Source organism: Eutrigla gurnardus (genome assembly GCF_963514095.1).
Source record: "Eutrigla gurnardus genome assembly, chromosome: 9".
NCBI lineage: Eukaryota > Metazoa > Chordata > Actinopteri > Perciformes > Triglidae > Eutrigla > Eutrigla gurnardus.
In genome coordinates, this window is record NC_139923.1 from 18,626,968 (window position 1) to 18,771,146 (window position 144,179).

Consider the following 144,179-nt stretch of genomic DNA (forward strand, 5'->3'; position numbering starts at 1 on the left):
ATTATGGATATTTTTTGAATGAAATGTATTGGATTAGATTGCAATTATATTGTACCAGTGTACCTAATTGGTTCTCAGAGAATGACTTTGACATGTAAAAGTAAAAGATAAAAATCCTCTCATACAACTCTAGCAATTGTTGAAAATGACAGTCCTGCCTTTACAAATCACTTAATTGGCTCAAACTTATGCAACGGCTAACAGATCAGTTTGAATCGTATGATTTCGCCCCGTATGGTATCGAAGTTCATCTGCAAGGAAGACACATTTTGTATTTAATACCACAATTATTATCTTTGCGAGATGAATGACTCATTAGTGGAACTCTAGCACAAACATTCAGGCAACTTGGATCGGGTGAAGAAAAATCTCTCAGTCCATTGTCTGTTTGATGTCAAGAGACACACAACAATGAGCTAATGTTCGTAGCAACACAATGGAGAATTCAATTCACCAACATCTGTTTTAAAAATACATTCAGCCAGTGATGGTGGCCAGTAAATAACACCCCCTTCCCCCCATTATTCTCATCCAGGCAGAAAACTGTAACATGCTTCCAAATGATAGCAATTAACTTTAAAAGAAAAGAAAACGCATAGACCCAAGCAGATTTCATTTTTTTATTTTTCTGTTCATCAAACAATGAATCATCAAGACCAGTTGCCAAAAGCAAAGTTATCATGAGGATTGGTCTGCGTCTGCGAGAGAGGATGCACGTACCTCCAGATATTATTGCGACATCATGAAATATCAACTCAAAAGAAAGGGTGCACTGCACACTTGTGTTAGTTTACTTACTGTTAGTTTGTCCTGTAAGGCATTCTTGGTGTTGCACTCAGAAATAAACTATTTGAATGAAGAATATTTTTAAAAAGCAAGAAATATAAAGCCTGCCTCTCACACTTGGCACACACATTTGGCACATGAAGTGGATGGCTTGTTAATTGCTAAATGTTCTTAAAGCCACCAGCACCCCGCCACTCCCTCATTTCCAACATCGCATTTTTTTTAGCTGGAAGCCGTAACTTCCTGGATTCCCCACTGGTTGTTTATTTCTGCCATAAAGTAATATGCCTATTTTTATTTCCTTTAGAATAAGGGTGGAAATAAAATTGGGTGTTAAATCTGTTGAGTTGATCAGCATGTCTGCTAGGATCTGTACAGACATCCAGTATGTACACATTGGCAAAACGTTTGGGCATATATGCTGATGTAGACACCCAAAGTGGATTAAACAGAATTGGAGACTTGGCAGGTGGCAACTTATTTACGGTATCAGCTTCTATAAGCAATGTCCCAAAAAGGTCAGTGTCAGACAGTGTTCAGATGGCAGGTATGGCTAAGGCTGGAGTCATGGCCGTCCTTGAGGTGCTTCTTCTCCGACTTCATGGGAGGGAAGCACATACATCAAGCCTCTGCTTGAAGGTCGAACATTGAAACAATCTCCCTCTCCCATTCTGGAATATCCATTTATTATAACCACAAGCTGGTAAGCTAGGTCAGACTGAGAAAATGAAATGCTACTTGAGGTTTTTGGATACCTGGTTGGCCATTGACGACCAGAACCATAACATGAATGCATTGAGGGGACCAACCGATTGGAGATGCCTTAATCTTGGCTGTATCTTTCTGCACACCTGCCTGCAAACACAATGAAGCCCAAAAATGAGAACATGGAGAACCGAAGGAGGTGTGGATGTGCACAGGAGCAACACAGTCTCATGGAAGGTCATACAGTCACAAAATTGTGTGTGTGGACACAATTTCCCCCTTATTTTCATGTGTGTGTGTCCACCTTGACAAAGGATCTTAATAGACTTAACATTGATATTGTGTTCATGCTGAGCAACATGAAAAAAGTGGAAAAGTCCTGTACATGTACATAAATCACTGTGTTCAACTGTGTGATTTTTCATGATCTGCCGTGATACAGGGTTGTTGGGAAGTGACCAATGGTCACTGTGGTATGGGATTTGTTGAATACTTGCTTTAGTTCCATTGCTCAGGCAGGAGGAACCTCAGCGAGGGGAACTCAGCGGAAGATGAGTCTTAGAAACAGGAAGTAGAAAAGAAATGAGGAACACCAGGGGTGTGAATTTATGCAACCGGTTCAACTGACTAGTGTGAGTCGAACAGAATTGTATCATCTAGTGGTGGTTACATGATATAACCAAGCTGAGGTGTGAAGTCTTATGGGTTTCATAGCCGAACATTTCAGGGCTCTGGCATTCAGGGATTTTCAGGGAAGAGGCCAAGCTCGAATGCATCCATAAATAAAACTTTGATCAGCACCAAATTCAATGAAGACTAAATGTTATCACTCTTCTGCAGACAATGAATTCAGCCCAACTGTATGATGTTCGCTATGTTGGGTGCAGCTCTCTGTAAAGGATATACTGTCCATATGATGGGTAGATGAGGAGGAGCCATCTCTCCCTCTTGCCTTCCCTCGGGTGGTTAGTGGTCCAGATGCTTTGATTACTTCTCCCGCTTGGCTGAAACCCAGCCTCTTCAGTTTAGCAGGGCGATGAAGTGCTACTGGAGACGTCTCTGAAGAGAAAGAATAAAGTTGGAGTTCAAAAATCAGCAAGCATCTTTGAGGAATGGACAGTATGGTGCCCTGGTGGCCAAGGGGTTAAAGAAAAAGTGTACACCAATTTAGCATTGCACTTCCATAACACTGTCTGACTCATGGTGGACGCTTTAAAAAAGGATCAAGTTGGACGTAGCAAAAACAAGAAGAATAACTGTAATTCTTTTTAACACCTTTTTCTTCCTTGTTGAAACCTGCTGCCTACAGTTAGTAGCAGAGATAGGGAACAGACGGAGTCTTCAGCCCCAACCAACTGAGACATCTGATGAGTTACCTAAAGTGACATCATAAGATTTCCTCTGCAGCCACTTAAGCTTTAGCCACCTTTTTCCCATGTGTTCCCCAAGAAAACAGACTTTGATGTGTAAGATCGGCAGCCCTGTCCATGAACAGTAACATCCCCAGTTTTCTTGCATTTCATTTCCAATGTCTCTCTTGCTTCATTGCCTGTCATCTGCCCTCTTTCAACTGTTTGATGGAACAGAACCACCAGAACAGTATTAGTAGAGCTCGAAACGTCTGGTGGAGTTATGCACTCATTGCAGATTGAGACATCTTTTTTTATGGGGCAATGTGGGAGAGTATTAGTTTTAGTATTTAGCAGGCTCAACACATAAATCAATCATCTGATGAACTACAAGCAGAAGAGGAAAGAGATGAAGATGGGGTAGCTTTTGGTATGACAGTATTGCTGGCACATAGCCTTGTGTGTATGCTCTTTGCTTCTCAACGGCACTATCTGAATAAATAAAATACTGAAAACAAATGCTCACCCTGGTTAAAGCATACCACTTAAGTCCAATTAAGATGTGAATAATGTTCTGATGTTTAATGTCTTAAATTGTTTGGATTTCTTCCTCTCGAGGCATACAGTGACCTCTGAAATGATTGTGAAGGCCTTTCAGCCTTCCCCAATACAGGGTACAAAACTAATGGGATTATGCCAAGGCCATAACCATGAAGTGAACATTGGGGAGGACCAAATCTGATCTCCTCCTCATTTTCTCCTCTGGTCCTATCTTCTCCTCTCCAGGCCTCTCTCCTCTGGTCCTATCGTCTCCTGTCTCCTCTGGTCCTATCTTCTCCTCTCCAGGCCTCTCTCCTCTGGTCCTTCTCCTCTCTCCTCTGGTCCTATCGTCTCCTGTCTCCTCTGGTCCTATCTTCTCTTGTTTCCTCTGGTCTTATCTTCTCCTCTCTAGCTCTCTCTCCTCTGGTCCTACCTTCTCCTCTCTCCTCTGGTCTTATCTTTTCCTCTCCAGCCTTGTCTCCTCTGGTCCTACCTTCTCCTCTCTCCTCTGGTCCTACCTTCTCCTCTCTCCTCTGGTCCTATCTTCTCCTTTCTCCTCCGGTCCTACCTTCTCCTGTCTCGTCTGCTCCTATCTTCTCCTGTCTCCTCTGCTCCTATCTTCTCCTGTCTCCTCTGGTCCTATCTTCTCCTCTCCAGCCTTCTCTCCTCTGCTCCTATCTTCTCCTGTCTCCTCTGCTCCTATCTTCTCTTGTCTCCTCTGGTCCTATCTTCTCCTCTCCAGCCCTCTCTCCTCTGGTCCTATCTTCTCCTCTCTCCTCTGCTCCTATCTTCTCCTTTCTCCTCTGGTTCTATCTTCCCCTTTCTCCTCCGGTCCTACCTTCTTCTGTCCGATGTTTCACCCCACAATATATATTAAAATTATGACCTTGGATAATGCATAAACCACCAGCACCACTACCAGAGTCTTATTCACTGTATTTCTATTAGAATTTGGTTTTGACTCCACACAAAATTACTTGCTATAATCATTAAATCCTCAGCATATCAAACAAATATGAATCACTGCCTGATGGTACAGAGCCATTTTAATGTAATCTATTTAGTTCCATTTCCCTCATGTCCAGAATGCATATTCTTACACCATATGTCAGGATACAGGTTTGAAAACTGCAGGTTAATTCTGTGCTTGCAGACTGCACTCTGCTGTATACAACTGTAAGTATTATTTTACCTTGAATGACTAGATTATTCATTTCAGATTTATGTCGTATTATTTGTAATTCAGTTTCCACCTTAAAAGCCTATTATTTATCATTATGCAGCGCCTAATGTTTCTGTCAATGATAATGTTTCAAGTACAAGATGATGGCTTTACAGAGATTCGTTCATTAGTCTGGTGGGGTTCAGCAGAAATTGCCTAACAAAGATTAAGATTGAAAACAACATTTCTAACAATAACTGTTAATATGTTCATGTTAAAATGGCATTAAAAAGGAAAATCTCCACACGGAAAAAGTGCAGTAGTATAATATGCTTTTTCATAATGTATTTTGGTGTTGTTTGTTTTGTTTTTTTAGTCTAAGGACACACTTAAGGACAATAAATTGCAATTTTGTGTTGATAAGGTTTGTGAATTATTTGTATCTGATGCATCTGCACACAACAAGCACATGATGTGATTCACTTTGAGACACTTGTATAATATATTGGCCTATAAATATTATTATAATATTATATTCTTAAAGTGTATACACCATTGTAAGGCAAGTACACTGAATACATTTCCCTGTATATTCGATTCAAAATGTCAATAAAATGCTATATAGTCTGGTTCCTCTGGTCTGTTGACATTCAGAAACCTTTCGTTTGATTTATGTCCTCTGTGCATATATCCTAACAATGAGTTAATTCATAGAAAGAGTTAACAATATATTTATTGGTTTTGTTTTTAGATGGAAGCGTTTTATTGTATCACCAAAAACATGTTTCTGTAATTAGTTTTCCCTAATTACAGAAACAGTTCATGATGATTTATCAATGACTTTAATCTCAAATCTGATTTATATCAACATTTTCCCATTAATGCCTCTGAGGAAAGCAGTCAGTTGCATCTACATAAACAAGGTCATGTATAAGAATGTCTTGATACTTGAAACTGTAAATAAGTCTTTTCCAGGTTTTCTTATAGAATAGTGTATTAATTGATTTACCTGGAATCTCCATAGTTACTACCAAGGTGAAAACTACTCTTCCTGGGGTCTTCACAAAAATACTACATCACAATACACAAACAAATATGCAATTAAAATCCAAAGTAAAACAAATTAAACAAAAAATCAAACAAAGAAACTGGCCAAAAGCAATAAATCAACAACAACAACAACAACAAAAATGAGTAATGGCAATAATAACAACATGTACAACATGCATCTGGAGCTGTTGCCTTCACACAGAGATTCTGAGCCCAGCTTTGCAGAACTGGAAATCCAGGCTTGGTGTCAAGCCATCAACAGTAATTAAGCTGACACGGCCCTGGGTATAGAAAAAAACATTCTAGTTAAATACCTAGTTACCTGTTGAAGTGCAATAACGATGCTGCTGCTCCTGTTGTTGTTTGTCATAACGCCTCTTAAATGCAGGAGTGGAATCACCAGCACGCACTTCTCTTTCATTTATTTTTCATTGGTCATTTAACGCTGACTGTGCATGGTGTGTTACGGATGCCCTCCAGTGTTACGCTGCTTAGCCAGTGCTTCCTCAGAGAGGTGATGTTCCCTTAGGATTCACACAGAGAAAGACACTGAAAAAAACAAAAACTTTTCCGCTATTGGTTGAACATGACAGGGCTGCCAACTCTCACCCACTGAGAGTGAGATACACCAAAATGGCTTAGATCCCCCACTCTTGCTCTTTGCCTCTTGTACATGCAGAGAATTGCAAAATATATGGGACTGCAGTATTTTACTTGAAAAGAATATATGTTCCCAATGAATGAACATGCATACCATACCTTGATCCTGCCCTGTTAAGTACCGCTGGGCTGTTCTTGTCATATGAGTGTTTTTGTAAATAATTTGATCTGTGACATTGAAATGGTTTGATATTAATTAGTTAGGGACACAGTATGGGAAAATAATGATTCTTTTGAATCTGCAACCCAATGAAATAAGACTGACACCCTTGCCTCTGCACGGTTTGCATTATTCCGGTTTCCAGGAGGGTCATGTGCATCTTTAGTGCATTTTCTTAGTAGGTGTTGTCATTCCCTGTAAAGTAATGATGATGGGAATGTGGGAGATTAGTTCTTTGAAGGGCTGGAGACATGCTTCCCCCTCAAGATAAAACACACAGGCTCTAAAATGATTATTTGTTGCATGGGTCTCTAGTCGTGGTTTTCTGAGTTTCAAAATGCCTTAATCTGGTGAGTTATATGATTTGATTTTACACTCACTCTCACTTGAATTTGATATAGCTTGTTTGAATTCAATACACCTCTCTATTCATTCAGCTTTTGTGAATGAATAATTCTACCATCCCTGGTCTCGTGCTCAGACTATGTGTCCAAGGAGCCTGCATTTGGTATAAAAAATACCCATATCAAGCACAAATTAGTATCATGTTAACCAAAAGCCTTATTGTAATATTGTAATACCAACAGATGTTGCTGTATTTTGTACATGTTACATTTATTGATTATTTTACTTATGTTTTCAGCCTGACTGGGTTGCCAATTTTGAGCATGAAGTGAAATTCTAACCCCTGATAGAAGTACTGCCTGTCTAAATCATTAAAAAAAATGATATAGGTTTATCATACACAGTGGACAATAATTTGCAGCACCTGCAGAAGGAAGCAACATCACCTTCAACATGTATTAGTAATACATGTAATTAGACCCTAAAATCCATGTTAGTCCATTTACTTCATTGATGGGACTATTGTGGACATGCGTTTTCAAAAATATTCCAGTAGATGGCACTGCCGCGCTGTTTTTGAACATCGATGGTCAGGCTACCGCATTCAACTGGATTGGTAACTACTCCTTTTATACCCCAGGTAGAAGTAAATAATGTATTCAAGATGACAGACAGACAGACAGACAGACAGACAGACAGACAACAGATAGATAGATAGATAGATAGATAGATAGATAGATAGATAGATAGATAGATAGATAGATAGATAGATGTTACTTTAGAGGGATACTTATTTAATCATATTTTTAATGAAAATGAAATGATTCACGACTGTGACTGTCACTTCCGGCTGCCATCTTTGTTTCACTGAAGAAACTCCGGCGAACTTTTGTGCTGCAGAGGGAATATTTTTCGTGCCAGTAGGACAGAGTTTACCAAGATCATGGAAATGTCTCCACAACCGCGGTGAGTGTCAGACTACTTCGGCTCCTGTAAACAACTTAGCAAACTCAAGTAATTTACTGTCCATGGGTTAATTAACCAAGTGGACTAGTGCTTATTGTTGATGTTAATGTAACGTTCAACTTTGGCAGATAGAGGTCTTCCTGTCTTGTTAAGAAATTAGAAACATATTTAGCTTTCAATTGAATCAAGTGTGTAAGTACCTAAGTAGAGCAAAAGTAATGCAGATTTGGGTTTGAAGTTGGAACGATAATTAATGCTGCCTTCATGTTGTATAGGAATTATGATAAATAAGAGTTGCTCGGTTATTAGGACTGGGGAAACTCAGATAATTTGGATACCGGAATAACCGAGTTGGGGTGACCAGAACCTGTCTACATAGCAGAGAAGAGCATATTCATTAACAGATGATACTAATTATTTATTTTTAACAGTGCAACAATTAGCTGTTTACTATGTACATACCTTTAATCGGCAATATTGATCCACCATTTTCTTAGACAGGATATTTTTTTGCTGATATGTCTTAAATTGTACTTCCCCAGTGAAGTTACCTCCCAGGGTGCAGCTTCTTGGCTTGGATACTGCCTTTTTAATATGGTGGCCAGGCAACATTCGAGATTGTGAGGCATATAGGTTGGAACAAGTGTATAATGTCAAATATTTTTGCTCAAGTTGAACTTTTCTTGACTCAAGACGATGTGTTTTCACCTCAATTCAAAATTCATCAGCCTCTAAAATTAGCTTCATGTAAATTATGAACACGTTTTAAACCCTTGCCACATGCCAGCCACTTCTTTTCACCTGCCAGTGAGTGGGTCAGCTAGGGGGCATATGAAGATGCTATCCCCCCAGACCCCACCCCAGTAATAACAGCCAAAGCTGCCCAACAGTCCAAGCCAAAGATAGAATCAGTTTGCCATGCTACACAAAGATGAGACGAAAATACTCACATGTATCCTTAAATAAACATTACACTATTAGTACCAGTGTTTGACATCATGCTGAAAAAAGTGACGGAAATATTGATTGAAGTAGCTACCAATTCATTTTCTGATGAATAACTTAATGATTAATTGACTTTCTGCTGTTCTGTTAAGGATTGCCCACAATGCCTGTCTATGTTCATGGGAGAAAGTAGTAATATGGCAGTGCTAATGGAATCTGGAATAACTATTGACAGCTTTCAGGATGTCATACACCCCTTAAGCTTGTTCAACCCCCCTCCTTAATTTTATCTTAATAGGCTAATTAAATGATGGTAAGTAGAGCAGACAGTTTGTCTCATTATTACAAACTAATACAGCAGATATGGTATGTAATTAACTTTAAGAGCTTCACGGACCTTTTAAATTACACAACATTTGAGAATTTGTTTAATGAGATGAAATTAAAAAAGTGACATTCATTATTAATGATTAATCTTTTGATTATTATTTCAACTACAGTAGGTGATCAACCATTACATTATTCTTTTTTTCATAGAGCAATGTCATGAGTGAGCTTATGGCTTTTGGGCCAATGGTGCAGCGGCCTAAATGCCTTTATTCAATTAATAGTGACATGAAACAGAAGGCCAGCAAATCCCCTCATTGGAGAAATTGGGACCAGTCATATTTGGGGTTTTACTGGATATGTGACTGTAAAGTTACAAAATTGTGAGTAATGTGGATTAAAAAAATTACAATATTAAAATTTTTAACAACCCACTTAACCTTAGAACATAGTATTTAACTTATGTTCTGTGGCTGCGATGTAGTCAAATTTGCATTAAAAATCAGTTAATCTTTTATGTAATATTTTGCTCTTGTTACTATTATTATTTCAATGCAGCAAGTGCTGTAATTTAGTCTTCATTGAAGAAACTGAACCCCTTTTTTCTGTGCAGGAGAAACATTTTTGCTGTTTTATCTCAGATCTAAATGTCACTCTCTGTCTGTGCTGCCAGTAAAGATTTCGTACCCTTTCAGAAAGCTATAATGCTGTGCTCCTGCCACCCAACATGGCTGCACACACTGATGTGATGCGTTTTGTCATTATTGTGCTGTGGTTCAGGTCACGGCAGGACTTGGTCCAGGATGTTGACAGAGGTGTGTTCAGGAGGCCACTAGGGGGAACCCAATCCATCATCATACAGCATAATTCACTGCAGTCTACTTTGAGATGTGGGTGCAGTATAAGATGGTGAGACTGTATCTTGCAGGGGTGGACACAATCGAAGCAACCTCTTCAATGTAATGGAATCCCCACTAATGCAAACTATGTCCTCAGTTAATCACCCCAGAGTTGAATTATTGTCTCACTGACACAGACATGAACAATATTATTTTGTGAACAAAATTTTTTCGTTAGATATTATATGGGATTATTGCACTGCACAGCTGTTGCTTTAATTGTGCCTGTCCCCTGAAGTTGACATCAATGTCACCCATTGATGGCTAAAGATTGAGGATGTTACACTGATACATTACTTTGAAAAGGTATCATTTATACCTTTTTGGAGTAGAATTATTTGCTGTCCTTTATTTAGATTGTTTAAAAGGATATTGTAATATGTAACTCAGTCTCGAAATTAAAATTTCCCGCCTAAGACATGTTTGAGAGTAACCCTAGAAATTTAACATTATCTCAGTTGTAATTTACCCAGTTTTGTTGTAATCTGTTACTCTATGGCTAAAAGCATGGTAAACTCATGCCTTGGCTTCATATCCTAAAACCATGGGTGAAGAACTAAAATGTTCTTTTGCAGAATCTATATATAATTCAGAGCGTTATAGATAACCTCTGTGTGCTTTTCATGATTGATGTGTTTAGGAAGGCTTTGGTGTACATGATACACTGCTGAGACTGACATTGAACAGATGAGGCAAGATAGAAGCAGACAATTCATTGGTAGAGCTGCTCTCGAGATGCAGCTCTGCATGAAAGTGTGACGATAACCTTGAAAGCAAATCACTAGACACAATGCAAGGAAACGGCCAACGGTCTGTGGTACTAGTTTAAAGATGCATTGTTAAAAACAAAGATGTAACATGAACGTAAAAGCTACAGAGCTGTTTCTGTACGAATATAATTTAATTCTCTGATGCTGGTTTGGATCATGCCCCCTTGGGCTGATATTGCTCACAACAAGGCTGTCTGGGGATTGTGTTACTCTGCATGATGTCAAGGCCTGCAGCACCCAGCTATACAGGTGCAGACCTGTCCTGCCCACGACTTTGTTGTTGATTTACTCCTTTTGGTCTCAGAAGAGCCAGTGCCTTAAACCTTAATGCAATATTTATGATCACAGTGTCAGGGACTTTCTTCCAACTACACACATTGGGTAATAGGGCTTCTGAACCCACCTGCAAAAAAAAGTAAGTTACTGATTCATGCCATATCCACACTAACCGCTGAAACTGGATCATGTATAAAAAGCTTGTTGTTGAACCTTCCATTACAACTTCTACATCTGACATATTAAGCAATATTTTCATGATTCATTGTTTCAGTCAATCAATCGCTTGCAAACATCTGCTGCTTCTCAAATATGAAGATTTTATGCTTAGATATCAATAGACTGAATATGGACGCATACATCAAGCTGTATTAAGTTGTCTCTTTGGGCTCTGGAAAAATGACAAAACCATGAATGGATTAAAATGTCTCTAGTTATTAATTATTAAGAATTTGACACTCAAAAACTGTGGACTGAACCACAAACCTGGATTGATCAGATTTAACTAATAATGACTAATAATGTATAATAATCAGATGCAGTATTTACTCCTGTTTGGGTACTATTTACTAAATGAAACCACAGATTTTTGGCCCATTTGAAAAATGTTACATTCTCAGTATAGACATAAATTGGCTCGGAGCCGAGTGTCACAGACAATACAAAGTGTTGAAAGGCGTTCTGACACATTGTTGGTTTTGTTCTTTTCAAGAGATACTGACAATGATAAAAATAGAGATTAACAGCCATATGCCATGCTTTGGCTAATCAGCTGTGATGTTGCAAACTACATTCTGAGTGTGCAGATTGGTTTAAATTTCATAATAATTAATTTCATAATAATAGCGTTGTGTCTTCATGGTCTTAGCCTGAGCTAAAGTTGATATTGGTACTCCCACAATGCATTGATCGAGTACTGTAAATCCTTTGCTACACTAGATTTGATTTAATTGTTATTATTCGACATTCACATTTGTATTTTCTTTCCCTTTGCTTTTAAATACGAGTTTAGGTTTTTTATCGTTTCAGGCTTTGACTTGACTTCTGTGGTGACAAGCCAAGTAACACACTGAGCTTTTGTCTCTACCCTTCTGATTTAATCTAGCACCTGTTTGCTATGCAAAGCCTCAAGAAGGGCTCTTTGATATAGTGTGTGTGTGTGTGTGTGTGTGTGTGTGTGTGTGTGTGTGTGTGTGTGTGTGTGTGTGTGTGTGTACACTGATGCAAAAGCTGATGCTATCACTTTGATGCACTCCCTAATCTGTGCTCCAAGGGTGGCCACGAGTATTTGATTTTGCGTATTTATTTCCTAAGATAGTGTAGAACAGCTAGGATAATTTCAAACTGGATTACACTAGTCTGTTCCAGCTGTTCCTTAGTCAGACCATGACCTGGAAAGAATAAATAATAAATTACAGAGCTACTGAATGCTTCAAAGAGTTTGGAAGCATCAAACAAATCTTGTTTCTTTTCACAACTGAAGATTCATATATAGTCGAAATATAGAAACAAAAAGTTAAATGGCATTTTTTTAATTGAGAAATTAATTAAGAGTATAAGGTTACTAATGGAACTTTGTGGTTTATTTTAGTTGACTATATTGTAAATATTCTCATTTGAATTTAAGTCAGTGGGCATTTATATTACATAATGTTACCTGTCTGGGCTATCACTGAAAACAAAAAGACAGGCAGGTTTAGCAACATGAAAGATATGGTTACATTTTTGACATAAGAAGCTAAGACGTTCAGGATCCCTTTCCACTCCCTTTACCTTGGCCAGTTCGAGTGTGCCTGGTCAAAGTCTGGTCAAACAGAAGCAGTTCTGCTTGATCTGAATCCAGCCCTGTAAGGGGATACCTGCTGCATCCAAAATCCACAACCAGGGACTAAAGGGAAATATCTCCCAGTGTCTTGTACTAGGACTGAAACTCCATCACAAGGCCCCTTCAGGCTACTGATAGTCAATAGGCCCTGTGCCATGTGTGATGTTTTGCTGCAGGTCTAATGCTTGGCTTTGATAAGGTATTCAGTTTCTGCAGAATATCAGTTTCGGTTTTTGTCGTGTAGATCCTTGGTAAAATCCCCCTTTTCTGTCTGTGGTCATTGTTTTTCTTCTACATCTTAAAGTTATACTGTGGTCATGGAGGGAAACTTTCATTAAATTTCGAGTCAAGGGAAATATTATTATTATTATTTATTTTACCAGTGAAATATATTTTAATTTTTTTTAACTTTCTGTGGTAGCCTTGGGCCACAAGATTAAAAGGCCATAGACTGAACACGTGCACCGTGTTCAGCGCTTTGATAGTTGAGAGACTGAACACTTATGATTGACCCACACATAGAAGACTGCTGACCCAGGTTATTCCCCTATTATTCATGTTTATAAACTATTGAGTCTGCACATGCAGTTCCCCACACAACTGGCAAATCATCAAGTTGCAAAGAATTACATGAATGCCATGTGTTTACAAAGCAAATAAAGTTTTGTTTGCACTACTCGCTATCTCTTTCTTGCCCATTCAGCGCGACGTCTTTGTTTTATTCTCTTACTTTTAGATGACTCAGGTTTGCAGTTAAATATATTTGAAATATATGTAACATCAAATTAAAGCAAAGCCAGCTTGGGTGATGCACATTGACTCATTTACATCGACTGCCAACAGGAGTCTAACCTGCGTCATCGCGTTGCCTGGAAAGAAATCATGTCTATTTGCCTGTAGGTCTCCCACTTAGAACTACATAACATGCTTTTTGAATATATTGAGACCTTTCTTTGAATGTCATTGTAATTGCTGGTTGCCCTGGGGATGACATATTTCAAAGATAAGTAATTTCATGTCATGTACACCCTTCAAGCGGTTTGCCGAAGGTGATACATTCTTAGGCTTTTTAAAGCTTTGGTTTCTTCTATGCTGCACTTGAAATATTGTAGTTTATTTTTTATTATTCTTACGTCATGGATCATCCTAAGAATTTAAAATAAGTTGGTGAGCCCAAGCCCAAAGCGGAGTTGGTTTTATGTCTACATGACCTGTGATGTACAGTTAATGTACAGTGAAGAATGAATGAGTTTGACTGCTACTTCAGTGATTGATATGGTATTATCGAAGCTTTGTCAGTGGCTCAAACTTTGCCACCTTGTCACATAACTACTTGTCAAGTAGAGGAGAAACCCCATTGGTCAGACCAGGTACAACACTTGTGCCTATATGTGGCTTTTGAATTCATGACTTCAGACTAGAAATACTCTATGTTGTGGTATTGATTCCAGCCTGAGAATATTATACATCACGTCATTTTAGGGAAATGATAGCATAAACAGACAGCATCCAGGACTGGATAGTAGATCAGATGCTGTAGATCCATTAGATGCTATATCATCCATTTTGTTTATTAAAAATGAACATTGAATTTAAATTGTTTTTTTTTTACAGTAACCACACCAAAGAAATAGGGACAGAAATATCCCGATGTAAATGATTAAACAAATACTACATTTACATTTAGGGCATTTCGCAGATGCTTTTGTCCAAAGCGACTTACAATAAGTACATTTGTCAAAAGAAAGAAACCACAACATATCATTGCCAATAAAGTAAGAGCTAAAAAACAGAAACAAGTGTTCAGTCCTTGTCTGAGTAAAGTAGTAGCTGTTCAGCAAACATACCTTACGAACAACAGTGCTATGATCAAAGTGCTATAGGTAAGAACATAGAAGTGCTTTTTCTTTCAAGTCTGAACAGGTGAGTCTTGAGCCTTTTTCGGAAGATCGCAAGTTGTCTGCTCTCCTGATATTGGTCGGGAGTTCGTTCCACCACTGAGGACCAGAACAGAGAAGAGTCGGGACTTTGCTGAGCGATTTGTCTGATTTCAGCGATGGTGGTACCAGCCAGCCAGCTGAAGTAGAGGAGCGAAGTGCTCACGTCGGGGCATGAGGTTTGACCAGTGTTTGAACTATACTATATTATACTATACTATCCTTATCTTTTAACTTTGATTGTTTTTAGATTCTGTCAATGATTTAGGGGCATGTGGTTTGAGTGTTTGAACTATATTATATTATACTATACTATCTTTATCTTTTAACTTTGATTGTTTTTAGATTCTGTCAATGATTTAGTTTGGCACAGCTGTAGACTTGGACTTGGACTTGTTTGCATAGTTTGCCTTTTATTGGAGCTCTGCAAAACTCGTGAATAATTCACAATGTAACCAGGATGAACACAGCTTAAAACTCGGGTTGAAATCATTTTTCAGAATTAGCGTTATGAAATTAGTCTACACACAGATTTTGGCTATTGTGCTGTTGTAATTTGTATACTAACACTGATGGGCTTTTTGACTTGCAATTAACGTTTGATTAAGACTTGACTTGACTAGCCCTCTAAGGACTTTACCGTGTAGTTTGTTATTTAGATTACATATTGTAAGCTAAAATAAATAGTTTTACCTTGAGAAAGAATCAGCTCATGGATATATGGATAAGTGTGCTTGTATGGCATCTAGATTAAGCGTGTGTGTGTGTGTGTGTGTGTGTGTGTGTGTGTGTGTGTGTGTGTGTGTGTGTGTGTGTGTGTGTGTGTGTGTGTGTGTGTGTGTGTGTGTGTGTGTGAGAGAGAGAGAGTGAGAGAGTCCGCAGGCTCCACCTGACAGTCATCAGAAGTAATCGCAGGTAGAGTTATGTGTTGTCCAAAATACATCTTTTCAAAGGATGCGTCATAGAATAATTTTAGTAAACACCAGATTTAATATACACAGGGGGTGCTAATATCACAAGGGCCTTCAATGACAGATGGTCAGAAACAAGACTGACCAGGCTAGATCCCAGCATGCTCTAGCTCAGAGCTTCCACTCTCTCCGTGTCAAACACTGTAACATTCATCTGATGAGACATTTTCAACACCAAAGCACCGGGCTATTTCTAGCTCAGTATGTCGCTGTTGTATTTTTACATGCTTGCACCCAAGATCTCCAGCAGGCTTGACAGAACTTAATTGAGAACTACTGCAGATACTAAAAGAAAGAGCACCTTCATTTGTTGTGTGCTTTTTTTTTCGACACTAACTGGCCAGTCTCCAGCCAGCAGCTGCTCACCGCTCCAGAAACACATTTTCCAATCACATATATGGGAATGGAACTAGTTTCTTTCTTGCCTGAACTTTTATGAATGTATTTAAACGCGTTTATATGTATTTATTGTTATGTCAGTTTGATATGGAGAAAAAAAATCATTCAAGACCTGAAAATAGTTCAGTGCTAAGCCATTTGTTCCTTCCCGTGAAAAGGTAGTTAATGATAATGTATCTTTGAGTGGTTGCACCAAACACTAGTAGGCGTGCTTTTAACCTCTCTGTAACCTCTCAACTCTGTTCCAGGAGTATGAACAACCTGTTTGTCTGCGGGTGAGTGCATCTATTTTAATAACCACTGAGAGGTCAGACTCAAGCCATGCGGTGCTTTTTGCAGCTCCATCTCAACATAAATGCAAAGAAAAAAGGTACAGTTTGCTTTCTGTAGCCACACTTCAATGAATATCCCTGTACGTCAGCATCGCTGCTGCACAGATCGGGCATTGTTTTTTGTTTAATCCATCCACCATTCAGGTGCGTCTTAGTTCTACAGACTAAGTCACTATAATTAATTGCGTGATTCATGTTTACTGTCTGAACTCATAATCTAGGGCTCCTTGACTGTCTTAGGACTGACTGTATACACCGCTGGTCGTCATAACAGTGTTGGTGCCCTTGGCAAGATTGTTTAGTTGATAGTTATTCTAAAACCAAGATTTGGAAAACATTTGCACATTGTGGCCACAAAGAACTTGGAGGAGGTTTGCTCCATGAGTACATTTATATTATAAAAATCAGCTTGTAAATGTCCTTGTTGTCCATTGATATTCTGGTACGTCGTTTCTCCAGTGCACAAGCCTGACCGCCAGTATTGTGTGCCCAAAAATCTATCCACTCTACCACTAGTGTCATCAACTCTGTTCAACCCCCACCCACCAATCAAATTCCCTGTAGCCGGTTGCGTGATTATATTAATTAGAATGGCGGGATCAATGTCAAGCACCGGTGAGCGTGCAAAAGCCCATTCATCTGCTGGAAAATGGGTTACGATCACATCTCTAGTATTGACCATTTATTCAAACTAGCCCGGAAGCTGTGAGGGAGCTTAGTATGCTGTAGTTCCCCATGGGATGCCACGAATGATGTAGTTGGTAGTGCGAAGAGGGCGGTGACTGTCCACATGGTTTAACCAGGGCCATTAGAGCGTCTGTTGTTTGGTCTTTCCACAGAAATTACTGTACTGAAACACTAAAATCATTCTGAACAGAGCGTTGCAGGAGTTTATTTTCTGTAGTAATCCCACTGCCGTTTTGCTGAGGGAACCAGTGCGATGCTAACTTCTGGGGTTGACCTACAAAAAAAAATGTCATTCCTGCACCAGTGAGCACCATATCTCTGGGGTTAGGATTCAATACCATCACAATGAATTGCATTTTAATGCTAATGTTTCCTTGACACCACAATTAAATTGTAAATAGTAAAATGACTAGAGATAATTTTGCTCTGCCACCTCTTCGACCTTGAGTTTGATATGCGCAGGTGTAGAGGAAATGAAGAGTTTCCCCCTCACTGACTCATCTGAATCGAGGTCTAAAGGATTCCTGTGGACTTTAATTGTTATGTAATTATTTACCCGTTCTAAGTTCCTGACTGTATTTCCTCTTCGTTTCCTGTGGAGGTCTTGGCTGCTGCTCATACTCATGGGGATTTCAACTGTTGTTGTGGTTCCATGCTGTCCACGGTGTGATATGAGCAGTTGTCGCACATCTTTCCACCCTTTGAGGGATTGCCACGCGACCCAGCGGTAGGCAGACATCCTCTGATCTGGTCCGTTTCTGGGTTGAGCTAAGTTTAGAGGCCTGCAGAGAGGAGTGACCTGAGAGGATTTCTGGGTGAGGCACAGAAATGGAGGCCTCAACTGCTGCCGTATCTGCCGTGCCGCGTACGCTCTGGTCAGTGTATTATTAGGCCTGGAATGGGACTAAAGTTTGCACACGCTGCATAATTCAACTTGGTATCTGGCTTAACCTCAGTGAGCTTCGGACTGCGGTTGGCTTGTATGTGCCCTTCAAAAAGTGAGGAGTCAAACTTCATTGAAGTTAATGGAATCTGTGAAGTTGCTGGGCAATTTCACGCCATCACATATATATTTAATGTAAACCTTTTATCTTGAGTAGCTTTTGTGTGGTAATAGTTTTATAGCTTTGTTGTTTCATGAATGAACTGGAATAGGGCATTGTTTTCTGCTTCCGTTATGCTCTGGAACGACTGGCATGTACTACGTGGAGCTATTTTCAGGCTTTACTTCTGTCCTTGCCATGCAGTAATAGGAGGATGATATCATATAAGCTGTTGCCATGATGCATCAGAATCCTATCTCTCTCGTCCCATGGTTTCCAGTGTAGAGGGGGCAGAAAAACTATGGGGTCAGTCACTAAATATTCAGTCTTCAGCATTTTGCATCACTGAACACAATCCTGATAATACTGTTACAGATCAAAACATGCCTCATATTGACGATAACATTTCCAATTCAGTATTGTGGGTTGTTGGTATACCTTCATAAACTCCATCACACAACTTTAACGCAACGAGGCATCTGATGATCAGCAGTGCTTAGGCTGACTCTCCTATTGTGTTATTCGTAGTGTTTGTTCACTAACTTGAAGTGAAATAGCTACTCTTTAAATAGATCTGTTCAGGATCTATTAACAGTTTTTTTCCTCCTCATTCCTTGGCAAGTACAAATAGGTGTCCATACACAGCCAATTTACACTCAATGTTGATACAACAACTTAACTGAGATTAAATCTATATTTAACACTAGTTTTTATGCATTCTGTTATCTATAATCCTCTGTTTTACTACTTATTAAAGATAAGTATGGGTACATTTTTTACCTTGTGGTTTCATTGTAACTTCACAAGTTGTTGAGAGCAAAGAGATACCAATGAGTCTAGTCATGTAAAACATCAACAATTTCTCCTCAAATGCCAAGTCATGTGACTAAGTACTTGTGCCTGCCTCACGGTTAGCATGCATCGTATCCTAAATATTTCATGCAATGACTGGGTAGACTCATTTTAATAAAGTGGATCATGGAGGATCAAATGGAGTATGAGATGAGGCGCCTCAAAACTTACTGCCATAGTTAAATATGCAACTAAATAACTGTAATTATGCCTTCCGTTGATCAGCTAACTGCTTTAAAGGTGCACTAGGAAATGTCACTCAGCATGTCAGAATACTTTCTACTGATGTTTGTCATACAATTCAGCTTTTGAGTCTTAGATGCACAACGACTCACATTTATATATTATGATGAATATGCTGTAACTTTTCAATTTAACGGTAAAAGGATAGGAATCCTCTTAGGTGTTGATCAGAAGTGTGCCCGCTGTAATCTTCAACCTGAGATGGCTGGTTTGCGTTTTTATTGGGTTTACACCCTGTTGTTAGGAGTGCTGCAGACAGGCACTTGCAGCAAATAAAGTGTCTTGCAGTGTGCTTACAGTTCACTCTGCTGCTGATATACCTGCTTTTTAAGTAGAGCCCTCAAATTACCATTGTTCAAATGGCTCACCTTAGAGACGGAAAAAACAGAATAATATGTAGTTTGTGAAGGAGCTTGTCACTGAGAAGTAGAGGGGAGGCTCTCTTTAGGGGGACTATTTAATCTAAATAAATATTTGCCTCATCAAATGCACTCATGTATTGGCTCCTAATTTAGATAAAAGGCGTGAAAGGGTCAGATCCCAGTGAATAATATCATACTAATGATATATTATTGCTTTTCCTTAATGCCAGGACTGATGGATAGATTTGAGCTGTTTCACGCTTTAGATTCACATAACATGGACATTCCAGCAGTTTCTGGTCATAATTTAAATGGCTGAAATGTTTGCCATCGATTTTCATATTTATTTTTTTCCTTTTGTTAAAGACAGAAAATGGGACCAACAGCTAATGTTTTAATTCAGTAGGAGAGTACAGTATATCAAATTCCCTTGACAAAAGCCAATGGGATCTTCAACTAGATTTTGGATTATTGCAGAAAATGCACCAATCTGTAGAATATATATCTAATACAGTATATACGATAGAATAGTAGGGTATACTGTATGTTTATTTGCTGGTATATTTGACATTTCTATAAGATTCAAGCTCATCAATACAAGCTGGTCAAATTTTTTTATACATTTTATAAAAGCAACATTCAAGTAAAATAAACACTTTTCGTTTTAAGAAAGTCGTTCTGCACTAAGTCACATGGGTTTGAAAAAAAAAAATCTGAAAAATTTTGCATCTTTTCCAAATCCACAGACACTGTGATCTGTTTGAAGTTGCCCGATTCACCTTGCCAAGGGGCTCGAGCTTTCTTTAGATCAATCTAACAATGCCTATTGTGATATGCCTGCTTTGTCAACTCGCTGTGGTGACAAGATGAGTGTTTCTTGGGGGGACGAGAGTGGGACGTGAATAGAGAGGTGAACATAATCACTGTGTTGCCGCGGTAACGTAGAACATGATACTGCAGTGAGAGTCGGTAGACAAGGTGACTGGTTAGGCAGTGCTGTAACAGTAGAGCTCAAAGTGGTTACCTGTAGTCTCTTAGATCAGCAGCAGATGGGACGGATCTCAACATCTAGTATCAGGGGTTTCCAGAACAGCGTCAGAGCAATTTTCACTTCCGTTAATACATATATGGTTGGAAGGAAATAGTCCAGATTTTACAGTCATTGCCATGTACAAAAGAAAAATTAATAAGTTCCACATTTTGATGAGATGTTTCATCAAGAGTCATGTGGAAGTGTGTCATTCCTTCTTGAGACCATAAGTGACATCCATCATTAACTCCAGCCCTCCTGTTAGGTCAGGAGAGAGAAAACAATCATGTTTATAGATTGCCATCTTCAATAAGTCTTACTCAAGCACGTGGTCAAATACCAAAGAGCCGCACGATGGGATTTTATGAATGTTCCACATTGCCAGAGGTTTATCAGAGCAGCCGTACCAGAGCCCCCTGAGACCCTTGAGGAAGGTGCCAAGGGCGGAGCTCTGTTATCTTTAAGCTGTAAAAGCTATGCCAGGGATTAAGATCACTATTCCAAGACACAGTAATAAGATGCAACTGCTGCTCTTCATCTTTTTACTGACAGTGGCATCTGCACAGACTGGGCTTTTATAAACAAGAGGTCAGAAATAAACTTCCATTACGTTATATATATATTTTTTATATCAAATGATCCCATATAATGTAAAAAAGGCTCTATTTGTTGTCCCGTTGTAAAACTTTTAAGGCGATTGTGTGATTGTTATAAGCCAGGACATGTTGTGATGTCACAGAGGCCACTGGAATAACATTTTTTTCAACACATTTTGAAGTTGTCCTCTGATGCAAGTGTATGTGGTTTGACATATGGCAGGTCATGTGAAGTTGACAAAAGCCAGAGTTAAATGATGACTAAAATCACCTGTTCAGACAGCTAACATTAATCACCAGTGGTTAGCCTGAAACACATTTGTGAAATGTGTTTTTGTGTTTCTTTTTTGTCATTACTTTAGATTTTGTCTATAAAATGATACCAATATTATATGATAGCTTTTTTACTTCTTTATTTTGTATTTCCTAGACGCCTCTCGCCAAGATTAAGAACCTTCTCACTAATCTTATGAACAGAATATCTGAATCTGTCTGAAGCCTGATCTCAGTAAAATACGTGAAATTACCTTGACCTCTTAATAGCGTGTTACATGGCAAGTAATGTGTTGAAATTATATTCAATTTTATAGCCAAAATAAAGTAAAGACAAAAAAAGATATAAAAATTACACATATTTCTGTGAGATTGTTGGTTTGTGCTTTGCATTAAGTATCTCACCATGAAACCATTGTGTTTTCCTGCATGAGTAATAGCTGTGAGGCTTGATGTTGCTACACTAATGCTAATATCACTTCTACATGTGACACCGTATGATGAGAGTGTATGTCATGATGGCTGATTATCCTTGCTGCTGTTCAGCTGCTACAGAGAGGAACAGCCAGTCACCTTTGACCTTCTAATTTCAGAAGTAGTGTCTGGGGCTCCACATGGGAAGGGGGGTGGATGAGGATGCTGTAGTGTGATCAATCAACACCATGTATCACAGTTGACCAACTCTTCCTGCATGTGTGATAATTTGCATAATTCATTGACACCTAACCCTTCAGGGGATGTTTTCTGAAACAGGATTATGAAAATAGATTGCTTCTGCTTCTGTGAACATGCATATTCCGGGTTATTTTTACATTTCGTGTAAACACAAACCTGATTTTATTCATTTTTGTTCTTATTCTTTGGAACACTTGCAAACTCATTAATCATTTATAATAATTGATCTGATACTCATACATGCTTTGTCCAAATCTCCCATCCGATGGTGTCATAATGTTACGTTCAGCATATCTTTGACAATTTATATTTGAAACCGCAGAAATGGCTTTTTGTGTTCCTTGAGAGCACGATGGACTCATGTCAAGTTCACTCCCTTATCTCTCAATGCTTTCATTGTATTTCTTCCCTTTCGCAATGAAGTGCTTGAATCCGTTTACGACAGTCAAACAGAGCAGCTCGTTGGGAAAGTAGAATGGTGGTCTGTGTGCTGCAGCAATAATATTTCAAGTCTGTTGTCTCCTGCCGTCTTAAGGGCTTCCGCCAATCTGTGTTAGGAAAGGTCAGACCCATCTAGGGATGCTGTTTACGTTCTGGGGGTACCCTCCTTCCTCAGACCACATCCACTGAATAGCGCGACACACTGGAAATCGCACAGCCTCGTCCGAGTACAGGCTGCATTCCAGACAACCTACAATACTCGGCATGTGAGGAATTTTGTACGCTCCATTATAAAATATGAGAGAGACGGACAAAAGAGCAGTTGGATTGATTTTTTTTTGCATTCACTGTCACACTTATTAAGGTCTGTGCCGCGCATACAGGGCTCCTTTATCTTCTCCCTCTGTTTGGGGGTATTGTGATTGAGATAAATGACACCATGGCTGTTTTTATGAAGGTCACATCTGCAAGTTGTAATGGTGGAGCTCTGTTCAGATTTTACAGGTTTTTTTAATGCCATAATTTATGCCTAATTATTTATTTTTTTAGTATTGACAACGCTCAAACGCATTGCATGATGTCACTCATAACAGCTTTTTTCATAGTTTTCTTTTGTGTGGGGAACAAAATGTTCATGGAGAACAGATGGCATATGTGAGTTGTCCAGGGTCAAGCTTCATTCTTTACTGGCCATCAGGCCTTAAATTAACGGTCTCTGTGGTTTGTCATTGCTGTCGTTCAGGGCTTGACTGCCAAAACATGCTGTGGCAACTGTCACTGTTCAAACTCAGGCTTACCCTTCTGAGCATGTCAATGATAGATAAATAAATAAATAAATAAATAAATAAATAAAGGAGATTTTAAAGATTCTGTCTTTGCCAGCCATTTAGCTTCCACAATTGTTGTATTTCCTTCTGATCTGTTGGATTTAGTCAGAGTCTGGACTGGACGGTCACCAGAACCCTGCTGAGTTTTCACGGTTAACGGATATGCAATATCGCAGGGTGTTCCTGATTTTGAATTTGTCATTGATCGTTTGCCAATAGTATGCCGGAATGTAATGTGAGATGCATCATAGTACTTTTGATGAGATTTTATTTCCACAAAACCATTCAAACCAGCCTGGCAGAGCTGTGCTTGTGGTAATGACGCATAACTATTTCAGAAGCACATTTCAATTGTAAATGAAAAACAAACCCAAATCAGATTCTGCTCATTACTTCGTCAGCCTGACCTGAGGGCCTGACTACTGACACTTGGGGTGAGCTTTTGTGCGCATTGCAGCTGTTGGAATTATTATCAGTGGTTTATAGAAATCCAAGATAACATCACATAGCGTTAAATAATTGCAGAACAGAGTGTCAGTAGCTTTCAATAATATCTTCTAATACTGTGCATTTAGCAGCAAGTATGTGATCACAACTTTATTTCTTAATTTATGGTTAATTTGATATGGAGAGAGATATAAAGACAGAACGTACCGGTCACATACACAGTCACCTCTCCACGGCACATCTTCACCTTCATCGTGAGGTAAAGATGTGGACTCATTATCCTCATTACAATAAAGATGAGCTAAATGTTCTTCTTTATTTACATGGGTTGTTTACGTGAACATATTGCTTGCTTTGAACAACAGAAATTACAAACTGTTTGGGTTGTGACAGATGTCACACTGCTGCAGTCCATTTACACAAAGCATTATAGTCTGTTGACTTTATCTGTCGACTGCTGTGCCACTGAATACATTATAGTAATGATAACAACAAGTGGTTACATTTAAGCTTGGAGTTGAACTTTTACAAGAAAATATGCTGTTTTCAGCTTTTTTCTTTCTGACTTGGTAAGTTTGTCTTTCTTATCTCTGGTGCACCACAGGTCATGTGTGTTGGGTTTTATTACAGCTTGTGCGAGACATTGTAACCACAGGGATGGGTGAGATTGGCTCAGTTTCAGAGACTAAATGCAAAATGTAAAAACAAAACAATGAGCTAGAAATCTGAAAGCTGCAGGGATGGGTCATTAATTATCTCTGATTTTGGCGTCATGACTGGCCCCTTTTCAGATTTCCTCAGTGTTAATTATACCTGAGATACACTTTTGATAATTGAGTTATATTTGCCTCTCAAGAACTTGCTTCTTTTGTTAATTTTCTATGATAGTATAATACTAAATATCTTTGGATTTTGCACTCTTGGTTGGACAAAACAAATGATTTGTGAGCTATTCAATTAAAATTATTTGTCAATTTAGCAACAAAATAATCTGCTGAAAAATCAATAATAAACACAATCATCAGTTTTAGCCTTATTGTTAAAATAAAACCCGATAAATGTAGGTTGAAAAGTGTTTTTCTTACAAAAAGATGTAGAAGAAATTGAAGAAAATATCGGTGGCAAGACAATAACAGTTCAGTGGGAGAAGTCCAAATTAGACTCACAACAACTGGTTGTAGCGGAGAAATATGTGATCCAGAAGTGTGTGTGTGTCCTGCCGGCATGCACATACTTGTGGGTGACCTTTGTATTTGTTATGAAGCATTTAGATCATGTGGTTCTGACTAACCATTGTTGTGAGTACAGTTGTCCATGATGGTGGTCTGTGGTGCGACAACGTGTAGGTGGTTAACAGCTAGCCGCTGGAAAAAGGGAACTGTGACATCCGTGACAACACCATGGTTGGCCTCCGCATCCCAGATGTGCTCAAAGCATCGCCATATTCAATCAGCATTTTCTTTTTTTGACAAATGTGTTCTGACATCCAAGTCAAAATATTAACAACTATACCTATCCACTGACATCTGCTGCAAGAAATCTCATACGACCTTTGTCAGTGGTTGAATGTCGGCATGCTTTGTGATTACTTGTAAGCACTTGTCATGCAATCAAATTACCGCACAGAATAGACATTGTGTGGGCTCCCATGCACGCACACACACACACACACACACACACACACACACACACACACACACACACACACACACACACACACACACACACACACACACACACTCACAGCCGGTGGCCCAAAGGGATAAGCAACATAGCAGCATACATCATATCAAATCCAATCTGACAACAAACCCCAGTGATCATACGCAATTAAGAGCAGTTGATCTAATTATTTCATAGGTCTGTCTCTAACCACTGAGGGCATTTTACAGTTACCAGATCATAAATATTAAATTTGGACTTGTGCGTGCACTGAAAAGAGCCCAGCAGTGACGGAGAGAGTGCAGCTACGAGGAGCACCTCCCTTTCTCCATCCGCTCCTCTCCCACCCTTCCACAGAGGCAGCCTATGATGTAATGTTCCTGCTGCTGATAGAGCAACCCCCTCTCCTGCTCTTTTTTTATATATTTCATTCCCCTCCCCTTTCCGACTTGCTGCTGCCGCTGCTGCGCTCGCTGGTGGTGATAGTGGTGGTGGATGCGTGCGTGCGTTTGCCGGTTCAGCTGCATCCCTGGGCATCTCTCGGGATCCCTGCAGAGCTTCTTTTCCTCTGTCACCACTCGACAGAGAGCCGCTCCTACTGAGCACCGCAAGACCTTGTCCTCTGCTGATAAAAGGTAATTCTTCTGGGTCATGACAAAAGAAATTAATTGTAAGGAGAGAGGAGAGTAGAGAGGGGGGAGTGAGAGTGGAATAGGGAGTGATAGACAGAAGGTTGACTGACTGTCCAGTTAGCCGCCGAGTAAATTGGTCTGGTTGCAGAAAGCTTCTTGTCGCCACGGTGCCGGATGCCATGGCAATTGCTCCCTCAGTGTGTGTGTGTGTTTGTGTGCATGTACTGTAACATGATGTCGGTTACCATGGTAAAGATGAGATGGATCCTGTGCGGGCAGGTAATTCAGCATGTGTCGCTGAGAGCTACAGTTACCTTTTGGTGTGAAGTGATTCCTCATCTCCTATGCAGGTTTTGTAAGAGATTACGGTAAGCTTTTTTTTTTGTTCACTTTTATGGTAATCTTTTATAAGATAACAGCTCTGTCCACTTTTTTTGGGGGGAAAACCCCCCAAAACAATATTTTTGCATCAGATAATCATTTATCTTACATCCTCTGAACGTATGTCTCACTTTGATGTGTCTGCCCCACAAAAAACTGGGCGTGTACAATGACGACAGATGAATGATACGGTGGGTGTTATCTGCATGAAGATTTTTTGACTGCTACAGAAATTTAACAGTGATTTACGGCGTGTTTGGTAGATGCTTAGCCAAACACTTTCCCCTCCTTCGTCATTGTCTTTTAACGGGATGTGTAGTTGGAGCACAGGACCACAGAGGGGAGGTTGTAAATGCACAATCGGCGATTTTTCATGAGTTGTTTAACCTTAACTCTTTCATTTTCATCAGATGCTGACTTAATATTTCATGTCTCGTCTGCCCCACATGTAGATGGCCTTATAACTAATTCATCCTCAGGATTTTCCCTGTGTTTGAGTCATCACTCATCTCCACTTCCTTTTTGTCTAATGCCATCCATTCACTTCTCATTAGACCATGCCTCTCAGTACATTAGGACTATAACATTTCTCTTTTGTTGTAATGAGCTTGATGAAGTAACACATCTCTAAATCACTATCTCATTAGGCCTTTGGGATCAAGATATATTCTGGAGAAAGGTCACAGCTTGGATTTAGTCAAGAGAAGCCGTGGTGCTTTCAGGGTCATTTTATGATTTCCCCACAGACAAGGGGGTCATGTTTACAGTGAAGGTAATTGGTCTTTGAGACTCAGCAGACACAGCATATTATCCCCGAGGCCATTATTCTTCTGCATTGCTGAAAATAGGCTATCTAGCCACAGGATGTTTGTAATTAATTGACAGCTGAAACTGTAAAAGCAAATATCCCACTGTCATTTTCACTGAAGACAAGGTTACGTCTACACACCAGCGGAGTGTTATTAAGTACTGAAAGTGCCAAGTGGGGATGATTGCGTTTGACTTTAAGCTCTTACCACCTAAATGATGTTAAATGTGCTGTGGGACCGAAGGGTGTTTTCCACCTCGGTCCCTGTCAGCCCTCCAAATGAACTCGGGAGTGAATAGTCAGCATCTTTTACCCGTGTGTGAACACTCCAAATGAACTCGGATCCCTCTGAAACGAACCATACCCAGACCTCCTCGGGAGGTGGTCGCTGCAAATCTGCGTTGCAGTTTGCTTAACCTTTTACATCGTGAACACAGAGCGCTCCGGCTTCGCTTTGCCCTCTGCCTTTTTGTGTTTTAGCCTTCTAGGTTTGTGGTTAGGGATGCCCTGTCGGATCAACTGCTGATATTTGTCGACCGATATTCAGTAAAAATATGCTTGTTTGAAGATGTCTTTCTATTAATATGAAATAAAAAATATATTTAAGAGGGAATTAATGAGAAACAGCAAAGTTTTCTGTCTGGAATGAACCCTAAAAATATCATTGAAGGGGAAAGCATTAAGCAGAGTGATGAAAGTCGGGACTATAGTGTCAAAAGAAAAAGGACTGAGTCCTCTTTCAAATGAACTGACGCTATGAATGCAAATAGAACGGTGGCCCTTTTCTGTCGGTCCACTTTTGGTCCAATTTAAGAGGACTAAGTTTAGTTTGTTTAAAGAGGACTATATGTGAAAACACCATAAATTAATTGCAAACTGTCTTGAATCCGTTTTCTGGTCATTTTGGAGTTGTAATTCTTCCTTTTTTATAGTAGAGAAACATTTGTTTTGTATCATACATCAATTTATATGGTATGGAGCTGCAACTTGCGATAATTTTTTGTTTGTTTAATATTTATATAAATCATCAGAAAACCGAAAATATTCCCATTGCCCATTCCAAATCCTAGAGCCCCGGGCCATCTGCCAAATGCTTTGCTTTTCCTGATCAAAAGTACAAAACTCAGAAAAATTTATTTACTTTAATGTCAGAGAAGAAAAAGAAGAAAATTATCACGTTTGAGAAGCCCGAAGCAGTGTGTTTGTGCTTTACAATTAAGCGATTATCAAAAATTGTTGCTGCAGCATCGACATTGCAATATGCAAATTTGCAGTTGTCACATTGCTGGATGTGAGATGTTGACAAATGCTTGTTCTCCGAATGGAGCTCGGCTCGACCGGTGTGAGGCTATGCTAACATTGTAGCGGCCCCAACAACACTCAAAATAATGTAATCTAGACACATACAATCAATGAGTTTATGAATACAATTTTTTATGCAGTCTCAGATTTGTTCCTATATCGTCCGGCCGTAGTCTCGATTTATTTTCTGTCCACAGCAATTAACCGACTGATCCATGCAACTTTAATACATGTATGTATTTGAATTTGTATAGCATGTACATCGCCTACCAAGAAAACCATGTTTCTACTAGTTTTAGTTTTTTTTTAGGAACAACTTATTGTGGTAAATACACATTTGTTTAACCTTGTTTGATTAATTAATCCCATTTGCCACAAGAACACAGATGCTTGATTAATTCCCCCCTCTATTGCACAGAGAAAGACATGGTTGTTACTCAGTGTGGTGGGAGTGTGTATATGCGGGGGGAAGGGCGACCTGATGTAGGAAATACAGAAAAGTTGGGCTGCTGCCATGGACATGGAGGGCCACCTGAGGAGCATCCGAGCTGTTCCTCTTGTCTGTTGAATTTCAAGCCAGCCCACTTGCTTTGGAGCCGTGCCACTGACTGTGGTTTGACAAATTGTTAATCCAATAAATAGTTTGGCAGTAGAAGTCACAACACATATATGTAGAAAGATAGAAGTAGAAAAGTATTGAGGGGGTCAAACGGCCAAAAGGAGCATGGAGTGATTCGTCACATATTCAGATGATATAGCAGACCTGTGACTGGTCATACTGGGAACTCTAGCAGTGGTTTCAGACTAGTGAGTAATAGATAGCACGGTGACATAGGGAAAATGAGCATGTATGCAACAGTCTAATGAAAGGACCTGGGGTGAGTCATGTCGATGGCTGAAAAGCTCTCACACACACTCCCCTGGGATTGTTCATTGGCATCACCTCCCTGCCAGGGGCACTCATCCCACAAACCCTCTCTGCTGGAGAGATACAGTGTCAGAAGTGGTGGAGTAATGCCTTTGCTTGTGTCGTACCGTGCCATCACAGCTTCATCCCCCCCAAACAGATAGAGCACATGATGAAAAACCTCAACATCCGGGCATACGTACACCAGACCATCTGGTAAGAGCGTGATTGATCAAATGCTCGGTAGTTTACACACCATCCAACATGCTGAACTAGTCACAGTTGCCAAAAGCCAAAATGAGTCACTCACCTCAATTGTGGGTCACACTGCCACCTCAGCTGGTACTTTTCCGGACAGCTCATTCATAGGAAAGATTAAAGATGTATCCTATTTGGTTTAGAATTTGGTCTTTGTTCACCAACAAACCATGATTAAATAAATATCTCAACAATGGCAATGTTTGTATTTTCATTATTCATTAATCTCCTTGTAGTTTACAGGCTTATTGCTTAAAAATTAGCATTACAATGTCTTAAGTCCAGGGAGTTGGCATCAAATGTCTTGCTTTTCCAACCAATACTCCAAAACCTCTTAAAAAAGATATTTTTTTATTTACTATCGCATAGGGCAGAAAAACATAAAATCCTTTGAAAACATTTGAAAAGCTTCTATAAGACAATGGTTGGTATATATGCTTGAAAATTGACTTGATAGAAACCTTTTCAAAGCCACTAAAGTTTATTTTTACTTTTTTTAGAGGACATCCCAAAGTTTTTAAAAGATACTAAACATGTCAGCCTGAATGTTGGTGAAGTTTTTTGTTTTCAATGAGTGTTTTACAATGTGTCGGTTTTTCATTAAGTCAAAGAACAAATGGAAGTGGTGTGAGGACAAGATGTGGCCTTGACTGAATAGTTGTGACTGTGTTGGTAACTATTTTGTAAGTTTGTTTACTGGGATTTGTCTTTTAGCTGGTATCGCTGAACAGCTGTTCAAAGTAGACTAAGTGTTTTTGCTGAAAATATGAGTCACATCTTATTTACGGTGATTTTACAGCTAATACATACTAAGATATCAGTGTTATTGAGCTTCATTCCTACTGAAATTCGAAAGGAAACCCTTGGTTGTCACAAGGCCATAGGTAGCCTCGGCATGGAAAGAGTAGGATTTCTTCAAATGTGCAGTTCCTTGTACATTACTCTGATGATTTAAACTTCTTCTTTTTTGTGATAGGAGCATGTGATCTATTTTTTTTTATCGGCCACGTTTGTCTTTCATGTGAAACACAGTGTTTCGACGCATTACTTCTTGTAAAACCAAGATTCCTCTCGATGACACCGTCAAACAGTGTAACGGCTGAACACAGAAGTGATAACGTGAAGCTGAGTTAGGTGTCAGGGTTGTTCAGTTGTCTTCAGTGCTTCTGTCAGCCTCAGTGACTCTAAGTAGCCTAGCGCGGCTATCTGGTGTGTTTCCATTAAGCTAATATGTGAAACACGAGGGCTTATCGCGGCGTGGTAATTCCCAGACTGTTATTCATTTATATAGAATGACCTGTCAGCACTTCTGCCAGCTGTGTGTGAAACATCCTAAGGAGAAGATCAAACTTACTGAGCATACATTTACATTTAGGGCATTTAGCAGATGCTTTTGTCCAAAGCTACTTACAATGAGTCCATTTGTCAAAAGAAAGAAACCAAAACATAGCATTATCGATAAATTAAAAAAGTAGAAACAAGTGTCCTCATCTGAGTACAGTAGTAGCTGTTCAGCAAGGATAACAGTGCTATTATCAAAGTCTTACATAAATACAAAGCATGTAATAATATACCCATCATGATAGAATATTCTCAAGTTTCATGTTTCATGTTAATCTATCGTTGGGTAAAACTGTTGAATTTTCAATTTCCGAATACAAATGAACACTTTCTAACCAACATTTTCAGTCGTAAAAACATAATTGTCCATCATTTTCAACCGATGATCATTTCTAATGTTTTCTAATTGCAACTGGTGGGCTCCATGTTGTGTAAAAGTCTGGGAAAACGGAGGCGATGGAAAGTGACATTTTAAGAGCAGCCACATTCACAAGGTCCTTTATGTCCGATGGATTGTCTACAAAAGGCTGTCTGCAGTGGCAGGTGGTCCAACTCAACAAGAGGTGTATAAACAGTCCAGCGGGGAAGGAGATATCGGACTGACATAGGCTGTAAATAAGACATCCACTGAATATTCGTCTCATAAGTGTGTCTCAGGTGACTGCGAGGAATCTTGACTCAGATACACCGAGCCGACATTCCCAACACCTCAAACTTGACATTGCGTCTCCCTCCTTAGCAGTTGCCTAAAGTGTATAATTAGCATCTGCTATTTTAGAAACTGGCGCCCCCATCTCAACACCCCGCTGCCTTACACTTCTCTTTATTTACCCTGGATATATTTTTGGAGAAGGCATGTGCAGTTATTTGGTAACACTTTTAAAATACCATCAAGCATGCACGTCTCCTGTTATCTCTATAATGCTATTATAACACACATTTTACATTTAACTACAAAATCGTTTTGCCGATATGAATGTTCTAGTAGCAAATAAATCACAGCCCTTTTTTTTTTTTTATAAAACAGCAGTATGTGGTGTCCCTTTACAACTCACGAAACGGCCCCTTCTGAGAATGTTGCATCATTTCTGTTGTACTTTCTATGTCATGGCCTGAAAACTTGCTGATGTTTTTCATTGATGAAATACTAAAGCGTGTGTTTTAGTTTATGCCAGCAGGGCGGCAGTGTTGCAACACTGGGAATGTATGATTAAAATGCATGTTCCTCATAAAGAAGTCAAACTGAAGATACCATATAAGCACATATTTGTACTGAAAATAACATTCTTCGCAGATGTACCTTGACTCTCACCAAAAAAGAACAATGTAGTGACAGTTGAAACCTGAAATATACAGTGATGTAACAATCTTACAATCATGTAGTAGGTATAGGCTTATTATTCTCGGTAACTTTATAACATTTAAAATGATATCAAATACATAATTATAATTGTGTGGGCACATGGTAGTGGATCTGAAGTTTGAATGTCTGATTACACACAAAAAAATAAAGTTAACATAGTCTCAACTTTTAAGATGTTTAACTTGTCACTGATAGAGTGGTTATTTGATGACTGGGATTTTGCGACAGACAGATTTGGTTTATTTTCCGGTAGTTTGAAGTTACTGGTAATTATAATCATTAAAGTGGGTCTTTATGTGGAGGCAAGCAGCTGGCTGAGAGGCACACATGTGCAGTCCATAACAAGGGAACTCGCAGGGGGGGAGGGAGGGAGGGGGAGAGAGAGCTAGCTAGCTCTAAGGCAGTGTGATTAGGACTTTGTCTCATTAATGTTTGACTTGCATTAAAATCCAGCCACGTCATGGTATCTGCATAAAATGTTGCTTTTGAAAGACATTTGTGTGAAGGGAGAGAAAACTGCTGCCAAACTGATTGTATTACTTGGATCTATAATCTAAAACCAATTCGCACTATAGAAAAATCAAAAATTTAAAGCAGATTAGCATTTACATTTACATTTAGGGCATTTAGCAGACACTTTTGTCCAAAGCGACTTACAATAAGAAACAAGTGTTAGATCCTCGTCTGAGTAAAGCAGTAGCTGTTCAGCAAGCATACCTTAAGAACAACAGTGCTATGATCAAAGTGCTACAGGTAAGAACATAGAATGGTCCTCATTTATAGAAGTGCATTTTTTTTGTGGAAATGGGTCATGCTATGCAGATTCGAGGTGAAGTCTGAACAGGTGAGTCTTGAGTCTTTTAGATTATATCTATCCATCTCTACAATAGTATCTACAATAGTTTTCCTTATCACGCTGTCACATCATTCTCTAAAATGTAATGCAAGTAATATTTAAACTTGCATATTGGTGGTAAAAGTTGAAAGTCAAGCTCATCCTGTAGAAGTGCACCACCCTTCTACTCCCTCCCTCCCTCCCTGTATGACAGGGTGTGATGGGAGGAGCTCCAGTGTGTGGCCAGAGGCAGGCTGTAGTACGGCACAGTGTCAGGGAGAGTGTGGACCTGCAGACTCGCAGCTGTCATCTACTAGAGCTTTAAACTCTGGTTCTCTGCCGTTGCTGTGGATTTTCTTCTAACACATCCTGGAGGAGGAATCAATCTCTGTGTCACTTAAAGGAAACCTTTTTTAGATCTGAAGGAAGTTTTTTCGTCTGAGTGGGACAGAGCATAAGTACTGCTGTTATAGAGACTACCCCTGTATTCGTTAACTTGCTGGTGCCGTGGCTTCATGAATCATTGATGTGAGTATGCTGCAGTTCTGGTTACCTTTTTTTTATAAGATGCCAGGATAACCTGTCATTTCCCTGTTAGAGAATTATATAAAAAACCTTTTATGACTAAGCCTGCGTGGGGTTTGTTGTTAGGTTCTCTCTTTAAAGGGAAAAGTAGGTGTGAGCAGACACGAAATAGCCCTCAGCCCTCCCCAGTAGGTCTTTATCGCAAGGTGAGAGCAGGCAAAGGGGTCATTAAAAACACGGTCTGAGTGCAGGCTTGTGTGTTAGTGTGTGTGTGTCTATGTGTGTGTGTATGTTGTGCTTGTATTTAGTGTAGGAGCTACCCTTGCTTTAAGAAATATTCATCTTGGACTCTTTGAAACACTGCTATTTACCTGCAGGTGTTCACATTTAAGGCTCGCTGGCTTGTGTGTGAGTGACTATCGTAACATAGGGGGGGAAAAAACAGCATGGCTCCGAGTCTTTAAGCCGAGGCATCATCATGAGTGAACCTGTGACTAGGAATGGGGCCTCTTTCCACAGAAATGGATGTGGTAGCCAGTGCACACACACATCCTCTCCCAGCCCGAAAAAACTGTGTGAACCCGGAGGAGTGTGTGGAAAAGCTGATGGGCGACAGCGAGAACATAAATATCAACACAAAGCCTTACTTGTCCTGGTGCGCCTGGCTGTGATAGCTGAGAGCCAGCACTGTCACAGTGTTGGGGAATTGTTTTAGGAGTTCATGATCGTGATGATGAGAAGCATCAGGTGTGATTGTGTGACATTCAAATCTCTCACCCACACGCTGCTGGCAGCACAATCAAGAACACTGTTGGATGTGTGGGTGGTAGTTAATGGATAAAAACATAAGTGGAGAAGTTTGTCAAAAGTCAATGAGGTCAATTTAAAGTTTTGAAACTTTTGAATGTGCACTAACGGGTACCTTTTTAATTAAAAAGCACTCAAGCTCCTTTGTCGGTGTCATTAGAGTTCAACAAAGCAACTATTTTGTGAAGCAACAAGAGGATGTTGTTTTCCACCACTGGACTAAGCTTTGGATATTCTGCTTATTTTACATTTAAAGATCCATCCCAGCCATTAAGAGGATGGAACATAATCAGCCATGCTATCTCATTGGTGACAGAGAGACTTTTTGTTTTATGGCCTCGCACATGGAGATTTATCTGTCTGCTGTAGGAGAAAAGCCTGTCTGTGCTGACCTTGGCCTGCTGTTTTCTTTTGGTTTGATCCACAAAGAAAACAGCTGGCAGTTGCATTCTGGATACCGGCGGTCTTGACAATGAACTGCCTGTATGATGCTGTCAGGAAAGCTTTGGCTCGTTGGTAAAGCGCGGTGCCTGTAATACCAATATCTCAAATCCGGACTTCTTCCACAAAACTATATTTCATAACGCGGCGATAGTCACTTGCAGAGAACGACAGAGTGTATCGGCGTAGCGGAGTTAGACTGGAACGCTGAAACATTCCTTTGCAGAGGGAACATTTATCTGATGCGGTGCTGTTCTGCGTCAAGTCTGCTGAAAGGAACACGGGAACGGGGATAAAGTGATGCTTCTGTGTCGTAAAGCTGCTCAAAGCAGTGAGCAACCTGTTGCAGATTACTAAATCTGTACAGAGGAGAAAGACAAAGAGGAAATAAATCATGCTGCATCTCGGTGTTTTATCACAGCTGAATCCCCTGTGCTGGCCCCCATATGCACATGTTTCCATTTTGTCAGCATATATCCCAAGGGCATTTTCTCAGCATTAGGCTACTCTGATCCTTCTCCTTCATCTGTGAGTATATTCAGGTTGACACCCTCCTCCTGTGTGTGTGTGTGTGTGTGTGTGTGTGTGTGTGTGTGTGTGTGTGTGTGTGTGTGTGTGTGTGTGTGTGTGTGTGTGTGTGTGTGTGTGTGTGTGTGTGTGTGTGTGTGTTTGTGTGTGTGAGAGGATTTTTCCATTTTGATGTTTCTTTTATGTGCTGTTTTGCCCTCCATATGGTTTGATGCACCAAATGTTAGTTTAGATTTCAAGCCAACAACACAAGTTTAAACAAAGTATGTGTGCACATGCAGGCTGTGTGACAAGTGGATCGGATGCTGTTTATTCTCTCTCAAGAAATTCACAGTATGTTTTTAAATGTTAGGCATAATATCGCATGCTGCCCTAAAAAGACGAGATCTCTGCTTACTGCAGTAACTTGAGCCAAATAACAACAGCCTTTAGACCTAGTTGTATGTTGGAAACCTGCACACATATTCAGTCGCCATCAAATTATTTTCATTTCTAGAAAAAAACTCCTTTCCAAGATGTTGCTAAACAAGGGAAAACATGCTGTCTTATCTTAAAGATAATGTTGTTGTTGCACATTCTGCTTGTTAGTTGGAGTTTGGGAATGGTCGGGATGACACTCACCATAGGTATTTTCCGGGAGCTTTTGTACATATCACATGATCTTCGATGTCATGGACAAGCTGTTGAAATGTCCATATTTTTTCCTGAGCATTTCAAGGACTTTTCATGTCTAAAAGAAATTCAAAGTGACAAAAAAGTCCAAAAAGGCAATTTAATTGCTCTTGTGAACTTCTCCTATGATATTGCACGAACTTTAGATTTGAGGTGTTTCTGTCTGTGCTGACTGACTGAGAAGGGGTTAATAGCTGAGGCAGAGGAGGGGTGGGCCGTAGAGTGGCCAGCCACTTGTAACCTAAAGGTTAAATACAGGCCTTCAGGGAGTTCTATTACAGTGTACTCACTGATGGGAACTCTGCAAACATGCATTCTGGGAGCACAGCGGGCTCCTCTGTTTATTCCCAGTCCAGCACTGTGCCACGATGTGGGAAATGACTGTGGACATGGAATGTGGCCAGATCTGTGTTTTCTTGTGTCTCACAGACCCTCAGATCGGCCTTTTTTAACCCGCATGAACCGCGCACCAAAACACATACGTAGGAAGCGCTGCCCGTCCTCGCCTCGTTCTCACAGTGTCTTATTATAAGTGTACACAAGCCCGTGAAACAGCTTTGGTAAACCACGCGTTTGCACGCGCGTCAGCGTTTCTCCTGTGATGGTGTGAGAATTGCAAAATTGTCATTTCAGGGTGTGTTTCCATCCCCCCTTCACCTCACACCTGTTTCTCTTGCATGTGTAATGTTTAATAATACAACTCTATTTTAATCCTTGCAGCTATGTGTAGGTCTACACTGACACGGGACGTAAGGGACGCCTGTAAGAAGCCACACATGGCAAACGTGCAGCAGGTTGTTGTGAGCCGTCTGATATGTGTGTGTGCTTCCTGACATAAGTACAAGAGTAGGCCCGATTAATGGGATCAGCCTCCAACCGAGCCTTGTTTAGCAGCCTGTCCCTCCCCCACCGTTGTGATTTGATATCTCTGAGCATTCCAGGTTGTGCCCTTTGCTCTGCTAACGGCGCTACTGACCCTTTCACACATTCCTGCCGTAACTGACGTCTAATTGGCTCGCTGTAAACAACCTGTACAGTACGGTTCTGTACTAAGAAGTAGGCTGCAGTGCAGATATTCAGTGCACGTTACGGGTTGAATTGCACTTTTCACTCTCCTGACAAAGTTGTTCTTCTGTAACCGCGTGCACGGATGATGATGGGTGAGTCGCATGCTTTTCAGTCAGACACCCTCGCTGAATGTGACGAAGGAGATACGTGCAAGGAAAGCTGACAAGTAGGTGGGATGCGGGTGTTTAGTAATTTCATACTTTTCTTAAGATCCGTAAACGGTGCAGGCGGAGGTGAGTGTGCGCCTTTTATCTCTTAAGAGCACTCCTCGCTTTAATGGCGTGGAAGTATGTAATGCAACCTGCTCTGTTGGGCTGATATATGCATCTTTGCCTCAAAATCAAAGGCTTTGACGGATCTGACTTTTTTTTTTTCATGGGAAGAGGGAAAAGCTGTCTTTCGTTAGCCAAATGTTTGGTGTCTATGTGACAGTTAAGGACAGGGATTGGCATTTTAAGTCAATTCCATATTTCAGAACCACAGCACTCGCTATTTTGTCGGCACTTTGCAGATCAGCCCACAACTTCACTGCGCTCTCCTCATAACGTCATCCTCTCCACTCTTGTACTCTTCTCGTGTGCATAGATGAATACAACATCAGGAATGAGGAATGACTGTTTGAAATAGTGCACCTTTATCCCCGTTTTTATGATTGTCTTGTTTCCTCATGATGGCAGGCTTATCTTGCAGTCTTGAAGTTCGGCCATTTAGGACGGCTATAACCACTTTTGCTTTCGGTTGGACAACAAACTGTACAAACGACTTTATTTCAAGCTTTCCCCAGCGTTGACAACCCAGAGATTAGCACAATAATAGCAAAACAACATTGTTTTCTTAAAATCTAGTACATATGGATGCTTGACACGGTAACATAATCTCCTTCCCTCCCAGCTTTATGCCTCTAGTTCAAGAGATGGAAATATAGATAGAGGAAGGGGGTTAAATGTAACAAAGACCACGGGACAGCAGCGGCAGACTAAAAGCTTCCTGTGGCAGGACGGAGTGTAAGGCGGTCCTGGCAGACAGGCTGGCAGGGCAGATGTTTTAGGTGAGAGGCACAGTAGATAGCACCGTCTGAATAATTCATCAGGTGGGATTGAAGATGTGATATATTAAGACACGGCACACAAGCCATCTTATGGCCTCTTTCAGCACTTTTTGTGCAGCGTGAGTGGCTGCAGGGCTCGGATCCCCCCGCGCATCTCTGCTTTCTTTCTGGCAGTTATCCACCAGAGTCTGGGCAGTCGAGGAGACAGTTATAGATGTGCTGGCTCTTGGTCTAGTGAGACCTCCAGACATCTGGAGGGAATGAAACTGTTCAGCATGCAGGTGCAGTTTAAGCTCACAGGAACTAATGCTCTTGATTCCCCCCAATAAGATTTTTTTTCCGTGATCTATCGGTCTTACAGGTTTAAATGACAGAGAGGATAAGTGCTCTCAAATAACATATATTTGTTATTTTGTCTGTTTCTACTTGACAGGGAAGATGTGCTGCATATGAATTGATAATCTGACAGACTTTCAGCTTACTTTTTGAAATGGCAATGTTTTAACATTTACTGTCAGTTCAGAGAAAAGTGGTCACAGTCTGAATTCTGGCCTCTGTATCTGTCCTCTTTCCCTCATGTTTAGTTTGTGATACAAGCAAAACAAGTCTTATTCCTTCCTCTCATGGGTCAAGTCACTGATCTTCATCTTATTATAGTTTATAAATAATGTCATGATTCACTTGCCCCATAGTAACGTCAGAGCTCAGTATGAGTCACAGAGGAGCCTGTTTAAAAAAAGTTTGAGATTAAATGTTCAGAGTGACTTCGGAAGTTTACCAACAGGACTTGAATTTCTCTTTAAACATTTAATCTCAAACTTTTTTTATTATTATTCCTGTTTACACAGAATATGTCTGTTTCGGATCATTTTTTGTCTAGACTACAACAGGAAATTAAAGGAAAGTTTTATTATTTACTTAAATTTCAAAATGTGGTCTTTTTGTCCATGTGACTACAAGCCTCTAAGTTGTGAAAGTAGATGAAGATGTCTGAGGACATGCCCCATGCTCTGACGTCACAGTGAAGACGCTCAGCTTTCTAGTTACAGATGATTTCACATCCATCTTTCCACGACATCACCTACACGCATCCAGCTGTGGGGGCCTGGGTGCTGTTTGGACGTGTCGGGGCCCTGATAGCATCTCAAAGGCACACTAGTGTGAGAGCAACTTCAAGGGTACTTTTGAAGTCAAACACCTCTGTCTTAAACTTTGAACTAACACGTTGGATCCATAAACTGTTATATTATAGTTTTTATTATAACTTTTCATTTCCCTTGGGTGGACTAATTTATACCATCTGCACAGCAATTAACACATCATGTGATATATGATCTGTGCCTGTATACCTGCAGCCAAGCACACTGAACTCTGTCATCTGATAGGTTGCTAATCCCCTTATTATGCTTGTCTGGTTAAATAGTACAGCCAGTCAGCCATTAAATCATCTAGCCTAGGGATCAATGTGGGCCCCATAATTTTGCTGTGCGCTAAGCCATGTACAGTGTAATTGAAAGGGAAAATGGAAAAAGGACACAGGCAAAAATTAGTTACAAAGTGCGAACTGAGATCTAATCTGAGCCATGCCACTTTGACAAATTTGCCCTTGAGTGGCTGCATTAGCACGGTCTATAGGCTGATACACATGAGTGACAAGCACCCGCCTCCCCGGTATAGTTTACCACATTCGCTGCCCTCATAGGTCAAATCTGGTCGTCTTGGATGTTGGCTGTCAATGATTGGAATTCACCCCAAATATCAGTGTGTTAAAGGATTCACAGGATGGCTTGGATGGCTGGGATACCAGGGCCTAAGTGACTCCTGAGGACTTGGACTGAGGAATGTGCATCCCGTTATTGATCTTTACTAAGTGAGGTCGCTGCATGTGGGGGGGCAGCTGCCCCAATCTCAGATCCCACATAAAGGGGGACGCACTGCCCCCAACAGAGGTATTTTAACGTGGTATATCTGCCGAGTAAAGAGGTTGAATAAAGACGATCTGACTTGTGCTTGACATCACATTTAAAGATGTGCTGAGGATTGTAGCCAGAGATGAGAAGCAGATGAACCAGTACAACAGCGGGCATACGAAAGCTAATTGGCTGTACAATATGTGTCGCCTCAGGATCAGTTGTTCATCATTTCTATGCTTTCTCTCATGAACTAGAGTTCGAGGGTATCAGACAGCCAGTCTTCGCATGATCAGATTTTCGATTTCGTTCAATGTGTTTAAATGCCATCTGCGTCCATTAAAAGATGTCTTTTATGTTGCTGAGTGAAGTATTACTATGACGGAAAGAAGTCTACGTTGAATGACATGTGAAGATGAGTGAATAGTTAAATGAAATTTCTGAAATATACAAATTAGAGACATAATATTTGTTATTATTTGAGAAAAACACTTTGCACACAAGTGGATTAGCCTTTAAAATGTTCTCACATGTGTCTTTTTAAATGGTACAATCCGGGTTGGGAGGGTTACTTTTAATAATGTACTTCCTTTTGACTTTTGACTGAGGGCTAAGTGTTGTTTCTGTAAGTTATTAATAATAACTTGACTCCCAACGTTTTGAATGAAGCTTCAAACTATTTGCTACAGCGCTACAAATTTAAGGAGCAGAAATTGGCAGCAGTTTGCCCATTTTCTATGATCCGTCTTTTCATGCTGGCATGCCTCTCAGAGAAAAGAATCATTTTGATGAACTGAAAAGTGCCCAAACCATCTTGTGATGACTTGCACTATAGGCTACTGTGATGTCGTTCCCCCTTTCTGAGCCCAAATTCTTGTGCTGCATGTGTAGCGTATGATATTTTTTTCTTCTAGATATATTTTTATTCTGTAATCCTGCTAGTTTCCCAATCTTTATCAAATGTATTGATAATCTCATTACCTCTTTCTATCTGTAAGGGTAGTAATTGTGAAGACACACAGGCACGTACACCTGTGACGCAACACATATTCCTGCCAATGGTGTCACACTATTTCCTTGATCTACCTTTAATTCCTAAAATGGACTTTGCAACTGTTTTGCTGGGAAGGAAATGCTTCCACCACATTTGTTAGGTCTCAAGGACACGCGATCCATTTTGGCAGAGTGGCGACTGAAAGTGAGCAACTTCTGTTTGTTTACATAACTCCAAAGTACACTTCCTCAGCGAGACTTGTGAAACCTTGAGCAGCGGATCTCCCGCTGGTTCGATCTTGAGGGTTACGATGTGCCGTCTGTGGTTTGCGTTCACGGGGATGTGGAGAAAAACGGACATTCTGAGCCTTTTATCGGTCTCACACAGTGATGGATGGCTACAGCTCTTTGCTCAATGGCCTATAGCCTGAGCTTCTGTCTAAGCCTCTAAGCTACTGGAATGCGTGCAGCTTCTTACTGTGGACATCAAGGGAGAACAGCCACACCACTTTGTTTACAGCCTTTCATGGATGCCACACCAGCCTAATCAATTTCAAAGAGGATAAATATTTCAACGCACTGTGGGTGATTGAATGCTCCATGCATTTACATGGGCAGCAAATATCGCAGCGTTATTTTATTCATTTATTTCCAGTTAACTTGTCCAGAAGATGGTTTCATAGTACTTGTGATTTAAATTCATATAGCCACAGTTTTTTATCATTATATTTTCTGTCTGGTGATTAATTTCTGGTTCATGTGTTAAATGTAGCTGTAGCTGTGGGTTTGAGTTAACCTATAACAATCATAAGCTAGTGTCAATTTAAGCACATACTGATTATCTTTTGATATTTAGAGAAATATATATTTTATTTTTTATTTTTATTTTATTTTTATATATATATATATATTATATATATATATATATATATATATATATATATATATATATATATATATATATATATATATATATATATATATATATATATATATATATATATATATATATATATATATATATATATATATTATATTATATATATATATATATATTTTTTTTTTAACCTTTATTTAACCAGGTTTGTCCTGTTGAGATTAAAAAACAGTCAGCAGCAAATACACATTTCATTTACAAACATACAAATTGAGACAAGAACAACTACCATTTTAAACACTTAAACACACATTCATCAGTGAAGAAACTTTCTGTGAGACAGTTATCAGTTAAAACATTGACACCTTGTAGAAATCTGCTTCTTTAACTCTTGATTTGAAAGCTGTTAATGAGACAAGCTCATTGATTTTCAGCGTATTCTGCAATAAATTCCAGGCCGAGGGAGCAGTATACACAAACGCTCTTTTCCCAATTTCTGTCCGAGCATTTGGGACAAACAGCGTAAATATCAAGATTTGTATTTAAACAACAACCTAGCGTGTTTGCGTATCGTACACTTATCTATTCTAACAAATCAGGTTAGTGACTGTCAACAAGAACCAGTGAGATAAAGCACCTCGGGTTGATGTGGTTATCAGTACTTATCAGGGTCAATATTTCACTCCAGTAAATGCAGAAAGATTTATATGGCAAACAAGCGGAGACATTCAGAATGGGAGTGAGTGTTTCAACAGGCCTGACCTACTTACAGCAGCCCGAGCAGAAACAGCTCCTCACCTGTGTCTGTCAGACCCCAGGACCATGAAAACACAGGCCTGCTATCTTAAACAGGGCACTGAGCAATGTTATTCTCTATTTTTATTTCTCTCATAAAATATATCTGCGTTTACTGCGCGGAACTGAATATGGCTACACTTCCTTTGGCTGCTGCGCAAGTTGCTATCAAGTGACTACTGTATGTGACACCTCTGGTTCGTTTCAGCTAATTCTCACAGTAGCAAGACAAGCAGTCTATAGACAGTATCAGTATAATATGCACTTATAGAGTAGTTATATCCTGGACTGGGTAGACTACATTCAGTGTTTGTTACCCGTTTGTAAATCAGAATCAACCTTTTTGGACACCTGGAAATTGATTAACATGAAATGAGGTCTTTGCCAATTCTTGTCATACAGAATAGGTGTAAAATTACATGGAACTAATATAAAAAGTTATAACTTTTAAACCTTTTTCACAAAGAAAATACTTAATATTGCTTGCTTTGGAGTGTGCCTCTGAGAAAGGGCCCTCTATCACAACAAGAATGGGGAGATCCTATCCCTACATGTGATAATGCAAAAACAAGCCACAGGCCTGCAGGTTGTAAATATAGTATTCATTTTCAGCGAAAAACCTTGACATAAAAAAGCCAACAAAAACATCACCCCGATCCTAATACTGCCGTATAAACAGACGTGAGACGGTGATCATTAAGTGCACATGAGCATTATGGTGAGAGCAGGGAGACTTTACTCAGCTCGCTGGGATGATTAGAATTTTCCAGCAGCAGCTGAGAGTGAGAAATTTAACCTGCATCAATTTTTCAAGTGATGGCAGAATCATAAGTTTGTGTGCAACACTCTTTCGCTCCACACATATTCTTTTACATGTACTTTGAAATTCCCAAATTATGCTGCGTAACGAGTCTTTGAGGACCAACAGTGAAATATTGTTTTGGTCAACTTTTAAGAAGAAATCCATAAATATTTTAAGATACAAGGACTTGTGTTCAACATTTTATATGTAATCATCATTACAGTACACATATTTATCCAGCAAATGTCAGGATATATTAATGTTACGTATATGTGGGACGCAGATGCAGTTGTTGAATGTCAGCATAAAAATTCTTTCAACTTTTGACCAATGAATTTGTCTGGAAAGCTTAGCATACGCTCAGGAATCATCTAATATGTCAATTGACCGAGTATTCAAAATGCTACAGATATAATGAAATAGAGACAGCTCTTTGGTCATCCAGCAATTTATTAATGGCTTTTAAAATGTGTTGCCAACTCAGTGTTTGTGTCTGAAGCGAGGTGGTAGGTGTATCAAATTCTAAAACCCTGAATGCTCTCAAAGGTGTAGGTGTTCCCTTTCCCCAGCAAAGGGTGTGACAACAGTAACCCAGACTGTAGAAAAGAAATAGGCCATTTCAGCAGGATCAACAGGGCAGGCTGCTTCCTAAAAGTGGATCAGCTTACACTGGATTGTTGAAAACTGAAAAAGAGTGCAGAGAGAGAGAGAGAAAGGTACAATTTTCTGCCAGTTTCCCCCCTCAATCCCTCAGTGTTTACCATGTTAAAGGGTTTATTAATGACTAGTTTTAATCCAGGTTTATGCCCTGCCTGATGTGTTTTGACAGGGAGATTTGGCTCCAGTGCCAGGAAATAAAAGGGCACCGAGCCAGGAGAGGCAAATGACTCTCTCACGGTAGTAAAGATCTCATTGAATCTAGTATTTGCTGTGTGTGTGATTTCCATCTCCATACAAGTATACATTTTGAGTTTTGTGAGGTGACTAGAAATACTTCAGAAAGGGAAACAAAAAGAGTCTTTGCTGATAAATTAGCCTCCGTCGTCTCTTTCCCCCTCTTGAGTATTAATGAACCTTTCTGTCTGTGGCAGAGCCCTATACTGCTCTTCTCTCACCCTCTACAGCCTCGATAGCGATAGCAGGCCCGGCGACAGACCCCGCTCTGCTGCTACTTTACATTTCATCAGCAAGCTGCTTCTGCTGGCTCCACATCTGTTATGGAGATTTGCACAGAGGGGGGAAATTGAATGAAATAGAATATCATTTCAAATATTTTCACTTCTGAAACCGGGCTGATTTAGGCACTTGTAAAGGTTTCAAAGACAGAGGTGATGAAATATGCTCATCCACTTTCACAGCCATATATTACCCTAATCTAACAATACATTCTTAGTGGCTGATAGCTTCACATTTTGGATGTTTTAAGTAGTCAGCGCTTGTGATGAAAATTCACAACCTCTGACCGTGTGTCACAAGCCCTCAGAGGAGACGCAAGCCTGATGAATTTAACTCCCCTGAACTGTCGAGTTCAAAATGTCCCCTATCTCTGTTCAATAGTTTAATAAGATTTTAATTAGGCAATTAAAAGTCTTTGGAATAGCATATGGTCATAATTACTGCTGTATGGTTCACTCAGGGATGAATAAGCCATTAATTACTCTTAGCTGGGTCTGGGGATTGGACTTAAAATGGGTCGAGCAGGAAAGAGATGGCATTTCTTCAGACTTGACAGTCACCTCATCAGAAATACAGACTTCTGAATTTCCATTAACTGGGGAACCGGGTTGGGTTATTTGCGAACCCGTCCAAGTTTGTGCGTGAAGTCCTTCCTAAGTTGTTCGTAGCCTAGTTTTAAACTAAAAATGTACTGAATCAGGTTGCGTTGTTAAAAAGTCATATATGTGATAACGGGTACACGCCCGATCAAAAGTATATAAACAGGAAGTCAGACGTTTTTATAGGTGCAGATTAGAGATCATATCAGTAACCTAATTTAGCTATATAGCAGTTACACCTGGAAATTACTCATCTCATCTAAGAACTAGTGTGTGTTTTTAATTGACCAAAGTAGTTTTTATAACATGAGCCTTGAGATGTCTGCTTGATTTGCACATCGTCACCTTGACTAGATACCGTGACGGAGGTGCTGCAGCGTCTTACTCATAGATGGGTATCTTTAGATGCGGATGAGTAGTTGCGAAATAGCCTGAGAGGCGGTGTGACTGGTGCAGAAGTGTGTCACCGCTGCACTCCCACACCGCTCACCTGGTGAATCAGCCACTCCGTCCATATGTGTGCAGGCATGCTCCTGCTGACATAATGTTCCTCCACACCTGCTCCCTCTCACGTCCGGGAGCCCTTCAGTGGCGTGGAGGTGTGGAGGGGCTGGAGGGAGAACTGCCGCTCATAGGTTGAAGCTCACACCTGGGAGCACGTGACCCGGGATGTCTGAGGGGTGTGACGTAGGTGGCAAAGCGTGCGTGTGTGTGTGTGTTTACAGGTGGCTTCCTGAGATGACAGGCATGCCAAGAGGTCGTATTTATCAGTCAACACTTTTCCAGTCAACAGGCTGTGTGTGGAATCCACAGAGCCTTGACCCCTGCTTCTCTCCTCGGATGGCAAATGCTAATGTTGGTGCCACCTGTTTCACCGTTTCATACGCAGTGCTGCTATTTATAATAGTCGCCGAGTCTTAGCGCTGTCATTGGACAGCCTCTGCCATTTGGTGATATATAGCGCTAGTGTTACTGTAAACCAGGAGCTGTATTACAGTAAATGAGTGGCAAAGAGTGCTGGGAGTTTCCCTGTTTGGTTAAACGTATTTCCTCTTTGTTGACATGAAGGATTTTTCCTGCGTAGCAAATAAAGCATCCGGTGGTTTTTTCCAGTACATGAAATGCTCAACTTTTGTTGAGAAAAGTTTTATATAGTACATCTCACTTTGCATTGAACTCATTGTGTAAGCTTTGAGTTTCATTCTGATGACTTGCCTGTGTATGGGAGTTTTATTGTTATTACAACCACACACATGTTAGTGATTCAGTTCTTTTGTTGCGTGGAACCCACTCCTTATTCCCAGCAGAGCCTCCTATTGCTTCATTTAATGGTCTCTTCCCCTTTTCAGCAAATTATTTTCACACCACGGACTGTCAAAACTATTACAATTACTTGCATAGATGATGGGCTAGTGAGAAAATGTCCCATCACTCAAAAAGTGACAACTTTTGTGCCACTTAACTCCTACCCAGAAGCAGAAGATTTGGTTTAAAACTTAAGTTTCCACTTTCCAAAGTCCTGATTTGTCACCCCCACGTACACGCTGAACTGTCCAGGCGTGATAATCCAGGTGAGGGAAGCTCTGATTTGATAAACATGTTGATACATTCTTCAATTAATACCCTGCACTTACAGCAACGTAAGCTGTGCGAGTACTAGGGGTGAGTGTCTGTCGAATGTCTTCGGCCGTGTGCAGGTCGCCCTAATCCTCTGATTGATGAAGGTTGTTTGGGTTGGTTACAGCCTGACAGGAAACTGTGGATCTTGGTCAATACTTAAATAAAACAGCAGCGTGTTCCTGTGAAAACCATCGATTTTAAGAATGTAAAACACCTTTGATTACACCCTCAATGTTTTATAATCTGTGGTAAAAAATTGACACATGCAACGGTTATGTCTAGCTGATCTGATAAGGTAGATATGTTGCTGGAGGGGGATATAGGAGGAAAGCCGAGAGAAGATCATAGACGGGGAGATGGGAGAGTATCAGCAAAGCCACAGCACACTATCACATCTGTGTAGAGAGTGAAAGGGATGATTCAGTTTATGCATCATGCAGGAGAGAGCGGTGAAGTGCAGAGTTGCATATAGATTTCGGTGCTGTCAGAGGGGCCCTTGTTCTCTCGCTCACGCCGACTTGAGCTCCCTCTACGTCAGTTGGATTCGGCTCGGTGCCACGAACCCAGATTTATCGTTAGATCGCAAGTGGTGCCTCACTTTGAATTGTTCCACACAAAGGACCCTAATGATGCTTATGGCCAAACTCCTCGTCTGTTACACGTTACAGTCCACTGACATCACGTCGGCTTCTGGCAGGTGGCACTGTCCAAAAATCTGCAGACGGTGAACGAACCTGGAGTTTTCGAAGCAAAAGCTCATAACCTCGTCTGCTTTTGTCATCATGATCATTAAGATGCACAGTCCCACTGCGGTAGGTCCAGGCATACTTGATTATATTTCCTTTTATAGCTTTTGCAAATCCGGACTGCGCACCAGATACGTGGAATGATGGATTTTGTTCTCTCCCATTGACATTTTTTTTCCAGTCTTTAAATGAAACAGATGAAACGGCCCATTCCAAACAACTTAACTTCGAAGAAAAAGTCTTAATTTGTCCTTTGCTTCAGTAAATGTTATTCCTGCTTTGGAGATATTGACAGACTAGGGTATATCTGCATGTGGTTCTCATATTAAAGTACATATGCACATTTCTAGTGCTCTAGAAATAACCCTCTTTCTGTCTTGTTCTCTGGACTTTATCATGGCCTTCCTGCTCCTTCAAATGCCATCTTCCCAGCTCAGCTTTGGAGATGTCTGTGTTTGCAACAAGCGTCAGACTCCTTATTGACTAAGAGTCTAGAGTCCACTGAAAGAAACCAGGAATAGCTTCTCTCACTACCTTTTGCTATTGATTGCTACATGAAACTGAATCTCCCGTTAGTGTCATTTAATGTGGAGCTCCCTGTGGCAACTCTAATGGAGCGCTTGCAGTTGTAACTGGGATGTCTGTATTTAATACCTTTCATGTCTCATTATGTTCAGTTAAGCAGAATTGTTGGTATTATAGTAGCTTTGTTCTGATGTTTTCTTAAAAAGTGTTGTGGCATTGTGGATAAAGTACTTTGCGTTTAACCTGTCAGTGATCATGATTTGAAGAAAACTGAACAGCAGGCCTATGCAAATATTTGATAAAGGCTTTGGACACTTTTATCTCCATAAATTCATTTTTGCAACTGCGAGCATGCAGAATACAGCCAAACACTGAATAGTATCTGTGGTTATAATGTATAAACACCATCTCTACAGTAATTAAACTAAAGTTCAAACAAGGAAAACTGAGACAGAAACTCCTGCAATTCCTGTAACGTGAGCTGTTATAACATGTTCTTTAAACTGAAACAAAGATTTCTGAGAATTGTCTATACTTTCTTTCCTGTGCAGTGCACAACAGAGCACGTAGCAGATCAGATAATAACCCCTATTATCTGATCTGATTCTGAGTGTGAGGTTGTTTTGTCGGTAGCCAACTCGATGAAATGAAACTCACCTCTGCAGTTTACTCAACCTCGTCCCGCAGCGAAACTTATCATGTAGTATTCTGTTAATGAACACAGTAGTGTTGCTCATTCCTCTCAACAGAAACTAAAAGCAACACCATTTAACGTCACATCTGTAGTAGCTCTTTTTGTACAGGGTGCACTCATAAGAAACCAGGGCTGCAACTATCATTTTTGTTTTATCAATTAATCCATTGTTTAGTGTATGGAATGTTACAAAATAATGAATTAAAGCATTTTAGTTTGCTAATATTTCTGAGGTGACATCCTCAGAAAAGAAAAGTTTGTTCAAGCTGGTTCAATGAACAATGGTCTCAACTGTTTTAACTCTATTAAAATCATTAAAGAACCCCAGGAACTTGCTTATACAACGTACAAACTTATATGTTGTTCCTTCATCTTCGCAGATCTCAGCTGAAACCCTGCGGTGCTGCGTACGCATGGAGGCTGATTGGTGGAGACTCTCTGTCTTGTTCTGAAGTCACAGATCGTCATTCCAAACCAGCATCATCTTCTGCTGGCCCGAAGGAGACTCCAACGCATAGGCCTTCCCTTCACGGGGCCCGGAGCTACATGGGGAAAGAGAGGGAGAGAAAATAAACAGGGCTTTAAAAAAGACGCTCTTCATGAATTCCCCAAAAACCTGAAAGGCAAATACTGCGAGTTGGCTGGCGGTCCTGAGGAGGCATGTGGACAATGAGTATGGCTCGGCTCTGTCTCCCAGCCTACACTGTCCTCCTTGTTGGTTGCTTTCATACTGTTGTCACGGAGAGCGATGTCACTCCACGCCTCACCTTCGCCTTCAGTAAGTTTCATCAACTTCTTGACTCTAGAATCCCAAGACATTGAAGTAACATCCTCCTACTGTATGGGGTGTTTCTTTCAGTGTTCACATGTATATATCACACTATCTCACAGGGCTGTTATTATATATAAACAGCAGCACTTGCTGTCTCATGTTCTGTCTAGTAGAAGCTTTACATGACTCTGGGAACTTGTATATCAACAGAAACAGCAGCTGCTTCCTGTTAAACTGTTTACTATGTAGTCATTCTAGTTCATCACAACGTATACCTGCACTTTTTTACTCTCGCTTCCTGCCTACGGAACTGATTATGTAATTCCAAATGGTGTCCTTGTTCATTAACTCTGCTCAGTGAAATGGAGCAGTACACTTCATACGTGCCCATTGTCGGAGCTAAAAGGATTCAGATGGGCGAAATGCTGTTTGTCTGCACCATAAGGGTTTAAAATCCATGTGCATCTGCCTGGTGAGTGGCTGCTCCGTCAGGGTGGCTCTCTTGAGAACCAACAGGTCGGACGTAATTACAAAATGAACGGGCCTATTGTGCTGCGATTCGCTCAGGGCAGTCTGACATAGTCTCACAAGCGCTGAGAGTTATTGCCACATAATGTGTGTTGCTGCAGGTTTGCATGCAGGATGTCATAGTCCCCCCCCCCCCCCCCCGTTAAGTATGTCGGGATATTGTTAAATTAGTCTTTTGTGCTGGGTTTCTGTTGGGTGCGGCGTGATTTGCGGTGCCGTGGCCAACTAGTTCCAAGTAGTGATTTTATCATCACTGATGTAATTATTCAAATGATGGACCAGTGCACTCGAGATGACAAGTTTGATTTTGCTAATTTATTGCGCTTTAGTATCGCCATAGAAAATGAAACAAAATGATGGATTATGAGATCAATGCAGGCTGTCAAAGACCGAACCGGGGGGTTAGTGAGTCACGTTCAGGCGTCATTAGAGTCTTAATGCCATGGGATGATTGTGTTGATAGAGCTCTCCTACTAATCTATTATAGACATGGATCACATTTCCAGTGTGGGCCTGATTTTTGAGCCGGGCAAGTATTCAAATAGGTCATCCATCTTGCCTGCCTGAGCCTGTGCCTTCCCTCATGTAGGACCTCTATACCAACAGGTAATCTCTCTCACCTGCCAGCCTCGACAAAGCCCACAGCTAAGGGCCCTGGCGGAGCGTTTCACAACAACACGCCATCAATCACTCACTGAAAAGAAGCCTCATGTTCACACTTCTCCCTGTTTTGATGGAAAGATTTGCTTTTAGGGCGTGCGGCCAATGTTAAACCCCACCATCAAACATGCAAAAACCCACACGTCAGAAGCCTGGAAGAGTAGAGATGTGCTATGGACTCCGTATGAGGCTGAGCGAGGGAGAATTGAACCAGACTTATCCTCAGTCATCAGCTTGTTTTGTGATAGCATTCGTGTTGCTGTTACTTTCAACACATTTCAATCAGGGCTCATCAAGGAAATAACACGGCTTGAGCAAAAGAGGTAGTTACCATCCACCATTCAACTCAACAAGGGGTTCTTTTATCAGGGCTTTCTGACCTTGGTTGACATGTTTAAGGGCTTAGACTTTTAATTTACTAGCTGGTTCATGCAGTTGGCCAAACAAGGCTAGGGATAAAAAAGACAGATCTCCCTGAGACAAACTTGCTGTTCTTCCTGCTGATGAAGGTTAGCTAGGCCTGGTTTTAGAAGCTGTCTTGCTGTTTTAATGTCGGTTCTGCTACACTGACATTTTCCAGCCTCCTGCAGAAGGGCTTTGTCACATTGTGTTTACAGTGCCCAAGCACAATGCTGAGCTGCAGGTCTCAGGGACCTGAACTTTATACAGCAGAAACCACCTGGTCTCGTCACGGTTTCTGGTCCTCTCTGTCCTATCTGGATGCCAGTTAGCGTGACGGTGTGCGTGCCTTGACCTCGGTAGTGTAAGCGGGCTGGAGCTGCTTGGTTACTTCTCATCCTATAAACACTTGTAGACCGACTCTTCTCTCTTGCTCCCTCCGTCCCCCCGGTTCCCGCCTCTGCCTTAATGAAGAGGGTAATCTGCCATGAATAATGAATGGGGATTTGTATGTGTTATGGTGTGAACACTTGTCTGGTTCTCATTATGCGCCTATCAGGACGGCTCATGGGTTCAGGGAGTAGAGCCCGCATCTGCTTTTCTCTCCACTTTTGTTCCAGGCTTTAATGCAGACCATGCTGAATGGCTTAGTGTGTTGGAACACTATTTAAAGGTGCACCTATAAGCCGTTTATATTGCCTGTCTACGCCTGTTGATCCGTTCAGCCCTCTGTTAGACGTCATGCATGTGGACAGTCGTACCTCGTCATTGAGGGGCCACACTGGGAGCAAAGCATTTTTAATTTTTCAAAGGCTGTCATGTGTAGACCAGTCAAGGTTCCCACTTCTGACGTTATTCAAAACAGGTGAAGTATGAAGGTAAAGTCAAACAAGCACAGGAGTTTTTACTGAAGGGACCAGCATTTGTGTCTTGTGTGAAAAGTTGAGTCATTTTTATCGATGACATTATGTCATGTCACACGATGTTACGTCTATAGATTTTGTTGCATTACAAGCGCACTTATTTTAAGGGGTTTCGCTTAAACCGTATCAGAACCGTAACCACACACAAACCTACTGCATCAAGATACTACGCAACAGGCTTCTGCCCAAGCGGCAAAATACTGTACGATCACTAGGACTAGCTCACCTTGCTCATCAAAATTTAACCTAAAATGGTGATAAATGATTAATAGTTGAAATCCTTTTTCAAGCAAAAATGCCAAAACATTTGGACATCTGGATCCAGCCATAACATTGGCATTTTTCTATATTTTGTATAATTTTTTAATTAAATATCTTTTAAGTCACTGATCAAACAAAACAAGCAATTAGAAGGCATTGACAACATTTGCTATATTTGGTTATTATCCAGTTTTACAGCGTGTCAGAGCAATATTAGGTGATTTATATGTATTTTGACATACAGCAGTAAATGCACCATATGGTTATTTTATGATGCTCTAATAGGTAATAATCAGTAAAGCACTGTTAGTGTGACTTCTTCTTCTCAGTGATGGTTTCCATCCTAAATAAATCTGCAGACGTTTATGACACCCACCCTGTCTAATCTGCCGGGGACATAAAGAAATTAATCAAACTTAGCAGACCCTGTGAAAACTCTCACTGCACGTTCATTTTCCAGGTGTTGCAAGGACACTCCAACTGTGCTCCTACTGTAAATACACAGCATGGAGTCAGGCCAGACAGGTCAGAGTGCTGCTGTGCATTTAGAAACGTGTCATGACCTCATGTACGGTCCCTTTGTTCTTGATGGCCCTTGTTCAGAGGACTAGTGTTCCTGATATACCAGCAGGTGGTTTACATTATTGTGGATAATCCGGGGTCAGCTTATGTTGCTCCCTGATCAACAGATTTCTGCGTGGGAAAATTATCCTTTAGAGCAGAGTTGTGGGCTCTTGTACGGATTGCAGTTTTAATAGATGTGGTGAATGGTGTTTTAATTAAATGTTAACACATTAATTTGTTCCTATCCTCCTCGATATATAGCACTTCCTACGCCTGTTATCACTCATCCATGCTGCGTGGATATGTGATGCACATTATCTTTACAACTTCCTAGCATTTACAGTGTGTGCAGCATTTGCAATATGACTTTCCACCCTCTGTTTTCCCGCAGCTGTGTTCAAAATTGCCACCAATCCCAGCATCAGCATGGTGCAGTGGAGACGAAATCCTGTTAACAAGATGCGCTCCCACAAGTTACCAATACAAACAGCAGGCTCACAGCTTGACTAATGAATCTCCTGGTGAATTGACCCTCTTGGCCTGTTGTCTTAATGCCTTCCAGATGCTTCAGTCTCTGTCCCTCAGCTTCCCAGGTCTACTCTCCCACACAATTACCCATTCAGCAGCAGCTCTTAATAGCTAGTAAAATTACTGGGGGATAATTTAGTTAGTGCTCCAATGTGGCCTGTTTTCTGTCTGGATGTCACCAGACAGTCGAACAGTAGTGGGAGTTTGGGCGTTGCTCTGACACTGAACCCAGTGGAACTCCTGTTGGCACTGCGGCTTCCTGCCCTCTCTGCCGGGTCGTAATCACACACAATTGGATTTACAAGGGTCAGTCTGTTCTATCTTAAGCAAAGTCCTAGAAGGAGAACAGTAGGCAGAAGGAAACAAAGACAAGAGATCTGTCCCTGGTGTCTCTTTGCTCTGCCTGAGTAAATTCTTCCTTACTTCTTATTTTCACAAGCTTATTTTAGTTTTATTGATGTATTTCAGCCAAATTGTCGATCCTCACTCTTTCACGACCAAGTTAAATTAACTGTGTCACCTCTGGCACCAGGGATATAGTTTGCCTGACCTTCTCAGTTGTCATTGAATAAGGACACCACAAATTAAGTTCCTTTTAATGAAAAGCTGTACAATGACTACTAGATTAACTTAACAGGCTGTGGATATCTTAAAATTGTTGCTGTCCCGTGACCATGTTCTAATTGTTATTCCTCTACGCTTGCGACGTTATGTTTTCCCGTTGTCCGTCTGTCTGTCTGTCTGGTCCATTCTCATCAATGCGATGTCTCTGGGATTTCTGCAGGGAATTTCTTCAAATTTGGTCACAAATTTTCACCCCGACTCGAAGATGAACTGATTAGATTTTTAAGGGCAAAGGTCAAGGCCAATGTGACCTCATGTCTGTCCCATCACGGTGAACACAATATCACATGCAGATGATTCATTTCTAATCAACTGCTGTTGTGATATTGTGATTAAAATCACGTAGTGTCATTTCTATCTTTCTAGGTGTTTTGGTTTGATGAAATATGTTCTTGCTTGCCAACTTATTTCCTTATATTCCTTGAGAGATGAGAATGTAGGTCATGTTTATGGACAGAAGGCCATAAATTGGGCATCTGGCATCCCTAAAAATGATCCATCCTGAGTATTGCTTGCACTCGATCATTATGAAGCGAGCCTGTCAATTTCTTCTGGGTCATTTGCATGTGAACTACACGAGCACTAATCTTCATGAAATCACAATCTATTTAGACATCATCTTGGCTCAAAGTCAGGAGCTGTTCCTTACTTTCTATGTTGACAACAATCATAGTTTCTAAGTCTTGTTTGCAAGGACAAGTTCACTAACGTTCTCAGATTTGTACTCCGTTGTATGGAGAGTTTGTTCCAGAGTGATTTGCCACTCGTATACAGTATATTTGTTTGCAGCAGTGTTTTCTTGTAAGTTTGCAGCAAGTGAACAAGAACGGCTGCTTTAAATGAGGTATGCAGTCGTTTGATCTCCTGAATATACAGCTGTGAGAGCCGATAAAGGCAACCCCCCTCGTAAGGCAGGGCATTGATTGAATCAGCCTGCTCTAAGAAGGCACTTAGATCTCTGTCACCAAAGGACAAATTACTCCACAGTTCCCCTCTAGAGGGGATGTTCCGCGCTTTTAATTATACTTCTACTTTTTTTGGACTCAGACCCATCAGGAAATCAGCTGTAAAAATGTAAAAGGATTCCTTTAAGCCCAGTATAATTAATTTCCCTCCCAAATAGATTAGAAAACCAGCCTAGGCGACTATTTCAATCCATTTAGCAGTGTCTTTTGCAGAAATTACTTTTAATTACATAATAATGGCAGTGATCTCGTATTGCTTCAAGCTGCGTGCTGTTTATGCACTTCTATAGAGGATCACAGAAGGGCTCTGAACCTAACAAAGCTGCTTTCTGGATCCGAGGTCCAGTAACGATGACATAGTGAGGTGTAAGGTCCTCCAGCTCTGGCTGCTGGTTCCCACTTAAGCGTGAACAAAGTGTAATAAACCTGCTTAACCTGTGACCTGTGTTTCCATCATCAGTCAGACAGACACAGCAAATGCGTTTAGATGTTTCTTCTCTCTTCTGTCCTTAAGTTGCACCGTGTGAAAAAGTGGGAAGGAACCATTAGTTGCTTGCCATTAAACAATGAGTTTATCCAAAATATAAAAAGTGATGTTACTTCATGGACCTGCAGCCTTTTGGCACATGGGACGACTACTACTTATAAACATGAAACACATCGCAAAGTAGTAGTCGTCATTTGAGAAGTAACACATCTTACGTCCTGTGGAAAGGCTTATGTGGGATCCTGAAGTGTTGGACATCTACTTTATACTAAAGATGTCTTAAAGGTTCCCTTACAAGATATAAAAGCAAGCTGGACAAGAGGTCCAACGAAGACGAACTACGGTTACTGCACGGTCGCCATCTTCAGTAGTTGACATGAAGGTCACTTGGCTGCCCTTTCTGACACCCCGACTCTGTGGCTGCAGCAGATGCAAGCCACTCCTCCACTCTTAAGTGTTTTCCTTTGAACGGTCTTGTCTGTTTCCCCTCTTTCTGATGCGCCACAGCGTTTCTGGGGCTGCAGTGTCATGAAATGGCCCCTCAGGAATAAACCTCAGACAGTCAAACAACAATGGAGGGGATTCTTTAAGAGACTGTGGCGTATGCAGAGAGGAGAGTAAGACGAGTTCAAGAAGGGTACGCCCGCTGGCTTGTGATGATGTTTTAGTGTTAGCAGTCTGAACGGTGTTCGACCTCTAGCAGTTATTCTGTCTGGGTTTAGTGGTCTCGGGGCGACGTTGCTGCTTATGACGTATGCCACTCATGTCCAGAATGTCTAAAAGCAGCAAATCCTCACATTTCAGAAGTTGGAATGTTTGACATATTCGCTTGATGCCCATGCGATGAATCAATCATCTCTCTTTCAGTATGGTCCATGTCAACATACAATGCTGCATGTCCTCAGATCAAAGTTTGGAGTAGTCTAGATAACAGGAAGTGAAGGCTCGGGAGGAAGGAAGGCAGACTTTGCTCCTCCCCTTCAGCTTTCTGTGCGTCAGTTCTCAAACTCCCTTCGAGCTAGCAACTCTGGCAGCGGCATGCGCCAGTTATGTTGACTTGACCGATGTACCAAGCTACGAACAGCTAAGCGTCTGTGTTTTTAATTAGTCCAGTGAACTCCTCCAGAGCTAAAGTATAGACGGGCTTCACCGCTGGGTCACCGACCGTCAAATTATGTTTTTCTTTTGTTTTACTAAACGTCTCGTCACACAGTCGACATACCTTTTTTTAAGGTTTTATGCTGAGTTTTCTTTTGTGGGGAATCAGCCATATATCACGGGGCTTGACGTTCCATCGAAACAAGTTTCCTCCCGACACTATTTTGCTGCCGCACCACAGCGGCTTCCAAATCTCAGCACCACCCAAGACCATTGTGATTGGTTGAAAGAAATACAAACAAGCAAGAGTGTTTTTTTCCCCGACCCCGGAGATGCGATATACTGTAGCCAGACCCTTCCACTGTGGAGAAGGTGCTGGCAAAGCCAGACTAAGTTTTGTGTAAGAGTCTATAGTATAGTATAGTAGATAATAGAGTCCCCTTTCCCCCTTTATGACGGTAAAATGAGGCTATAAAATATTGATTAGAGAGGCTTTCAGTATAGCCACATTTCAAAACTGCCAGAAAATGGTGTTGAAAATAACATTTAACAATTCCCTACCCTTCGGAGCGACAAAGCTTTGCAAACCAATAGGTCTATACTGAAAGATGGTTAATGTTTCTTGAAATTATAAATTGAAAGGTTGCAAATCCTCCTGGTTCTCTTTAATGATACTCAATTAGGGGCCTCATTGTTTTTCTTCGTAAACTGTGGCTGCTGAGTATGACAGTGGTGATCTGACTCCGGGGAATCATTGTGTAGATATCCACCTCAGTGAAAATCCCTCAAAGCTTTTGTTTTGGTTCAGGATTTGGCCTTTGTCTCTCTTTCTCTGTCTGTAAATCACCGTTAAATTTCTCAAGACTCTGTTAGGAGTGAGGGGGGAGGGCAGCACTCTATTTATCCTGTGATGATAGTGAAAAGGAAAGAAAACAGTCCCAGTGGGTCCGTGTACAGTACAGAACACCAGAGCCTCATGTGGTTTTACTGACAGATTTAACTACAATATGGCTCTCTGTTGCCGCGGCGATGGGCTGCTATTAACACGATGTTTTCCCGAGGGAGAGGAAGTCTCAACCTCCTGTGCCGTACCTCTGAGGTGAGGTTATACCAGGTCATATGTACTACTGGGTACAGACCACATAGTGTGCTTATTGTACAACTTAATGACACCTTCCTCTATCTGGACTGGATTAGTTTTATTCCAGGAAGTGCAGTAATTGTAATTATTCCCACCGGCATCTGTGGTTAATCCAGAATGGATCTGCCATGCTTGTGATTCTTATAAGCCTGGGAAGTATAAATACTACTGACAATTGTAAACACTCTTTGGCTGAATATAATGAATCCTTGTGTTTTTGTTGACTTGCAGATTGGAGGTGCGACTGTCATTTATTTTCGCCTGAGAGACTGTAAAAAAGTTGTTAGGTGGTAGATGAAATTACAAAAGGGGAGAAGGGTATTAATTTGTTTTTGCTGGTGTGGAATGTTTTTTTTTGTTTGTTTTAAATTGGGTTATATCATCTTAAATTTGAGTTTTTGGTAGGAGGAAGTTGCTGGTTTTTTTAGCTAAGAGGAGGGGCTAAAGAAAATAATGTTAACTCTGGGGAGGGCCTTGCAAGGGAAAATAAAGTGAAAGGAAATGTCCAGCCTCACTCCTCACCAGGTCATTTTTGTACAGTCATTAATATATAACTCAAAGAGAACAACATTCCTCCGCAAACATGAAATCACATCAGTGAGAAAAACAAATATTAGACGACCATCCTCCATACAATAAATAGATTTCTTTGGTCTGTTATTTCTAAAGGTCCCGCATCAGAACTTAGGTCACTCAAGTTTCCATCGGCTCCCTGCTTCTGTTTATGCTGGCACGCAATTAAGGCAAGTCGTTCAAGCTGGGCCAGCAGTGCGAGCCTCCGGGCTGTTGAGAATCTGACATGCACATGGGCCTTTAAAGCGGTGATTAGGAGGGGTTGATGATTTAACCCTTGGCTTCAGTCGGGGAGGTGTTATTGTGGTCGGAGCAAATCGTTCACTTACAGTTGGAGAAATATGAGGAATTTTCTCCCTGTTCTTGACTTTGCTCTAACGAAGAGCTGACAGGATTCATAAGTTGCAGTTTCACCCACAGAAGCAACGGCACATTGACTTCTATTGATCAGTTTTCTTTTTTTTTGCTGGGTGCATTGAATACTGCATGAAGCCCAGATCCTTTCCTGTGCTGTATACTTTAATAGGTATAGTCCTTGAACAATGTCAGCAGTGAAATGAGCTGAAATGACCTCATCGTGTTTATTCAACTAAATGTATGTTTTTGGAGCATCCTGGTGGCCTAGAGGATTCAGATGCTGACCATGTCGTTGCAGCCAGAGGTTGCATTAGCCAATCTTTATTTAATTTTTTTTAAATGACAGAAACATGTCTGTCATGGAGACTTCGGAGCATATCCGTGACCATCATGGATTACAGAGCAGTGCCGGGGGATTTTCTCCCAGAGAGGGTTTTCAGGGTCGGTAAATCCCATGAGTCTACTATGTCCAGTCTCATATAATCACATCTAGCATAAGGAGTCATGTCAGGACAAAAAAACAAATGTATCTGCTTCTGGTGTGTCGACATGAAAAGGTCGGTGTTGTGTATCTTTTCTCTCTGTGCCCCTATAAATGCATCATCTGTGAGCTTGTTCCGTAAGCTTAATTCAGTGTTTGAAAACAAACACAGTCAGTACAGTGTGCACTATGTTTGTGCCACTGTGATAGACTGAAGAACTAACTTCCACAATTCACAGCATATTTTGATGTAATGAAAGGTTAAACGCCTACAAATAGGGATTTGTAGGCGACAAAACAACATTTTCACTACACTCTCCCACTTGCTTCCCCACACAAAGGGAGGCTTGCACTTGAATTAACACACATAGGAAGCTTCATGAAAATTCATCAAAAGAAGCTTTGAATCATAAAAAAATATGACAGTACATAGTGGCTAGGTCCGATTCACTTAAATTGTTTCTAAATAGATAGACGATGTGATGGGAATTCCTGGGTGTATTTCTGTTTTTCCGATGAAATCTAAACTCATGAGAAACAAGACAACTTGTTAGTCTTGTCAGGTGTGTCACATTGAGCTAGTTTCTAAATTACTCAGGTGTACATCAGATATTACAGCCACACAAATGCTACATATTCAAGTGTCTTTCTGCATTTTAGCTCATAATGGTCCATTTTCACACCTTATGTCTCCTCTTCTGTCTGTTCCTGTCCAGATGCAAAGGAGAGGACGATCAGACGTTTCTCAGTGGGTGGAGTCTTCAACTACACCTCCCTCCTCCTCAGTAAAGAAGACAACACGCTGTACGTCGGCGCTCGGGAGATTCTCTTTGCTCTCAACCTCACTGACATCAGTGCAGTCAAGCTACAACGAAATGTAAGAGCCAAGCGTCCGTAAACTGCAGTATCACATCCCGTTTATTGCATCAATATGAGTGTGGTTAAAGGATCCTAGAGGTACATTATGAATTTGATTTGGTCCCAGAAGTCCAATGTGAATACAACACACCTCGCTGTATTATACCTCCAGTGTGTCTGACTGTGTTTCTCTCCTGCAGCTCATGTGGAAAACTCCGGAGAAGAAGAGGGATGAGTGCAGTTTCAAAGGCAAAGACCTGCAGGCAAGTGAACTTTAGGTGTAAACGCTCAGGTAGCTTAACTCAAACTGCATTAACATGACTGCAGGTTTACCTTACTGCTCAAGTTCACCATTGTTGCAGAGCACTTTGGAAACCCAGGACAAAACCTTGGGCATCTCCTGCCAAGTTGTAACTTTCCATTCTACAACATTGGATTTTTCCCTTCCTTTGAAAACAAACCGTTCTTCTATTGCACTCTTTCTTTTGTAAGCTTACTCCACTACCACTATCATATGCAAACATACAGACCCAGAACCTTGTGAAACCTTTCTTAAGACATTTTCCTCTGGAGGGAGCACATTAGCAGAAGAAATCAGTTGGTTTTGAATATTAAAAAACAAACTCAAAAAAGGAATGCACTGAATTCTGAGTGGAAATTTAATTTTAATCATATAATTTGCAATACAAACACTCTAATTTGACAATTTGTTGCATTTCTTAACTACTCTGCTTGACTGTGGCGAAATCTGTAGATTATTTGTGATTTCTTTACATGTTTGTCTTCACTTTCTAAGTAAGTGTCTTGAGACCGGAAACAAAACAACTTTTGGACGGTGAAAATGTGTAAAATCAAAACAACAATCAGCTTTAATTATCTTGATAAACAAAGAACTATCACCTTTATCATTGAACGTATGTAGAAGTATTAAAGCGGCTGTGAGGAGAATTCTAACCATTTTCATGAAATTCTTTTCTGTTTCTAACAGACGGATTGCTTCAACTACATCAAGATTTTACTACGTATGAACAGCACTCATCTGTATGTGTGTGGAACATACGCCTTCAGCCCCACCTGTGCTTACATAGTGAGTCTTTATATGAACCCGTCGGATCTGTTGCAGTGACCTGCTGTGTGCAAACACTGCATACTTTTTTAGAAAAGTATACGTGTTATATATGATGTGTGCTAGTTTTATATTAGAGTCCAGGGGCAGAGCATCTAAAATCTGGTGATTGCTGCTTCCTGCCTCTAAGCTCACTTAGCAGTCTGGCTGAGGCCCATGTCCAGCTAGACACATTATTACTCTGTGTGATTTTATTATATCCTGTGCTGATGGATCAAACATATTTAATGCATGATGGAAGCAGATCATCTAATAAACAATCCCATTTATGATCATTTCCAACAATTATGTAAAGCCTTTCAGAACTTTCCATAACAAACCATCAGAGCAGGTTACAGCTCTAAGTGTGACATGTCATATGTGTGTGTGTTTGTGGCCTCCAGAACACTGCCGACTTCTCCCTTGTCAAGAGTGACACTGGTGAGATTGTTACTGAAGATGGACGAAGCCGCTGCCCGTTTAACCCTGAATACAAGTCCACTGCCATCATGGCTGGTAGGTCCCAAAACGACGATGAAACCAAGCTTTGTTTAAAATCCCAGTGATCTGAGAGTTGGACCATGTTTAGCTTCCGTACTGTGATGCGTTGCAGTGAAACAGAATATCTGAGCAATGGTCAGTTACAGAGGGATATAAATCACATCCTCCGTCCACAGCTTTAAGTGTAGCAGGATAATCAGTAAAGTGACTTTACTGTACTTGATTTTATCAGTATTCCCTCATGGTAAACACTGATTACGCCGGTCTTCTTCCTCGCCTTTCAGACGGAGAGTTGTATGCCGGTACAGTCAGTAATTTCCAAGGAAATGAACCCATTATTTACAAGAGTCTAAGCCAAGGAACCGCTCTGAAAACAGAAAACTCCCTCAACTGGCTTCAAGGTACAGTGCTTTTCATTATACCCTCATGTATTAAGATATTATTTCATATCTTATATAAGATAAATGACATTCTTAAAGTGCATGTGCCGATATGCTGTGTGGGAATAGAATTCCCCAGATTATATAGATGAAAAGTGTTTACCTGCAATGTGTCAGGAGTCGCTGTCGCAATTGAATTTTCCCGTTTAGCGCGTTGATGTCGGAGGGAATAGGGACGTCTGTCCCCGGACGCCTGACTTTCATGTACTATAGGATGACAGCATTGTTCCTGTCGTTTTTCTTTCAGACCCGGCCTTTGTTGGCTCTGCCTACATACAGGAGAGCCTGCCCAAGGGCAACCTCGTGGGCGATGACGATAAGATTTACTTCTTCTTCAGCGAAGCGGGAAAGGAGTTTGATTTCTTTGACAACACCATTGTGTCACGCATTGCTCGTGTGTGTAAGGTGGGTGATGCTGGGAGGCAGATAGTCCGTATAAAGGGGCATGTCCCCCTTTAGCAATATATCCTGACACCCCTTCACATAGACCAGGGATCAGACCAGGGAGGGCTTTCATTTGTTTGTGTTCAAGACGTGTTCCTCTACAGCAATGCACGTATTCTTCTGAAAGCTGCTTACAGCCTAAATATAATCAATATAGCTCAGTCTTCTGGGCAGGATCTCTTGTTACAGAAAAACATTCCTCCTGCATGTTTCACTCTGTTTGATTCTTTTTCTCCAGATGCTCTCCTCCCTCAATTCTTATCGTGTTTCACCAAATATTTGTGTTCAGACAGGACTCTGTAGCCAAGTCCAAATGTCTTACTGGAGCACAAGAGCCATGCTCAGGAGTGGATTATCATCTGCTGAAATGCTTAAACCCGGGGCTTTTAAACTGAAATGAAGCCCTCACACAGTATTTCATATCTTTTAGGGTCTTGTCTGTTCTGTAAACATCATTAATACTGAAAACCAGTTCCCAAGGTCAGACCGGTGCTTGGACTCTATCACAGTCCAAGGAGAATGAAATATAGCAGCTGACAGTTTGATGTTCCCATCGGAGAGTAGTTGGAGTTTAAGGACATTTTTCACGTTTTTCAATCTTGTCCTGAGTAAACCATCCTAACAAATGTTTCTTATTATTTATTCTTGTATGCATTTTTCATTATTCACACCTTTTTAGGAATCTACATGCAGAGCGAGGATCATTTTATTGTTATAGAAAGCCCAGCTGTGTATCACAGGCCTGTTTCAATCAAACTCTGCTTATCGGGTTATATTTTCTCCATCTTAATGCAATTATCCACTCAGTTTTGCCATACATAATAATAAAAAAAAAGTTAACAGAGTTATATAAATATTGACAGAATATCATGTTGCTGATAAGTTTTCTCACATTACCCCGTGAAGATTATTAATACTGTGCCATTTTTGGGAGTGTGCTTCACAAACAAATGTAAAAGATAACAGCTTTAAAATGGGGATAGATGGTGTCAGCCCCTGTAAATAATACCGTATAGTGATTCCTGTTAAAAAAAAAAAAAAAAAAACTTTAAATCCGAGGAAGTGCTCCCCCCCTTTGTTGTTTAATCAGGTGTTTAGTACATAGTTTGCAGAGGCTAACTGTGGAATTATAAAAACAATAAATAAAAAAATGCTTGAAAGAAACAGAGCAAAGCATGTTCTCATTTGCTGGATTGTTCAGTTTCCGAGATAGAAGCCATTACTCTCTGCCATGTTCATGCTTTTTGAACAAGGGATGCTTTCACAAGGGATTAATGAAGGGGATGCATTTGCTTCAATTATGCAGAAGTCAGTTTAAGCACAGAGTGGCATTAAATTATGAAGCCAGGTTCAGCCAGGAGGACAAGAGAATATATACTGTATGTTGCTCATTATCCGCCTGGGTTACTGCAATATGTAATTGCTTCAGAAGCTCAGTATTGGTCATGTGTCATTTCCTCTCCCATCCAGCGATGCCATTCCTTCTGATTAACGTAATACTGAAGTGGATTCGATGGAAGCTTCATGTTTAAAGGCTTTTAAGTAGTTTAGATCATGTAGTATTTCTTTTTGGTCTTGCACATTTTGAAAACTACTTATTTCTTCCAGCAGCCAGTTTTCATCTTTTAAGACTGTGGAGAAAAAAACCCCGGAACAATAGTTGCCATGAACTGAATGTAAACTGACAGTATGGTTGGTGCAGGAGAGCAAGCTCCCTTAAAGGTCTTTTAGCAACAACAACAACAACAAAAAACAGGCTCTTGGTTTGTTTCAGTAAAGTAATCCCCCTGTGGATTATAGTCTGGTTAACAGTCATACATCACTTACTAAAAGTTATTATATATTATATAAATATGTAGTTACTCTCCAATTTGCACCGATATCCTGTAAAGTCTGTGTAGCCAAATCACTTAGCATATCAAAGAGGTCCCGTGCCACACATCACTTTGATGGCTAGTGGATCACAGCGGTAGTGTCAGTGAAGAAGGATTGTCGGGGAGCAAAGCCTCTCTTTCTTTTTCATTTAAAAGCCCTCCTCAAAGCCCCAAGTGTTCTAAACCAGTTGTGATGATGTATGTTATTTTTATGACCTAGAAGTCTGCTCTCTCTGGGTTTATGTTAATTATGGGCACAATTGATTCAGCTTATTATGGTTTTACTATATGGGGTTAATTTATTTCAATTACCTCTATTCGAACTGAGCAGCTGGCAGAATTATTTTTCTAATATGACATATAATATGTGCTGTACGTTATGGTATGTGAGGTATACCACATACCATATGGTGCACATTATTATTTCACGCCTGTCACATCCCATCCCATCCCACTTGTGTATCAAACCGAGACATTGTCAAGTGCCTTAGACAGGTGTCAATCTTGCACTCTGGCCCCCTCTACTGGTCATATGTTAAAACAGCTCCAAACCTACAATATTTGTGTTGCAGGGCGACATGGGAGGTGAGAGGGTTCTGCAGAAGAAATGGACGTCCTTCCTGAAGGCTCAGCTCTTGTGCTCTCTGCCTGACGATGGCTTCCCCTTCAACATAATCCAAGACATGTTTGTGCTGACTCCCAGCCCCAAGGACTGGAAGGACACTGTGTTTTATGGAGTCTTCACGTCTCAGTGGTGAGGACCCACGTTCACTGCTTTGATGAATACATCACCAAACTTAACTAACCTTCAGATATGTTGTGCAGATCATGCTATCAAAATATTCTGATCAAACCTAAATGAGAACCAGCTGTTACTTTCCATCTGCATCCCCTCACAGTAAATCATGACAGTATTTCAATAATCAGTTGGTCTCCTTTCAGTGTTGTTTAGGATGTCCGTGTTAAACTTCCCCTTTAATGTCACCGACGGCTTTCTTGAAGGTGAAAAGGAACCAGCATTGTGTTGCTTGTTGCTGTCTTTAGGTATAAAGGTGCTTCAGGAAGCTCTGCAGTGTGTTCCTTCACTATGGACCAAGTGGAAAAAGCGTTCAATGGGCGATACCGCGAGGTCAACCGAGAGACTCAACAGTGGTACACGTACAATCATCCGGTCCCAGAGCCTCGGCCTGGTGTGGTGAGTAAATGCCTGCTGCCCTCTGCTGGTGAACCTGTAGACTAATACATGTCGGCACTCGGCAGCGTGTTTGTAAATGGTTTCATGTTTTGCCTCCACAGTGTATCACGAACGCTGCCAGGGAACAGGGCATCTCCTCCTCACTGCACATGCCGGACAAGGTGCTGAATTTCGTCAAAGACCACTTCCTGATGGACAGCGTGATTCGCAGCCAGCCCCTTCTGCTAAAACGTAATGTCCGCTACACACAGATCACCGTCCATCGAGTCCAGGCAGCAAAAAAGGCGTACAATGTGATCTTCATTGGAACAGGTAAAGGACTCCTTACCCCAAATCGCACACAAATAATCTCACCAACCTAAATCTAATCTGAATCTAAACTCAAGTTATGCTGTGTCTTCCAGATGATGGGAGACTTCATAAAGCCATTAATGTCAACAACAAGATGCATATCATTGAGGAGATGGCTGTCTTCGCTGATTCCCAACCAGTGCAACACATTGAGCTGGACACTGAAAAGGTATCGTGGGGTGCTGAGAGAGAAAACAAGCAGAGCTTTCACGTGGTGTGAGCTAATAACAAGCTCAGTAAATGCATTTATTGGCAGTTCAGAGATTCCATGAGCCATGAAGAATGACAGCCTAAAGCAGACCTCATGTTCAATGAGCTAAATACAGGCAACTTGCTCTCAGGGGATCTGTAAACAGCTGGGGCTTTAACAGCTGCAATTGTGACACTTATTGAATCCTGCCTCGTCTTTGATACTCTGCTTGGATTTGTACATTCTGGCAATGAAATTGCTGTTAAGCTTGTATTAAGAAACGCTAAATGTGCTGTATTTAGATCAGGGTTAGACAAGGAAGCGTCTGGATAAAACTTCCTGTCCCCTGCTCTGTCATCTCTCCTCCACAGGGTCAGCTTTACGTTTCCTCTTTCTCTGAACTGGTGGAGGTCCCAGTAGCTAACTGCACTAATTATCAGAGTTGCGGGGAGTGCATCCTCTCCAGGGATCCTTACTGCGCCTGGAACGGGAGGCAGTGTGTGGATGTCAGACAGGCTTCACCAAACAAGTAGGCATCCCTCCGCACAGTAATCTACAAACACTTTTACAGCCACAGCTTTTAAGACATTTCTATAATATGATTTGAATATATGTGTGTCGCAGTGCCTTGCAGCAGGATGTGGATGAGGCAGACACATCAGCTATTTGCAATAAGACCGTGCCAAGCCCACGGTTTGCTAAACCTCCACCTACACGTAAGTGAACTCCTCTTTGTCAAAGATTTACAGAGCAGCACTTTTTGATTACAAATGTATTCACTGTGTCAACCCATTATTATTCTAAATGATACACTAGATAGGCCAATGCTGCTTATTTCATGCCATATATGAGGATCTATATCTCCGCTTTGCTTTTTTCCCCCCAGGAATGTCTTCATGCCAGGTGATCATCATCCCAGCAAACACGTTCAAAGTACTCCCTTGCAAGCTGCGCTCAAATTTGGCTGAAAGGAGTTGGGAGTTCAGTGAGAGCGCAGGTCACTTCCATTACCCCAGCCCAGAGGGGGGACTGGTGGTTGTAGCTCAAGCTGACAGGCAGGAAACCTACGAGTGCTGGTCAGTGGAGGAAGGCTTCAGGCAGCTGCTGGCAAACTACTGTGTGAAGGGCGAGGCCAAGCGCGAGAGCACCACGCTGACAGGCCACTCGCGTGCGCCAGAGGTCTCCCAGGAGGAGTTCATCATCCTGCCGGGAGAGGCCCGCTCACCGCAGATCAACACTAAGACCTACTGGAACGAGCTGATAGTAGTGTGTTCCCTTCTGGCATTCTCCCTGGTGGTCTTCTCTCTATTTGTGGTGTACAGGAACCGCGACCACATGAAATCCATGCTCAAGGAGGGGGAGTGCCCCAACATGCAGCAGAAGAAGCCCAGAATAATAGTGGGGAAACCGGCGGAGAACTTGCCGCTCAACGGCAACGCAGTCCCGGCGTCGGCGTCGGATCACAAGGGCTACCAGACCCTTAACGACAACTACATCTGCAGCACTCCACCACACGAGTGCTCGTCGCCTGACAACAGCAAAAGCTTCTCTGAATCGGAGAAGAGGCCTCTGAACTTGAGGGAGAGCCACGTAGAGATTTCTCACACATGCCCACGGCCACGAGTTAGGCTGGGCTCGGAGATTAAAGACTCTATAGTGTGAGGCCGGCTTCATGTTGTGTGGAGTGACTCATTTTAAACTGAAAAGAAATAGTGCACTTGCTGAGAGAAAAAGAGAGAGAGAGAGAGACACACAGACACACAAAAACCCTATAAGAGGGAAAACTGAGGATCTTCGGACTCTTTATGGAGATACATTTCATTACACAGATTTTGCACTTTGTCTTTTTTATGTTCTGTCTCTGTGGTCCATGTTCATTTCATTTTGTTTTCCTCTCATCCCCTTTATTCAAGTGCATTTGAAGCACGCTGAAGAAGTTCCAGTTTGCCTTCAGACTTTCGATGCTTTCACGTGTGACTCACAGGAATGTAACGAGCGTAGAGGTGGTGTCACGACTACGATCCAGTGATTGAATTTCATAGCAACGCCACTCAGTCCGTCCTTATAATCTACTGGCAACGCTTTGACAGGCAGAGTGATATTCAAACATGTTCCCACTCACGGCTTACGGTGTTTGCTGTTTTGTTTTCATTCTGTCACGTGGTAAGAGCCCACCCTTCGCCGAGGCTATGCACTATATAACGTACTGTAGCAAGTTCAACACTCACACCAGAATATGTACTAACCATCTAGTGGAATGCAAGAAAGGAACAAAGTCCTGTCAGACATTTTTTTTTTTTTGATAGCCAGTGTGCATTCACAGAAGTATAATCATTGTTTAGGCTTGAATATAAAATAGCAACAGAGAAAGAATTAAGAGGAGTCGTTCAAAGAGACTGGAAAAAGTTGATCAAACAAAAGAGACCATTATTTATAAAGAAAACACAAACAAGGATTCACCACAGTGGAGATATTATAAAAACTCACATCAATCACGACACACCAAAAACATGAATATTATAATATAGTGATAAATAAAGACACATTATGCGTTTTAAGTATTGTTATTATTAGTGGATACAAATATTCCTCTTTGGAAGCCTGACTTTCTACCGGGTTTTCTTTCACCAAATGTGATAAAGGGAAAAAAAAACAAAAAAACAAATCTCATTCCAGGTATTATGATGCTGTCCTTCATGAGCTAGGCAGTCTATGCAAAGTAAATAATGTGAAGTGGGGTAAACGCCAAGAAAACCTCACCTCGAGACTGAGTAAGCACAAAGGTGTTGGCGCTGTTAATTACTTTAGGATCAGTGGCACTGCAAACACACATCCACGCACACAAACGCACACTCATTACACAAACTGTACGTTTGCAAAAGATTTTACGGAGGCATTTTTCATAGTCTTTAATTTTACAAATATCTATCACTATTCGCAAAGGGAAATAATCCATATTTAAATACTACACCTATTAATAAACTGATTTAAGTAACACACATTTGTATAGCCTCAACTTTGATACACATGTTAATTGATGAGTTAATGAACGGAAGAAAATGCCCTCTGCTTGCTTAAGTGGTTTTAAAGGCGACCATAAAAGCAATAATTTTCATCTAGTAATAAAAACATTGTCATTGTGCATTTTAATGACCTTGATTAGTCATTGACCTTCTTCAGAAAGAAGGAATTACAAACCATATGATCCACCAAATTTGTGAGTCAGATGTTGGAGTAACTTGAAAGCATTTTTATACAATATTATTTAAGTCGTATTTGAGTTAGGCTCTAGTATTATAATGCGACCAGTTAAAAGTAAAATTTCACAAAGATGCAGGGAGGCAGAGAATGCATAGGATTTGCACATGATATTGAAAAGCCTTAGTATAATGCAGGTGATGGATTTGATTACAAATCTGAAACAGATATTGCCTTTTGAACAATAATCAAGAGATGTGCCTCTTGAGATGATGAAATAACCAGGTAGTAGTGCTGTAGGGTCGAGTGCTACACTGTAGATGTGACGGGACTGGCCATGCTCAGAAACGAGTGAAAACATTGAATACGCGTGATTTAATACTGTCAACGTTGTACAGTATGTGCTCATGAGGTGTTTTTTTTTTTGTTTTTTTTATTTCAGGTTTTGTCACGGTGGCTTCAACCTTAGTCAGGGACTAAAATTTATTCTAAAACTCTAGCACATGAATAACCACTGGCTGATTTTAAAATACTGGGTTGTTGATAAGTATTATGTTCGATTTCTTAAAATGTGTGAATTTCAACGACTGGTCGGCTGTAATCAAATCATACAGTATGAAAGATTAATGCCTTGACTGTTATTAAAAACAAAACAAAAATGGCAGCTTTTGGTGAAGTGGCTGTCATCGGAACAATATTAAAGCATAATTGCAGAAAAAAACACAAAGCGGCGTTGATTTAGTGAAATACTGTACATGCAGGGACTGAACACGCTTTTATTTTATCACAAGACAAAACTGTTAATGCCACAGTGAACGTATTTTCGTCTGCTCTCTCTTAATGAACCACTATATTCTGGCCTTCTATTTGTGACAAGTTGATCAGATTGTTGTTGACGTGTAAGTAAAGTTTTTTTTTTAATGTAAATTTGTTTTGTAAATTCAGCTGCCAATATGAACAAAAAATATTGTGAATTGTTTTTTTTGTATCATTCATCACTACTGTTTTTTTTTTTTTCTTTTTTGTATTGTATATAAAAAGCACTTTATTTTAATTTTTCAAATAAACATCAAATGGATAACTTTTTTTTATTTGAATGGCTCATTATTGTATGAAGCAAAAACATTTCCTCGTTATTTATGCGGATGGATCAGTTACATAAAATCACAATGTTAGGATTTTTATGTAATGGTAATAATAGTTTCTAGCTGATTCAGTGTCTCAGGGTGGAGTCAGAAACAAACTGTAAATGCCTGGGAACAAAGAGGAGTGTCTGATAAAACTCATGCACCACACACCTCAAAGGCAAACAGAGGCGAGCACTTGCGTATATGTTGTGTTTACATTGCATTACAGTTCCACTCACACAGGGATGACATCTAGTTCAGGATGAAGCCAAATAACCCTACACACCAGACGTAATAGCGTCCAGGTAGGAAGCGGCACATTGGGTCCATTGGTTCGGATTAGGACCCGCCTATATTGAGATCTGGACCAATGAGAGAGACTTTTAATGGACTTTTGGGTGACACGCACCCGAAGTTAGTTCGCGAGAGAAGCCGAAATTTAGTTTTAACTTGACATTTTATTTGCTCTGTGTTTACTCATTTCAACATGGAGGGACCCAGGCTGCGGAGATTGTTTTCTGCTTGCGACGTGAACAAGTCCGGTAAAATAGAGTACGAGGACTTCACCGTGGTCTGTCGGGAGCTCAACGTCTCCGAAACCGAGACCAGGGCTCTGTTTGACAAGTTCGACGCAGACGAGGACGGATACATCGACTACAGCACCTTTTCGTCCAGGTTTCAGGAGGTTTCGGAGACTCTCGACTTTGCGTCCTTTGGCGCTGCCGGCTCGTCCCCAAACCAGGGCTGCCCGTGGGAAGGGTTTGTGGCCAGGGTAGATGCGGAGTCTCTCCTCTCTGAAAGGTAAACTCACATCCGGCTGGAGTGTTTTGATCCGGATAGCTAACTAACTTCTGGAACATTAACCGTCGTCTGTTAAACATTAGCTAATTTTAACAGCTACTTCTGGTCGTTGTTCTTAATTTAATTAATACAGCTAAAACGTGGATTTGTCGCATTATTTTTTAAGTTGGATAGTCATGACTAGTGGTCCATATTTAATACTAATAATAGTGATCCATATTTAATACTGTTTTAACGGCCCCAAATCTTGACTCAAACTCTAACTTGGTAGCCTTTTTTCTAGGCTTCTATTGCCTTCACGCGCACCATTTAACAGGTGGTGTGGTGACGTCATCCTCGTGAAAACATAGCAACTCACCTTGCTTTTGGGGAAATCATGAGATGCAACTGAAAGCCAGGGACAGGCTTGTAAATTCACATTGACTTTCACTGATTTTTTGCTTTGCTTTTGTCATACTTACGTTGGTGTTGATACTGTTTTCGAGATGAATCTAGCTGTATTTAGATACATGGAGGTCTTGTTAGTGCCTCATTGAAAGGAGGACTTGTCATATTAGTTTTAGCAAGGTTTCTCTAATAACTGGCTACTAGTTTCATCTGTGTTAATTTGACTTTGAAAGTTGTTTAAAATAATAAAAAAAGTGGCTATGATGTGAAGTGGCCATGTTTAAAATGTTTTTAAAAGGTGATAGCATAGTATGTCCTAAACAGTGTAAAAGAGTATGTGTAAGTTTGTTTTTTAAAAAAGGATGTCACAAAAGGAAGAAAAAAGTCAAAGTATAGCATGTCAAAAAGTCATAGTATGTCATGTTGAATTAAGTCATTAAAAACTCATAGTATAGCATGTTTAAAAAGACATAAAAAGTCATAGTATAGTGTGTGGAAAAAGTAATAAAAAGGTCATAGTATAGCATGTCGAAAAAAGGGGAATAATTAATATTATAGTATGTTGAAAAAAAATATAATATAGCATGTCAAAAAAGTCATATGAAAGTCATAGTATAGTGTGTAGTTTTTTTTAAGTCATAATATAGCATGTCAATTATAAAAGTAAAAAGTAATACTTTTGTATGTCGGAAAAAGTTATTATAAAGTCATAGTATAGCATGTTGAAAAAAGTAAAAAGTCATAATATAGCATGTAAAAAAAGTATATGCTGTTTTTGCGAAAAATTTGACTTTGGCTTTTTATCACTGTTTTGGACTTACTATACTCAGATTGTGCTGGGCATACGGTACAATGTCATACCGGGTATGTCGAATTTTTACAAAAAAGTCAGTTGACAAAATTCATAGAATGTTGTAAAAATTGGTTTAAAAAGTCATAAATACCGATTGTATCGTATGCCCAGCCCAAACTGGGTATAGTAAATCAAAAAAAGCCAAAGTCAAATGTTAAGAAAGAAAAAACAAAACAAAACAAAAACGTAATACCTGGGTATGTACCTTTTTTTTTTTACAAAACAAGTAACTTCACAAAATTCAAATAATGTTGTAAAAATTGGTTTAAAAAGTCATAGTATAGTATGTAATTTTTTAGTTTTTTTTAAGTTGTATACCAGGTCGAAAAAAGGCATGGTATAGTATGTAGAAAAAACTCATAACGTCATGGTATTGCAAGTCAAAAAGTCATAGCATGTTGAATATAGTAATAGCGATGTATTTATATCTGTTGAGTGTTTGACACACCAGATATGGAGGTTGACTGTCGATCATATTGCATGATTGGTTTGATAAGTTTATAATTGATGTTGATTTTTTTACCCACTATGAAACTAGCACCTAGGCCCACAGGTGATGAGTGTGTGGTGATAGAAAGATAGAATTTGGGTGGAGTGCATACAGTAATTATTTGTTCTCCTCCCACAGTCTCCGGGAGCAGCTGGCTGATCTTTACCAGGCCATTCACTCATCGTCAAACACGACTGTGCTGCAACAGTATGAGGAAATCATCCACTCTCTGATCAGTCAAAGCCTGGAAAACAGACTTGAGTGTGAACAAATGGAGACCAGTATGAAGCGGTGAGGACGCATTTCAGGGACTTAACTATGTGGACGCAGAACAGTTCAGAGCTTCAGACTTATGAAATAGACAAAGTGAGAGATAATGAAATAATGGGCCAGTATTTAAATAATAAGACACATCACAGAGTTGATGAGGATGATGATCATTCAGCTAATGTGGCTATAATGTATGAGCAGTGACATTCAGGATTATCATGTGAAAGTGAATGTTTAGAATTAAACTTTTTGGACAAATTTGATTAAATAATCATAATAATAATTGTTTACTACAGAGTAGTGGTGAACTGCTGTCCTCTTGTGGCTGTAAACCACAGAGACTGTGGATGAACCCTGACCTTGATTCCCCAGAGTCCACTGCATCAACTGGGATTATCTGTTTGACTAAACGCTGCATTCATTGTTTTTACCCAACTAGACCAAAGGACAGAAATACATCACAACAAGCAGACAACTGATGTTAGCAGAGCACAGAGCAACAGTAGCATTGAGTTGGAGGCGTGTTTCAGGCCATTACCATCTGTTCACTCGTCTTTTATCTCTATTTTCTTCTCCACCAAATCTTGAGAACACTCAGTTCAGCTATTTTTAGCAGCCAATTGCTGACTTTGTCCGTCTGTCATTTGGTGCTGGACAGGTGGCATCCAGTTTGTTAAACAGTTGAATATGGAGGTTGATAAGATTACATTTTTTTCACAGTGGTGACATTAAAGCCGAACAATGATTGTAAATACCATAGGTTGTATTTTAAAGGAAGGTGTTTAGTCTTTTTATAATTTCCCTTACAGTAAATCTGTGAAGCAACTCCTCAGATAGTACCTTTCATCGACTATTGAATTGCACTCCTACTCATGGAAATAAACTATGTGTCTAAGCTGTTTTTGTTGAAGCCGTCTGTGGCTCAGTAACTACATGGCATGCGAAGGGTGACATTCCTTATACAAGGAAGTAGGAAGACTTAAATGTGCACTCCTGCCTTCATCTTTTAGTCCTTTTAAAAAACATATGTGTATCCATCGACCGTACCTATGTTTCCAATATGGTGAAATAAATAGGCCGTTGAAATTTTGACATAAACCAAACTAAAATAAATAATATGTGAGGTCTTTTTGAAAAATTTTACACAAAAAATGTTGAGTACACAAGGGTTGTCCCTCCCTCAACTCTGGTTGGTTCATATGTAGTCGTCTGACGAGACTAGAGAAGTCACAACTGCAGCACGTCTTAAGTCAAATCGGGCAGAATTGACAAATGGATAGGAGGTGAATGATTCTTATTATTATTATTCCTGCTGTGTTAATATCTTGAACTACTGTTCGAGCTGCCAACACAATCTTGAATGTACGTTTCCGTTCAAGTAGAGCTGAAGAGATGAACAACAGTCAGCTGGCAGAACTGGAGGATGATATACAGCAACAGCTTGCCAGAACAGAGAAGAGGGTGAAAGACGAGGTAAGTGTGATACCTGCCGTATTAATAACGGACGCTCCTGTGATTTACTCAAATATTTATAGAAAGTGAAATATATCAAACCAAATGGAATGGGTCTCGTAAAAACAGCATTTCATCAATAAACAGTACACCGAGAAATTGACTTCTTTTTTTTTTATCAAAGTGGAAATTTCACTTCACTGGTTCGTGTGAGGTACCTGCATATTTGTGGTGCTGCTGCACACAGCAGCAGGTTAGATGTCTCCTCACAAAGAGCCTCTGTTAAGGCAGATGAAAGGCCCTCTTCAATGCCTGAGCCAGTCTGCACCTCTAACTACTTTGGTTTCATGTTTGCAGGAGCATCAGAAAATGGAAGGAGTATTAGCGACCATGCAGAGGAAGCACAAGAACGAGGTCACAGAGCTGCATGCAACTGTGGACAGACTGTTAAAGGTAGCTTTTTGACTCGACATGCATCTACTTTGTTCTTTCTCAGTAAATGTAAAAGGCGTAAAAGGTACCTGCATGAGCAGATCTGGCTTGATTTCTGCTCTACCGACAGACACTCTCATATTTTTTAAGGTGACCGTTCACATTTTTGTGTGCGTCTCTTTCAGATTTTCTGTTAAACACCAAGTGTTCAAATAATATTGGTTAAAATGGGACATCATTGTCTCACACACGGTTGCCGATAGTGAAGAGAAACCTCAAGCAGGTTAAAGAAAGGCTCATTAAACTTCTCCTTTTCATTAAGACACATTTTGGAAAGCACTTTGCAAAGTAAAACTGCTCACAGAAATAATGCTTAATATCACAATTACTTAAGCTATGGATGATTGCATTGCAGTAGACTTCTATCCGTTACTGATATGAAGCAAAACTTCCCATTGTGTCTACATCAGAGAGTAAATAAAACAATGTAAGCACAATAATATAGTCAGTAATATAATCAGTTTTTTAATTAAAACTCATTTGCTTATGTAAAGCGTCTTAACAAAAAGCTTGTGTAAATGTCTGTTCTCAAGAGCCAAGAAGACTCTGAATTCCACCATTCAAAGGAGGAGGTGGTCAAACTGAACAGACAGATAGGTGATCTCTCACAGGTACGTCATGTTGTTGTAGTCGAACAAGTCACGCGTGTGTTCCTTTAGAATTGTTTCAGTTCTTCACTTCCAACTCCTCACAGGAAAATGAGGAACTTCGAGCCTCTCTGCTGCAAGCCCAGACAAACACCGCCATTCTGCACTCGGAGCTGGACAAGCTGAAGAACATGTACGCAGACCAGAGAGCTCAACATGAAAGGTGAGGCAGCGTATTTAAGCTTGGCTCAGCTCATGTCTATTGACATAAAATACGATCCAGTGCATGTGGCTTGTATGTTTCTTCTTCTCTTTTTCCACAGAGAAACAGATGAATTGAAGAGGATGGTTATAGAATACCAGTCATATTCCAATCAGATTCAGATTCTCCAGTAAGTCTTTCACTTGATAAAGCTGCCCAATGGGGACATTTAGTAAGTGATTTTGTTTTTGTTGGTGTCCAAATCAAGAATGTGGGTGATTAAAGTGTCAAGTGTTTCCATGTTGCCATGAAAAGTTAATAATTACTTTGTTCTAAAGGTTTGGTTTTTCCCATATACCCATTTGAAATGCCCTTATCTCTGTACCACGACATTATAGTGTGTTATAAACCATTTATGTCATGTTTAAATAATATGCTTATTAAAGCTAAATAGCCCCTACACTACATTGGGAATTTGTGTGACCGACACCACTAACATTCTTGGATTACCGGGTGAACAGGGTTCAGTGTGTTACTTGGCAAAGCTGACTCTATGATGAACATAGTTTAAAATGAAGGGCTGTTAATTTGGCTTGTGAATACACTTGTGGGCTCTTTTGTGTAAACATTTTTTTTTTTTTTACAATGATAATACCATCCATATTAAGTTAAACCGCATACATAGTGCACTGTCAAGACAACTTTGTTTTCCAAACAACAGTTTGGCAGTAAACGTTTGCACATGTGTGACTCTGCCTTGTATTTCCTTGAACCCATCATTAGGGAAACAAACAAAAAGCTGTATGACAGTAACGACGGGCTGCGCACTGCTTTGGCCAGTGAAGCAGTCGCAGCTAAAAGGAGGGTGAGTCCCTTGTTTCCTCATACCCACTGGCTCTACATCAAATAGAAACGTACAGTAATTTGTTTTCACTTGTTCAAGGGTACAAATAAAAAGTTTCCTCCCTCACATTCCTAATCTGCCCAACAGCTGTCTCCCCAAAATGAAATCCCAGCCAGAAGGATGAAGCCCCTTCGACAGAGCACACTCAACCATAGCAGGTACATAAAGTTTTCACACACCTCTGTGAATCTGTGGATTGATCTCGGTGGATTAAATTGTCACAGCTAAAGAAAGCGTGTGATGGTGCTTGCAGCTCGGAGCAGGATCCCAGCAAAACAACCTTCTCTCATGTGGCCACCTGGGCCGATAAGTACCTGGACAGTGGAGTCTCTCTGCCGATGGACACGACCGAGAGCTCAGGCAGCGATTACGACAGCGACGACAGCAGACCCTCGGTGGAGACTGTGCACCACAGCTACTCCTACGTTCCATCTGATGCGGAGGTCAGAAACCCACAGCAGGTTCAAATAGTGGGTCAGGCAACGTCAATACGCTGTTGAGCCGTGGCAACTTTAAATTGGTCTTTACTTTGTCCGTTACAGATATCAGAAATGAAATCGGAAGCTGCAGTGTCGATGACTCCCAGCAAGGCCAACTCTATCGCATCATCCCTACGAAGACGTTTGTCTGCATTTTCCATGAAGGTACAGTGGAACCTCATTTAGCCACATGGTGTTTAGTGCTAATTACATGTTACCATACTAAAATAAGATGGTCACATGGTAAACGTTTAGGCTTGTCAGTTAGCATGGTAATGTTAGCATTTAGCACAAACGACTGTTGTGTCTACGTAGCGTTAAAGCCTCTCACTCTCGTGAAGATGTCAAGGCTACATAAACGCGGTGGTTAAACTGCCCTTTTAATGACTATATTTCATTCGTGTTGAAATATGGTTATTGAAAAGTTATAGAAACAAACTTTTGAAATCTGAAAAACATACAATTTTCAACCAACTTTTCCTGGTTTAGACATCTATTGACTTAACTCAAGGTCCACTTACCCGGTTTTTCTGGAGCTTTCCACCACATCTCGCAGTTAACCTGGACTAAACGTACAAGAATAAAAATAGAAAGTCAACCAAATGAATCCTTACTTTCAAATAAATTCCACAAAGTAAAAGATATCTCACATAAAATCTTGTTGCATTTCTGAAGCCTTTAGAAGCAGACGTAGTAGAATCTGAGGAGCCCGTTCCAATGTACCGTCTGGTTTTAGCCGGAGATGCAGGAGCTGGGAAGTCCAGCTTTCTGCTGAGGCTGACGTTCAACGAGTTCAAGGGAGACATTCAGACAACACTGGGTAAGTGCCACAGAAAACGCATCGCATGTCATCTAACAATGACACATTCTTGTATTCCAATGTTTAAATCTGCTTTTTTGTTTCTCAGGAGTGGATTTCCAAATGAAGAGGATGCTGGTGGACGGAGAGAAGACGAGCCTGCAGATATGGGACACAGCTGGGCAGGAGAGGTACTGCACTCGCACAGTGTTTCTCAACATGGTGATATTGATTAAAACTGGCAACATGTTGAATGAATGTGGCATTTCCTTGCTGTAGGTTTCGTAGCATTGCCAGGTCCTACTTCCGTAAAGCTCACGGAGTCCTGCTCCTTTACGATGTCACTTCAGAAAGCAGCTTCCTTAACGTCAGAGCGTGGGTGGATCAGATTCAGGTAACGCTGGAAATGCTGAATAAATGACAAAAAACAACCCGCCTAAAAAGCAAGAATATATTTCACCGCATGCTTTGTTTTCATTCAGGATTCAACGGATGACAAAATCCCCATGTGTGTTATTGGAAACAAGGTGGACCTCCGAGAGCAGCTTCCAGAGGGGAGCTGTGTGAGCACTTCGCACGGGGAGAAGTTGGCCAAGGTGTGTAACTTTTCATTCCATCCCATAGAAACGTGTTTATGCAGACGCCCGGCCCCCCAGGTGTCTAAATAAACTGACTTCAGGCAGGTATGTCGATGCTTTGCTTGCAGGCATACGGCGCCTTGTTCTGCGAAACGAGTGCCAAGGAGGGAACCAACGTTGTGGAGACTGTGCTTCATCTCGCGAGGTAGGAGGCCAGAGAGAGAGAGAGTTGGAGTTTTTCCCTCACAAATCACAGCAACACTTTGACTTGTTTTCCATTCCCACAGAGAAGTAAAGAAAAATGTCAAACTGAGGCGGCAGTCAGATTCTCAGGTCAGATTGAATCAATCCAACCCAAAGAAGACTCTGAACGCCTGCTGTGGACTGTAGATGATATCAGTAGACACCAGAAAGCAATGGACACCAGTGGTTTCTATTTGGCGATAAACACATGTTACTCGAATGTTTTAAATGTTATTAAAAAGGTTTTAATAAATGTTAATTTGATCAAAATGAAATGTACAAATATATATATACACAAAATGTAATTTTCTTAGATTTAGTATTTATTTGGATGTAAAGTCATGAAGTTATGAAGTAAATAAATAAATAAGGAACATTGATGCTATAATTATTGTTAAACAATATAATAGTTTTGTCAGGCAGAACTTATATTATTTTTAAATGAATACACTTCCTTTTGAGACCAAACTTGGTTTCTAAAAAAAACAAGAAAAGGATAAAGTACATTTTTGAAATTGTTTTATTAAGTATCGGGGTAAGCAATATTACAATACAGTTTCAATGCCTTCAATTATTGGAGCACTGATCAAATATTTCACCGACTTGTGATGTTGAAATAGTTTACAAATATTTGATTTTGCAGTTTGGTTACAGTCTTAACAAATGTTTCAGGGCCTTTTATTTTTTAACAAATCCCTTTTTCCCAAATAAAAGTCAACTGGAAAGATGAGATCTCTGGTTTTATTCACTCGATGTTGTACTATCTTCATAAATACTGTACACCTTTCAGTACTACCATTAATAACAACCACAGTAGAAAACTCTTTGCAAATGAATAAAGGATTGGGGACCAAACTTTGCACATGATGATGAGGAGGAGGAGGAGGAGGAGGAGGAGGATTGTTCCCTGCAGAGGATTTCAGTTTCTTGCAGTCAGGATCATTGACGTCACTAAGCTGCTCAAGGCCACAACCAGAGCTCCGAGTATAAACTTCCAGGAAATGACCTAAAACACAACAACCAAATCATTAGAAACCCAGTCTGCTGGTCATCATGATACAACATAGTTCTGTTATGACTTACAGATGGTTTCTTCTTGGAAGGAATCAGAAAGGGTGCGATGTTCTCTCCAAGCATCTCCGCTGGTTTAGCTTTCCATTCCTCAGTATCTTTGCCTCCTGATTGCCTTTTGACGAGTTTTGATAACTCAACATGAATGGCCTAAAGAAAAAAAACAACATCTTAACGTGCTGTGAATAAGTTGCTTTCTGTAGCTCTGATGTTAGAAAGGAGACCCGAAAGCTTTTATCTGTAGGGGAAATGGTGAAGTCGCAGTTTTCAAAATGTCCAGCAGGTGAGAGCAGAGGTCTGAAATAAAGCTTTCCAAAGTAGACCAACAAATCATTTCATCGTTTTTATTTTACAATGCACTTTAAACTGTATCTCAAATGTCCATGATAATTACTTAATATTATATTTTGCAAATGTATTAGATTCCACAGAGTTTGTAATTCGTCATAAAATGTATTAAAAGAAAGCAACTTATGCATTCTTGTTTGCGGTTCATAACTACATGCGTGTGATCCTTTAATTTAATTTAGACTGCAGTAAAGAAAAATCTGTTTTCACCAAAGTATTTAATTCAGTTATGAGACAAGCGTTTAATTAGCAGAGCAGCAGATACGTCTCGTCAAAACAAGACCAGCCATATCTGTGACGGTGACCGTGGTCCCTTTAGGTCAGGTCAGTGCAACACAAACTTACTCCTCAAACATCCATTAAACACAGGCTGCATTAAACTAAAATAATGGAGATTATTGTTTCATGTTAATGTACGCCAGCTGACTCGTTCTTACCTTCACTTTACTACTTTTAGAATATAAGGCTTCCGAATGACTGTATTTAGCTCATATATGCGTTATTTTTACCTAGTTTTCTGGACAACCCTAAGCAGTGTGGTCAGATCTGTAGACTGCCAGATGTGCAGTTTACCAGACGCCGTGTGGAGGATTTGGCGAACCACACAAACAAGACCGAACAGGCCTTCAACAGAAGTGATTACTGGAATCCTCTCTTTTCTTCAGGCTAATGTGGTGAACGCAAAGAGAGGCAAATGAAATTCAATGTATTCTCATCTGTCCTCCTGTGTTATGGTTTCACATGCATCAGTTGAAAGAGTTCAGGTTCCATATTGAGAATTGATAAGTTTTACTTGGTTGTGTTTTGTTTTGCTTTTCTTTCTTTGCTTCTTTTTTTTGTTGCATTTTCTGGATATCCATTCCATCCATCCATTATCAATCAACTGCTTATCCTGAACAGGTCACCAGTCTATCACAGGGCCGACACATGGAGACAGACGACCATTCAAGCTCACATTCACCTACGGGCAATTTAGAGTCATCTGTTGACCTATCCTGCATGTCTTCTGTGGGAGGAAGCCGGAGAACCCGGGGAACTCCACACAGAAGGAACCCTTCTATTCCATTCCATTGTATTGTTAGATCCTGGTTGGTATACATATGATGTATGTATGAATTCTTGCTTTGTTGTTGATTAATGTGTCTGAATAATTGTATGAGAAATGGGTCACATAAATGATCACAGATGAAAATAACTTTACTACTTTATTTGAGTTTTTTGGATAATAAAAAGATGTTTTGGGAAGTAAAAGTGCCATTCATCATTCATTTATTCATTTGTATTTATCGGTTCGTTCGGTGGCTGTAGAAAGAATGACGGCCTAATTTTAGGATGACCTTTCCGCTGTGAGGGTTAGATGAGATTCACAGGCAGATCTGGACGAAAGGTTGCAATGAGGATTGGCCAGCCCAATCACATAATCTCACCTTGGTGGCCGGCTCCAGTTTCAAGGCCCTTTTTAGCACCTCCATGGCCTCCTTGTATTCACCCATATCTGACTGGAGCTGAAAGAGAATGGGAAACCGTACAGTGTGAGCGGAGCTCATGGACCCATAAATCAAAACAGGCTGAGAGCAGATAGCAATAATAAAGCAGCAATTAAAAAAATAATTAAACAAATTCCTCTTCCTTCCAGGAACCCTTCCTGCAATGATAATTTATGGGTCGATATGGATCAAATGAGATGCAGCGATGCTGCGTCTCAGTAATGATGCGACAGGATAGGCCGTCACCTTTCCTATCCTGAACAGGGACTTGACGTTGTTGGGCTCGAGGGTCAGAACGTCACGGCTGGTGTGCAGCGCCTCCTCGTACCGCTCCAGTCGGAGCTGAGCGGTTGCCAGGTTGTTCAAGCACTTCAGCCGGTAGTCCCGCACCTCCTCCTCCTCCACCTTCACACCACCGTCACCACCATCTATGCAAAGACAGTGACACACAACCTCTGACATCTGCTCTGCTGTCTCTTTATTGGTGACAGAGATCAGTTACCCAATCTTGAAGAGGACTCACTCTGAAATCTTGCAGACTATAGAAAATATTTGGACGTTCAAAGAGAAATTCCCATCGGGTGTCATTAAACAACAGTTAACGCTCTGTTTTTTTATTCAGCTGGATATTGTTTCACTGTCTGAGCTATAACATCGACATGGTTTCATCATTAGACCCAAAGCGAAATACAATAGTGACCCGAGTAATGAGCACTTGTTGGTTCAAAGGAATTCTTATACTTGGCGCTGAGTATGATGGGTGGTAAATGTCAGCAGCTCTGTGTGGATGCACATGCTATTTCATGGCACCTTCCATCCATCCATTTTCTACCGCTTATCCTGTATTTAGGGTCACGGGGGGGCTGGAGCCAATCCCAGCTGTCATTGGGCGAAGGCAGGGTACACCCTGGACAGGACGCCAGTCTATCGCAGGGCATTTCATGGCACCTTTTATCTCAAATTCCAGGTTGAATTTAGGAGGCGGTTCCAATTGGATCCTTTAAAACAGCCACTTTTTTTGGCCACTTAGAGGCAACGACACTCACACATTATCACCGTTTCAGTTGAAATCGCAAATTTGTTAGCAAATTGCCTATTTACTCATCCAGCAGATGCAGAACGTCATTATTATTCATTTGGAGTCGTGTTTCTGGCCACATGGTGAATTTAAGTTCAGTATTCATTCCTTTTAACTTTGTTTTTGGTCTCTGGAGGGAAATATCTGGCTATTCAGCTGCTAAATGCTCCCTGATGTTCACTAGCTAGTAACTAACTGTGTTGCTAAGTGTGCATGTCTGCTGTTTGGTGCCTGGCAGTTAGTTTACAGTGTCGTTGAACACGGCGAGATTGAACCAAAACAGTAAACTTGAAGGCCAGAAATCACAAATAAGAGTTTATGAATCTACTGATTCTGTTACGTTCTCTTTTTTATTATCAAAGAGAAAATGTCCAAATTTGGCTATGTAGCGCAACAAAAAAACGCGATGTTATTAATAACTTCTGTTACTTAAATTTGTTGACAGCTAAACCAAAATGTTGAGCATGAAAGTGAATTCCTGACCTTGCAAACCCAAACTTAAACTCCACATTCATATTTCTGAAACCTGCAACTACACCTCATGTTAAAAAGATCGTAAGCGGCCATTGAGTTCAAATTTTGCGAACACTTTCTATGACACCATGTCTAGTTACAGTTATAAGCACTCATAAATATTCATTATTAATTTATAATAATTATAAGCATTTTATAATGACTTTATTAGGTCAAGTGTCATAATATAATATATAACAATGATTATAATGCATAATAAAAAATATTACAATTATGATTATTATGGATATGAATGAATGTTTATATCTATTATTAGAGTGCTAAACACATACTTAACACATCATAGAAAGTGTTACCAAAATGTTTAGTTTGAAAATATCATTATTTTTATTGAATGTCATCTGTTCATCTTCTCATCCACTAATTACGTGATCTTGAAGCCCCGATAAACTCCTCTCTTCAGTGCCAAAGTGAGCTCACTCGCTGGTCCACCATCATTGATGCATTATGAGGCAGCCCATGTTTTTCTCTTCATTGTTCAGTCACATTTCCCTCTCGGGCCTTCCCTGCCTTGTCAATGATTAGAGTGATTAAGGAGGTGGAAATAATATGAAACTTGATTAGCTTTGATTATGCAAAAAGAATAAAGCAATAACATTTATCGTGGCACTCTGCTCAGATGTGTCTCCGCATGGTGACAGTGTGATTAGTGTGGCGGCAGACTGCAGAGAGCACTGAACTTATATCATTGTGGGCTCAGATTGAGTTGGAAACGCTGAGGTCTCTATGAACTGCTGCATTTCATATTTCTAATGGATGCGTGTGTGTGTGTTCATTTTTATGTGTTATCTATTTCCATTTTCACCTTTTTCCCGTGGAGCTAATGCTCACATCAACAACTACAACACATTTCAGGTGAACGGACGACGGTATGGAAATAGCTCCTATGAATAAATTCCGGTTGTGATGATAGGTTACCTTCGCTGCTTGTGGTTAGCATATCCAGAGCCATGGAATAGGCTCTGGCAGCCATGCTGTACTCCTCCCTCTGGAAATGAACATTTCCTCGCTCTCGTTTCTCGTTGCCGATGCGGATGCGGTCTGCGATGGGCAGGGTCAACGGGTCCGGTTTCTCTCTGACGTCCAGCAGCTGCAGCTGGTAGAGTAAGGGAGCCCAGGCTGGAATATCAGGCTCCCTGCAGGTAAACACATAGAAACACACAACGTCATCACGGGGCAAAGAGCCAAGATCCTCCATCTTAAAGATGATTTAAATCAAGAAATCAATCTGTTTTCAAGTGCCAAGCAGCAACAAGCCGGTCGACATCCACAACAAACTCAAATCTTCGCTGCTCGTGGATTAAATGTGATGGTTGTGTTCAAAATACAGTGCATACAGTTAATGGTGGCCATACAGATGCATCCGCTGTTTTATCAAAAACTAAGAAATTAATTCCTTGAGGTGATGAATCGGAGATTTTCACAATTTAATATGAATTTTGAACCCTCGCATCACGATCAGCTTTGAATATTTGATGTTTTGGTGTCACAGGTAATTTGATAAACACCTGAACATAATACCAAAATAAAGGTAGATCAGAATACAGAGTCCAAATACTTTTGTCTTCTTTCAGCTGCTCTCTGTATCAATTACAGTTCGCACACCTCGAAAGACCTTTAAAAGAATTTTGAGTGACTCCGGCTCACTTAAAGCAGACAAGAATTTGAAACTGGTATGAAGCCGTGAGCCGGGGGGGCGGCTTCAGCTTACTCAAGAGTCACTCACAAGGAAAGTTAATTTGGTTTTCAATCATCTGGCTCCTGTGACCACTCGGGACACAATGGTCCATTATCAGTTTCTCTGTGGAGGCTCTGGTTCCAGAGGGGTGTGTGTGTGTGTGTGTGTGTGTGTGTGTGAGAGAGAGAGAGAGAGAGAGAGAGAGAGAGAGAGAGAGAGGGATTGAATGCAATGACACTTTGAAGTGGCTTCGTTATTGATTGCAACAAAGACAAAACAATTTACAAACATACTCAATGTTTCATATTCAGGGCACCGAAACGCTTCAACTTTAAAGTGGATCCTGTCGGTTTAATGGACTCAGCAGAAGTCGGCCCCGGCGGACCCCACCCAGCGACTGTTTGATGCAAAGTGATAGTACTGGGAGTTGTGTCAGGTCATGAATTATTCAAACCGGTTGTGTCAATGAAACAATTTGTGTCTGTCTAACAGAATTAGTTGTAACCTCAGTTACAGGGAGGCTGTGTCAGCAGGTGGGATCAGATTACCCTTTCACCTCTCCTCTCCGGAGACCTCGTCCACTGTCACAGGAGTGTGAAACCAGCAGCTGAGCCGTGGCCTCAGAAACCTGAGCCCGATCCCTGCGCTCTGGATCGGAGGAAGTAGCGTTGGGGGACATCATAAATAAGTAGATGTCTTTTATGAAAGCCAGTGTGAACTATCTTTAACAGTAGCGTTTAGTCCTGCCCAGCTTGTTTTTGCATACCGCTGCATGTTTACCGAGGATCAGAGACGACTTGTGTAACAGGCGTTCAAGAGCAGCAGAGGCGAGGACAGTCGATTCATTTATGAAGAACGTACAGCACATGGCCTCGGGTCGCACCAGGTAATGTTAGTCTTGCTAAAACGGGCTCCATGCTGTACATCTGAGCATTAGAGACGGGTCCTTCTTCCCTGCTAATGTCATGCATTTTTTCTGGCATACTGAGAACGTGACACCATCACCAAATGATCCACTGCAACAGCTTGTACAGCACACGGACAAACTGAAGCCGTTTGTTGTCCTTGCATACTTTTCTCTGAGAAAATATTACACAATATTCTGAGGGCTGTGTGTTATGTAACAACACACACACACAGCGTGCTGCCTACGTATGGTGTCAGGCTGCAGTTTCAATGGACTTCCTTTTTGAGTTACTGAATAATGCACACTAAAAGTTTGTGCTTTGAAAGAATCAGAGCAGGTGAAGTATGTAGTAAGAATGAGAAACCTGAATCTCTAGTATTCCAGATCACAGATAGCATCCCTAATCTGTGATCTGAAACTCTGGCAGTGTCTGGTTTGTAAATAGTAAGCAGCAAAACCCTTACTCATTAACATCATCATAGTTTTTTTTTTTTCATACACACCCACTTTGCTGCTCATGACTCACACAGATCGGAATACATTAGATGAAAAGCGATGAGTCATTTCTTATTAATCAACGCATTTGTAGCTGCTTCGGTGCGAACGGCACAAACTGAATGCGCCACGTCAGAACTCCATGACTCCCAAATTATGTGTTATTCTACAAAAGGAAACACAGGTCGCACTGATTGCCTGACAATTATCCACGTGCAGGATTCAACAGGTGACCTTTGTAGCCTTATGTCATTAAGCTTCAGTGGCTAATGGACAAGCAGTAAGCAGGAAAACACGACAGTATACTTAACACCGAGTGAGGTTTTATGTCTAAGACGCTGAGGAATGATGTGAATCACGGAGAGTTGAGCGTCCATCATGAGCATTAAACAAAATGGGCATGACTGGCGAGCTGTGGAGAGTAATCTGAGAACGCAGTGCACTGACAGATCTATAAGGTTTACGGTGTCATGTGGGTCACTGGTGATTAGCACCACACCAGTGTGTTGCTGCGCTGAGCTCAGCCAATGAGCCCCCAGGGCCTTATTAGTGCAAACAGGAAGCGGAGGCTGGTGAGCAGATTGAGATCCCTCCGCAAGATCCCAGTGAAACCTGAACCTGCACCTCCAGCCCAGATCCACGTCCTCCTAACAGGGAGCTGCAGAACCGGCCTCCCTCCATAATCCTGTCGGCCTCTGGCTGCTCTTAAAGAGACTCATCACGCTAACAAGATCTTGACAGACATGGACATATTCATGGCACATTGAGAATTGTTTTCATATATTTTTTTAGATATTTTATTCACCTTTCCTCTGTGAGGATGAAAATACCAACATACTAGCCTCAGATTCAACCCTATCGAATGAGATTTAGCTGAAACAAGCGTCCCTTAAGCCAGTCACACCATTTAAATAGCCTAAATTTGCCAGTTTTGTTGTGTTGTTGGAATGGTAGGTTAATCATTATATAGAACGACATTTTACATTTCAAATTTATATATATATATTTAATAATTTTAGTGTAAATATGTTTTTTATGATTTTGTGATGTAGATACCAGCAATGTTTCCACTGGTTTAGGCACAGCAGTGCTTTGAGCTAAATGCTAACTTCAGCATGCTAACCTGATCACAATGACAATGCTAACATATACTCAAGATTAGCATATGTTGCTAATGCTAATATTTGCTCACTGGCAGCACAAAGTTGATAGTGTCAATCGTTTAAGAAGAAACTATCAAATAAATGAATGTTTATGTTTACTGAGCTTTGTGGCGTTTTTGTAGCTGCATTTGTTTATTTACAACAACAGCTAGATTACTGGATTGAAATTCCTGTGGACTCATCCCTGACCAATAAAACTGATTATGATTTGAGTGTATTAATCTTCAGGGAAAATCACACGACACGTCCCAGTAATCATTACAACTCACCCCGAAGGTGAAGTGAATGTACCATCAAATAGTTGTTGAGATATTTGATTTGATGTTTGAACCCAAAATGTCAACCTGCTGCGACATGAAAAGTCAGGGGATCAAAAATAGACTAAAACGAGTTCTTATTTAAAAATAATAACTGTAGTTAAAATACAAGTATGTTTCTGACATGTCTGTTAAATTGTGATGGGCAGGAGACAGTTATTTTTAGCTTAGCATAAAGACTGGAAACAGCTATTCTGATTCTGTCTAAAGGTTAAAAATCTGCCACCTCTACAGCTCTCTTAGAAAAACTTCATAGCTTCTTTATTTAAAATCAACAAAACCAGAGAGCAAAAACAAGTTAAACATGGAGTTACATGACTGTTTTAATTGTAGCATGTTGACTTCCTGGAGTCCTATCGTCATAACAAGGTTGCCAGGCAACCAGTGGAGACGAGGACATGAGAGTGGTTTGAATTTTGCTGTCTAACCAGAAAGAAAGCAAACACTTATCAAAGAAGTTGTAATTTCTGTAAGTCAACTTGTCAATGCCATCCACATTTGTTACCATTTTTGTAGCAATTTTTCAGTCTGGCAACGTCATACTATCTATACACTACTATAAAATCGTCAGAGGTTTCTTCTACCATGACTTTCAATAAACTCACATTTCCAATCTACAATTCTGAAAAACCAGCAGTGTTTTTATTTTTGCCGTTCGCGGGACGTTGTTTTATTTCATTTATTGTGAGGGAACACATTCACCCATTAACAGACGAATGTTTCCACTCTTCTTGTGTTCGTATGAGAGAGGTGATAAGGACGAGAAGCTCTCCCTCCCTGTGTCATGGGAAGATATGCATTCATTATAGGTGATTTGATACATGTGTTGTGGCTCAGCAAACTTCCTCATTAAGCTGCATGATAGTGTGGTTGACTCACCCTGTTATCGGTCAAGCATGCCCCTCGCTGCTCTGAATGAAAGGAAAAACTCCCACAGAGGGAAAACAGTGGTCACTCTGACGTCATACCCTCTGTTTCAAATGATGGAAAGGCCAGTGATGTATCTCAAGCCGGTTTCTATGGTTACGACCTCGGATAGTGCACTAATATACCGTGATAAATGTGGCGTGCAGCCTGTATGATAATACCAAATCCAAGGGGATTTATGAGGTTGTTTATATCTTCTTCTTTTTACAGCGATGATAACAGGTTTGCTGCCGACATCCAGTGTTGTGTCTGTTTTGACTCTCGGATGGACACTCGGCACCAATACAGTCATGCAAAGCAGCTTAACTTTAATCCGGGCATTGGTGAGACGTCACAGCTGTTTTTCCCCTCGCTTTCTGTCATTCTAGTTAATTTGCAGCAAAACAGCCTCGTACAGCTGGAGATCTAGAAATGAACAGTGTAAGAGCTTTCTGCTCCCGCCCGCGGCATTTGCTTTCCTCTCCTTTTTGTTTTTATTTCCTCCTCCAGCAATGAGCAAATGAAACTGTGTTCACAAGGATCAAGGGCAGCTACTGCCTACATCCTGGAGGCTGAGCTCCTCAAAAGTCCCCATATAATCTAGAGCAGATTTCTTTAGCCTGTTAAAATGAATCCAATCTCAGCGCTGGACTACCTGCAGGGTATATAGCGGCTGCTTAAATAGCAGGGATGTGCAGCAGCCAGTCCATTTCAGAGAGACTCTGGTTACACAACTTTGTTAAACCAGCTTAATGTGGAAAACGTACAGTAGTTATCTGCAGAAGGAAGAGTAAATGCAAGTCCTTGTGTAAATGGTAGTATTTGAAACATGAAGATGTGGGTACAGGACATGTTTTAAAATGTATATTGTTTACAGGCATGTTTGCTAATTAGCAGTCTTAATATTTCCTTCAAGTCCGTCTCCGTATTGCCAAGTTTAGTGGTGTTACTGCCTCCAACTGTTAAGTAAATTAGCCTTGTCAGGAGCGTGCATTACGTGACCCCTGTGACCTGTATGGTCAATATGGGGACTTGCTTATCAAATCATTGCTCCATATAACATTACTAGTGTTTACAAATCCACACCTTTAATATCAATATTATTATTTTTTCAATTACAAGTTAAGCACGTGAATCGATTATAATTTGATTTGTTTTGATGAAGACAAATGATTTGATTTAAAGAAGCTTGAATTCGCTTTTGATGCTTATTGACATTTTAGCTTTAGCTTCTCTAGCTACAGTGTCCATCCATCCATCCATTGTCTACCGCTTATCCTGTATTCAGGGTCGCGGGGGGCTGGAGCCGATCCCAGCTGTCATTGGGCGAAGGGAGGGTACACCCTGGACAGGACGGCTACAGAGTCTTGAACAAAAACATACAGGCTACCAAAACCCACACACAGCTAACAGTGGTCAACTGAGTTCAGGTTTGAGCTCTACGTGAGGAGGTGTGGCCTATGATCAACATTAACATGATGAAAGTGCAGAATGTGACTTTTCCACACTAGGGCTAAGAGAGACTCAAAAACAGACTCTGTGACTTATCATGTTGTCATGGCTTGCACTTAAAACAATTGCATAATCCACTACACAAAACAACACATGGGGCTGCTATGGTGAGGCAACGAGTAAGACCGAGCAATACGATTCAGGAAGTCAAGGTGGAGCAACCAATCTGTGAATCTGAAGGAATGCCAGGCGCCAAAACACTACAAAGCAGCTTATAAGTAACTTGTTACCACAGCAGCAATTCATATTCATAATCATGAGAATCCATCAGGAGTGTGTTTGAATGTATTTGATTGAGCAACTCAAGGTTTTAGCTCAGGTTTGATCTCCACCAACTCCTCGACAAAATACCAGCTCACAACATTTTTGGCTTTCTCCAACATCCCTTTGTTTACTTGATTTCTCTGTTTGACGGTGATGAGTGATAATAGAAAGCAAGATCTCATTTTTATCAATTGTTTCAAGCATCTGCAGTGAATGAGCGAGTGTGAGAATGAATGAGGGAAGTTCAAAGCTTTACTCTTACACACAGTTGGCCTGGACAAGTTTCAGCTTCTACCTTATGCAATGGTCTGAAACCCCTGACAGGTTTGGGCTCTGATGTGTGGCAGCATCTAGCTGAATTATTCCTCACAGTTCAAAGCTTTTGGTCTACATTAGGTTGGATGAGAGCAATCTGTCTTACACAGAAATACATCACCTGGGGTCATTATCTAGAATATCAGCCTCGCCGTTATCTGCGGAAGATATCGTATCCCAGGATTGACTCTAAATCCATAATCAATCAATACGAACAAGCGGACGTCTCTGTGGTGTGCACAGTACGGTCAAGTGCCAATTTCTCATGCAGCCCCGGGGAGCGAGGTTTAGTTTCAGTGGATTCTCAGCAAAGTAAATGTGAAGCTGTAGTTAACGGCAATGACAGCTCAGTTCTTTCTTTGCACAGACGTTATGTCTACTGATTACATAAACCGAATCTCTGCCAGTTTTGGGTTTCACTTGTGAACTTCAAAGCCTTCTAAGTTCCGACAAATTCGGAGCGAGGAGCCAAAAATCCTGCTCTTTGAAAGATGAAAGTCCTCCTCTTCCATTACGGTTATACTTCACATAAAATATCTGTCTACTTCAGGGGACATATGAATGCCTGAATGTTGCAGGGGCATTTTGTGCTTTCTGTTTAGACGAGCAATTTAATTTTGCACTTGGATCAAAGATTTGTTTTTTCTCCCCCACCCGCAACAAACGTGTGATTTGGGCATCAAATATGCATTTTTTATCATTCGACGGGGTTGCTGTTTGCCTCCCTCTGTGGTAACAGAGCTGTGAACGTTAGCGTTTGTGATCACAAGCTGCTCGTTGCTTTATGTATGACATTCAGGTAGGGGAATAAATGTCATAAAGAGATTTTGATCAGCAACTCATTTCCCTTGTAAATCCGAGCTGTCACACATGCATGTGCTGAGACCAGATAACTCCCACCGAGAAAATGTCACCGTGTCTGTAATATTGTTTTGTAAATCACGCACACAACAAGCAAACAGCAGTTATCAGGCTCGCTGACTGTTGATTTAATGAGATGCAACTTTAAAGCAGCGTGTGCACCTGTACAGCTACACCTGGCCTTCACGCCTTTAATGTTGGACATATCTGAAGAGTAATTTACAAGCACATACATTATGTGCACATGTTGACTTTCTGAAGTCGTGCAGTGTGTGTGTGTACATCAAACAAAAACATAATTATTATTCCCTGTCGCCCTCCTGTCATATCGCTGTACGCAAGAAATAGGACTATCTCAGTGAGTGTGTGTGTCTGTTATCCAGCCAATAAAGAGCCAGCTTCCTTTCAGCAGCAGCCGGCTATCTCCTTGTGCAGCCTGCGAATCAATAGCGGCACACTGAGCTCCTGACTTATTAGTCAGGTTGTCACGGAGGAGCAGCCGGCGTCTGCTGGAAATGTTGCAGGGCCATTAGCGCGATCCTTTAGTCGCTCTCTGATGGCTGTGTGCAGCAATGAGTACTGGAGCATCAATCCTGTGGAAGAGCCACATTTCTCAGGAGGAAGGGCTTGACTTTACTTGACCAGAGCCAGCGGCAATGGCATAGGTCACTCTCATCACAGGGCGCTTAGGAAGCAAACACAAGCACTCACAAGGAATTCCAGGCCGTTCTTGCTCTACTTATATCGACAGTCTGATTTGTTATTCTTGCAAAGATAATGCAGTGCTTTGCTATACGAGCTCACTTTGTCCTGAACCATCCGGAATGACAATATGAAACATTACCAACTAATCCTATCAGTGCTATCAAACAACTGAGACTGTTTCATTTTAATTTTTAATGGAATCTACCAAATTAATCCCTTTAGCTTTATCACTGCGCATCTTGGTTTTGATTTTGCAGTGAGGATGTCAGTGAAAGTCTGCCAGACATTAACATTGAGATGAATATTTTGAAAGAAAAAACCTATTGTGTGTGTGTGTGTGTGTGTGTGTGTGTGTGTGTGTGTGTGTGTGTGTGTGTGTGTGTGTGTGTGTGTGCGCGTGTGTGTGTGTGCGTGTGTGTGTGTGTGTGTGTGTGTGTGTCTCTGTCTGGCTGTGTGTATATGCTAGACTGCTGCAGACGGCTGATGACGGAGCGCTGACGTCTACTGACTGACTCACACGCCACGTCCTCAATGACGGTGCCTCTTCATCCCCCAAACACACACATACACACACCGCAGTAACACACACACACACACACACACACACACACACACACACACACACACACACACACACACTGTGCCACTCTGCTACAGATCTCCTCCCTCCGGGTTCACATGCAGCACCTCACATCCCTCCACAGCAGCAGCTGCTATACAAACACATACACTATAGTCGCTACTTCTGCCACATTGCATGATACATTCAGCATCGATACAGACCTATAACACATTTTATGAGTGTGAATGTGTGTGCACAGTGTGTCACTGTCTTGCCACCGTCTCATCTGCTTCAATTCAACTGGCAAAATATATAAAGTGGTTTCATGAGTCTCCCAGACAGTCTGCCTGATCTGGTCGTTACAGAACGTTGCCTTCTTTTGTAGTTTGAAATGTGTATCTAAAATTGTTAAATCATAATAAGAAGTGACTTCTCCAACCACAAATGACGAGTGGGACTGGGTGGTCCTAGAAGTCAAAGAATCCCAGAAACAGCTTCTGTTTTTGAGCAATGACAAGTGAGATTGAATGCAGCTATGAATACAAGGCCATAGTAACATAAATAATACGGGAGAGTCAAGGTCGGTCTAGCTTGAAACAAACTAGTTCGTACAACTTGTCGTAGACAAAAGTGTCTACAGCTGTTGTTCTCGAACTGAGGGGCGAGATGCAATAATTGAAGTTTTGAACATTTGTTGCACTCATACACGAAAAGCGATAAAAACGGGTGTGAAAGAAAACAAGACCAACGGCAACCACCATGCTAACAGCTGTATTTAGACACAGTAGTACATTGAGCTACACGCTAGAGGCAGCATGCTAACAGGATACAGTCACAACGCAGTGGTAACATTCTGGTACCAAGCAAGTAAAACCAGGATCACCATAGTGAACATGTTAGCATGCTAACACTTGCTAATTAGGACTAACATTAAGTAAATGGAAAAATCGTTTTGCAGTAATTTGGTCGTTACCCAAAAATATTGTTTTTTAAGGGGCTGATAATGGCTCTAGATCAAAGTGCAATTTATCCTGTACCAAATTGTGTGGCCATCCATCCAACAAGCCACTAAAAGTGGGTTACGATTATCAGAGAAATACAAAATTCAGGCCCTCATGTGGCTCCAAATTCAAATGCAGAAGACTACAAAAGAACCTCTACAAATGTGTATGGCGACCTAAATATAATGTCCTGCGACCCACATGTTAGTCCCAACCCAGCCTTTGGGAATTACTCGCCTGTGAACTCATTAACAGCTTTTTGTTTACTTCTGTTGTCATGTCAATCCCAAAGGGAAGTGGTTTGTATGATGTTTGCTCTCATCTGTTGCCTTATGTTGTTGTGTGTGTTTACATTTACCTGTGGTAAAGTGAGATACGAGAGAGATTTAATAGATTTTAATTCTATTATCCCTCAAGGACAAAAGGGAGTTTGGCATGTTTAGACAAAGCAATGTAAATCTAAAACAACAACAACACTAACAATGCTCTAACCAGTGTCGTGGTCAAGTGATACAAAACCAACTTTACTCCACCAAGTGTTATCTGCTCTAAAAAAAAAAAAACACTATCTACCTAAAATTCAATAAAAGCACATTTCAGTTGAGGAGATTTACTGTCCCACTAAAAAAAAAAAACACAGCATGGAAAGGAGAAGTAGATGTAACTGAGCTATTGCTATATTATGACCAAGGCTGTGTTGATGAGAGAGATAAGCCTGCTAGCAGAAGGGGGAAAGGTAAACATCCAGGGAGATTAGATGAGGGACATGCACAGTTCAAATACTGGTCTGAGTGGCAAAATACTGCTGCAGTGCCAAAACAACCCACCATTTAGTTTTTAGAGGGAAAAAAAATGAGTATTCTCTTCAGGTTTAAATCATACGTTTCTGTTTAGCTTAAGGTCAACGCACGGAGCTTCAAATAAATGAGTCTGTGGTTTTCAGCAAACAGGAGACTCAGGAGAGACCGATCTGATCTTATCTGGAGTGTGCTACAGCTGTTGGTGTTTGCTGGCCTGCGCCTGGAGCATGAGGGTGTGGTTTCTTGTCAGCCCTGCTGTGCTTGTGTCAGGAAAAAGACACACAGCGGCCAAGAACTACAGTCAAACTCGTTCAGGTCACATGACGGTACGACCAGTTGTTGCTTGCATCCGTTCATTGAGAGGAAACACTGATATGGAGGAGAACGCCTCAGATCCATTGCATTTTCCACAGTTCTCAAAGGTCACATTATTAATTTGACCCAGGTGGTTCTGCAGGGTGAGTCACACAATCTCCGGCACTGAGAGGAACTCCACCTCACAGATTTTATGTGTGGACGACATGCTGACGCATCTGGACACAGGGGAGGAGGGCTTGTGTGCGTGAAAGTGACACCGGCACAACTCAGCGGCGAGTGAGTCACTGTACCTGTCTCCTGACGGCTGCTTGTAACGAAAAGCAGAAGTGCCAGTTCTTGGCTGGATTGTGTCACATCGGGTGATGAGAAAGGAGAATGGTTAGAAGAACACACAAGAATCACAAATGGACCTTACGCCCACACTTCTGTCAAATAAATCACATTTCTCACGTATTTCGAAGAGGACTATGCCTACAAGTGTCCTCACTCATCATCAGACTTGATTCCACTGATTCTGGCTTGACACTTTCTCACGTTAACACTCTGCTCTGTGAATCTCTCGGCCTGCATGCCTTTCTGCTCTGAGAAATGTCACTGTTACCTTTTTCAGCTGCATTCCCCACTGGATATGGGTGTGCCTCTGAGGGGAGAGGCTTCTACTGTTGCCAGCTTCTTCAAGAGCGCCAGCAAAGATTCCCAAACTCCGAAAAAGGCGTTGTTGGTACTATTAGTTCTTGGTAGTTATTTTGATTTACTAATTCGTTTTGCTGATTTAAAATCGCCATACAATTGTACAAATACTGTTTACCCTGTCGTCTGAAACAAAATGATTGATCATGTGATCACGAGTCATCTTTTTCGTCAAGACTCACCAACCATTGGCTAGATTGCCATTCAATTTGGTAAACGTTTGTGCTCCCCATACGACGAATCCAACTGATTTTATTGAGCCTCTGACTTTTCCTCTATAGCACCACTGTGAGGTTGATCGATGTTGGATACATTCATGTTGTCAATACACCAAAACAAATCACAAAAATAAGCAAACGCCTTGTGTCGTATTGATGTACTGACACCTAATCTATTCTTAACATGAGACACTATTTACACTACTTTCACAAGATTCACAAGATCATGCCAAACTGCACAGCCTACAAGATGATGAATTTATATTATGCAATATCCATCAACCACCGAGCTAAGCATTACAGTACTTTCCCATGGACTAAAGTGTCACTTATATTGCTCCAACCTGCCACTAGATCAGTAAGCCTGGCGTAATCAAGGCTCCGACAGACATCAGGCCCACCTCGCTTGTAGTCTCCTCCCACAGTGGGGCTTGTTAGCCATCTGGTGTCTCCACAGCCCCTCTACTGTTACATTAAAGGGTATTTGTTAAGTATGTGATTATCTACTTTACTCGCATGTTGTAGTTTAGTCACAGACACTTCAGAAAGAAGAGAAAGTTTCATGGATCTGAGTCACAGTTTCGCCACTGCTCCACCCCTTTAGGAGACGGGTGGTATCAGAAAAGTGAACGTTAACACTAACTTTGCCCCATAGTCATGAAAGTAAATATTTGACCCATTTTTCACAATCTCTCGTTACTTCTGACACCTTTTCTCTACGTTTGTGTCGGTTTGAATCTGTTTTGTTCTCTATATAAATGAAGTTACATCACTAATAATAAGTATTACGTAATCTCCTCATGCACATTAATAAAAAACAGTAGTATGTTGAATTGGCTGACATTGGCCATCTGGACTTGGATTAAACTATTAATTTACCTATGACACATCCCAGTAGTCTAATGAACTCCACTTCTACATCTGCCACTGAGGTAGTTCTCATTTGTGCCAAGAGTAAAAGCACACCAACACCTCCACTGCCAGGACTGGAATTCAAGCCTCTGTTTATGTTTGTTGACATCCGGCCAATGTAACCTCACAGCACACCATTTCACACTGGAGGAGTCTTTAACTGGGTTGTGTGGCGTCTCGTATAGAGCTAGAAACAAATGTGTGCACTGTAACTCGCTATAATCAAACTTATTCAAGTTTTCTTGTTTGTCAAGTTTCGTTTTTATTGTGAAAATAAAAGCAGCTGCCAGGGACCCTTAATATTTTTATGTCTGGGGTTGTGCAGAGCTGATGAGGCGGACCCCCTGAAGGCTTTATGAGTGTTAAAGTTGGGCCTGTCCAGAGATCCACAGATGTTACTGCTCTCTGATAATGGCTTGCTGAGTGAAGGGAGGTAGTTTGTGCCTCAGACTAAGTACTGTTTCAGCCGGGGAATAGCTTTGACGTATAAGGTGAGAATGATGCCTTTCATCACAACTCCACTTTCTAAGGCTTTAATGTCACAGGAACAACGTCAGTGTTTCTTACAGTCGATTGAGCCCCGATCGGCTTATAATTAGATGAATGCTCCAGACTTCTCCAGGGGTTTCTGTGTCATCATATTCTCCTTTCAGCCCAGCCACTCACCCACACACCAAGCTGCAGACTACTCCACTGCGCTGGGCTGAATCATACTGTCTGGCCAGCTTTGCACACTGTTCTGATAAGTAAAAACGGTGAAGTGCGCTTAACAGCACTGTTGGCAACAGGTGACTGACAGTGTTCAAACAGTACATTTGCCAGGAGTCAGTTAGATGTTTCCTCATTGTCTCTCTGTTATTTTACAGCACAGACACACTGTGGATGCAGATTCATATTCACCATACAGACATGAGCGTGGGATTGATTTTCTAATCTAACTCTCGGGAGGAAAGAAAATAACTGCATTTCCCAAAACTTTTCCATTATTGGATAACTTATTTTTAACTTGGGGCTGAGTTGAGTTTGTAACGTGCTGTTTTATTACGCGTGTTCTTGATTTTCCTCACTCGTCATACCAAATCATCAACATTTAACTTCAGTGACCGGAGAAAACCGTATTCAGATCAAGCAGCAACCTCAGTAACTGAATCGTGTTTAAAGAGCTGGCATAAGGCTCTGATTGTCTACCTTCTGGCGCAGCTAAATCTGTCTCCACAGCACACAGCCCTAATCAGCTGCATCAAAACAATCATTAACTAACCTCCCGTCGCCTCCTTCTTTTTCTCTGCCACACACAACACAGGGCGAGACTCTAGACAAGACCTTAAAGACTCCTCGCTCTCACCTCGCTCTCACCTCGCTCACCCTGTGTTCCGTCTTTCCCTTCCCAGAGTTCCTCTATACAAACATGACCACACACACGGCACGCAGAGCAGGCTGAAACAGTATAGCACACACGCTGAGAAAAAAAATGCTTTCACAACACGATGTTCAGCACATTTCAACATTATGTTGTCAACAATGTTCAGATGGACTGTTTTTTTACTTTCAACTCTGCATCGTGCACTATATTAAAGGCTTTTATGGCCACATGATCATTCTGGGCACATGTTTCTTTTTATGCATTACTCCTCCGTACTCTGTTAATGGTAGAGCATGTCCATGTAGCCGAAAGACTGTTTAGAAACAGGAAATGTCCTCCAAAATGCATGAGCATTCTTTATTTTAGGGGTTTTATCTGGCTTTTTATGTTGACATCGTGTTGTGCTGTGCATTCACAGACTACATGGCTTTAAGTTGAAACTATCTTATAATTGAATTCATTTAAATGGGTGTGGGCTTGGGTAAACACTGGCATGGAGTTAATATTATCACTTTCAGAATTAAATTAATGGCAACAATGTTGTTGATTATGAAAGACCTCAATTTACAGTATATTACTGTCTGCTTAAAACCCTTAAAACCAAAGCGAGAACTACAGAGAGTAATTTGCTACAACATAATTAACCAGCTAACAAATGAAATCACATTAAAAACATTTGCTTTCACATTTCTCCACAAATCACACCTCAAAAGACAAATATGTTCATTGATATGCTGGAATATGGAATAACATCAAATCACTGTGGTACATTAATGTTTTTCTGGTTATCTAAAGTAAACATTAAAACTGTAAACAATGGCTTTTGCGACACACCAATCTCCTCTGTGTTTATACTGGTTCTTTAATGGTGTAAAGGTCATAAACCTGAGCCATTGGCCGTAATATAAGCGGTGTCCTCCCATAGGTTGTGAGGTTACAAGCTCGCCATTGATAGGCTGCCACTGAATGGTGTTAGGAGGAAGCCATCTGCTCCTGTTTATGGTTCATTAACCCCGCTACCCCTGGATCAGCAGGCTGCCCCCACAGCAACAGGTACAAGAGGCCAACATGGAGAGAAAAAAACTGGCCAAGTGTTGCTCCTGCTTGAACATGCCCCCTAATTCAATAGTTTAAACAACAACAATAACCGGAAAACCCTTACCTTCCCAGAAGTCCATAGGCATACAGTGAATCTGCCAGCAGTAATGTGATCTCATCCTTCTGCATGGACATGACACACTCCTCCAGGGCCTACAGGTGTCAAAACACAATGTGTTATTTAGAGGACTGAGCTTCTTCTTTCTTTTTTTACATATTTACATTAATACATGTAAGCACAACTTTGTGTTGTGTATTTCAATGACCTTAACTGACTAAACATCCAATGATGAATTAGCCGTTCTAGCTCTGGACGACAATGTCGTTCAGTTGCTTGACTATTGGACCAATTGTCATAAAATGCGGTTCATATATTTGTGGTTCACGCAGAATAAATCATAATGATTTTGGTGATCCTCTGACTTTTCTGCTAGCTAAAGCTAATGACACTTCTGTTTTATACTAATTAGAACATTTTAGCATGCTAACATGCTAAACTAAGATGGCAAACATGGGGAGAATTAGATCAGCATGTTAGCATTTTCATTGTGATGCTAGCTCCGACACTAGCAATTAGCTTAACACTGAAGTACAGCTTCACAGAGCAGTTAGCTTGTCTGCAGGCTCTTAGTCATGTTTACCTATTTTCATGATAAACTACCCTGTCCGAGAAAACTGAAGGGCTAGGAGCTTTTACCTGGTTAACATCTCCCTCTCCGATAACAAAGACCAGCTTGCCGTCCTTCTCCACCACAGTGTGGTCCTCCAGGACACACTGCATCTTCACAGTCACCTCTTGGCCCCAAGCGGGGATCGGGGCGTGGGGGGCCCCGCACTCCACCACCTTCTTCCTCAACAGCCGGTCCTCTGCGTGAGGAAAGAAGATAAGGTCATGCAGGAGGAAGTGGGGTGAATCTGCCGGTTGTTGGGAAACACATGCTCAATCACATCTTGGTCACTTTTCTTCTTTTGTGGGCTCAATACAAAATTAAATATAAAGGTTAAGTAAATGAGAACCACTTGTTACTGATAAATTAGTGATATTTATTCCAGATTACCTATCACTATCAAGTCCAAAGCATGTCTCACAGTTCACTGATGTATCCTCACCTGTGATGTCCTGCCAGTCGTCGGCCACGAACAGCTCCTCAAAGGTGGAGGAAGTCCACTCGGCCATTGCATATTCTGGAAAGAGACTCTCCGCTGAGCTGTCTCTCTCCAACACATCGTCCTCCATCGACGGGTCTTGAAATCGCACCATCTTCCAGCTGTTTGTTTTTTTCAGTTTCCTCCGCTCCTTGCATGCTGCGTCTCCACATTGCTCAGGATCGGAGGGGGTTTGGGTTTTGCTTTCCCCCTCACAGCTCTTTGCTTCAGCCTGCTCTTTCCCACTTGGCTCCTCGCCTTCCTCTGCAGGTCCACGGGGCAACTCGGTGCGACTGTCGCCATCAGGAAGCTCGGAAATGGCCTCTCTTACCTCGGGCTCTGTACGCTCCACTGCAGGGTCTTCGTGCTCTTCACAACGTGGCTCTGTCTCCATTTCACTGCAGAGAGTGATGGACGCCACCCGCTTTAGCCTCCAATAGAGATGATCCTCCCGGTCCGAGCCAATGTTCCACTTAGATGCGAGTTAGTAGACTTCTGTTGTGAACCAACTTCTGCCACCTTCACTCTATCAAAACAAAGAACAAATCTCCATGATGTAATATTCAAAAAAATCCATGTTGTGTTTCATTAAATCCAACTCAGAATCCATCCCTAAATCCTGGATTCCTCTACAGTTTCAAAACAACAACTTTGTCTCGCCTGCGGCTGCGTAGTTTCAGCAATTCTGCTGCACTTTGACCTCCTCTCACTCCCGCTGGGGTCCGTACGTCTGCACAGTCCAGTGATGTGGCAGCAACAAAAAATGATCAATGTAAAGAAACTGTGAAGCGCAACAAAGCACTCCCAGCCAGCCGGTTTGTGCAGTGGTAATCTGCGGGATTAGAAGAGAAAAACCTAATCTGCCAGTACGTCTGTAAGCTTCTTAATGACTTCACCGTCGTGTCCCACAGCACAGTTTCCATGAATGCAATCCACCAATAAGATCTCAACTGATACAAGCTGTAACTTCATTTTCCTTGAGTTGATTTTTATTTTCACTTTTAAAGAATTGCCACTATACTAATAACCTATAAATAAATACCTAAATACCTATAAATAAATAGTTTTTCCATGTGTATAGTTACGATTAATCTTGAAAACTGAAAGCAATGCTATGTGTTTAAAGCATGAAGGTAATTCAGTTATGTTTCTTTAGTCAGGTTTGAGAAACTACATTATAATTATTCTAATAAAGATACTAAACGATTAAGTATTTAACTAGCAATAGTTTCTTCTTTTCAGTGATGCATATAAATTAAGCAGTCTCGGCTGCTCGATCCATTCTGCCCGTAGCGGGCAACCTACTCAGTATACATGCCGGGAGATCCCTCCTTGCTCTTCCTCTGATTTGGTTACTAAATGCTAACATTATCCTAGCTGTGATGCTAGCTGTTGCTTTGAACTAGACAGGCCTAAGACCATAGGCCATCAGGTCTGATCCATTTGTTTTGTTCTTTTGTTACTACATTTCATTTTAAAATGCAGAAGTTTTGCTTCATTTATGCCTGGCGCCCACACTACTCCTACATTTTAGAACTCCTAAAATAGAGATATAAGAAAATGCTGTCGAAGCCGCCATAATTCAAAACCTCCATTTTAGTCATGCAGAAATGGAGACCCTTTAAAACCATCATGCATATAACTCATTAATGGCCATGAGCTTAAAAGCTGTGTGGGGTAGGGATTTAAAGATAACATATGACAATGATGAGTGGAATAAATTAGTGAAGGACATGCTGAATCCAATGGGAGATACCAAACAGAACAAGGTAATATTGTCCATTATGTTCCTCAATTGTTGCATACCTGCTGGCAAAGGGTCCTGGAAAAGACTAGTGATAGTTTAGCTACTGGTGTTGGTCGTACCCCTGCTTAATGCCTCACTTAAAGGAAAGGAGAGGATAGAGGGGAAGAACACTGCTCTCACTGCAGCTAAAAGGGTCATACTGAGGCACTGGATGGGGGAGAACCACCCGACCTACTCTGAATGGTTTGCGGCCCTATGATCTATGAAGCGTGAACGGAGATGATTCTGATATATTCATCAGTTAAAAACAACCTACAGTGCATCATGTTATTAGGGATAGAAAATAGTTTGCTTTCATTTCTAGCACTCACCTATGTTTATAATATGTCCTTGAACACATGCAGTATGTATGTATGTATGCTTAGGGTAGTGATTAAGTGCATTTACACTATTATTGTTGTCCCTGCTGTTTATTTGTATCTGCTGTTTTAATATTTTTGGTCTTTAAAACACAAACAATATTTTCGAGAAAATCTTGCCTCATTAATGATCAGAAGTGAATTTCATGATCAAATTGCATACAAAAATTGAAGCGTCAATTAGCATCGTGGGTAGGCTTACGTTAGTGTTTAGCAGCCAGTAGCAAATCAGAGGAAGAGTGTGTGTGTGTGTGTGTGTGTGTGTGTGTGTGTGTGTGTGTGTGTGTGTGTGTGTGTGTGTGTGTGTGTGTGTGTGTGTGTGTGTGTGTGTGTGTCTGTGTAATAAATTAATCTAAAATCTGAAGTCTTCTGGCACGAAGCCAGATGTGTTACCTAAAGACATCCACTTGTTCACAAAGGGAAGTAACGGGATTGACACATTTCATTCTTCATTTCCAGCAAATTAATGTCACTGAAAACATTACACAGGTGTTGGTACACTTACTGGTACATCACTACAGAGTTATCCCTCACCACATTTTGTTTTACCAAAGGGAAAGGACAAAAATAACAAAATAGCATTCATTATATCAAGTATTTGGCTGTTTTGTCACTGCAGGAGCAGAAATAGACGAATGAAATTCAGACAGAAAACATCCCCTCAGCCATATTGTAAATAAACACTGTATTTCTCTTGGGCTCTTTGGTGAATCAGGAATTGGATTAATCCAAATTCCATGTTTTAATTTCTCAGAGAAATAATACAAACACAGCAAGTAAAAGGTGTCACTTATTCTTTCAGTACTGTGATTTAATACAATTTGGAGATACTTTTACTTTATTTGGGTACTTTGATTAAACTGATTTGGACCTCACCTTCATTCCAGAGGAACATATTGTAGTTGTTTCTCCATTGCTTCTATTTGACAGCTACAGTTACTTTTCAGATTAATATGTTAATCTTAGAGATTTGATCATCTTACAAATATGATGTTTTACTATGGCACACATATTATTAAGATACAACATGTAAATGCTGCTTAAGCATTCAATAAACGGGTACTTTTAATAATCAATTCATTGTTATAGTCAAATGCATCTTCTAAAATGTGAAGACTTGTTTTTTTGTCTTATAGTAAACTGAATATCTTTGGCTTAGGACTGCTGGTGGGACAAAGCATTTTAATGTCACGTTTGAGGCTGGGAAGATATGAGTGGTATTTATTTATTTATTTTTACATTTTACAGACAAAAAGCAGCCTGGCTGATACAAAAACATGACAATGCCATCTATTTCTCTCATTTGTCTGCAGGTGTATTTATTAATTATTATTATTATTATATATTCCTCAAGCGTGCTGCAGACATACATTTTTATTTTTTATTTAACCTTTATTTTACCAGGAAAGTCCCATTGAGATTAAAAACCTCTTTTTCAAGGGAGTACATGGAATGCATTTCCCCCAAAATCCAGTCAGAGAAAAGCAACTTGGACCAAAAATAGATCAAAGAGGACGTCAATAGGACACAAATGGCACAACGAGTGTGACCTGAAAAGCGAAAGTAAAATAGTTTACTTCATTCTTCCTGTGTGTGCGTGTATAAGCGTGTCCGCGCGCCTGCTTGTGCGCGTGTGTGAGTTAGCCCCGCCCACAGCCTCTCTCTCCTCCGTGACGTAGCAGGCAGTATGTCGCCAATAGTGTTCAGTTGTAGAAATGGCAGCGCTGAGACAGGAGCATCGGTATGGGCTCTCCTGTGGCAAAATCAACAAAAACACCCCGAATCAAACTCTGTATCAGGTCAAACTCACCGACACCGCCATCCGGACCCTCGAAGCCTACCAGAACCTGAAGGTAAGAAACACCATCGGGTTGAACTTTTCTTTTTTCTTTCCAGCTCTATTTTCATTTTTTTTTTTTTTTTAAATCGCCTCCCAACTCCGAGAACTGTAAAAAAAAAAATGAAAAAAAACACACACACACACTGGGAAGCGCAGCTTATTCTCCCCCTGTTCGTTAGAAATTAAATGTAAAGTTTAAGTATGTTCAGAAAGCTCGGATCACCTCGATAGAACCGCTGCTGGCTGATAAATGTTGGTTTGTCATGGATGGATATAAATACTACAGGAGCTTGATTTATTGTGATCATAACAGGCGATCCAATAGGCTGAATGAAGGGATTTCATTCAATTCCTCTTTGCGCCCCGAGTAAAAAAAAATGTTTTGTAAAGAAAAAGAGGCTCGAGCTATTTCCAATTGTGCGCGTCTGCTTGTTTACCAACGCGTAATCTCCCCAAAACCAAACGGTATTAAAGTTCACATATGACAGCTTTGTGTTTATGCCCTGAGCTTTAACAGCTCGCTTGTTTGTTTTTTTACATTGTGTCCGGACAATGATTGTCAGCCATTAATGTTGAGATTATTATTTTCTCCTGGTTTCCCTCTCGGGGAATGAGTTAAGGAACAAATCGACTCCTGCGAGTCCCGTTTTATTGCTGTTATGCTCCATTAGTCATTTAGGCTCTCCTTTCCCACAGCGATGTTTGAGAAGTCCGTTTAAGTCCCACGTTTGTGGCTGGCGGACTGGAGGTTCTGTGTGCTTGCGTGTGACCGAGCCTCAGTCAAAAATAGTCCTGGATCCGGGACTCGAGACCGCACCGGGCTCGGTGGCGAGGCTCGACAAGTTGTCGCTGGGCTCTTGTGTATTATTGTTTTTTGCCCTTTACACGCCTGGAAGCCCGCCCAGATCCGGAGCTCATTGGTCCGTGAAGCAGCTCACACAGACCTGACAGCCTCCTCCAGGCCAAAGCAGCCAAAGCAGGCAGGAGACGTTGCTGCCAAACTTCTCCAAGTCCCAGACCAGCCGAGAAAACACCGCGGTGTCCCGGGGACATCAACCTGAAAGACTTTATGTTATTAGATGCGATTTATTTAGGATCTGCATGTTAAACCTGAAACAAACTATTCTGATGGCATGTAGAGCCTTTATTTAGGGCAGCAACTATCGATCTGCCCAATATTGTCTCAAGTAATTGAGTAATTGTCTATGAAATACAGGAAAATGCCAGTAATTTCAAAGCTGACATTATTTCCTTCAAATGTCTTCCTTTGTCAAACAGCCCAAATATTCACATACGCGTATTAAAACAGTTTCCGGTTCATTTTCTATTGATCCCGGAATTAATTAATAATTCACCCAATCATTTTTAATTAAATGCCAAATGTGTTCAATTGACTCTGATGTAAGACTTAGAAAATGGGCAGATATTCCTCCTTGACAAGGCAGAACCAGTGAAATATTACCCCTTTTGCTAAAAAAAAGACTTCAACAATCAATTGATTATCAAAGTCATTAGCCATTTTCTAATCAGGCACCCTGCATATAAATTGTTTATTGTTGTATGTAATGGCTTCATTACTATTAACAACAACTGTTGGGTTGCCAGGTTGTTAAAAAAAATCCCTCGGGCTGGTGTTTATTGTTTTAATTTCATAATAATGCATTTATAAATGTCGGTAATGTATTAAGAATACATGGATTTCTCACTCTTTAATAAGTTATAATGTCTACAACCCCAATATTGAAATTCTATTATTGGCTAATAGCCTACCTAATCTATAACTTACATTTATAAAGACATATTATATATATTAGACAGTGGTTCCAATTAATTTGGCTAACTGTTTAAGCTCTCAGTCATAAATGATTATCATATTTAAAATGATCATCTAAAAAATAAACTGCTTTATTTTCCGCTTGTGATAAACCATCTGATTTAGCCCTATGGCTGTGTTGTCACAAACATCATGTGTTTTATTATGTATTATTCCATTCAATATTAAATGCTATCAGACGATGAAGAAAATCACAACAATACTCTTCAATAGGGAAGACATTTCCCCAAACCATTAATAATAAATTAAGAGCGCTGTCAATCACAGGCACAGCTGTACTTCACAGATAATTGTCTCCATCTATTAACTATGTATCATGTTGCCTCAAAGGCATATTCTTTTTTTTATGATTTTTTAATATTTCTCTATTGGTTGGGGGATAGAAAACAATATTATTTCCCGGAGCTTAACACCATAGTCTTGGAGAGTACAGTATGAATGGTGTATAAAAGGTGCATCTGAAATACATTTGGCTTTCCTCTGGGATGTTGTAGCTTTAATTTATTCAATCGTTTCGAGGGGAAATCAGCTGAAACACACAGATGCCTTCTGCAAACTGACTGACACAACCCCAAGTTTTCTGTAGGCGATAGATTGATTAATCACACACATTCCTCTGAAGATTAAGGCCAGAAACCCCTGAACTGGAGACTTAATGATATAGAAACATGGCAGCGATTCATCACGGCAAAGCCTGATGAGAAATGACAATTACGGCGACGTTTTGGGATCTAATGGGGAAAGTGTACCAAGCCAGACTGCTGCTATCTAGAGAAACCCACCGAGCCGAGCTGAAACAATGGCAATACAGTTTCACTAATAATGTATGAGCTGTCCATTAGATTAAACATGATCCTGAATCAGTGACCGGTTTCTTCTTTTTCTCTCTCTCTCTCTCTTTAGGCATCACTATCAAATCAGCCAGCGATTTGCTTCAAGGGGAGCCAGGGGGTAAGATGTTTTGCATGCTCTCCCTAATGCCTCAGAAATTGAATGCTCTAATTAGTTCTCATTTGCTGTGGAGCACACTTGTGACAGCACCTCTACACATCATATTGGATCCTTAAGCATTCAGTAAGCGCTCGTGTGCATCCAGCTCGACGTCGAAAAACCCACCGCCTGTCATTTCCAGTTGTTGGATTTTGTTGCTTCAGACTGCTTTCTTACTTTAAACTGAAAGGTCACGTGACCAATGTAGAGAATATGGCTGAATGCACTAGAAGGCCAAAGTCTGAGGCTAAGAAAGGACAATTACGTCAAATAGCCCGGCCTGCATGTCATAGTGCAAACAGAGGAGAAGCACATAATCTACAAAGATTCTTCGAACTGAAAGCATGAGGGCATTCCTGTGAAGCGCCTGTAAAGAAAGATGCCTGTGTCTGGCCAGATTAGCCGGGCCACTATTACACCCTCCCTGACTCTGCCCGCTAGGCCACCGCACATATACCACACAATCGGCCCTCTCTAAAAGGAGCTCTTCTAATCCCTGCAAGAGCTGATAGCATTGATGAAAGTGACTTTGCGCTGTATGCTGTGTGCTCACATAGACCCTGGAAGCCCTAAGACAGGGTACGCTATACCCCCAGGCTGCTAGCCAGGTTACTGGGTCAGGCTTGCAACTGGGGAGGCTTTGTTCAGGGAGGGGGAGGAGGTGAGGGCGGTTGGCGAACCCCAGGGAGCCCTCATGTCTCCATGCAGACATGAAAGATTTGAAATACGGGAATGATACTTGAGCGATGGAATTTTAGCAAGCTAAATATATCTCAGAAAGAAAACATAATATATGTAAATATATGTAATATCTGTAAACACGTAATGAAACATCTGTAAAAAACGAGTCTTTCTTTGAAGAAATGTTAAGTGAATGCAATTTAAGTGTTCTTTAATCACTGAATGGGATTTGGTGATTATATCTCGGTCGGCACATTACATATTCAAATTGCTTTGCGGAATTCAAGCATGAGCTCCTTCCCCCTCTGACAATAGTCCCCAAGCTGGACGATTGGGCATTAATGAGGTGGCTGCAACCATTGGTGGTGGGGGAGGCCAGATTAAGCTGTTAGTAGGGGGAGGATGTTGGTGAACATGGCAGTCTGGCATACAACAGGCCGAATGGGTAACCAGTATCTGTGTCTCCGGGTTGGAGGTTTACAGCATCACAAATGTAGCCACTTTGTATTCGCTGGATGAGCGTTCCCTGGAGGTCACCGTTTTTTTCCCCAAAAAAGCAGCATGAACTTCCAGAGGTCATGTGTAGCGAGTGAGGAGCTTTGTGTCCGCTGAGTTGCCAGCTGTAGAGCTCCGTCACAGAAGCCACGACTGCTGTGATCTTTGTCCTGGCTCATGTCACATTTCCTGTAAAAGGGGCATTTCCAGAGCCACAAAAACCAGAGGAATTTTTCAAATCACTGTCCTGGCATAACTCCAGGTCTCAGCGGTATCAGGGGCCAGGGCTCCTATCGAGAAATAGCACGCTGGGGTTTTTTCGGCTGCCTTTCTCTCTAACCCTGCGGCATTTAGCCCTACTATTGTAAATTGTCTGGCAAGCTTGTAATCATGCTATGAAAGACACAGGCTCTCCGATGCCTCTGAAACTTGTTCAAGGCGATTCTGAATCTACCATATAGGAAATTCTGCTTTTGATTCTAGCTAACCTCTGTTTTTAGTCATCTAAATGAGGAATAAACTGACGTAATACTGGATGACATTGGAGGAAAGTGAACCGAATGGATTTGATCAATAACTAGCGTCTGGAGTAGAGAAAGAAAAGAAAGTGTGTGATGCAAGAATATAGAAATTAGTGAGTAGACAAGGAATTAGATTTCTGGATCACTTTGAAATAACCACCAGAGATTAAAGAATATATTCAGAGCTGGTTTGGGTTCCCAAGGCCAGGAATTTCACATCCTAGTGCTTATTTTCCTTTGGTACTGGCAACGCCGCCTGCTTGTTGGCATGATTTATATCCATTCAGTAAGAAATGAAGCCTGTGTAAGTTGTCATGTATTAGATACAAGCTGCAGGGTGCATTTTGATTAGGAAATACGTGATATCCATTGCTACATTGCTTGGTATTTAAAAGCAAATCTACTTCTTTTTCTTGATGTTTCCTCTCACACGTCTGTATGGGCTAGTGAGCACTGTATCTCACCTTTTACACTGTGAAGTTGTGGCAAGTGAGGTTAAATTTTATTTTGTACCACCGAACATAACCTTTATGGGTGGAACATTGTCGCAGTAAACGCGGACATTACCTCTGAACGCTCTATGTTGTGCTGTGTCAGGTGTGACATCGGTTTCATTTCCTCTTCAGTTCATAAATATTGAATTGCAGTTGCCAGAGTAATTGTTTTTGTTTATGGCCCCGTCTGTATTTGTGTGCACAGCTGTCACATAAAGGCAGCGGTGTTGGGATGAGGGGAATGTAGACATGCTCTTAAAGATATTCTCGTGATGACTGTGTGTGAAGGCTGCAGCTTCCCCTGGGCTGCCTCCCGCCGACCCTCTTGATTATTTTGCCATTTCTCCCCATGCCTTGGCTGAGTCCTTGGGAGACATCAGGGCCTCTATCTCACACACGGCTGCTCTGACTCTACCCCCCGCCACCACGCCGCTTTGCTTCACCACCCGCTCGCACTGCAAATAAGCTTTTTTTTTGCAGTGTGTGAGTGTGTATGTGTGCATGCACACATCTTTTCTTTTTTTTTTCCTCCTTTTCTTTTTTTTTTTTCCTGGAAGCTAATTAGAATAACAATAACAGGAATGTGGTTTGAGAGCCGTCCTCTCCCAGTGGCATAGCAGTGAGAAGGAGAGTTGTCCCACGTGTTTCTGAAAGGGCACACGCCGCTCTATTCATCCAGATGTGTTAAGCGAGGCAAAAGTCTCTGTGTTCCCCGCTCATCTGTGTTTATGCAGAGCTAGTTGGCCTTAGGATCTTTGGACTGTACAGTATATTCCAGGAATGAGCCTCATAAGATCTTTCAGTTAGAAGAATTTTCTTAACTGAGCTCCTCTGTCATTATTGTGTTCTTTTGCTTCCAAAAAAGAAGTTCGAAGGATGCCAGGGTGACTGTGGCAGTGTTTTTAGTAGTATTTTATGGGAACAAGACTGCTGTAAAAGAGCAGAAATCAGTGGCACCAGCTGGGCGAGCAGTGTGACTGAACATGTGAATATATAATACAAAAAGACCAGAATTAGAAACACACATAGTGTTGTGGTTTTATGTTATTTGTTTACATTCCAAGCTAATCAGGAAACATTAAGACCCCTAATGCAACCGTCACACTGGGAGACTGGAAATAGCAGTGAGAAAAGAAAAAAAAACTCCAAATAACAACACAGGCTGCTTTTCCAAAAGCGATTGTGGGAATATGCTCATTTAAATACGATTATATTGGTTGTTAAGTAATAGGCCTTTTATCCTGCAACTCAGCAGGAAAGATTAAATGTGAAAAGGCATAAAATGTTACCATTGAAATACAATGGGAGGCCTTGAACGGGAAAGGGAAATGGAGATGCTGTTTTACAAGGAAATGTTTCATTTACCCCACAGGCTATTTGGTTATTGGCATAGGAATCAAAATTACTAAAATGGAGAAGTCTGAGGAATTGCTAAATATAATGCTAATTATGCTGTGTGTAATTGATGACAGCGTGGTGTGCTCATTTACTAAAACTGTCTAGTTTATGTGGAGACCCCTTGGCCCTCGTTAACTACACTTCACCGTCAGGTTTCTTGATTATTGTGTTCACAGAAAAGTATGCAGCTATAATAATCACATATTCCACAATTTAATTTCTTTCAACGAAATCTAAGCAAACTAAGCCTCATTTTGCCATCTAAAAAGGTTCAAGCAGGAAACCATTAAGATCTTAAATATTTAGATAATTATAAGGGAATTACCATTTAAATTACCTCTGATACATTTTACAATGCTACTGTCCAAAGCCATTCAATTGGTCATCTGGTATTGTAAAAATTCAACTTGGACAATAAGGAGATAGTTCATTAAGTATTGGCACTGGCCCCCGGGGAGTCTTATCCAAAACATTTTATTCTTAGATTTGTAAAAGCAGCACAACATCCTGTTGTGCTGCCAACATTGCAAGTAAGCATGGGCAGTGTTGTTGTGCCAAGTAGAGAGGAAGCTTAACCCCAAGAGCTGGAAATCAACAGCTGAGAGCGATTGTATAACCTAAAGACAGAAAGCTTTGGCTTGATTCTTTCTTTTTTTGTTTAGTGGTGGAAGATACACACTGCATAAACATTGTGATTTCTAGAATCCACCACATACAGCAGTGTGCCTTGATATCACAGGGGAACGTTTTCTAATGTATTCTACCTGTATTTTCCATAAGCCGTAAGCTAACCACCTGAGACATGAAAATCCCCATCTTTCTTGCACGCGTGCGTTACTTGATATTGACATCTCGAGCACATTGATTGTTCACCTCGTGCAACTTGATTTTACAAACCGCATCTCTGTGCATGTTTTAGATTTCCCACTATTTCTCCCAAGTTTCCCTGCAAGTTAATCAGGTTTGGACATACGTTCCAACACACAATCTGCAAATTGTTAAAAGGATTACGGACTGCCTTGCTTGCGTGGAGAGAAAAGTCCAGTAATGGGAGTATAGTGCAACGCTCCAAGTGGTTTGTGGGACTGCTGCAGTGAAACGGGCTCGGTATCAACAAGAAACACATTACTGGTGTCAGTGCATCTGTGGTCTAATAACCAATGTTTAAAGGGAATTTCCTGACTTCCAAACACTGGCACCGTCTCATGCAAATTAGGCAAGGTTTAAATGGGGGAATCCGTTTCCAGAACACACAGTCTGAGTCTTTTTTATTTTGTTTACATACTGCGAATAGAGGAAATGGTGGCCTAACACTTAACATAGGCTTTAAATAAAACCCTCCATCCCTCTGTGTATGAAGAGGAAAGCACCTACAGTAAGGAGGGGTGGGGTATCGGGGGAGGGGAGACGGAGAGTGTTTGTTGAGGTTGACAGATTAGCCCCAGCCTCTTGGAAAAAGACTGATTCTGCTTGGCATAACAGGCAGTACCTTGGGGGATGCTCGACAGTTGCCCATCCCCATATCCCCACACGAACTCCTGTCAGTCCCCAACCCCCTTCTTTTGCTTTCCTGTCTCTACCCACCCCCCTCAATGAATAGATCCTCAAGCACAGGAACCACCACATCCATCCCGGCTCACTGAAAGCGTGATTCAGACTGGAAGTGGTGACGCCACACGTTTTGTTTCAACAAATGATTCACGGTGGAATTGTGGATCATTCTGTTGAAAGCTTGGGAACAGTGAATAAGAATAATTCATGTGACCCCTGTGTTTCTCCAAGACCCTGCACTTGCATGTCTGCTTGTGATACTGAAACACCACTGACAGTTCAATGCTTTCTACTGTCAATGCCTCAAGAGTCCGTTATTTGATGTCTAATCTCAATTTTGCACAAACAAAAACCTAAATAAAGAGGACCGAATACACTTGATCCAGCCGGGATCCATCCCCCTCTTCTCTGCTGAGTTGCTCGTCGCATTCCTAAAGGAAGACTATTTAGGGCCATCCCTCATGCACTGGCTCTACTGGGAGCCACCGCCACCCACCCACCCTTCCATCCCCTCCCTCCATACACACCCAAAACCCCCAATCCCTCCCTTTACCCTCCAACAACACACAGCCACACGTCCCCGCTGTTCATGAATAATCCAGGCGGGCCGACAGGCCATTGCACTCAGCTTTGTGGGGGAAGAAGCTAGAACAAAAGACGGGCAGCTCACAGAGCAGCTATGGCTGAGTAGGCTCAGATGAGAAGACAATGGTAACTAGTGTCAGTACAGACAGGGGCAGGAGGCAGAGACTTCAGAGTAAATCACATATCCAGGCGCCTGCTCCCTCCTCAGTGTTGCCATGCCAAATACCAGAGCTGGAAACCTTGCCTTCTTGCTTTCGTCTGCAGAGCAAAGAAAGGAAAGACAGAGCGAGAAACTATCCTCTCATCTTTCCCGGCAGATGTTTGGACTCGGGCGAAGGGTAGATCTCTTTAGTGAAGCTCCCATTCCTTCCTCTTCAAATAGCAGGGTTAAGAACTCTGTTTAACCTCATCAAAGATGAGCCGTTTAAACAAGCTGGGGGAGTTAAAGATGACGTTTTATAAGGACATCACCGACTGTGTGTTTTGTCCTTGTTCAACTGCTGAGCCCCCTGCCAAGATTTTTTGTTCCAGTCCAGTTCACACCTTACAACAGCCTGAAAGTATTTGACATCTCCAAACACACGGGCTCCGGAGTAGCAGATGTGGCTGGGCCGAGGCCACAGAGGCAGTTATTGTATCAGCCCATACGCCCCATGGGGGGCGGCACTGACAAGGTGTTAAGGATTGCCGTTCTGATGCCATTTGGTTGCTTTGACTGTTACTGTCCAACGGCTAAACTTTGCTCAAATCATGATGCAGGGTGGCGTTACTGCTCACAGCACTCACTGCGCTGTGTTTCCGCTATGAAGCCGTTTAATTTGATTTAACTGACACATGTTAACAGTACACTGCCATGATAATAATACCCCATTAAGCTTTTCTACGATTAATTAATCATCAGATTAAAGGATTCACACAATCATAATGAGAATACTACGGAGCGTAAGCAGTTTAATGAATTCTTTCCTTGGTACCGAGCCGGACAAATTACACTGGTTTAATAGTCATAACCGATAATTATTAAGAACTGCTACAGCAGGAATAGCAAATTTAAAGAAAATATCTTTATGTAAATGAAAACAACTTTTCTATGAGTCGTTAGCAGCGTCTGACCTTTAAACCATGTCAGGTTTATGTCTTTTTAAAAACCGTCCTGTGTACTGTGACTCATTTAACATGTTAGTCATATTTAAATTTTTGTTTGCACATTGAGGAGTGTACATGGTGATTCCACAAAGTTTGACTGAGTCTCTCACTGAGGTCGAATATCTAACTCACTGCCAAAAACAACAATACATGAAGACACACAGCCTCGGGGGATCAGACCAAAGCTCCATATGGGGATGTCAATATGACTCCATGTAAATCTACACCTACTACTTGACTGACAGCACCTTCAGGATCACAAACATGTTGGCACAAGTGGTGTCACAGACTAAACATGAAAAGGCAGAGTTAATTTCATCAGGCTGCGAGCGATCCCATGTGATGTTTAGTGTATTCTGCAGTCACTGTTCAATGCCATAATCTCTAAATCTCTTTTCAGACTGCAGTTAAGTTGTTGACTGTTTTTGGTATGCAGTGAAAAGGTCAACTGACAGGGTAACATGCTCATGAATATGTTATTTCATGAAATGATAAAAGATTATCAACAGTAGACTCAATAAGAGTAGGGAGAGTGTCTCCAACCGTGACAAACACACAATATTTAATGTTTCACCACCACCATACCAGACAGAGGCAGTTTAATAGTGACATATTCATTGATAAAACATTATGGATTTGAATTTTAACTGTTTTCACCATTGAGTTCAGACCACTAAAACATAAACATATTTGTGAAACATAACTTTTGAAAGAGAAAATAATATATTCTTCCTGTTACAAAACTTAAACACACAGCAATACACCATTGCTCAATGAAATACTCTCAGGGGTTTTGCAGCTACAGTAATTGGTCTCGTATGACCAGTAGCCACAGGGTGAATACAATAGCCTGACTGATGTTGGATTTTTGCAGATATTGATATGTGAGAGAAATCTGATCATGTCTAAATGATCTAAAACACAAGTTTTAGCGTTTCTGTCCTGGCATGTCTTCTTTGTTATTGGCAAACACACATCCAACCTCCATCATCTGTAAATGTTTAACCTATTCAGTGTCGTGGGGCCAGCATATGTACCCATGCCACAATATCTGGAAGTTCCAGCCAGTACATCGGTTTGTGGCTACTGCTAGCTCATTCCAGCAAATTGTAGGTAGATATGGCATATTACACTATGTTTTCATGGCCGAAACCTTTCGAAGTTTGGTTTAACAGCAAGACATTTTACTGGGATGTTTACATTAGATCTCAGACTAAAAGACAGTTAGTAATTTCAGACACATGAGGTAAATTGTGTTACCTGTGTAGTGTCAGGCTCGTCCTTATTCTGTTTCTGTTTCCAGGCTTTGTGCTGAGGTGAGCTAATTTGGCTGTAGCTTCATATTTATTGTACAGACATGAGAATCATATCAATCCTCAAAGCAAAAAAAGTACATTTCCCCCCCAAAAATATCTAAATATTTGTTTAAGTTTAGAGTCTCATGGGTTGTTGTTTTTGGCTGTGAACATGTTAGACGGACAGGCTCTCCTTTAGGAGTCAGACACTGGGAACTAATGGGTTAAATGACATATGGTTACATAGCTTGAGAAGGAAGCGGTGAATAAAACGGGGGCGACCTCTGAACAGTCTGACCTGAGTGACATTGATTAGAATTAGAATGTGAAGTGTGCACAGTGGTGTGGACGGGGGTGACGGGCAAATCTAATACATGGCTGGAGGGGGCTCATACGGCTGCCATCGACTGAAAGAGGGGACGTGGTGGCACTATTGCGATGCTAAATGTGTAACTGTGTGCTCTCATCTCATCACAAGCTAGCTTTTGTTCAGCAGGAAACCGATTTTTAAAACAAATACAAATGCAGCTCTTATGTGTCCAATTTTTCCACCTCAATAACCCCGTTTCAGCAACTTGTTGCTTCTAATTGTGGTCTGCGACTTTACCCTAAGTAATAGGTCCGGAGGACGTGGCCCGCTTCTTGTCCCTACTCACTTTGAAGCTGTTTTTGTTGAACGTCCTAATTAGCGTAAAAAAAAACCCAAAGGAGACGTACGCAGGACTTCGCTTTGCTGCTTTATGTGAACGGTCGGACATAAATAGGTCAGAATTAATGGTCAGCTGTGTGTCTCAAGTGTTCATGGCCTTGTGGGCTGCTTTGCGTTTTGTGTTGACATGGGTGGGCTTGTGGAAATGATGGAAAGCTGGAGGCTGATGGGGGTGGGGTGAATGGCATGCATTTTGGGTTTTAGAAGAGGAGGAGGGGTGTCGGGGAGAGGAGCCGTTCATTGGCTCTGTGCTGAAAAAAAAAACTGCTTATGGCTTTGCTGCATGACTGGGCATTTGTGACAGCTATAGTCCTGCCAGCCACATCTGCCAGGGACACTGTGCTGTTGGCCAGTCGGTTTATAATCAATCACTTACGACTGATAACTAAAGAGGCAGCTTCAAGTCCATCTGACCGACATTTGTTTTTCTTGAGACCTGCCGTTTAAAGAGTGCCTGTGTGCTGTGAGCTGCTGCAGCCATCTCACGTTACAACTCATCAGTAAGCGTGTATTCAAGCTTGTGAAGGATGGGCGTTAATCACGGGGCTTCTGTTGAATCTAGGACAGGACGCCATCAACAAACGTACTAAACTGTCCATTTTCAGGCTGAAACACAGCTGCAGGCGGTCTAGAAGAGAGAGCCCCTGCAAAATTGTTTTTTTTTTAAAGGACACGTTACCTGTCGGTTAATGACCTTCCACGTTGAACTGTCCTTTTAGTGGAAGTAGGTTTTTGGGTCATTTTATGTAACAGGTTTCCGACAGAGATAGAATTCACCCTGCTGGCTTGTCTGTTGCTAGGGAGCCGCTGACAGTCTATGACAGAGGAGGTTATCATCCGAGTGAAAAAGCTGTCCGCTATACTATTGTTATGTTTTGCCTTTCAGACAGACTCCTCCCATGACTGGCTGCAGGTCATCATCCCTGACCTGGGTGGTACAATGTAGCCTCTGTGATGGGCCCGAGTGAGAGATTATTTAGGTCACATTTATTGTGTGAAAAAAAAAAAAAAGAAAAAAAAAAGTCAAGACGGCTCCAATCAGTTACTGAAGCTGCCTTGTTGATTTTCTTTATGTGCTTTTCCCACTTTGAGAACGAATCAGATCAGGTTGAATAAGGGAGAAATAAAACATACTTGTTGCATAACACACCAAACCAGCAATGCTAGCAGATACAGTACACTGGAGCGTGTGAGAGTGTGGTAGAGCAGTTGTTCCCAAAGACGGGGAAGCCACAGGTGGGTCGAGATTTTATAAGGGTGGCAGAATTACTTCCATAGTCTTTTTATTTAACATTTATATCTGTGGTTTAATGCTTTTTAAGAGGAAATGAAAATAATGATTTAGCCTGTTCACTTTGCCTACATGCATTTATTTGGTCTCATTTATAAAGTAGTTAACATGTTTATACATTTTCAATAACACATTCATAAAACAAAGTTGTGGTTTATCTGACGTATATCTCTTGAAAATGACTGGTTTACCTATTTAAGGTAATTCTGCAGAAATGGCAGTTTAGATGGTCAGGAACTTTCATTTACGCACAAATTATTGTGAAATGGGTCACAATGTTCTGTCACTTCTAAAAACTGGGTCCCAGAAATAATGTTTCTGAGCACTGGAAATGTGTGAAAACAAAAGTACCATGACCATTTCATTTTTTTTTTTTTACTTTTAATCGTAAAGATACTTACCCTTCTTATTCTGTTTTTTTATTTGTCTTGACAGTACGTAAAGATCCCAGCGCCGACCCCTGAATCTCCTGATGGATACAGGGTCTTCTCATTCTACCTTTCCAGTGACAGCAAAGACAAGCCTCAGTCCAGCTTCGACTGCATTCACCAGTATGTCTCAGGGTAAGCAGCACACACAATTCTTTCCACAGTCGACCACAAATGGAATTTGTAGTAAATTTGGTGTCAGGCTGGGGCCGCAGGGCCTTACCAGACAGTGACTTCTCTCTTCAGTACAACAACAGACAGTACCACTGTCGTGCTATATTCAAACAAGACTACAATAACACCTAAAGGCTCTCATGCCACAAACAGACAAGGTGCCCAGTAATCACTGAATACACTGAGGTAGTGTTTGTGACTATGCAGTGTCAAAGGGTAAGCTTTTAGCTAGCTCTATGATGTATAACACATGACTGGAATTAACAAGCAGGCACAAGTCGCAGAACCAGATATGTGCGTGTGTCAGACAACGTCACAAATTAGTGTATGGCAGCAAGAATTTCTAATGCTTGTGCTTGACAAATTGCCAGGTAATGGAGCTGAGCCAGAGCATTTGTAAGCTTGAACTCTCTGAAGTCTTCTCTCTCCTCCTTTCTCCTCCTTGCAGGGAGGGCAGGGATCAGCTGGAGGGCCAGGGAAGCATTCAGGACAAGATCACAGTTTGTGCCACAGACGACTCCTACCAGACAACCCGGGAGCGCATGTCTCAGGTGGAGAAGGACATCTGGAGCCGCTCAGCAATTGAGATCAAGCCGGGGCCAAGTAAGCCTTTGCCTTATAGCTGTATCTACATCCTGGTGTATCTTACAGATGCCGTTGCGCGTAGTAGCCTTCAAGGACAGATAAGGGAGTATTCATGTTCCCAGAAAGCCTCTAAACCATTGCTTCTCGCCATTTCATCCTGCTGATAATTGCCATATGGTGTGGAAGTTATCACATAATTGATCAAAGCGCTGTGTTGCAATTATTCATGCGAGAGGGATGCCTCTCTGTCTTGTAATTTTCCTTTCATTTTGACCAGATTGCTCAGGCGCTGTGCCAGCTTGCCTGCCGGCACCATTAATGTGATTGAGTTTTCCAGAAGTATGCTCTAACAAGTATCATGTTGATGAAGTTTTTGCCTAAAATGTAATTACATTTGCTGGAATTAAATTTATTTCCATTTGATAAAATACTTCTAAATATCATCTCAATCAAGAGGCCACGCTTAACCTGGAATGATCTGGGCCTAACATGCAGAAACTCCTACTTGCAATTGTGTTTATTCACTGCCTTCTCCTTGCCTGAGCTGTGGTTTTGGTCATTAAACCGTGCTGAAACGTTATAAATGATCTGACCATCAGGCTTAATGACATGTAGAGGTCCTGTGTGAATTCAAATGCTAGTTTAGATGAATGGTTACATGCTGTGTAGACCAACGCCACAACATGAGGTTTAGGGTTATTGTTGTAGAAGTGAGCTGCTGGAACTAGTTCCTGCACATTACATGCCACGCTTTGCTGCCGAAAGAGTCTCTCAGAGGATTTTACAAAATTGAATCTGGCATATGCATCTAATGAACGTTGGAAAAACATTTGAGATCCTAGTTAGAAGCATGCAGTTACAGCACATAACTGTACTTCCCTTCAAGGTAGATTAATGCTGTACTCATCAGAACAACATGTTCATATACCAGCTCACAATTACAGGTTGCAGGGTAGAACAATTTAGATAAGAATGTATGATTTAAAGTTCACTTGCATTTGGAGGCACTGACAAACAGGCAGCTGAAATGTGTGCCGGTTGATGGAAAGTTAGAACTATTTTTCAAAATAAATGTCCTTTCCTACTTAAGCATTTTTAATCATTTTCCTCTGTTATATTGATTCACTATTGCAACCAGATGCTAGAGTTTGGCCATTGCTCATAGATATGAGTCAATTACCACAAGGGAGACAACCCTGTCATCATGGGAAGCATCATTCCACACTTAGCTGCCATGAGAGTCTTAACACATCGCACGCCGCTTTAAATGTATCACCATCAAACAATGGTTCTAGTTGTGGCTTGTTTGAAATGTGGCAGTACAGGTTTGTTTCAGTGCAGGAAGGATATTTGCCTGAAATCTTCATGGCCGGGTAGATGTTGAGACAAGCTCCTGCATGACTGTTGCATTTTGCAAAGTAGATTTAAAGTGAGTTTTCTTTGAATCTTACAAGGAACACTGTATTTTGGTAAAACTGAAGTCTAAAATAACTTTTAGAATGGACGCCGTTTTAACAGTATTAATGTACTGTAAAACACCCTGTATGATTATTCTATCATGCTGTCCCAGTGAAAGCGTTAACGCTAGTCTTCGAGCTATAGCAACCTCCAAAGTATGGCTTAAGGTTGTAATGAGATTACGGTCTCCAGATATCTATAAGCACTGCCTGCCCAGGTCCAACTGAATTAGTAATGCAACAGGAAGAAAGGGCCTCTGTGTTAGTTGCTTGAGTCTCCATATTCTTCTGTTTACTCAGCAGTAGGCTAACCCTTCTGTCAACCCCTTTCACTGTTATCCACATAGAACTACCTCTGCACACCAGCAGAGAAAACTACCTGAGCACACTACGGTGTTCAAGGTAGTTTGTAAATAGCTTTTTTTTTTTTTTTTTTTAGATTGAGATAAAACTGCTGCACATACAGTATCTGTAGCTCACGTGTACATACAGCAGATTGCATGACAATAAAGGGATATAATAAAGATAAAATGCATTGTGTGCAGGCCTCTTTCAAAATCAGGGTGTGATTTGTATAACTGGCCTGAGGACTGGATTAGGAATGATATGTTGGCTGTGCTACTACAGGATACTGTCAACGTACAGTATGTGAATCCTGTTATCAGATCAGTTCCAATCTCTTTGGTCTTCTCTGGTTTTGTATACTGTGGTGACAGTACGGCCATTCGGAAACAGCTTTGGATTACTGCAGTGATAACTTTTAAATTGAAACACTTGCTTTTATCTTCCACAAAGCCTGGAGTGAAACTCTGCTGTGTGTCCCTTCGTTTTGATCTTAGGTAAGTACGTAAAAGTCCAGAGGAAGCAGGGTCCAGTATCGTGCTCGGACAGCAGCAACAAGCACTCCCCCAGCAATAAGAGGAGCCTGGTTCCCAGCCCTGTGGCACATCGGCCCTTGAGGGATCGCATCATTCATCTCCTGGCCTTAAAGCCCTACAGGAAACCTGAACTGCTACTGTGGTTGGAGAGGGAGCGGGCCAGTCCAAAGGACAAGGCTGACCTGACCTCAGTACTGGATGAGGTGAGACATCTGGCACATTGCTATGTAAACACTGTCGACTAATGATGAAATATCCTCAACGTGAAGTTAAAGAAAACACCCAAATGTTGAGGGCATTAAGCATCAGTTGATATCGGGTCAAAGACTTCAATTACAAACATAGCATTTGCGAATTATACTAATCAACAGACTACGGCTGATCAGCTACAAAAATGGGATGTCAGTAGGTTTACTTCAGGCATATTTCGTGTATGCAGTGTTTGAGTGTCCCACTGAAATCATCAAGTAAAGAGCGTGCCACTGTAATTAGGGCTGTGCTTTTATTATCTTTGGAGGAAAAGATTGTGTCTCCAACTGGGCTCTGACTACTTTCAGAATTGAAAGTGATTGGTTTGTCTAAATTTGCATCAGCAGGTTTAAGTTGTATGAGAGCAGGGTTAAACCATTTAACAATACAGACCCACTTAGTCGCAAACAGGTCTTTTATTTAAATATACGATAGAGTGAGGGCAGGTTAGCACAGTTGGTGCTTTTATGACCTCAGCTGGCCTCTTTTCCTATTGTCCTCTGTTGGTTTATTTACATGGGGAACTGTCGGTTTTCAGGTTGGTAAACTGAACACTAAAGACCACAGCTACTCTCTGAAGGATGAGCTCTACAGACAGATCCAGAAGGACTGGCCCGGGTATCTAGAGGAGGAGAAGCAACTCATCCATAGGCTCCTGATCAGGTGAGTAGTTAGCCAGGAGACACAAAAAGTATTTCTTGTTTTGTTCCATTGAAAGAATTGTGAATGTGTAACAAAATGTTAAGTTTCCATTTAAAAGTGCATTTTGGGAAATACGCTCCAGTTAGATGAGATGTTGATATTCACACGTCTACGCTAAAGATATAGCTACTGCCAGCAGCCAGTTAGCTTAGCATAGCATAAAGACATGAAGCGGGGAATCAGCCAGCCTGGACCTGCATGGGGGTAACAAAATGAACCAGCACCTTAAAAACCCACTAATTAACTAATTATATCTGGTTTGTTTAATCCAAAACAAAATGCCCTACCGTGCTAGTAGGGGATTTTATTACCTTTCATTACCCTTCGACAGAGCTAGCTGTTTCCATCTTTGTGATAAGCTAATGACCGCCTGGCTCTAGCCCTATATTTACCCTACACAGGAGAGAGCCCAATGCATCTTTTAGTCCAACTCTCGGCAAGAAAGCGAATCAGTGTGTTTCCAAATTGTCAAGTTATTGCTCTAAAAGTTATTTTAGACTTTAAGAGACCCGGTTGGGAAAGAGACTAAGGGATGGATGTGTTTTGACAGTGCTGGCGTTAATACAGAAAGGCCACATAATTTAATGTGGAAGTCTGCTGTGATCATGTTGAAAGGGGAGCTTCTAAATCACTACTTCTCTGCACTGATGAATCTCTTAATGGACACATCAAAGCGGAGGAAAATATTCCCTGCACAGTGTTGCCAAATGGCATTAGCATGGAAAGTTCAGAGCAGTGAGCCTGGGCTTTTTAGGGTGAGCTTCCTCCCTTTGCAGATTTCCTCTGTCTGCCAGTAAACATGCAGGCCATGTGCTTCATGAGGGTTTTGGAAAAGACTCAAGTCCAGTTTACTGACTGCACAACCCCCTCTGTTCACCACCCCCGCTAAGAAAAGAAGCTTACAATTGTAGTCATCAAACTGTTTGCCAAGTGTGATACTCTGTAAATACTGTAATCTCCAGATTTTTTGCTTTAGTTCATTCATTTTTGGAGTAGATGCTTCTTATTCAGGCTTTCTTCCTTCTGTCATGTCACTGACGTGACGTTTTAATCGTTCCAACTCCAATCACACTGACCCTATGATAAAAGGTTTGCACGAACCCATTTGGGGGTGTGACTCGTGACGTCTGTTAGAGGAAGGAGCTGTAGGAAGCAGATTACCAGCGAAAAGGGTTTGGTCCTATACAGAGGTTAAATATGCTGCTATTGTTCTGCTCTCTGGACTGTGTTGAGCCACGTGAGACACAAAACAAAACATACCATATAGCATAACCTTGTAAAAAGCTTTAAAAAGATTGATAATTTTATAAATGTCAGTAATTGTTTCTTCTGCGGATAAGCGGTCACGGCTGTCTTCTCCCTGGATGCCACTTCACAATAAATGACAATTGCTCATCGCCATGCTCATAAATCTGCCAAAGCAGGTTTTATAACCTACATACTCCCCATTTATGTTTAGCTTTACAGGCCATTTACCTTGCAGTTACTGTCTGACTGAAGGTGCTGTGTTCTCAATCTTTCTTCAGGAAACTTCAGCCGCTCCACAGTAGCCAGTTGAAGAGTCCACAGTCCAACCATTCATTCCACAAAACTCCTGGGGACTCTCCTTCACATCTCAGTCCTGCCAAAAATCTATCCGTGGTAATAATTCACCCTGAATGAATTCTATTCTGCCGCTTTCTCTTTCTCATGCAACGTAATCACTCCAATATCCAAAAGTTAAAGCAAATCAGTTATTATTACTCTTTTTTTCCCCCTGCAGAAACGCCCTTTGCTCTCAGACCCATCCAACTGTCAGACCCCCAAAAAACAAAGACTATTAGACCAGTGTTTGCCTCTGCAGTCGCCATCTCACGGAGATTACGGCACCAACGGGCCTCGTAGCTCTTCTAGTCATGGAAACTCTAGAGTACAGATCAAACTGGAGTTTGACAAAACCAACAATCATCTCCAGGGGAGCCCAAACAGTCTGTACTCGCCGCACAAACTCAGCAGGTCGTCTGCTATTCCCAAACTGGAGAGGACAGAGCCAGCTCCTTCTGCACCCAGCCCGAAGCCTCCACACACTGACACATCCATTTGCACTGACCAACAGTTCACCAACAGCCAACACAAAAAGAAGAGGCCCAAAAAGCACAAAGACAAAGAACGAGAGCGCTTAAAACCAGACTGGATTGAGACGAGTCCAGACCTGAAACAAAACCAAGAAAAACTCAAAGGTAAATGGTCATAAAAATCACAAAACTGTCTTCCCCGTCAGGTTTCCTCACACTTCATGTAACCTATGAGTCATTATTTGTCCATGCGATGACACAAACAGCTTTCATTTAGAAAAAAGACATACCAAGTTATGGTAATTAGTTATATCTGAGTTAGGGTTGCTGCTGAAATGCCCAAGAGGAGCAATTCATGTCATTTCTTTTGAGAGAGCAGTGATTTCTGTGAGGACTGTAGCACTTTCTCGCCCTGCAGTCCCACTCCCTGCTCTAGTCTGTTGATGATTGACTGTGAAACAGCTGGGTGACCTACGGTTGAGCGAGTCAGCAGGAAGCATTGCCTCCTACTCTGTGGCTGCAGACGTCACTGCTTGCCTTGAATCAGATCTCTTATCCGAGAGAGCGATTCCATCAGCCTTGATATGATGGGCACATTATCACATTTGCATTGGCAGATTGCTTTAACCTTTTATTAAATGTGTGTGTGTGTGTGTGTGTGTGTGTGTGTGTGTGTGTGTGTGTGTGTGTGTGTGTGTGTGTGTGTGTGTGTGTGTGTGTGTGTGTGTGTGTGTTTCCTATCGACAGACAATGAGGGAGAAAAAACACCTGTCAATCGAACCTCAGCAGAGGAGCTCCCTGACTATTCAATGTAAGATTCAGACACACACCGTCTCTGCTTTACGTTATAAACCCAGATTCAGAAGGGATTTGTGATTCAGGAATGAAATCCAAACAATTGGCACATCATTAATGAAATCCTCATAAGTAGTTTTTGATATCGTCTGTCACTGAGAAGTTTAGATTTCAGAGTCTAACCCGCTGTTGTTGAGAAAAGTGTCCCAAAAAGGGTTCGGATCAGCTTCAAAACATTCACATAAATAGAGAGAAGTAAAACACATGTCTAAATGCGCAGTCACAAAGCTTCACTGGAGCAAACACATGATCTTATGTCTTACATTTATACATCTGGTCAACACATCACGCTGTTAAACCAGTGACGTGTCAGGCCCAGGCCTTCCACTCCACCGTTCTGCAGTGCCATCTACTGGAAGGAATTGGAATAAACGTGGTTGTCAAACGATCACGTCTGCTTTTAAATAACATCTCCTTTATGTTATTTCTTCCAGAAAATACAGCACCATAACGGCACTGGAGCAGCGCCAACAGTATAAGGACGACTTCTGTGCAGAGTACGATGAATACAGAGCTCTTCATGATCGGATCGGGGCTATCACAGAGATGTTTGTTCAGTTGGGCTCAAAGATCAACACGCTCTCCCCAGGAACACAAGAGTACAAGGTACTGTCTGGACCAGGAGCCTCTAACGGCTCTGTTTCTGATGAACTGATCAGATATATGGCACCCCTAACACCTTTTCTTTTGTCATCATTTCAGCTTATGGAGGACCAAATACTACAAAAGTACCGGAAGTATAAGAAAGTAAGAATTGTTACAATTACACTGGTACACTGGGCCTCATGCAAGAACCAGTCATATGAACATTCTGAAGTGGCATTTAAGAGAAGTTGTAGCCTTAAGAAAGAAATTAAGAAAGAAAATTAAATAAAACACAGTGTGTTATCATGCCTTGCAAATCCACTTAGAGGTTAGACAACTTGTCCTTATAGATTTTATTGGTAGGAGTATTTTGGAACAAGTTAAAGAGTTGCTCGGAAGATTCTGCCCCAGTCAAGGTTTTTCTACAGATTGTTTTCTTGTGGCTAATTTCCTGTTAAAGCAGTTTAATATCACTTGTAATCAACTTGATTATTTCTGGCACATTTTTTAAGAGAAATCTGCCTACAAATGAAATGATTTGGAAAAACCTTGTATGGCAACGTTATGCTGCAGTCCAAGAAAAAACTAGGTTTATGATGTTTTTGCATGAGTCCCATCATGTTGGATATCTGTCATGCATTACTAAAAGCTCACCCTTGCACCATTTTTTTTCCCTTTCAGAAGTTTCCTGGGTATCGGGAAGAGAAGAAGCGATGCGAGTACCTCCATCAGAAACTATCGCATATCAAAGGCCTGATCACAGATTATGACCGAGCACAGGGACTCTCATAATGACCGGCTTCTACCCTCCGTAGGGTGCAATACGACCGGACCAAAAGACTCCGAATGGACCCAAAGACTGCCCAGCTGGGTCCTGGAGTCGCAGAAAACACTATTCACTTTACTTCTCCGAGTGTTAATGGAATCAAGTAGCGAGGTTCTTTTTCAAAAGCGCGCTGGGACCACCAACTCGTGATCAAATGTTGCCCTTTAACATTATGGTTTTCACCTACGATTATCACTTTAACGGCTGGATTCTGTTCTGCTGAAAAGTGTAAGCCAAATCCATTTTTTTCTGAAACGCAGGATCACATCCTTCCTGCTTAATTTAGTTTTTATTCTATCCTTTATCTTATCAGAACTAAAAAAACAAATGTTGATTTATATTAAGAAAAAGAGTATTAAATTGATGGTACAATCAATGTTCGGGGGGAAACAAATGCAACTAAAGCCTTTATATTTAACATACAGGGAATCTGTTTACTTTCTGTTTGCTGACAGAAAACACCTTCAATCACATCAATTATTCATTATTTACAGTAATACGATCACATAATGACAATGATAAGGTCACTCCATTAACAATGTATCTCCCTTCAGACTACATGCAAACAAAATGTTGTTATAAAACCTATTCCTGCCGACCTAAAACCCTACAAGGTGTATTTCAATGTGCCACTAAAATTGTCAAAAGTTTAAAACATATGCAAAGTTCTTGATCATAAGGACTTTTACCATGTAGCTTTCTGCCGACGTCCTGTGACATTTCTAAGAAATGTTGGAATGTCACAAAACAACTCCTCCACCTGAATGCTGGTTTCAAGATGGCGGTTGTGCACTTCTCGTGTTAACTTCACCCACATGTAGCCTACCACAAACTGCCTTCTCATTATCAACTCTCTCAAGTGTTCTGGTTATAGGTTTGTTCACCGATGCACAGCAATCAGGCTTCATTTACGCCACAGATGAATGACTTCAGGCTGTAAGAATTAGGACCTTTCACTCTTTCAAAAGCTCACAGAGCATTTTATCTTGGTGATCTAGTGTGTCCACATTTACTATGAATTTGCCTTGCGATAGACAGATTGCAATGGAGATGCCTTTAACAAATATATGACCGTGTCATTTTTAGCCCCACATGTTGAGCGTGCGGAGGATGGTGGCGACAGTCAGTCACGCTGTTCAAACCACTCTGGTTCAGTAAGGAGCAGGCAGCCCTCTAGAGGCCGTTACACTCATTTTTTTGTCTTTCTGGAATTATTTTTCCCAAGGCAGGTACATTTGAACAACCACAAACTGTAATTTTATTTCACCTTATAATTAGCTGTAGCCTGAAGTAGGAAATAGAGATCAGATTTCAGTGTTTTCTGGACTTTTTCATCATCAATGTAGCTGTACTCACGATTGTTGTCTTAATGATGGCTTTATATGAGAGAATGAAGCTGATATTTGCCTTAACGTGTACGTCAGACATTTCCAAGATGATGCCATCCCTGTTCTGAAATGTACTTGGTTTAACCTGCACAGTTCAAAGTGTTTTCAGACTTTTTTCCCCCTGTAAATGTCTTTTAGTTTGAAGGAACTTCAGTTACTGGATAGTTGTTACTGGATAGTCGTAATGTCTGTGTTTGTTTTTTTCCATGTACGTCTTAATCATTTTCTGTTTCTATCAGATAATCATGAGTTTTTGAGGAATATAATTCACTGTCCGATCCTATCAAGCACCACTATCAAAAGAAAGAATCATAGCAGAAATCTTTACAAAATATTGTGTTTTACTTGATTTCTCAGTGAAAATTCTCAGTGGACTTATTGTCACGTATTTAGCAGCTTTTTTGCAAAAGTTAAGTGTACTTTTTTTTCATGGTAGGTTTCTTCTGGTATGTTTGAAGGATTTGAGACGAGCAACAGCTGCTGTCTTGGCACATATGAACCTTTCCAAGAAATAAATATTTATTAGCACTGACTATTGGAAAAATGAGAATTATAAGCCCAGATTTTGAGTTTAAATATCATCAAACTTAAAATGCAACGGTACACTTACAGAAATCTTTTCTTCCTTTTGGCTATTTGAACCTCTTCTCAGGACCAGACCACACGCTATTTTACGACTCTTTTGTCAATACGCATGTTGATGAGCTCAGCACATGTGCTGCAGAGCGACATCCAACTTGAGAAAACGTTAGATCCGCCAAGAAATGACTTAAAAACAACGTTGTGCTTTGTTCTGGTACTGGATCTGGACAGCAATAAGGCACGATTCAACTGTATTAAGAGACCAGAGCACAATGCCTTCTCAGATATACAAAATAATTTATTTGTTTTTCACAGAATTTCAAATTCAAAAACAAAAAGGTACTAAAACAGTGTTTTAATGATGGCGGGATGGAATCACCCAAATGACACCCACTTAGACCATGAGATCTTTAAAAATTATAATAATTTACAGAACTAATTCAATTCAAGGGCTTCCCAACTGAACAACACATGTGTAATCAAACAAAATAGCATCATGGGCAGAATATGGTCTAATCAGTATGAATGAAGATAATCGTACCGTTCACCTTAACATGGCGTTTTGGGGGGAACCAGACCCTTGGTGAAAGGAGCCTCTCGAGTGCAAACTGTGATGTTTTGTTGTTTTTTAACTGTTGCAGGAGCTAACTACTGATGGTGCCTTTTTCATTCAAAGAGCAGAGCCACTCTGCGTGTAACTATCATTGGTATTCTGGAGGGGAAAAAACTTGGGACAGCACATCTGTAGTTTCACACTGTTGCCAATGTTCAAAGTACTTTGTTCAAAGTTCTTGGAATAAGTTGATATCAGATGCCTTGTAAAATGTATTAAGTGTATTGGCACTGACATTTTTCCAGACGTGAAAATTCAGCATTTTAAAAATGCAGGGTTTTCAGGACACCAATTAAACTGCATCGAATGTTAGCCATTTGCATACAAGAATATTTTGTCTGCATTTCTATTTCCATCCCAGGAAACTATTTCCACAAATGTAATACTGGTGCATTTAATTGGTTTGTTGATACTGGAAAAACAATGCCTCAATGGAAATGTGAAATCAAACACGTTGCCTATTATGAATCACTGCGATTGATCTACCTTGGAGAACAAATTACTTTATTTATTGCTTTGTATGTGTTTGTCCTTTTACGGGATTAATCTTTGTGTATTCATTCTTTTCACAGCAAAACTCAAAGTATGGTGAAAGGGAAATGGAATATATTTTTGCGATTTTTGATGGTGGATGCTTTATCACAATGTCATCCTCTCGAGAAAAAGCTTTCAGAAAAAAATGTATTGATGTCTCAGTATAAATGAAAAATAAAGCTCTTTTGAATTCTACTAGGTGTCATTTTCCCCAAGAGGGCAGTGCTACTCCATTTCTTAACTGAACCACACAGAAGTTAATGATTATTAACATCAAAATACAAAACATTTAGTTGTTTAAAAAGCCCAATTTGAAATAATTTCATTTATTTTCATGTTTTATTGTTCTTTTCATCAACTGTGACAGTGAAAGTCATCTCAACTTCTAGGGAAAGTAAGAGGTTTCTAATTTAGCTTCACATTTGTTAGTCTGTGTCACAAAGACTAAAGAAAGAAAAAAACATACATAAATACATAATCATACAATTCCTAGAAAATATATTAAGTAATTTTAATCACATGACAAGTGTGTCTTGGCTCATTAAAATAGTAACACCATATGCACAGATGTCTGTACTCAATCATTTCATCGAGTCAAAGTCCAGGCCGTGCCTTCAAGGCAGAATGACAAATAAGTAACTGGTGAGATTACAGGCCTTTTTTCCACAAAAGACAATTTAATTTGTCAGAGTAGGAAAAGCACAGGGGTAAATAATGAAATGAATGATGATTTTAGGGTGATGGGATTGGGCATGCTGGCTCACATCAACTCACACCTGAGTCGAACGGATCTATTAGTATTATTAGAAACATGTGCCCTTTTCCTACCAAGACAAATCAAAATCTCTGCTGCTTTTCCCTGAAATCCCTTGTAGAAGCACTTTTGGCTGAGAGGCAGCGTATTCATCACTTGACATAGAGGTAAAACGTTGAGCAGCATCTTATCACATGACAGAGAGTAGAAAAAGACAGTAGAATTACAGTGGCGACGCCACTCAGATTAAGATGGTACTTTTCCAGATGTACGATATCAAACACAAAAGCTTGCAGTAAACAGTATGGAGCCCTTATTTTAGAGGTGCGGTAGTTACAAACTTGCTTGTGTTATATGTGGTGTTGGAGATGACAGGAATGCACACAGCTTTAGCCTTGGCTCTCTTGAATATGGTGTGAAGAAATAAACAAGGCTTCTATGTAAACTTGATTTGCTCCCTATATTACCAGTGTTTTAAACTTGAACTGGTCCTCATTCAATATTAATTAATTTTGTGACATAAAACTATGATGTTAATCAGTGCAATCAATAAGTTAATTTTTACCAAACAACGAAATGTAATCCCTTTTGTTATTGCTGCCTCAGCTTGGTGTTAAACATAAATGCTGTTCTAACATAAATGTGAACAAATGTGCCTGTGATGTTGTGCACCAGGTTGACTTCAGTCTATTACAGGTAGATGGCGCTAAATCCTTTTAAAACTGTCATGATAAACCCTTTTATCTGCAGTTAGTCGGTAAGGTTAACCTTGTTATCATGGTTTAAGTCTTAACTTGGGTTGTGCCAGGGTAACAATCCCAATCACTGAGGATATCAAACCACAAAATCCCACCACCCCTGCATTGGACTGGTATATACCCAGCTTGTCGAGGGGAATGAAGATGTCACATATATTTTTCAGCATGTCCAAGGCAACAGCGGGATGTGATTTTAGGCTCTCCAACAGCAGAAAGAGGAACGCATCCAGCTGTGGAACAACAGCTCCAGCTACTTCAGGACTCTCACTGAGATGCAGCTCCATTTTCTGTTTAAAGTGTTTATCTCTCGCTCTCTGCGTCATCAACTGGAGGACTGCATAAACATCTCTGGTCAGACTCATTACTAGCGAGATGAAGTAGCAGCGAGAGGAATTTTGGCTCCATCGTTCCTTGTCGATTTTGCGGATAAGACCGACACTTCTGGCCCAAAGTACATTGTCACAGATAAAGTAGAGGGCGCGGTTGACATTGGCGGCGGTAAGGCACAGGCACAGCACTCGATCAGAGAGTTGCATGGTTCGCTTAGCAGCCTCAATGGAATTCAATGTGTTTCCCAGCCTGAACACTGACAAAGGAGGAAAAAAAAAAAAAAGTTAATAGAGCAGTAATCAATTCAAAACGAAATGTCAGGTCAACATTTCATAGGAAAGCAGTCCCTTATGTAGACAGTTAAGCTACATTTTAAACTACAGTGACTTTCATCTTATTACATCTGCCCCTCTGGGAGAAAGAGGCCGTGGCTGTCACTCGGCTTGTGTACATACTGTGATGGGGCCTTTTCTAACTCAGGCTCTTGCTTGCATTCGTTGCTTTCTGAGCCCTTCAGAAAGCATGTTATTGGCATCATTCACAAGCCACTATCGCAAGAAAATTCCCCTCTGACAAACTGTTTTGTGACACTCGCATGTCTTCTTCCCAGACCTTTACAGAAGCCAGACAGACAGAGTGTAGAGGCAGCAGAGCCCCGTGGCTGCAGCGCTGATGCACAGAAGAGATAATTAAGTGGTGCACAAACTTCTCTTTGACCCGGAGAGACACAAGATCTTTTTTGCCTGGCCCTGCTCTAAGGCTGGCCTATCCCTTATTTCCATGTGGCGCTTGTATCAAGTCAGTCTCTAAAAGATTATAATTCATATTAAAACCAGTGTTGTGGAAGAGATATGATTTATGGAAACTCCCATACACCGTGAATTCAACAACCAGCACTGAATGAAAATGGGAAAAGTGGATTCCTTACAAAACCCATCACAAAGGCAGTTTTTGGCCTGTAATAACAAAGTGAAACGCAATCTAATTTAACCACAGAGTGTCAAAGTTCAAATTGTTTCAGTCGAGGTTGTAAAGTAAACTTATCTATGAGCGGTCAAGGCCAGTTGTTGGGTCATCAGTGTTACAGTCACATATCCTCTATCTCAGCCCACAGGGGTAAAAGCTACAGACTTAAACAGGCATCAATTTGGTCTAAGCCCATGGCTAGGGCACAAAGATGTCGAAGAGAATCCTAAAATATCTGATATACACTGTTTGTTCTTGTGCTGGAAGAACAAAATAAATGCAAAGCCATAGCTGCAAGATATAAACTTCTATGAGATTTGGTTGTGCGTTCAGATTGAGCATTTTCTCAAGTTTGCAATGTTTCTATGCAAAATGGTTGTAGATATTAGAGTTTTGGTGGCAGTTTCTGTTTAAAAAAACATTAGTTAAGATTATGTCAGCATTGAAAGAGAAGCAAACAAAACACTGTTTATGCCGATATGATGGGATAATGTAGCAGGTTTTACCACATCACAGCAGAGGTAGCATATTTCCTGAAATACAGACCACCTTCACTTACATCTTTAAAAAAAATTCAAACAACTTATTAAATCTTGTGCATAACCTCAAAGAGTAAATGTCATAAATGTAATAAGTGTGGCTACTTTTTAGACTGTCATCTACTAATTCAACTGAATACAGCTTTTCTGGATTTGCATGGTAACCCAGTGCTATGCAATTTGTGATTGCTTTACATTTTTAATGGCATATACAAGTGTCTGTACTTTACCATCAAATGTTCAATGGCTTAGAAACTTTATTTAATAATTGAAAATTGTCTTGGCGGAATCTCAAGGACTTAAATCACTATTTTCTGATGATTATGCGATGCTAATTATTACACAGTGCTATTATTAACATCATGGCTTTGAACAATAATGTAGGAAAAAAGAAAACAAGGAAAACTAGTGGAGCAAGTTATAACTGCAGGTTGTAAAAAACAGCCAGCTGTGAAATTATTTGTCAGTCATCAAAATAAGAAATAATAATAAACAATGTTTTGCATTGTTTTAAGCATTATCAAGCAAAAGTGGCTGATTAAATCCATCTCCAGATGTGAGAACTTGTAGCTCTACTCTGTTGTAAGTGACTACATTATTTTGGACTATTGATTAAACATGTCGTGTTGATTATAATGTATGTACAACATGTAGTATTTAATATTAATTGCCTGCCTCTACTTTACAACACAGTTATACAGGATACTCACGCTTTCGTCCGGCGCTCATGTTGGTTTCCAGACTTTTAAGTTTCTCCACCGTGTCCTTTCTGTTTGAGCTGTTTCGAAGTAAATATATCGACAGTGCAGATGCATATTGGGTTGCCCTAAATACAGAAACGACAGAGGGAAAGCAGAAAGTTGTGTGTTCAACGAAGATATCTCTGCACTTTTCTATCAATACAATTAAAGGCGGACAGCTTTACGAACAGGTAACAAAGACTCACCTGAATATTCGGTCCCTCCCTTGGCTTTGGCTCATGAATTTAACGACCGCGTCCATGCTTGAATCGAACAAGAACAGGCTGTTCTAGTGTTCGTTAGCTAACCGCAGCCGGGTTGCTTGAAGACGTAGCCAGAGATACGTCAACGTAAATTTCCCGGTACTTTCGTTGACTTTAAAAACAATATTGACAATTCGTCTGACGTTGCCAGTTGAAACTCAAGCGGATAATTTGAATTTTTAAAACTTCAACGTCCACACTACGTTAATACCCCGGTCGGTTTCGGTGATACATGACAGCTGAGCCAAACGTACTTGTTTCACTACGGACAGTTTTGCCAACGGACCAAAAGCGGGAGGGTTTTGTTGACGGACCAGCGCGTTATAGTTGCACAATAATCCAAATTAGAAAATAAAAAGTCACAAACATATTGAAGTAGGATAAAAAAAAAAAATAGACCAAACTATAATGCATTATTTAAAATAATACATTCGATAAATATAATTCTTAAATATCGTAGACTCATTCGACAAGAAATCTCCAGAAATGTATCACAGACATTAACAGTGCGTGTTGGGTTGCTTGGAGAGGAATGTACCTTTAATACGTGTTAAAAGCATTGAAAACCCGAGCTATAACACTTACATGTTTTAAACGACAGGGGGCAATGTGGCTGTTGTTAGGCAGCTGGTCAGATGCAATAAATAAAGCCTATTCCATACTACTTTATAAATGTATTATTATATTCTGGGCTACAAAACTTACCAGTTTGCGCTTTGTTGGGAGGTGAAATATAATATATACAATAATTTATTAATTTAATGTGTACTTAAATGGCAACAACTAAATTCAGCCTTATCAAATCACATTTGGACTCACAAATTATGCATAGCTTGAATGATGAATTATTATTTTTTTAAATTACTGATAAAAAAGATAAAGATCCAACTCATGTTGTAACAAGTAGAATATTATATGATTGCAGTGAGGAAAATGTGAAATTCCATCGTTTTGAATCCTCACTATAAATTGTGGTCTCTCCAATGTACCGTCTCCACTGCCAACAGTTTGTCAACTGCTATATAATCTCATAATGGTAGAGACAAAAATCTACATATTTATTCCAGTTTTATGAATGTGTTTAAAAGGTAGAAAAGGCCAATATCAGCTCGACTCATTTCCATAGAAGTAAAGCCATTGAAGTGGTGGTCCAGTATAGAACATGTGACCTTGAAATAAGCCTGGCTCCCTTTTGATGAACATTTTCTCATATAGAGTAGCTTATATCTTAAATTATAATTTTTAATTTCAAAGACAAATGTAACGTCTATTTGAAGCAAACCTCAAAGTATGGCTTTGGATGACATTTCAAGGCTGCCTGCCAATCAATACATTTTTTTCTAGTTTCCTCAGTCAAACTGACTGAATACCAGATGGGCATAGCAGCCCACTCTTACATTTAAATATCTAAAGTAATGCAGTATTTTAGTCCGTAAAAGTGATTTCCAATGTCAAAATGTTTAGTTGAAGATGAGATGACTTTCTCAGGGTGTGTATGGGCTCAGTTTTTCCACTGAAGAGGAAAGTTAGTTCAGCAGGTTCTCGAGGGGCTTTGCAGAATGATATGAGATACACTAAAAAAAAATGAATGAGCGAGAGGTTTAAAAAGTGTGCTAACAGATACGGTATTTCCCAAAAGGCTTCTGCTTGGATTTCATAGCGTTATTTGGTGAAAAAGAAAATCAGACAAATATTTAATCTTGTGGGAAAATGTTTTGAATTGTTTTGTTTTGAACAAAACAAATCATTTGTTAAGTTTGATAAAAAGCTGTGCGGTAATCTTTTGATCCAGAGTCAACAGAGAAATGATATATAAACTGAAGACATTCACTGTGCAAATTAAATCCAATCAATCAACCAAATGCATTGAAAGTTTGGTGGTTAACACCCAACAAGAGTTAGTTTCTGAAGAAATTTGATTGGACCTAGGAATACCATGAGTGCTCATAGGCTACAACAGAACCTTTACATGCTAATGACCAATAATTACATTTACAGCATTTATTCATCTTATGAATCTTGCAGTCGTCAGAAGCCTTGTTTCTAGCTCGACGAATGACTTTCATTCTTTTTCCACCCAGTTCATCCAAACAGTTCAGTCACAATGTGTTTTGTGTTTATATACATGCGTTCAGCCGTGCCTTGAGTTTCAGCTTCTGCTCTTTTGTAGACACTGAACGTAGCAGCTAGAGAATCACAATGTCATACAGGTAGCAGAGAGATTAAACTATAGCTTGAATACATATTACAATCCAGTATTCCCCAAAGAGGTTATGTTCATGTTTTTCGGGACTTGTTGATTTTATGTAAATTAGGTGTGCCAACGCCTGCTGGGGATTGGAGGGCCTTCTTCCCGCATGTCGACGCTTGATTGAGAACAGGTGCTTGAGGCTATATGGAGGGAAGATGGCGGGCGGCAGATGTCGGCATCCTCCTCAACCTCCAACAGCCCACGTGCCATGTTCTTTGTTAGAGAGAAGTCTATTGTTAGAAGTAGGGTCTTGGACTGCTAGAGTGGCTTTGTTTTCTCCTGTGTTTCGTTAGTTAGATATTTTAGAGCTTGTCTTTTGTTTTACCACCTTTTAGGTGAAGTAGGTATTTATTTTTAAGAGTAGTATCATTTTGTTTGTCTTTTATTTGCAGTCCCCCCCCGAAGTTGTTTTGTTCAGTATTCTAGTATTGTAAATAAATCCTCCTTTTTTACTTGATATTGGCTATGTGGATCCTTGGGACTTGAGGAAGATGTTACACCCATCATGTTACGCCTCGGCCCCCTAGACGGGTCGTAACACTTTCTAAGAAAGATTTTTCAATACAGCCTTGTGAGGGAGAAAAACACCTTGATATCGGGCGACTTCTTCAGTCACAATAAAGCTTCTTTCACTGCTGCATCATATCTTACTGTAACTTTGTGAATACATTCTGTTGTATTCATACATTTTCAGAATATTAGCACTTTGACACATGTCACTAAAATTGACAGTTAAATAATTACGAATAAATATAGTAGCATGATGAATGTATCCAAATGTAACTGAGTAACTAAGTAACTCTTAACTAAGTCAAGACCATTTCATTACAATTTACCTGAGTACATGTGTCTTGAAGGGAAGACAAATCTGATGTGCTCATTTTTACACACATTTTCGGATGGATCTGGGGGTCTGTCCACACAGCAGGGGAAAAATGCATTGTGTGTTTCCTGTAAAAAGTGGTCTCTTTAAAGGATCTGAACGGTCAATTATAAGTGTAGGAGTTCAGAAATGTCAGAAGGAGCCAGCCCATACAAAGCCTTCCACCCAAGCAACAGAAACTTAGTCGATACCAAGCACAGAATGCAGTGAAGGCGAACGCGTAATGGAACGCTTTTCTCTGGAGTTGTCCAAAAGGCCAAGTTTTTGCCAAAATGTGCAGCCTTTCAAGGTTTTTAATTTGTGACTCAGATTGGTCAGTGTGGCTCCTGTTTTTTAGTGGTTCTTATGGGAACCACGTGCATTGTCAGCACTAACACCACTGTGTGAGTGTCGTCGTGCACTTTTTTACCATTTACATGCTGAAGTGATGCATAAACATGAATGTGATAACACATTTCACATGCATAATTAGTCTTTTTTTCAATAAGCTGAAGCCAGATACTCCTACACTAGACGTCTCTTCAACCTCACCTCTGTGCTTTTGCTCTCACAATATCTATTATGCAGCTCGAATTTAGACCATAGATGAAAACCATTATTAAAAATGAATAAGACATTAAAAAAAAACGTGCAGGCCCAGGACTATACGTCTAATAAACGTTCACTTTTCAACCCCAAATAACTGTAAAGGTATGTTCATGTCTTCTGTCATCAAACATGTAAGCCTACAATATTCTTTTATTGAGTCAGAGGAGAGAAAACAACAAGAGGCTGCTGCAGGATTTTATCTACAAAGACAAGTGGCTTTTGTGTCTTCGGTTATTGTCACTGCTATGTTTTCATGAACCTTAAGTCTTTTTTTCTGTTGTTATGGCAACTCTAGATGACACTCCATTATGTGAGCAGTCAATCTGTATGCCCTAACTCTCATCACAGGGAGAGAAACATGTAGTTTCGCGTGAGTCTTAAGGCAGAAAACCAATCAAATGAAAGAGTAATGACTTTTCTTGACAGTTGCACCAAAATAAATGTAGCCAATTATTTCTGGAAGCTAAATATGAAAAAGTCAATGGTCAACTTCTGGGTAAATTGCTTGAACGTGTTTTATTCAGTGTTCAAATAAACACGTCAATAAAGACCAATGCGATGGTGTTCAGTGATGTTTTAATTTTCAGAGTTTGGTGGAATGCGATAAACATGTTAAGAAAAAACTGTTTTCATTCTCAGTGAGAAAAATCAGAGTGGCTCAGCAGTGAGAGCATGGGAAATATTTTCATTCTAGTGCTAATTGGATACTTCAGTGAGTATGCGTTTTATGGTGTTGTTATGGCATTGCTTAAAGTCCAATACTTTAAGACCCATAGCTATTTGGCTGCAAGTGGTGATAAACACAATTATGAAAATGTTTTAATCCCATGCTTGTCTCAAAATAATAAAAACGTAGAGCAATTAGCAGTGGGTTAGGACAATAAAGACTTTCTAGTCATGCTGTTGCTATGCATGAATAAAAGGTGGCTGTCCAGCACTCATAAGCTAAACTTATCAAGAAATACATTTGAAATTCAGTGATTTTAAAAGCATACTTACATATTATTGTATCTGTGTATTATAAATTATTAGCCCCCTGCCATCAATACATGTGAATCGTTCATGAAAATATATTATTTAATGTTGCCCCATTATTTTTATTAATTAAAGTAGAATTAAAAATGTTCCCATATTGCATGCAGTTATAATAACCCAAGGTTTTTTCCATGGACTAAGCATTGTAAACAAAGCGAAAATGACTCGTTATTTTCTCTTAATTAGAAGTTTTTCTATTTCCTGAATTTTCTTTTTCGAACTCTTTCTTTTTTTCCACAAATGCTGAGAAATGAATTCTAAAGACGAAAACCTTAAATACATGCAATTTCACATTCAATCTAGTTGACGGATATATTTTTAACACCGCTTCTTCCTCATTTTCACTTTTCCCTGCTGAAAAAAGAGATGGCACATACAGACATGTTCATACAGAGCAGAAGCCAGTCGCAAACGGTTTGAATACATTTGTGGAGTTTATCATTTATCTGCAAAATAGCTCTCATTGAGAAGATATCTTTATTGCCATGATAGAGCATATGTATCTTCACAAATATTAGAGATTTGTTGACAATCTACACACGGAGAAAATAACTCCAGGTAAGAAAGCCAAGGAGCGTGTGTGGCTGCATCCATGCTTAGCAGCATAATTTGTATTTGCTGTATGTATGCAAATGTCTGCATTGAGATTTGGTATTGATTACAAAATGGGACTCAACTGAAGGTATTAATTATAAGTGTCTCGACTCACTTGTCATCACATTTATGTCTTTGTGCTTCTATGTTCTATTTGTTACCTCCTCTTGTGTCAGATGTTCCACTTCCTGCCCCCACATTGATTGTGTAATTGTGTGTAACAGCATTACACACAATGAGTTAGAGATGACAGGATCCTACTGCATTCTACTGTAAATAACTGTATATATCACCATATTTGGACTGTGGAGGAGCGACAGGTGGATCTGCCAGACATCTTGGTTGACTCCTGATCCACAGAGAGCAAACCTGAATCCAATGTATGTTTAAGCTCTGATTTCTAAGTGTTTTCATAGGTTATTTATTTGCAAAAAATATGTTGATATATGTTGATTGTGTGAGGTTCCCACTCAGACCAGCTGCCGTCTGTACTTCCACCACTGAATCAACAATCTTAAATGTGTCTCAAGTCACCACTTGAGACAAAAAGAAAATAAATATTCCTTAGTTACTTACTTAGTTCTTGCATTTGATTGTTCCTGTGGAGAAAGTGCGTCTTATGAAAAACAGACAAAGACCAACAAACAAACACCTCAATAAATGAACAAACACACTGAAATACCAATTTATGCTCAGAGACAGACAGGAGGAAAAGAAATACTTAGAAAGGAAAGTGCTCGGACAAGGCAGATTCATTTGAAGCTCCTTTTCAAATATATCAGCCACTTTGCTTTTTCCCCACATTCAGAAAAGGCTTTTAAAAGCACAGCTCTTCACACACCACAGGCCATCACTGTGTTATTCTTTGTGGTTTATTGCTGCACAAGGCAACTGCTATGAATCAGTTTTTCTCATTCACCCCCCACTTGCCACTCTTGTCCTTATGTATCCAAAGTTCACTGTGAATACAGCGAGTACAACAAAATATATCCTGATGGTGCATTCACACATATTATAATAATTGCATTTCACCTTATATGGCTCCATGGTAGCAGCTGCTGGGCCTCGTGGATGATGCTGAGCAGTCATTATACCACACAGTGATGCAGTTCACCAGCACATTGGATGGAGCAGCTGAAGAAGGACACCAGCAGCTTGGTTTTCCTGACGAGCCCAAGTGGAGTTGCTGCTGTGTCTTGGTGGCGGTGTTAATAGAGCAGGAGAGATAAACAACCATGTGCATACCCAGGAACCTGAGCGCAGGGGCCCTTTGCACACAGTCCCTGCTGATGTAACGTGGGTCAGGCTCCGCAGGGCTGTTTAGTCTCCACAGTCTGTGAACGTGACCATTGTGTTGTGTGGAAAAGCGAGCATAGAGGATGGGGGCTCAACACACAGCTTTAGTATATTAGGACCGAGTCAGTCATGAATCAGAATCAGTCAGACTGTGGTTTTTTCCACACAAACATAAATCATTGTTACATTTGTGACTGAATGCATTTTTTTACTGCATAACATTTTAGCTACAGCAACTCTGAGTAAGCAAACTTGTCTTTGCTTTACAGGAGCTTTTGAAGTTGATGCGTAACATTTTGCCTAAAAAGGATACAAGATCCTGGAGCACAGCATATTCTGCCAACTTATCAACACAGCAACAATGCCAACATTGTGTGGGGGCGGCAATAAGGACAGAGTGGGAACAAACCAACAATACCACCTAGCACAATTGCACCCCAGGATCTTAAATACTGTTTTGAACGAGGCACACAGACTCGTTAGAGACTCAAGACCGACGTGCTTTCACGTGTTTTATTGTAATAATCAAAATAACTCAGTAGGCAGGGAGTTTTATTTATTTTTTACTACCCTTTATTTATACAAGAGAGACCTGTTCTAGGTAGGCAGCAGCAAAACACAAAGTTACAGACTAACTCAACATACAGGAGACACAACACAGAAACATTAAAGTAGTATAGTGCAAACTACAAAGTGCAAAGAAGAATAGGACCAGTGGTGTAGTGGAGGGTATACGCAGGTATACGGGGTATACCCACTTCTTTTTCTGGTGGTTTACAGTATACCCACCTATCAGCCAGAAAGCCATTGGAATATATGGGAGAGTATACCCACTTCCTCCTCTGTAACCTACCCATCTACCTAGCAGTACACCCACCTCATCAACTACCACTACACCACTGAATAGGACTGGTTAAGTACATGTGCAGACCCCCACAGACTGTCTCATCAGCCTTCCTACAAGCAATTTGAATTCCCCTAAAGGAATAAAGCTGGACAGCTTCAGCCTCTGCTGGAGCACGTTCCAGGTTGCAGGTGCAGCGTAGGAGAACGCCATCTTGCCAAGTTCAGTGTCGGAGTGACGGGATGGCAAACGAGATGAATTCCAGGGACTGGAGTGTAGCTGCTGGGGAGGGAGGGATTTGCATAGCCAGATGAAAATGACTGAAACGGTAAAAGGGAATAAAAATAGGGTTTTATTATAATGTAGCTATTAAAAAAAGCCTTCAAACTAAATCCAAACCATGACCAAGACAACCCAGAAGCATCTTAAACTCAAGCAGACATGTCACGTGGTTTGCTACAAAGAACAATTTGATAAGCAGTCATTGGAAACTGTTTGGAAAAGGACCAGGCAAAAAATAGCCTACTTGGTGGGCGATTCATTTTTCAATCAAAGTCTCGGTAGACGGTAGGGAGAAGAGCGAATCTTCTTTTCCTTTGAGCAAAACCTTGCTGATTGGTCCATGCTCTGGCTTCCTGGACACAAACATTACTTGAAGCCTGAAAGTGCCATAAACTTGCATTCTTTCAAATGGCCATCAGAAGTCAACTCCTCTGGTTGCAAGAAGAAATCAGAAAATTACCCTACTTCTTATTATCTCTATGAGAGTGGTTATCATGAGTTTATGGTCTCATTCGTTAGTTTCTGGACTGGTTTTCACTTCATGAAAGTTAATTGTAACAATTTAGACCGAAGACTGAGCACAGACCAACATGTGCCTTATATAATCTGTCCCTAATGAGGGAATTGGTTGGGGGGAGGAGTCAGGTGAGGTGGAGATGTTTTGGTGGGCTGTGAGTCACACAGTATATTTTACACAGTTTATTCTGAAATCTTAAAACCAGTGATTCAATCTGATAGCAAACACTACAAAACCACAATGAAAGTGAGCTCTTCTATGTACACAACAAACAAAATAAGTTGATGATTAAATTATTTTTGGATCCTGGTCAAATGTTCCCATCGCTGATGCTTGCTGCCCAATGAGATATCCCTCTCATCATTAGAACTGTATAACTTTGCACATTGTGGGAAGAACTCAAAATGCAACTGACTGTAACAGATGGAGTGGATCTGGTCTGCACTGAAGTAATGAAGTTTGATGTCTTGGGTCAGAATACAGAGCCATGTGCACTATAATGTACATTTTGATTGAATGCTGCCTTCATTCACAGTCCAAAATCTCAGAAGAAAATCTGGAAAAAAAAAAGTATTCACGACAAAAACAACATTTCTGAAAAATATATTGATGTGTGAATTAATCATACAGGGGATTAAAATAATGACCCCTAACTTTCCCACTGGGTCAGTCTTCCATTAATTTGTCCGTCTCTCTTGATGTTTCAGACACCACAGATTGGATGTTGAAGACAGAGAAATGGTATGGTACAATACTAAGGCGTGATGATAATATACTTCTTCCCTGGAGCTGACCTCAAGACACTCACGTCCCTTTAGACGCACTGGTTCATTTCACCACTTTATACTTTTTGATTGCGTATCCTCACAATGGAAAAAGGGTGTGATCTGTTTTCTGGTAAAAGGATAAAAAAAAATTATATCCTGTTTCTGAGCAAATGTATAACCTGTTCTTAAATGTACTTTATTTGAATCCATTTACAACAACAGCACAATCAGTGACGCTGATACCTCTCTCATCCATTCCCAATCATGAGTGCTCATTGTTCAGAAATTTAGCAAGCAGGTAACAAACAACACAATGGAAAGGCTGATTGTTGTTGAAACACATTAAACAATAGGAATGAATTACAAATTGTATAACTTATTTCATTGTGTTTAGCAGTCTTTACTTGTTCTGTTTCCTTATTTCTCCTTTTATGTTTTCTTTGATGACTTTATTCAGTGTCAAATTCTGTTGATAAAAACAACATCCTTCATGCCACATGCAATGCAGTTCTGAGATGCAATGCTTGCTCCTCCCCAAGTTTCATCAAAGTCCAATCAGTTGTGTCGCTGACATTGTGTGTGAAGCATTGAGACATGCCGACAAGTCAAATTCAAAGATGCAACCGTGAAATAGGTTATTCCACCACTTTCAGGGGAAATGAGGCCAGTGGTGTCTGAAATATCAACCTTTGGAGCAAATGGTGTCAAAGCCAACGTGAAGTTGTAAGAAAATAGACGTAT

At 40.7% G+C, this 144,179-nt stretch overlaps 5 protein-coding genes across 7 annotated transcripts; 3 read left to right on the plus strand and 2 right to left on the minus strand.

Moving 5' to 3' along the window:
• The first annotated feature begins 26,004 nt into the window (after positions 1-26,004).
• sema4ba (sema domain, immunoglobulin domain (Ig), transmembrane domain (TM) and short cytoplasmic domain, (semaphorin) 4Ba) lies at positions 26,005-70,792 on the plus strand. 2 transcript variants are annotated; one of them, XM_084017421.1, is made up of 15 exons: positions 26,005-26,177; positions 49,576-49,973; positions 60,273-60,433; positions 60,615-60,677; positions 61,403-61,501; positions 61,924-62,035; positions 62,305-62,421; positions 62,708-62,865; positions 65,351-65,532; positions 65,823-65,973; positions 66,075-66,285; positions 66,378-66,493; positions 66,886-67,043; positions 67,139-67,230; positions 67,401-70,792. In XM_084017421.1, the coding sequence occupies exons 2-15, from the start codon at positions 49,856-49,858 to the stop codon at positions 68,174-68,176; spliced, it is 2,514 nt and encodes an 837-aa protein (XP_083873547.1). In that variant the 5' UTR covers positions 26,005-26,177; positions 49,576-49,855; the 3' UTR covers positions 68,177-70,792. The 2 variants fall into 2 exon arrangements, with proteins under 2 accessions (XP_083873547.1, XP_083873546.1); XM_084017420.1 differs by lacking the exon at positions 26,005-26,177 and adding an exon at positions 33,638-33,897.
• A 519-nt stretch (positions 70,793-71,311) lies between these two features.
• rasef2 (RAS and EF-hand domain containing 2) lies at positions 71,312-80,106 on the plus strand. The gene is made up of 17 exons (XM_084017422.1): positions 71,312-71,640; positions 73,509-73,661; positions 75,023-75,113; positions 75,450-75,545; positions 76,118-76,195; positions 76,279-76,394; positions 76,495-76,563; positions 77,157-77,238; positions 77,365-77,435; positions 77,531-77,720; positions 77,820-77,921; positions 78,432-78,576; positions 78,665-78,746; positions 78,835-78,949; positions 79,038-79,151; positions 79,262-79,338; positions 79,421-80,106. Exons 1-17 carry the CDS (start codon positions 71,327-71,329, stop codon positions 79,521-79,523), a joined length of 1,998 nt encoding a protein of 665 aa, XP_083873548.1. The 5' UTR covers positions 71,312-71,326; the 3' UTR covers positions 79,524-80,106.
• Positions 80,107-80,242: 136 nt separating this feature from the next.
• Positions 80,243-102,127, minus strand: fkbp16 (FKBP prolyl isomerase 16). 2 transcript variants are annotated; one of them, XM_084017425.1, is made up of 9 exons: positions 101,786-102,127; positions 101,090-101,651; positions 100,677-100,846; positions 100,044-100,132; positions 84,813-85,030; positions 82,529-82,710; positions 82,223-82,300; positions 80,460-80,597; positions 80,243-80,382 (listed from the first exon to the last, which is right to left on the minus strand). In XM_084017425.1, exons 2-9 carry the CDS (start codon positions 101,517-101,519, stop codon positions 80,296-80,298), a joined length of 1,392 nt encoding a protein of 463 aa, XP_083873551.1. In that variant the 5' UTR covers positions 101,520-101,651; positions 101,786-102,127; the 3' UTR covers positions 80,243-80,295. The 2 variants fall into 2 exon arrangements, with proteins under 2 accessions (XP_083873551.1, XP_083873552.1); XM_084017426.1 differs by having other exon boundaries at positions 101,090-102,127.
• A 2,853-nt stretch (positions 102,128-104,980) lies between these two features.
• Positions 104,981-130,226, plus strand: LOC311018443 (RNA polymerase II elongation factor ELL). The gene is made up of 12 exons (XM_084017424.1): positions 104,981-105,144; positions 107,869-107,916; positions 118,557-118,684; positions 119,172-119,326; positions 121,605-121,846; positions 122,431-122,555; positions 124,121-124,235; positions 124,357-124,813; positions 125,396-125,459; positions 125,938-126,109; positions 126,206-126,250; positions 126,770-130,226. Exons 1-12 carry the CDS (start codon positions 105,007-105,009, stop codon positions 126,878-126,880), a joined length of 1,800 nt encoding a protein of 599 aa, XP_083873550.1. The 5' UTR covers positions 104,981-105,006; the 3' UTR covers positions 126,881-130,226.
• On the minus strand, positions 129,987-134,622 carry pex11a (peroxisomal biogenesis factor 11 alpha). Its single transcript, XM_084017430.1, has 3 exons — positions 134,325-134,622; positions 134,089-134,204; positions 129,987-132,129 (listed from the first exon to the last, which is right to left on the minus strand). Exons 1-3 carry the CDS (start codon positions 134,378-134,380, stop codon positions 131,561-131,563), a joined length of 741 nt encoding a protein of 246 aa, XP_083873556.1. The 5' UTR covers positions 134,381-134,622; the 3' UTR covers positions 129,987-131,560.
• Between the last annotated feature and the right edge of the window lie 9,557 nt (positions 134,623-144,179).

Excerpts from the sequence above, each read along its gene's own strand:
- sema4ba (XM_084017421.1), top strand. The coding sequence starts at position 49,856 with ATGTGGACAATGAGTATGGCTCGGCTCTGTCTCCCAGCCTACACTGTC. Across the intron at positions 62,036-62,304 it reads GTCCACTGCCATCATGGCTG|ACGGAGAGTTGTATGCCGGT; the intron begins GTAGGTCCCAAA and ends CTCGCCTTTCAG. Across the intron at positions 67,231-67,400 it reads TGCTAAACCTCCACCTACAC|GAATGTCTTCATGCCAGGTG; the intron begins GTAAGTGAACTC and ends TTTTCCCCCCAG.
- rasef2 (XM_084017422.1), top strand. The coding sequence starts at position 71,327 with ATGGAGGGACCCAGGCTGCGGAGATTGTTTTCTGCTTGCGACGTGAAC. Across the intron at positions 75,114-75,449 it reads AGAAGAGGGTGAAAGACGAG|GAGCATCAGAAAATGGAAGG; the intron begins GTAAGTGTGATA and ends TCATGTTTGCAG. Across the intron at positions 77,721-77,819 it reads ACGTTCCATCTGATGCGGAG|ATATCAGAAATGAAATCGGA; the intron begins GTCAGAAACCCA and ends TGTCCGTTACAG.
- fkbp16 (XM_084017425.1), bottom strand. The coding sequence starts at position 101,519 with ATGGAGACAGAGCCACGTTGTGAAGAGCACGAAGACCCTGCAGTGGAG. Across the intron at positions 100,847-101,089 it reads CGACTGGCAGGACATCACAG|AGGACCGGCTGTTGAGGAAG; the intron begins GTGAGGATACAT and ends TTCCTCACGCAG. Across the intron at positions 82,301-82,528 it reads CCCTGTTCAGGATAGGAAAG|CTCCAGTCAGATATGGGTGA; the intron begins GTGACGGCCTAT and ends ATTCTCTTTCAG.
- LOC311018443 (XM_084017424.1), top strand. The coding sequence starts at position 105,007 with ATGGCAGCGCTGAGACAGGAGCATCGGTATGGGCTCTCCTGTGGCAAA. Across the intron at positions 124,236-124,356 it reads CTGCCAAAAATCTATCCGTG|AAACGCCCTTTGCTCTCAGA; the intron begins GTAATAATTCAC and ends TTCCCCCTGCAG. Across the intron at positions 126,110-126,205 it reads CAGGAACACAAGAGTACAAG|CTTATGGAGGACCAAATACT; the intron begins GTACTGTCTGGA and ends TCATCATTTCAG.
- pex11a (XM_084017430.1), bottom strand. The coding sequence starts at position 134,380 with ATGGACGCGGTCGTTAAATTCATGAGCCAAAGCCAAGGGAGGGACCGA. Across the intron at positions 134,205-134,324 it reads GGGAGGGACCGAATATTCAG|GGCAACCCAATATGCATCTG; the intron begins GTGAGTCTTTGT and ends TTCTGTATTTAG. Across the intron at positions 132,130-134,088 it reads CATGAGCGCCGGACGAAAGC|TGTTCAGGCTGGGAAACACA; the intron begins GTGAGTATCCTG and ends CTCCTTTGTCAG.